At 43.0% G+C, this 110,435-nt stretch overlaps 1 protein-coding gene and 1 long non-coding RNA gene across 2 annotated transcripts; one reads left to right on the forward strand and one right to left on the reverse strand.

Moving 5' to 3' along the window:
• The first annotated feature begins 3,549 nt into the window (after window positions 1-3,549).
• SYCP1 (synaptonemal complex protein 1) lies at window positions 3,550-94,830 on the forward strand. The gene is made up of 33 exons (XM_084853565.1): window positions 3,550-3,810; window positions 5,748-5,870; window positions 7,070-7,148; window positions 7,538-7,584; window positions 8,823-8,987; window positions 10,571-10,638; window positions 18,176-18,249; window positions 18,871-18,929; window positions 19,510-19,579; window positions 20,677-20,750; window positions 22,232-22,340; window positions 25,011-25,105; window positions 25,264-25,448; window positions 26,544-26,611; window positions 28,313-28,374; window positions 30,007-30,120; window positions 33,083-33,187; window positions 36,760-36,863; window positions 40,159-40,276; window positions 40,852-40,922; window positions 51,751-51,832; window positions 53,324-53,386; window positions 53,841-53,903; window positions 57,030-57,092; window positions 58,632-58,748; window positions 77,746-77,856; window positions 80,041-80,133; window positions 88,387-88,461; window positions 89,470-89,529; window positions 89,711-89,860; window positions 90,180-90,323; window positions 93,721-93,807; window positions 93,893-94,830. Exons 2-33 carry the CDS (start codon window positions 5,757-5,759, stop codon window positions 94,034-94,036), a joined length of 3,033 nt encoding a protein of 1,010 aa, XP_084709691.1. The 5' UTR covers window positions 3,550-3,810; window positions 5,748-5,756; the 3' UTR covers window positions 94,037-94,830.
• On the reverse strand, window positions 25,171-101,446 carry LOC146348602 (uncharacterized). Its single transcript, XR_014790676.1, has 4 exons — window positions 101,302-101,446; window positions 96,514-96,599; window positions 36,413-36,503; window positions 25,171-25,635 (listed from the first exon to the last, which is right to left on the reverse strand). It is a non-coding gene; the product is annotated as an uncharacterized LOC146348602 (long non-coding RNA).
• Between the last annotated feature and the right edge of the window lie 8,989 nt (window positions 101,447-110,435).

The raw sequence follows: 110,435 nt of genomic DNA on the forward strand, positions 1-110,435 counted from the left end.
AAGAGGTGGAAAGAATACACAGAAGAACTATACAGGAAAGATCTTAATGTCCCTGATAGCCATGATAGTGCGGTCACTGAACTTGAGCCGGACATCCTAGAGAGTGAAGTCAAGTGGGCCTTAGGAAGCATTACTAACAACAAAGCTAGCAGAGATGACAGTATTCAAGCTGAGCTATTGAAAATCCTAAAAGATGATGCTGTTAAAGTGCTGCACTCAATATGCCAACAAATTTGGAACATTCAACAGTGGCCACAAGTAGGGATGTACGAAAGTCCCTTACCTGAACCCGAAACTTGATTCGCGGTGGGGGGGAGGCGCTCCGTCCCTCCCCTTGAAATTCTGGCCGGGGGGGAGGCGCCCCGTCCCTCTCCCCTGAAGTTCTGGCCGGGGGGGAGGCGCCCCATCCCTCCCGCCGCAAATACTGGCCGGCCGGGACGCAAATGGTGGCAGCCGTAGCCGCCGCTGTTTGCGTCCCTGCAGTCAGCCGTGATAGGCTACGTAAATGTTTACGTAGCCTATCACGGCTGAGTGAAAAAACAAAAACCAAAACCGCGCGTATGAAAATGGCGGCGCCCATGGGCACCGCCATTTGCGTTCCTTATTTTGGCACGTGTAGTCTACGTAAACATTTATGTAGACTATGGTGAAAATAAGGGGAACGCTATTTGCATTCCCCTCATTTTCACCGTAGTCTACGTAAATGTTTGCATAGACTACACGTGCTAAAATAAGGAACACAAATGGCGGTGCCCATGGGTGCCGCCATTTGCGTACAGCGTTTTTGTTTTTTTTTTCCACTCAGCCGTGATAGGCTACGTAAACATTTACGTAGCCTATCACGGTGTTTTTTAAAAATCTAGCTGTGATAGGCTACGTAAATGTTTACGTAGCCTATCACGTTTTTGTTTTTTAACTTGGAAATGGCGGCGGCGGCAGCCGGTCGGAAGACCAGCCGCCGCAGCCACCGCCGCCGAACCGCCGCCGCAGCCGCCACCGCCAGGGACATTTGCACAAGGTAAGTCCCGTCCCGGGGGGGCGGGGGGGGGGGAGACCGTTTCGCCACCAATTTCGGGGGGCCGAATGCGCTCGCATTCGGCCTCCCCGAGATTCATGGCGAAACTCTCTGACATCCCTAGTCACAAGACTGGAAAAGGTCAGTTTACATTCCAATTCCAAAGAAGGGCAGTCCCAAAGAGTGTTCAAACTACTGTACAATTGTGCTCATTTCACATGCCAGCAAGGTTATGCTCAAAATCCTACAAGCTAGGCTTCAGCAGTATGAGAACTGAGAACTACCGGAAGTACAAGCTGGGCTTCGAAGAGGCAGAGGAACTAGAGATCAAATCGCCAACTTTCGCTGGATCATGGAGAAAGCAAGAGAATTCCAGAAAAACGTCTATTTTTGCTTCATTGACTACGTTAAAGCCTTTGATTGTGTGGATCACAACAAACTGTGGCAAATTCTGAAAGAGATGGGGGTACCAGACCACCTTACCTGTCTCCCGAGAAACCTGTACGAGGGTCAAGAAGCAACAGTAAGAACCAGACATGGAACAACCGATTGGTTCAAAATTGGGAAAGGAGTACAAGGCTGCATATTGTCGCCCTGCTTATTTAATTTATATGCAGAGTACATCATGAGAAACGCTGGGTTGGATGAATCACAGGTCGGAATTAAGACTGCCGGGAGAATTATCAACAACCTCAGATATGCAGATGATACCACCCTAATGGCAGAAAGTGAAGAGGATCTAAAGAGCCTCTTGTTGAGGGTGAAAGAGGAGAGTGCAAAAGCTGGTTTGAAACTCAACATTAAAAAAACGAAGATCATGGCATCTGGCCCCATCACTTCCTGGCATATGGAAGGGGAAGAAATGGAAGCAGTGACAGATTTTATTTTCTTGAGCCACGAAATTATAGACGCTTGCTTGCTCCTTGGGAGGAAAGCTTTGGCAAACCTAGACAGCATAGTGAGAAGCAGAGACATCACCTTGCCGACAAAGGTCCGCATAATCAAAGTTATAGTTTTCCCAGTAGTAACGTATGGCTGTGAGAGCTGGGCTATATGGAAGGTTGAGCGCCTAAGAATTGATGCTTTCGAACTGTGGTGCTGGAGAAGACTCTTACGAGTCCCCTGGACTGCAAGGAGGTCAAATCAGTCCATCCTAAAGGAAATCAACCCTGACTGCTCATTGGAAGGACAGATACTGAAGCTGAAGCTCCAATATTTTGGCCACCTAATGCGAAGAGAAAACTCTCTGGAAAAGACCCTGGTGCTGGGAAAGACTGAAGGCAAAAGGAGAAGGGGACGGCAGAGGATGAGATGGCTAGATAGCATCACTGATGCAATGAATATGGACTTGAGCACGCTCCGGGAGAGAGCGCAGGACAGGAAGGGCTGGCGTGCTATGGTCCATGGGGTCACGAAGAGTCGGACACGACTGAACGACTGAACAACAACAAAAGTTTTACCCTCAATGTCTGGGAATGTTGTAGCATGTGATATCCAAATTTAACTGGCCAACATTAAGTACCCCAACCTAGTGCCCTCCAGATGTTTAGGACTTCAGTTCTCATCAGCCCCAGGCAGAATTATCAATGGTCAGGAATACTGGGATCTGTAGTTCAAAACATTTAGAAGGCACTAGGTTGGGGAACGCTGATGTAGCGTCTTTATTGCTCAGATATTAGCTCTGAGACAAATTGGTTGCCTAACCCTGTGAACATAATACTTACCATAGTATGTAAACATACTGCTAGCTATGAATAGGTGTGATGACAACTAAAGCAAAAGGTGAGGGGGAAAAAGAAATAATTTTCCTCACTTTATCCCTGCCCCTTGATCTTCTGGTTGTACCCTTTGAAAATGAGGTAAATTTTAAGGAGTTTGTATGTGAAGCCCCCTTACATTGAGTCAGACCGCTGATCCATCTAGCTCAGTATCTTCTACTACACTGACTGGCAGCAGCTCTCCAGATAAGCAGGGTTTTTCCCAGCCATACCTGGAGATGAGGGGCTGGGAACTGAACCCAGGACTTCCAGCACATGTTCGTCCACTGAGCTACATCCCTTCCTCTGTATATTTACCCCAGTTCTGCTGATGTTGTTCAATGCTATTTATGGGACAGAACACATCTCTCTATGGAGACTGGGCACTATCCAGTGCGCTCAGGGAAAGGCAACCTGTACAGATATTGGTGGGGATGTGAATACGTTCTGGGTTTCAGAATCAGCCAGAACTCTAAAGGAGCTATCCAAGGTCCTGAACCATATCCCCCAAACAGGCTCAGCACCTTGGATAGCTCCATTAGAGTTCTGGCTGAAACCCAGAATGGATTCACAGCCCCACCAAAATTGGAGCCACAAGCCTCCACTGCATTAAGCCTCTCCTTCTTCCACCGTGTCTCATTATTATTCTTTGTAAGCCGCTCTGGGATCCTTTTTTGGCTGAAGATGGGGTAAAAATACTGTAAATAAATAAATAAGCAAACGTGAAATGAAAACGCCAAACGCGCGTAAAGGGATGCGTGGGCTAGGGCCTAGCACAGAGGCGTGCCGGCCACGGAGTGGAGGTGGAGTGGAGGAAATTCTTGCAATGCTCAGTCTCACCCCAACGCCCCGCCCGGACTGAAAGACACGGCACCGTTGAATTCTGCCGGAGCTCGGGGCAAAATGCGTTAAACGGCCGACCTGCGAGCTCGCGCCTTTGCGCACGGCTCACGGTCGGGCTCTTTCCCGCCTTTTTCGTTGCTCTTTATCCCCTTCTCCCAGCCCATTGGGGCCGTTAGTTCGGGGCTGCTTTTCCAGGTAATAGTAACTCGTTACTCGTTCAGACTCGCTCTCCGTCCCTACCCGGCCTCAGGGCTGTACTCTCCCACCTCTCTCGATCTATGGCAGTCTCGCCTTCCAGCCGACTGGCCCCGCTGTGGCTGAGGGTGACGAGGGTGACATGTTCCATCTTTTGTAAGATGTGCGCGCTCGCTGATTCAGGCTGCAAAACGTGATGCAGTCTGGACTGTGGTCGTTTCACACGACGCTAAAGGCGTCCTGACAGCTTCTCTGGCGCTGTTGGTGTGCGGGTGTGAATGCTGTTAATGTGTGATAGAAAGGGCAAGGATAGTGTTCTTAAGGGAAATATCTCTGATAGCTACTGTGCTTTAAACATTGGAATTCATAATGTGAAATGCAAAAAAAGTGTGGGTGGGGGACAAAATATCTGTCTTGAAGCTTAAGACGAGCTCGAAATTTGTTTCTGCATTTCCAAGTAATGTAAAATGAACATTTGATTAAAATTCATCAACTATGTTCACAACACATCATTTCAGATAAAAGACATTCTTGCTGTGAGAACAACATGCAGGTTATTGTTTTTATACATACGCCATCCATGTACATAGCACTTTAGAAATTAGCAGTGGACAACTACCTGTCCCGAGAGACTTACACTCTAGATCAGGGGTCCCCAGCATGGTGCCCATGGGTACTATGGTGCTGCAGGTGCCTCCAACAGCACCCACAAACCTTTACACTCCCTGCCCCCTTCAAAAAATTAAAATCTTGGAAATGGCAGTTTTCTTTCTCTCCCTTTCTAACCTAGCTCTAGCCTAGCTCTTTTTCTCTCCTTTATTCCTTTGCCTTGCCATTTCACCCTTCCTCCCAGTCTCTAGCTTTGCTTTTTCTCCCCCGGCTCTTGGGTTGCCGGCTCAGGTTGACTCAGCCTTCCATCCTTCCGAGGTTGGTAATATGAGTACCCAGCTTGCTGGGGGAAAGGTAGTCACGACTGGGGAAGGCGATGGCAAACCACCCCGCTACAGTCTGCCATGAAAACGCCAGCGAAAGCGGCGTCCCTCTAGGAGTCAGCAATGACTCGGTGCTTGCACAGGAGGAACCTTTCCTTTTCCTTTCTCCCCTGGTCCCCCTTTAGCTCACTGTTTCTTCCCATCCTAGCCTCCAGCCTTGGTCCTTCCCTATTCTTTGCCTTGCTATTTTCCCCTCCCCCCGGCCTGTAGCCTCTCTCCCCCCATCCCATCCCCACCTCTTTAGCTCATGTTGGAGCTAATGGTCCTATGCCCCTTCTCCTTTAGATGGTAATGCTTGTTCAAAATCTGGTAAGCCCTTGCTGTGTTAGGGGACCTCTTGCTCATTCTGCTGAGTGGGGCCCTAAACTTCTATCCCAAAGTCCTGCCCTGACAGCACTACTGTATTGTCAATGTTATTAAAACATTCACAAAGCATGCATTTTAAATGTCCATTTTATTTATTTGTTTATTTACAACATTTGTATACCACTCCACATCCAGACAGATTCTAGACGTATTACAGTGTAGTACGTTCTGTGCAGTATGTGTAGTATGCTGGATTGTTCCAAATAGCTGTTCATTATGTTCTGTAGCACTACAGTATAGATAAATGGAAACTGTTGATTAATACCGCACAGAATAAAAAGCAACTTCATTCAGAGTACACTGTCACTGTGTTTCCAAACCTATGAAGTACTTTTTTCCCTGTTCTTTTCTGTTTAATTTATGCAATCCATATTCTCTTAATCTCACTTCCCATCTGCAGTATGGTGATAATAATGCTGTTTCCTACTTTATAGTATTGTAAGGATTACTGAGATAAAATAATAATTGGTCTGCAGAACCTGGAAAGGTGGGATAGAAAACAATAACACAACTTAAATAGGTTTAATCAGTTGTATAGCATTGGCAGTGTTTGAGATTTTGATTTGTGTGTCTTCTTAGACTGAGGAAATGGAACAGGAGAAATCTTTTAAATTTAAATTGTTCGTACCACCAAGGCTGAGTAATACCCAGATATCTGCAGTCAAACCACAGACAAACACACGAGATGGAGGATTTTTTCAGGTAAATAAAAGCAATGTTGTTGTTTTTTTTACGGTATAGGTAGAAAAGGTTTCATTTAGAGACACTGACCAAACATTGAAAAAAAAAAAGATTAAAAAGAATTGCTTGCTCAAAATCCGACATCATAAAACATTGTGAAATTAAAAAATATCTTCCATTTGGAAATTAAAGGTACGTATTCAACAAACAATGCTTGGACAGATAGGCAAATAGTCTGATCTGGTATAAGGCAACTTCCTATGTTCTTATGATCTTACATACCTGTGTATGCACTGATCCCAGTGTGTCACTGCTTCTCAATTCATTTCAGTGGAAGAGGAGTCTCCTTGTGTGTATCCACTTGTATATACTGTGCTCCCTGCAAAGAATATGGAAAAGTTGTGGGTATGAGAGTTCTGGGTGTTCACTAGAATTCCTATGCTTACTTTAAATTGCTGTGGTGCAGTGATGGGCTATGAGGTGTATATGTTCAATGAATCATCTCTTTTTCTTTTCTAAAGAGTAGCCCACCATGCTCCTTTTTAAGCTGTTTTTGAAATCAGTAATTTCAAAAGCTATTTGCAATATAACATTGTGATAAAAGAATCCATTGTTTGGAAATAAAGTTCTTGTTGCATGAATACAGATTGTTATGTCCTGGAGTGGAGAAGGACAACTAGCTTGGGAAATTAGGCCCCTCTTCTGGGACTGGGAGGTAGTCTTGTGAACAGAAATTCACTGGTACGTACAAAATCGCCATTTCTAATTTCTGTGCATGTTGATTACAATAACTGCATGGCTGAAAAACATTACACAGAAAATTACTTTCAGTGTAGGTGATTGCAGTATAAATAAATGAGACTATAATTACCTGATATCCTTCAGGTGGATCCAGCTTAAATTAGTTGCACAAACTTCCCGAAGAAATCAGTGGGATAATTTAAGTTACAACTAACTTTTTGACACTGATTTCAATGGGACCTAAATGAAACTAACTTAGGCTGGTTCCAACCGTATGGATATATTTTCTAGGACAATACTGCTACTTGTCTCATGAATGAAGGCCTAATTTTAACTAGCACCTTAATCCTGAACTCATAACATGGTCATAAGTCCAACTGATTTCAGCATGATGGATTTCTAAGTAATATGTTTGGGAGTGCTATATGTGTGTGTCCACATATTACAGTTTTCATTTTTATAACATTTGATTTTTCCAGAATTTTAACAACAGTACTGAAGATGATTATAACTTGCCTTTTGGGATGAAAAGTATGTCAAAACATATAGAAGTCACAGGTATGAATAAAACATACACATGCAAAAAAGGGGATTAAAAAGGTAATCACTGATTCATCACTTAGGATTTCTGCAGTATTTAAAGTAGAATTGCTTGTTTTCAAATTGTACTATGTTATCTATGAAGATGATTGATTTTCTGTTGTACTTTTGATAAATCAGAATCCAATATATCTATTCTACATTTCACTTGTAGTCTGTGAGATTTTGGCGAACATGTGCATACTAGTAAGAATAACACATGCCACAAGCTTAATAATGCTGTTACTGAGTTGTCTTTTTACTGTAACTTTTGTAATTTCTTACTAATTTTCAGAACTATTGTGTTAGTTTCTCATCATATACATTTATATTAAAATACTCAAACCTAAAATGTTATACTTTTCCAGACCCTGTTTTGCAGAAAGTAAAACTTGTGCCTGAGATAGATCAGGAGGTCAGTTAAGTATACATTATTTATAACCTATACAAGTAATCTATTACTAGAATTATAAGAATGTGTTTGTATTGCACTAGTTTCAGCTTTAATTTTTCACTTCTACCTCTTGCATTTCTGGGAAAGTGTTTCTCAGCCTTATTTCCCCAGTCCTACAAGCAGGTTTTGGGAGCAGTTCGTTAATTGTCCTAAATGCATAAGGAATACTGGATCATAGCACATAAGGACAAAAAGAACTGAAATAAGGATCTATGTTTTAAACATGTCATCTGGTGTAGGGTGTTGCTGTGTGTGGACAAGCAGGATAATCATTGCAGATTAGCAGGCAGATTCACAAAATTTTATGGGGGATCCAGACAATGGTATCTTCCACTTGTTAACCCCCTCCCCTCCATGTTAGACTGCTTGCTCATGTGGCTTGATAGCTCCTGCGTGGCTCCTCCTGCCAGTGAGAAAAGCTAAACAACCCAGCTAAATAACATTCCATCCCTGGGTTGTTTAGCATGATGTCCAAACCTAGCTTTTTAGCTTGACATCCAGGTTCCAACTCTGGGTCATTTGGGGAGAGACAAGCCAGAGTTCTGGGTTCAGATGTCACACTAAACAACCCAGGAATGGAGCATCCCTGGGTTGTTTAGCTGCATCCATTTGGCGGGAGGAGACAAGTGAGAGTTATCAAGCCATGTGAATTAGCACACTGGCTCATTTTTTAAAAACCTGCATTACTGTTGCATGTGAACTAGACCTAAATTATTTCCTGGTGTAGGCATGTAAAGCTTGGTGGGTTTCCTAAAATCAACTTTCTATAAAGTTGCAAAATAATATGACTCTCAATACCTCACAGTTTTCTATAGGTCATTATTAATAGTAGGAATAAAATAATCAACTAAAAAAATTGCTATCTCTGAAATTGTTCTGTTAGCCAATATATTGTGCTCAATAATCTCATTAGCTACATTATTGGAATAAAAGACTTGTTACTGATAGTTTACTACATATTCTTTGTATATTCCATATTCTCCCCTTTATACACACAAGGAAAGTTTTAATGGCTAACGTGGCTGCTAAAATTTAAATAAAAATGTACTTCATTCAGACCTTTTAATTAAACAACAATTGATATTAACAGCACAATCCTATGCATATTTACTTGAAAGCAAGTCCCACTGTGTTCACTGGCTCTTATTCCCAGGAAAGCGTGTATAGTATTTCAGCCTAAATGAAACTTGTCTTTGTAGAACATGGAGACAATGAATGAGCTTTATTCAACGCTTTACAAAGAAGCTGAAAAGATAAAAAGATGGAAAGTCACCGTAGAATATGAACTAAAGGAAAAGGAAAGAAAATTGCAAGAAAACAGAAAGATTATAGAAGCGCTGCGTAAAGCCATTCAAGAGTTACAGGCAAATGTTTTCAGCTTTTATTTTTTTTACAATATAAAAGTCATGTTTTATTCCAGTTTATTGTGCAAACGTGTTTATAGTGTGATGGCAAATTTATTATTTTACAGTCAATTAACAGCAGAATAAACAAATAGTTGCAGGAGAGAGAAAATAAGTGGTCATATTGAAAGTGGGTGCATCTTCTTCTCCCTGTCAAATCAGTAAGCTGCAGGAAGGGTGTTGCATTCTTCCTGCAGATCATTGATTTGCTAGGAGGAAGAGTGAGGAGGGGTCCATGCCTTCAGTAGCCTTTTGCGCACATGTTACTGCAGGTGATCAACATGCTGACAGCAGTTTCCATACTTCAGTATTAAATAGAACACATAAAACTAAAACATGCAGTTTACAGAATTCATGCAAGTCTGTTGTTCACTTCTCCAAAATCTTTGATGTGGAAAGGAAAGGAAAGGTTCCTCCTGTGCAAGCACCGGGTCATTACTGACCCCTAGAGGGAAACGCTTACGCTGACGTTTTCATGGCAGATTATAGTGGGGTGGTTTGCCATTGCCTTCCCCAGTCGTGACTGCCTTTCCCCCAGCAAGCTGGGTACTCATTTTACCAACCTCGGAAGGATGGAGGGCTGAGTTGACCTGAGCCGGCTACCTGAGACCCAGCTTCCGCTGGGATCGAACTCAGGTCGTGGAGAGAGTTTCAGTTGCAATTCTGCCACCTACCACTCTGCGCGCTATATAAATATTGTAAATAAATAAATAAATAAATAATGTCTTACGTCTCGTTCATATGGGAGCCAGTGTGGTATAATGGTTAGAGTGTTGGATTGGGACTCAGTAGATTCTGTTTCTACTCCCCATGTGGCCCTGAAGCTCACAGGGTGACTTTGGGCCAGTTACTGACTCTCACCCTAATCTACCTTATAGAGTTGTTATGAGGATAAAATGGAGAGGAGGATGACCATATATACCACCTTGGGCTCCTTTAAGGAAAAATGGTGGGATATAAATGTAATAATAAATAAAAAGAAAATAAATAAAAATATGCACTATGGTATCTTGTAGGAATGTTGAGAATTCCAGCTTCTATTTTTAAAAAAGTTTGTTTCTAGCTTTCACGGTTGCAGATATAAGTTTGAAAATATAATAGATTTTATAATCCAGCAGCCAAGTCTAATAAATTCATGTGTTGAGAAATTGACATGTTTTACATGTAAAGAGCCTCGTGTGGCGCAGAGTGGTAGGCGGCAGTATTGCAACCGAAACTCTCCCCATGACCTGAGTTCGATCCCAGTGGAAGCTGGGTCTCAGGTAGCCGGCGCAGGTCGACTCAGCCCTCCATCCTTCCGAGGTCGGTAAAATGAGTACCCAGCTTGCTGGGGGAAAGGTAGTCACGACTGGGGAAGGCAATGGCAAACCACCCCGCTATAGTCTGCTATGAAAACGCCAGCGTAAGCAGGTGTCCCTCTAGGAGTCAGTAATGACCCGGTGCTTGCACAGGAGGAACCTTTCCTTTCCTTTTTACATGTAAGTATAACAGTTCATTCAGACAAAAACATGCTTTTTGAACATTTGTTTTTTTTATAAATTTAGTTTGAAAATGAAAAGCTGAGTTTAAAACTAGAAGATGAAATACACGAAAATAAAGATCTTCTAAAGGAGTAAGTAATGTTGGTAGAATAATATAAGTTATAGTTTATGCTTTTGTTGTTCAGTGCTATACCTTGAGGCAATTACGTAATCTGTTTTTGTCTCATCGCATGCTCACAAAAGTTCTGCAAGATAGGTTACTATATTTTTTGCAGATGGGAAATTAGTGATTGCAAAGCTAATCTGCTCTAGGACTGAAATGCATTTTTTGAGGATGCAACTTTATCCTTGGAACTACACTGTCTCATAATGTCACAAAAATTAAAATTAATATGTTATTTTTTATGCTTCAGTGATTCTGGCATCAGGAAATTTAGGAGTTTAAAAGGTGTTTTTGTCTATAAGCATGGTGGTTCTTCCAGACAAGACTTTTATCATGTATTTTCCCTGCCTCTTTCACAGAATTTTACAGGGGGTTGTCTTCAGCTTGTATCCCTCTCATATTTTCCCACTGCTTCTTCTACCATTTCTTTCCTCAAAAATCCATGAAGAAGGAAAAGGTGGAATAGTTACACAATGTGTTTTGATTGGTAGTGCTAGGAAACTTCTGTTTAGAAGCACTCCAGGTGGTTATATATCACTCAGATGCAACAGTAAGGATGTGTGGCTGAACTGGTAGACTGTAGTCTTACAGAACAGTTCTATCTCCAGGGATAGTAGGATCACCCCTTATGCAAGTGGAACATAATACTATGCCAGTGGGGGAAAAATTATTCCATCTTAGCAATGTCTTGATAAGCTCTTGACTTGAATATTATATTGCACTGTACATGGGGCTGTCTGTGAAGATAATTCAGAAACTTTTGTTGGGCCAAAATGTAGCATTGAGACTAGTGATGGGTATTAGCACCCAGGAGTATTTTACACCAATACCCAGGTAATCTCCTCCCTCTCTGCCCTCACAGCTTCAGTGGAGAATAAGATCCTCACTAACACCTCAGCCAACCATAGCACACCACCATGGGTATATCTGTCTATCCAGAGAACTCTGATCTCATACGTCTCATGAACTGTGAAATGGGGATACGTCAGTCTGTCCTTATATTGATACGACACACATAGGAACTTGGTGACAGGTTCACTGTTGAAAGTACACTGCACAAATAGTTAAAATCCAAAGCTCACAACAAAGTGGGCAGGAGTATAGCTAACACATATCTTTCCAGAAGCCTTACATATACTCCACCTCAGGACTGCAATACAAACATGCACCAGGTCTGGGATGGGCAATATTCAATGGATCAGACAGTTATTTGAGTGGGCCCATTGGTCCCTGCACCAATCCTTCTGATTTGCAATATTACTGCATTACCTCAGATTTTTGTGTCTCTTCTCAACTCTTTTCTCTGGGAGACTAAGGTCAGGGATTGAACTTCTGATCTTTTACTTAATGAGCCCATGCTACTCCACAGGAGTTCAGCCTAATATCAGCCCCTACTGCATTGGGCTATATGGCCATGCTCTTTGGATGCCATGCTGAGAAGCTAGTGAAGGATTGCTGGGAGCTAGGGAAGTTGCTAGGGATGGAGAGTGTGTCATGGGCTGGCCCGCTGGAAGATTACAGAGGCCCTTTGATAGATGTCTTCTATTTCTTTTGCTTTATCTTTAGGGAGTTGCTCTGTGGAGTATAAAGTTTGGTTTCTAGATCTGTTAGCCCCTCTAGTTTTGTACCTGAAATCATAATTGATACCAGTCATGGGCAAACTTACCCTGGATTAATTCGTTATTTCTTCGGAAAATACATAATTCACCATGATAGCTTGGACAAGAGTTCTCCTTTAATATGAACGCTCTTTTTGCAGATGCACAGTATCAAAGTGCATCTTGGGAACTGTAGTTTGGAAATGCATAGTGCATCATGACCTAATGTGTCAGCACATTATGTATCTCTTTCCTGATAGTTTTCCTATGCTTTTTCTATGTAATGTTTAATCACCATCTGGCACTGCTCATGGAGGAGAGTCAGGAAATGGAGAAAAGGGGTGTGTATATACCTACCTGGCTATTTCTTTGAATGTGATTGGTTGTGGTTAAACTGACATCATCACATTTTTTCTTAAGCAAGAAATCCAACCAACTCACTACATGCACAGAAATGCCATTGTTTAGATGCAGGCTGCACATGTTCTAAAGTTCGTGATCAATTCCAAACTTTATAGTGAATTCATAAAACACCAATCCAGGCTCAGTACAAAGATGAGCATTACGAACAGATGAGTTTGCTACCAAAGCATTTTGAAGTTCAAGCTTTGCATTGTAAAGGTCACCTTATTATCTCTCCATGGCAAGATCTGAACTCCTCTCTTGTGTTTCTCACTGCAGTACTCTTTCCTACTGAGCTACAAAGCAGTTCATGGGATACTCTGCCATGAGCTTGCTGTTGTAAATTCTATTCTTCATTGTGTATATGTCTTCCCCATTCCTCACTCTTGCAAAATGCTGGTTTCCCTCACAGAGACAGCAATACAGATGGCTTGTACACGGTGTTGTAGAAATTGTATGTAGGCAATGCTCCATAGCAGTATATGAACCCTTCTCCTTGTTCACCAATGGGTTCTCCATGCAGGCATCCTCTCTGTATCACCATAGGAGGTTGTGTAGGAGGAGGTGCTGTAGTCTCTTTGTAGCTGGTTGTCCATTTTGTGTGTACTGGATTGACTAATGTCACTGGGCAGTTTCCAATGGTGGCCACTCATGAGTAGCCAGCCCTGCTCAATCTGTTGCTCAAGCAGCACCCACTGCTTGCACAACTGAGATGTAGCACTTTCGGAGGCAAACCAAAACAAGCAGAAACGCTCATTTCTGGAACAGAGCAGGTTGGTGGAACTTGCATAAGGGACCTGCCCTGTTCCAGAAACAAGTGTTTTCGTATGTTTCGGGGCTTGCCCCCAGAAGTGCTAAATCTCCACTGTGCAAGAAGTGGGCGCTGCTTGCGCTATGGAATCGGTAAGGCTGGCTGCTCACAGAACAGAAACAGCGGTGGGCTGTGCTCATGGATAGGCAGCATTGGATACTACGCAGTGGCTTGTTTGGCTATTGCCATGTGCTGATTGGTGTTTTTTGTGCATGGCTAATATGGGGGTGTCATCAGTGTGCAGGTTGTGATAGGTGGGTAGCAGCAGCTTGCAGGATTCCTGTGGATGTATCTGCCAGTACTTTCTTGGCTTCTACAGCTATTGTTGTGCTCTGTTGTTGCTGGACCATAGGATCATGACTACATGCTGTAAGCAGTGAGCATTGGCATGAGTTGAGAGCCACCTGCACTCTTCACTTGATTCCTACTTCTTCAGCCTCAGGTCCTTCAGAAACCTGGAGAAGACATCGGGAAGCAACCATTTTGATCACCAGTGATGGTGTGCTAACTCACTATAATAAGAATAGCTACCAAAGAGCTAGTGGGTATAGCCCCCAGAGTTGGGTTGTGGTGAGAATTTGAAGCAGGTGCTCACATTTGACTATGTGAGCACCTCTGCTTGAATAGTTGTAAGCAGAATCAAGTGGGGCACAGCCCACCTCATGTAGGCCCCCCCTTCTGATTCTGTTTGCACTTGTAGCCCTCCACTGATTGTTATCGCATCCCCCACTCCCAAGTGAAAAAGCTCATGTTGTGCCATTTACAGCCAATGAGAGGTCTGTCATTTCCCACAGGGGTTCAAGCCCATGATACCTGGCAACAAAAGATACTGCCAGAGGGACTTTCTTGAAGTGTATTTGTTGGAGCTCATTGCTGTTGTCTGCTTTTGTTGTTCAGTCGTTCAGTCGTGTCCGACTCTTCGTGACCCCATGGACCATAGCACGCCAGGCCTTCCTGTCCTGCGCTCTCTCCCGGAGCGTGCTCAAGTTCATATTCATTGCATCCGTGATGCTATCTAGCCATCTCATCCTCTGCCGTCCCCTTCTCCTTTTGCCTTCAGTCTTTCCCAGCATCAGGGTCTTTTCCAGGGAGTTTTCTCTTCGCATTAGGTGGCCAAAATATTGGAGCTTCACCTTCAGTATCTGTCCTTCCAATGAGCACTCAGGGTTGATTTCCTTTAGGATGGACTGATTTGACCTCCTTGCAGTCCAGGGGACTTGTAAGAGTCTTCTCCAGCACCACAGTTCGAAAGCATCCATTCTTCGGCGCTCAGCCTTCCTTATAGTCCAGCTCTCACAGCCATACATTACTACTGGGAAAACCATAGCTTTGATTAGACGGACCTTTTTCGGCAAGGTGATGTCTCTGCTTCTTACTGTGCTGTCTAGGTTGGCCATAGCTTTCCTCCCAAGGAGCAAGCGTCTTTTAATTTCATGGCTACAGTGACCGTCTGCGGTGATCTTGGAGCCCAAGAAAGTAAAATCTGTCACTGCTTCCATTTCTCCCCATTCTATATGCCAGGAAGTGATGGGGCCAGATGCCATGATCTTCGTTTTTTTAATGTTGAGTTTCAAGCCAGCTTTTGCACTCTCCTCTTTCACCCTCAACAAGAGGCTCTTGAGATCCTCTTCGCTTTCTGCCATTAGGGTGGTATCGTCTGCATATCGGAGGTTGTTGATAATTCTCCCAGCAATCTTAATTCCGACCTCTGATTCATCCAACCTGGCATTTCTCATGATGTACTCTGCATATAAGTTAAATAAGCAGGGTGACAATATGCAGCCTTGTCGTACTCCTTTCCCAATTTTGAACCAATCGGTTGTTCCATGTCTGGTTCTGACTGTTGCTTCTTGACCCTCGTACAGGTTTCTCAGGAGACAGGTAAGGTGGTCTGGTACTCCCATCACTTTAAGAATTTGCCACAGTTTGTTGTGATCCACACAATCAAAGGCTTTAGCGTAGTCAATGAAGCAGAAATAGACGTTTTTCTGGAATTCTCTTGCTTTCTCCATGATGCAGCGAATGTTGGCGATTTGATCTCTAGTTCCTCTGCCTCTTCTAAACCCAGCTTGTACTTCCGGTAGTTCTCGGTTCGCATACTGCTGAAGCCTAGCTTGTAGGATTTTGAGCATCACCTTGCTGGCATGTGAAATGAGCGCAATGGTGCGGTAGTTTGAACACTCTTTGGCGTTGCCCTTCTTTGGAATTGGAATGTAAACTGACCTTTTCCAGTCTTGTGGCCACTGTTGGGTGTTCCAGATTTGTTGGCATATTGAATGCAGCACTTTAACAGCATCATCTTTTAGGATTTTAAATAGCTCGGCTGGAATACTGTCATCTCCGCTAGCTTTATTGTTACTAATGCTTCCTAAGGCCCACTTGACTTCACTCTCTAGGATGTCCGGCTCAAGTTCAGTGACCGCACTATCATGGCTATCAGGGACATTCAGATCTTTCCTGTATAGTTCTTCTGTGTATTCTTGCCACCTCTTCTTAATCTCATCTGCTTCTGTTAGGTCCCTGCCTTCTTTGTCCTTTATCATGCCCATCTTTGCACAAAACATTCCCTTGAGATCTCCAATTTTCTTGAAGAGATCTCTAGTCTTTCCCATTCTGTTGTTTTCCTCGATTTCTTTGCATTGTTCACTTAAGAAGGCCTTCTTGTCTCTCCTTGCTATTCTCTGGAACTCTGCATTCAGTTGGGTATATCTTCCCCTTTCTCCCTTGCTTTTCGCTTCCCTTCTTTCGTGAGCTACTTGTAAAGCCTCATCAGACAGCCACTTTGCTTTCTTGCATTTCTTTTTCTTTGGGATGGATTTCGTTGCTGCCTCCTGAACAATGTTACGGACCTCCGTCCATAGTTCCTCAGGCACTCTGTCTATCAGGTCTAATCCCTGAAATCTATTCCTCACATCCACTGTATATTCATCAGGGATATGATTTAGGTCATACCTGAACGGTTTAGTGGTTTTCCCTACGTTCTTCAATTTAAGCCGAAATTTTGCAAGAAGCAGCTCATGATCTCAGCCACAGTCAGCTCCAGGTCTTGTTTTTACTGACTGTATGGAGCTTCTCCATCTTTGGCTGCAAAGGACATAATCAATCTGATTTCGATATTGACCATCTGGTGACGTCCATGTGTAGAGTCGCCTCTTGTGCTGTTGGAAAAGAGTGTTTGCTATGATCAGCGTGTTCTCTTGGCAAAACTCTATTAGCTTTTGTCCTGCTTCATTTTGTACACCAAGGCAATGCCTGCCTGTTATCCCGGTGATTTCTTGACTTCCTACTTTAGCATTCCAATCCCCTATGATGAAGAGGACATCTTTTTTTGGTGTTAGTTCTAGAAGGTGTTGTAGGTCTTCATAGAACCGATCAACCTCAGCTTCTTCGGCCTCAGTGGTTGGGGCATAGACTTGAATTACTGTGATGTTGAATGGTTTGCCTTGGATTCGTACTGAGATCATTCTATCGTTTTTGAGATTGTACCCCAGTACTGCTTTTCCCACCCTTTGGTGACTATGAGTGCTACTCCATTTCTTCTCAGGGATTCTTGCCCACAATAGTAGATATGATGGTCACCTGAATTAAATTCGCCCATGCCTGTCCATTTTAGTTCGTTGATTCCCAAGATGTCGATGTTCAATCTTGCCATCTCATGTTTGACCACCTCCAGCTTGCCTTGATTCATTGATCTGACATTCCAGGTTCCTAAACAATATTGTTCTTTACAGCATCGGATTTTCTTTTCACCGCCAGACACATCCACAGCTGAGTGTCCTTTCGGGTTTGGCCCAGCCGCTTCACTCTTTCTGGCGCTACTTGGAAATACCCTCTGCTCTTCCCCAGTAGCATATTGGACACCCTCCGACCTGAGGGGCTCATCTTCCGGCATCATCTCTTTTAGCCTTGTGATACGTTCCATGGGGTTTTCTTGGCAAGAATACTGGAGTGGGTTGCCATTTCCTTCTCCAGTGGACCACATTTTGTCAGAACTCTCTGCCATGACCTGTCCGTCTTGGGTGGCCCTGCACGGCATAGCTTATGGCTTCACTGAGTTACGCAAGCCCCTTCGCCACAACAAGGCAGTGATCCATGAAGGGGTAGTTGTCTGCTACCCTGTTCCATTTCCCCAAGGTGAGGCATTTTTCTCCCCCGGAATTTATTTATTCTACAAGTCTTCAGGAAGTAGACCATCTTAATTGGTATTGATCAGTGGCTGAAGTAGGAGATAAAGGAAATGGGGTGATTTTGAGAGACGTGGAATGGTTTAAAAGCAGAACAGTTAAGACAGACTCAGTTATGTCCACCTGAAAAGAAGAGGGATGATATCTCACCCCACTTTGAGCACTGGTGTTGATGCTATCTCATTCTGCTCATGTACTTTCTGTACTGTTGGTGCTGAAGGGGTAGAGACGTGACCTTACACAGTAGGCCACAGATGAGGAAAAAGTGACCCTCCAGATGTTATTGGATTGCAACACCCATCAGCCCTAGCCAGCATAGTCAATGGTGAGGATGATGAGAGTTGCAGTCCAATAACATCTGGAGGGCTACACATTTCCCATCCCTGCTGTAGGCCTTTAGCAGATGTCAGCTGGAGTAACTGCTTTTACAGGATTTAAATTTTTTATGTCTTTGCTCTGCAAAGTACTAGCAATATAATGGTGATATAACTGTTTCCCCCCCGCCCCCAGAAACAATACTACAAGACATTTGTGCAACTTACTGAAAGAAAAGTGTATGCAATCGATGGAGAAGTCCAACAAATGTAAATATCTCTTAAACAGTGTTGTTGTTGTTGTTGTTGTTGTTGTTATAAATAATAATTTTATTTCTATACCAATGCTGTCTGGCCAGTTCACACAAATTACAAAACATAATATAAGACTTTGAACATAAAAATTTTTAAAACAATTTGAACAGCTCAAACAGTTAGTGTTTTTAGTGTTCATATTTTAAAATAATTTAAAATATTACTATTATAATTATTTGCACGTGGGGAATAGAATGCAGAGGGGATTCTCATAGAATGTTTTAAAAATTCTCCTCCCATGTTAGCCTCACGTTCAGTGGCTGTGGCTGTGCTACTCAAGGCAAGAAGGTGTTGATTTTTAAACTATAAAACTAATGTCATTTTGCTCCCTTCAAAATATGTAGAGAGCATTATTTTGTTGAGACGGTTTGTAGAGAAAGTCCATCCATATGATGAGTATGTAAAAAGGCATCCTGGGTTGTGACAACCTGGTTCTAAAACATCTCTGAAGACTCACCAAAGTCTGTGCACTTATAGCTAAATAATATGTCATTGCTATTTTTTGGTACTTTATCTCTGGATTAGTTACAGCTTAAAATAAATTCTTAATTTGCCATGTTGTTAATTTTGTTTTAGATGAACATGAACGAGAAGAAACCAGACAAATGTATGTGGATCTTAACAATAACATTGAGGTAATGAACTGAAGACAAAAGATTTCAGAATAACATAATTGAAAATCTTTATTAGAATACACCCTGGAGTTCTCAGTGATGGTAAAATAATTCTGGGGTGCACTATACATCCTCCGACCCTCTCTCAGTTCTCTCTTATCCCAGTGTCTGCTTCTTGTCTCTTACAGCCCCATCATCGCTTGAAATTAAATATAGAAATACACATTTTAAAATAAAAAATGCGGAAGAGAGAGGGAATGAGCAGTGGAGGCAGCTGTGGGGTGGGGAAGTTAGCAGGGACTGGATTTGGCCCTTCACTGACAGTTGACATACTGAATGAAATTCTACAGCACTCACCACTTTTTTTTTTTAATATTTATATAAAATTGCTGAGAGAAATTTCCCATAACTTTGGAATTAGGTATTATCAATATGTTGATAGTGCCTGACTCTTTTTAATATCTTAAGAAAAATATGCATATCAAGAGGCTGGTTTAAGTGTAAGTATTAATGTTAATTCTAAATTTTTAAATAAATTCTGCATATATACTCATTGGAATTTTAGAAACTTTGTTGTTACCATTTTTTTAACTTCTTTTAGAGAATGATACAGGCCTTTGAGGAACTTCGTGTACAAGCAGAGAACTCCAGATTAGAAATGTATTTTAAATGTAAGCGTCTTATTTAAAGTTTATGGCATATATGTACAGTGAACAGCCACTCTGACCCATTGTTATACAATAGAAAAAGCTTCTCTAAGGATGTTCAACAAGAATTGAAAACTCATGGATGATGATTTTACCTGTTATTGTTGTTATACAACTGCCACGTTTGTAAGCTGGAAAAATGAGAGGGAAGGCGCTATGCGCAAAAAATACCAGGAACGGAAAGGTCCCAAAGCGCCACTGAGTATGGTCTATAATAATTGTTTATTCATTGTGCAAATCTCATTGTGCAGAGCATTTTAGAGATCTGCCCAATGCATAAACAATTATTATAAAACATACTCAGTGGCGCTTTGGGATCTTGTCCTTCCTCATATTTGTAAGCCATCTTGAACAGTTGAAAGGGAGAGGTAAAATGTTTTAAATAAATAACAAATATTATTTTGGGGTTAGGAATTCTAATTATTATTCCCTGTTTTGGCTGCTATGTCCTCTTTATTATAAGCACATACAGTGGAATCCGGGTGTTTTTGACTACAACACCCAGCATTCCTGACCATTGGCTATGCTGACTAGGGCTGATGGGAACTGAAGTCCAAAAACAACTGGAGGGCACCAAGTTGGGGAAAGTTGTGCTAGTGTATGGATTAACAAATTTTTCTTTTCTGTAATGAATGTCCATGCATATGTTTTGAGAAAAAAAATTCTGTAAAAATAAAGTCTATGCTTTGGACTTGAAACACGTTTTTGAGCTAATTTCTCAATTTTAGAAGGCCTTACACTCCATTTTAGTAAAAGCATAGCACATAAATCCACTGTGTGCACACCACTTCCCTTAGACCCGCATTGATTGTAACATGTGTATCTATGGAAGGTACGTGTCGTGTGAATGAGAACACGCAGCAAAAATGGCAGGTCATATTTATACCTGCAAGTCATTCAGATGTAAAGGATATACACAAATATGTGAATCACCTCCCCCTTGTAAGTGAAGGTGTTTATAGGGATAAAGAGTATTTTTTATTATCATAATAAAAATAATGATTTTTTATTATCATTACTACTTTAATTACTAAAAATAACCATTATTTTTATTTTGTAAGTAAAAGAAGAAGCAGAAAAAATAGCACACCTTGAAAAAGAACACAAAAGAGAGATGAGTGTAATGGAAAAGCAGGTTTGTTTTATTGTTACTAACATTTATAAAATTGAATTACTAATAAATAATGCATAGTCAAATGCATTTAGATAATACATTTAAAATTGGTATTTTAAATTTATTTTGCTAACTGAAGCAGTGAACTAACAAGTTGTAGAAGCATTTTGCTGCTGTAAAAATAATTGGGTGAATCTTTTTGCTGGAAGGCGGTCATGACTTGTCATAATAAGATCACAGTGATGAGATAAGATATTGATGTGCTTGACAGTCTGTGGGGAAAGGTGGAAGTAAATAACCGAAGTCATCATTCTATGTTTGTACACTTCCATCTTGTTGGAAATGCCCTGTAACCAGAAATATAGGCTATCTTTGGACATGACTCTAAAACGTGGGTGGGGAACTGGTGACCCTCCAGATGTTGTTGGACTACAGCTCCCATAATCCCTGGCTGGGGCTGATGAGAATTAGAGTCCAGCAACATCTGGATGGACTCCAATAAACCATAGTTTAGTCCTATATGGATGAACCACTTACTTATGTTCTCCCCCATTGTTCTCCATCTCTGGTATGGTCATGAAGAGATCAGAAGTGTTTGCTTTTGCTTTCAACTAGTTGCTGTTATGTCCAAACTAGGACAAACTGTGGTTAGTTTTAACTGTGGTTTGTCCAAACAAGCTAACTTCAAACCATGGTTTATGATCCTCATTTATTCAGATAAACTGAAACTAACGCTAGTTCCAGTTTAGATGACACAACCATCTGCAGTTAGTTGGAAATGGAAACAGATGCACTTCACAGCTTCACCTTAGGATGAGAGGGAGGGGTAGCAGGCTCATGTACATAACTCTAAGTTGTGATGTAGTGTTATGTTCAAAACAAGTTTAGCATAAACCATAGTTGAGTGTTATGAGAATGAGCTGTGGCAAGCCTCAGGCTTGTGCACTTCCCTTCCCCCTCCCCTCTTCTGGCACAGCTTCAGAAGCTTTCTCTTCTGTTTTAGATTAACCACAGCCTGTTTTGTCATCTGAACCCAAGCAAACTGTGGATAATCTTAAAGTTAGTTGAAATGAGCCAACTTCAAACTATAGTTTATGAAGTTTACTTGTTTCACCTAACCATAGTTAAAATTAACCATAGTTTAGGGTTTGGACAACACGTTAAACTGTGATTAAACTATATGGAAGCAGAAGCTTCCAATTTCCTCACACTGTGCTGGAGGAGAAGATGGGAGGGGGGAACACATGAGCCCAGAGGCTTGTTCATATAGTGTTAAACCACTGGTTAGCATTACATCTGAAATCAAGTCATTGTTTCTAGATTATAAAATTATTTTGTGGAATGATCTTTCCCATAATTCCTATGACTGATGTGTGACTGATATATTTATGAAGGCAAGTATGAAACCTTATGCATAACACAAAATGTGAAACTGAAATGGCATGAGTGGCATTTTCTAGACATGGTTATTTATATACATCCATTGTTCTTCATTTTATTAGGTATCAGCATTGATAACGCAAAATAGTGAACAAGATAATAAAATGGAACACATAAACATTCAGTTTCAGGGATCAAGAGAGCTAATTGCTGAGTTAGAAGAAATAAGAAGTAAGCATTTTTATAACTCTACTCCAGATAGCATTATTAGCACAGAAAATCAACTAGTACTGAATCAACTAGAGGTTGTCCTGAGAACTAGCATCACTGATCTCAGAGCTAAACTAGATGTTCTGAACCAGTGCTTTGGCAGAGTAATGGACTGGATGAGGGTCAATAAACTGAGACTCAGTTCAGACAAGATGGTGATATTTGTTGTGGATGGTCTGTCTGTCCAGTTAAATGGAATTCAACCTGTTCTCGATGGGGTTGTGCTCCTCCTAAAGAAGAAAATTCATAGTTTGAGATTGGGGATGAGGGTCTTAGATCCATCATTGTCACTAGAGGCACAGGTGGCCATGGTGGCCCGGAGGACCATTTATCAGCTTAGGTTGATATACCAACTACGACCCTACCTGAACAGAGATAGCCTTGTGACAGTGGGCGGTGTTGAATAACATTGTCATGACAACAAATTGGTGGGAGGGTGGGGGCAGGTCACTGACTGTGCTTCCAGTGACTGTTTCTGCCCCTCTCCCATTCCACTATGGATACTTGAACTGTAACATGGTTAACCATCCCAAATGCTTCTCCAATTTCCCCCTGAACACAGCAATGCTTATTTCTGAGGAAACACATTGGCTGTAAGGCTGTACTTGTTTTTTAAAGGGCACAGGGACATCTTCTTTTTCTCCACAAACCTTGTGCTTTACTGCTACAATCCTCAAACTATTTAGAGGCCAGTGTCAGTTCTAACTGCAACAGGAAGAGAATCTACATTAAAAGATGGAGTTTTGCTGAACTGACTTGTAGATCGTATTGTGAAGTGGAACTCAGGCTGTGGCTTCATAAATACTTCTGACCCATTCCTTTCCTGGGAGTAAGTGTCATTGAAATCTGTGTGGCTTGCTTTTGAGTAGGCATGCATACGAGTGCATTGTACGTCTACTTAGAGTAGCAGTCTTAAGGTCTCCCATCCACTTCAATGCATTTACTTGGAACCTGAGGGACTGGGCTGGATGTGCCTGATCTCAGAAGCTAAGCAGGGTCAGCCCTGGTTATTACTTGGATGGGAGACTGCCTGGGAATCAGGCTTCCTGCATTGAGCAGGGGGTTGGACTCGATGGTCTTGTAGGCCCTTTCCAAGTCTATGAGTCTCCCCCTCCCATTTATGTCAGTGACTTCTTCTCCCTTTTGCTCACCATTTTGATGGGCTTTTTTCCTCCCAGGGGGGAGCGGGGAGTCTCCTTTCTCAGCCACATAGGATAAAGGCTTGACAGTTAGGATTTCAGTGGGTATTAAAAGTGCCTTTTCTCCTCCCCTGAATAAATTCATCAAGCAGAGCTTGGAATGGTAATTTTTAAAGGTTTCTCTTTTGTGTGTGGAGCTGTTTTAGATAAGGCAGTAATGCTGAGATGGGTTTCCATAGTACTCCCTCCCACCTACAGCAAACCACCAAAATCACTGCCACAAGGCCTTCTGAGTGGCAACCATCTAAGACAGCATGGAAGAAGGTGGGGCAGACATCTGCACAGGGTTGGCATGTACATGTATACAGACATTGCATTGCCTGTGAAAACATCCCTTCGATTGGGAAGCAAGCCAACCACTATCTTTTTCTACCCCACCTTACAGGGTCGTTGGGAAACCAGAATAAGGGGAAGAGCAATGATGACATGGGGGAGGGGAGAAAGCCAGCCACTATCTCTTCTCCTAGCCCACCTTATAGGATCATTGGGAAGCTAGAATAAGGGGGAAGAGCAAAAACAGTGCCGGGGGGGCGGGGTAGGGGAAGAAAGCCAATAGATGGGAAAGCAGAATAAGGGGGAAGAGCAGCAACAGCACAGGGTGGTGGGAAGCAAGTCAGGACTAATGAAGGTGTCCCTGTGAAGGGGTCGTCTAGGGGGAAGTGGGTTGCTAGGTATGGCTTGGTGCACTGACTGTATACAAGTCCGGATAAACCACCGAGAAGACTCTCTCTCCCTCGCCACAAAGAGGAAGGAGGGGGTCAGGGGGTCAGTTCCCATAGCCCACTATCCTGGTCACTAGAAGGTCTACTGACTTCCCTCCTGCTGTGGAGGAATGGAGGGATGGGCGGAGCCATCAATCATGTTGCAGGATCAGTGGAGGGGAGGGGGCAAGGGGCCAGCAGCCACCTTCTGTCCTGATTTTTCCATGCAGCTCTGTCCAACCATGAAAAGGTATAGAGCGGATGGAAGCACTATGAGAGATGCCTGTATACAGGGCCAATCTAATCCCAGAAAGGATCCAGAATCTAAAGGACTGGTTTGTAGTGGGATAAAATGCCAGGTGTGAAGAGAGCCAGGGTCTAGTTTAGCGTTCAGTTGGGGAGTGGGTGTATGTACATCTGTCTTTTGCACAATGAAGGTAGGTGGCAGCCAGGCACACCCTATAGGCACCCCCCCTGCCCACACACACACACACACGACTACAGCTTTGTGCTGCATTTCTGTGCAATATATGGCTTAGGCTGAGATCAGCGAGGACATCCTTGTCTACAATGTGGTCATGCTTGGCAAGCCAGAGTGCAAATGATGCATTGAGATGACTTATAACACTTTTGGAAGAATAAAATATCTTGTACAGATTATGAAATATCTTTTATGCATATGCCTTTAAGAAATATCTGAAAAAGTTTTATCTTTGACACTTAAAATTTAGAACAACAAGATGAAAGTCTAAAAAAAGCAGAAAGCAAACAAAAGGGCTTCTTAACAGAACTGGAAGAAATGAAAAGTTCTTTGCAAATGGCAGAGGTATGACCTTGCAATATTTTATGTGAAATAAAATGGAATACAAATAAAACAATAAAGAATGACGTACACATTCTTATGAGTAGTTTAATATGAATCTTATTCAGCTTGTCACAGCATACAAGTTGAATACATCTAATATTACTCTTTATTTTGCTTAGAATACTTGTAAGTGTTTAGAAACTGAGTTGCAAACTGCATTGAAAACATTAATTCAAGTCACTGAACTAAAGGAAGCAACAGTAGAAGAACTTAAAGAAACTAGAGTTCTGCATGCATCAGTTACTGATGAACTCCAAAGTAAAGTTTCTAATTTGACTAACCTGCTAGAGAAAGAGGAAAAAAGGTAAAAATGGTTTTGTATAGAAATATAGAAATAGCGATGTGGGTGCTGCCAGAAAAGGCTTTTATGATGCAATTGCTATGCCTTATTCACGGATTTTTACACGGCGTCTTCCTGACGTCATCTTCCACTTGTAACCCACCCATGTTTTCTCACTGCTTCTTTCGTCTTTTCTCTTACCACAGAAAATCTGTTAATGAGAAAAAGAGAGGATAGCTGCACAATGCCTTCTAATTAGTAGCACTATGAGTGCTGTTTGGAAGCACCTATGAGTAAAGGTGACAAGAGAGTTTGATAAAATGAGTAGAGCACTGAGAATCTGACTCAGTCACAAGCTCTGCTGTTGTGACCTTGGAAAGCAGCTGCAGCGGTTCTTTCCACAGCAGCCATGAGGGGGAGTGGGAAGGGACCCAATGTCAGATTCCCTCTCCTGAGGTTGTAGGAGTGTCTCTGTGCTCGGGAGAAGGAATCTGAAATACCCTATGATCCCTGGGACACTGTCCATAGAATTGGTCTCCCCATTTATTTATTGTCTTTAAAACTATTTTTAACAAAGTAGTTGGTAATGTTTAATATTGTTGAATAAGTTTTTTACAATAATTAACAGAAAAGGGCTAAATCAGAAACCAACAAACTTTTCTTTTAGAAACAGGATGTGATAGATAAGTGACCTTCCAAGCCCTTTTGTGCACTGCTCAAGAGGTCTGTCCTCTTGAGTAGTGCACAAAAGTGTTTTGTTCAAAGAATCTGATGTACAATAACACTCTTTAATTAATTCTAATCCATTTTGTCCTATAAAATTATTTACAAGACCTTTAATTTTTCTGTTCATTCATTGACCAAGAAAAAAGAAAGGTGGGGCAAAGCCAGGAGGATAGAATAGAGAAATTAGAGCTATCACTCACCTACCCACTAAGTTATAGCACAACTTAATGCCCATGTTTCTGTACATATTCCTACAATTTAGTGGGCATTTCACATAGTAAATATATGTCTTATCAGGTGGACCAATATATCTCCCCTCAAGCTCATAGATACTTGACTTGCTGATTTAGCCAATTTTATATTTATTCTTAAGATTTTCAATTTATTTAATAGACAGAAGGAACTGAGGGATGAGTCAGATATATTGGTTTTGGAGCTCCAAAAGAAATCAACTGAACTTGGTAAGTTTTGCAGAAAGAAATGGAGAAACTGTTTTTACAAATTAATTACAACTTCCATTGCAATGTTCTATTGCTCCAATATCCATGTAAGTCTTCTATATTTATTTATCAAATTGAGTATGGAGATTGAGTAGTGTAACGGTTATTACTGTGTTTCCTTTGAATCAGAAGGTTGCAACCACTCGTCTAGAGACCAGTGCTAGTTCTTGAATTGCTTTCTGTGAGTCCTCTTCAACAGAGCAAGTCAGACTTATTCCCCCTAGGTAGAAAGCTCAATTATTCCCTTCTTCCAATAGGAAACAGTACTTTCTTTCCAGGGAAATCAGGTAAGCCTACCTTTCACTCCTAGGAGTGGCTTTGTGTTAGGGTCAAACTAGACATAATGCTAGTTAACCCATCAGTGGCAATCACATTAGTTTTTTAAAAGTAGCAGCTGTGGTGGAGCTGATTTTTGTCAAAACCACAGTGCATAGGGAAGCAAGGTTTAACCCTTTCTTCCCTTTTCATGGTCCAAATGAAAATCACACTCCACCCCCTCCCGCATGCCTGCTATTAGCCCAGGGCGGGAAGCCTCCATTGATGCCAATGAGATCTTCCTTTCTAGGGCTAGTAGGTATGTGTTTGTGGATTTTTCTTGGGACTGGAGGAGGAAAGGCTTAAATCTACCTTCCATGTTGTGGGTCTGTTGGAAATTGGCCCTCCTACACTTGTTATTATTTTTTGCAACAGATTTGTTTGGCAAGGGTCATGTCTAGTTGGGCCCTTAATAGCAGGCAGATCCACCCATACCCATTTAAGAATGAATCAGGAGTAATCAGATTATCTCCAGAATAGGCCCTGGTTTGCAGTGATGATATCACTACTGTGTGCCATGGCCTAGAGACACAGGGGTCTGATACAGATGTATTTCATATTGAACAGGACCTGAATATTTCCAATTGGAATGGATGGGGGTGACCTAAAAATGAATATTTACCCGCTGCCTTAACTGCATTGAAACCATGGCTTCTGATAATGACCTCTCCCTCTCCCCACACCTTAGTTGTCATGTATACGCACTGCCACAGACTCCATTTGTATATCAGAGCTTTCGCTTATGTGTCAGAACGACTAGACTGGAGTGATTTTTTTTTAATCTCCAACTGTATAATGCAAACAGTGGAGGCCGGTGGCTCCAATTTCGGAGGGTTGGCGATTCCATTCTGGGTTTTAGGTAGAACCAGCCATAACTCTAAAGGTGTTATCCAAGGTACTGAACCCATTTTGGGGATAGGGTTCAGCACCTTGGAAGGCATCTTCAGAGCTCTGGCTGGTTCTAACTAAAACCCAGAATGGAATCATTGCCCCTCTGAAACTAGAGCCCCCAGTCTCCACTGAATGCAGATTAGTTCACAAATGTGATTTACAGCCATTAGTTCATATCATGGCAAATGCCTCTTCATATATCCATATCTAGCCTGGCTTCCTAGTGCTTATAACTTCATTTCTGGTGTACATGTAAGATATTTTACAGAGACACTTTAAATATTTGTTGCAATTGTCTAATGTAGAGTTACATACATGTTTACTGCTGACCCTGAATTTTTAATATTAAAGAAAAAAAATCAATATTTGAGTAGACTTCAACAATTTACTAAGCTGAAGACAAAAAGCAAATAACATCACATTATTTTGTATTATTTACATTTGTATTTGTTACAGAAATGATGACCAAACTGAAAAATGATAAAGAAAAACAAGTTGAAGAATTAGCAAGAGTCATGGTAAGGGATCTCTTATTTAGATCATTTTGCCTGTTGAATCTACCATTTATTTTGTTGGACTGTGGATTAATTTTTAATTCTCTACCAGTTTTCGTTTTCTTTATTGTCAAAATCAGAGCCACAGCAAAACAGAAAGTAAAGCATACTTAAACCCATTAAGGTTACAATTGTATACAAACTTACCTGAGAATAAATCTCATTGAATTCAATGGGACTTACTTTTGAGTAAATATACTTAGGATTGCACTGTTACTCTGTTTAACTCTGTTTTGGATGATGATAAAAGTACCTACAGCTTTGTAGACTCAGATCATTCTCCAATTTAACAGTTGCCTATGTCTTAATAATATAATGTGCTGTTTCCAATCAGACACTAGCAGTAATGTAAATTACATTGCACTAGTGTAAGAGACCAGTTAGCTGGGCCCCATCTACACAGAGATGCTTTCTGAGGCAATTCCATTTAAATCCGGATTTTCATGAAATTGAGTTTGCTCCTCTTGGGGCAAACGTAGTTAGTAAAGCAAGGTATACATTAAAAAAACACACCCCACTTTCACAGGGCAAATGGCACCTGAAACCGCATTAGTTTGGGGTTGGGTAGGTGGAGTCCTGCGAATAGAACTGAACATCATCAACTATGTAGATGCAGGGCAGCAAATGGGCAGAGGCTTGCTCCCCGCCCTTCGCTTGTGCGCTCGATAAAGTGCAATGGAGGAGAATGAGTTACTTCTGAGTAGAGATGTTTAGCCAATATCTCCTCTTGTGACCACCCTTTCTCGGCAGGAAGAAGGCTCCCTTGGGGTCAAACAGCTATTAAAACCAGTTCTCTGTACCTTTGCTCTTTCATAAGAGCAGAGGTTTAAAACAACCATCTCCCCCCGCCCCCGCTCCCCCCTGATCCGCTCCTCATTCGTGTGTTCAATAAAGTGCAATGGAGAAGAATGAGTTACTTCTGAGTAGATGTGTTTAGCCAACATCCTGCCTTGTGTGAACCCTTTCTCAGCAGGAAGAAGTCTCCTTTGGGGGCAATCACCTTCTAAACTCATTAAACTTATGTGCACATTTGCTGGTCTGGACATTTCAAAAAGAGCAGGCCAAAGGATTATCCCGACCCCTCTGTCCACTTGTACTCGGTAAAGTGCAATTGCAGGGAATGAGTTACTTCCAAGTAGACATGTTTTGCCCACTTCTCTCCTCGTGTCCACCCTTCCATGACACCACTTTCCCTTTGGCCAATGAGCACTACTCCCCCTAGCTTGCACCAAAGGCAGTTGAGGTCACACAGACTCCCAAACTGTGCTGAAGCTGCTGCAATGGGAAAATCCATCAGAAAACCAACTTGCAACACCCACCACCACACGTTTTACAGAATGAAAAATTGTGCTTGCTATGAAGAGGGGTGTGTGTCAAGTGCCATTATTGTCTTGGGGGCACAATAGAACCAGAGTAAATGCCCTTTGTCCATCACATTAGTTTATGCTATTGGCATTGCGCTAGTATTTTACAAGTGTCTAATTAGATACTGTCCAGCGTATTCTTCATTTTGTATACCTGGACTAAAATATAATTGATATTTTAAATATACTTTATTACAAGATGCTTTTTCAAATATTTTTCTATATAATTTAGGAAAGTTCTATTCAACTTCAAAAAGATTTGGAGCATCAGTTACAGTGTGCACAATCTGAAAAAATCCTATTAATAAAGGAAAAAGAAACAAGAAACTCAGACTCTACTATTCAGGTTAGATTGTCCAGTTGTCTTCTTATGTAAAGCACTCATAATACAATTAGGTATTCTACAAAATACTAAGGTAAAAATTAATGTATTTTCTTAGAAAATTAGCTTGGGACGGTTGCCTCTGTTTAGTCCCACATGGGGCGCTGACACATTTGCCATACAATTCACAATGCGTAACTGCACAGGGAGTCACCTGAAGAACTGCCGTTATAGTTGATTTCGATCCTGTTTTACACATAACACAGCTGTGCTGAAAATGGCATTCCTGTGTACAGTTTTCTTTCTTTCTTCATAATCTGTAGGATCCCTTACCCCATGTCCAGAATAGGGAAGTGCAATGCTGGGAATTCCATTCCATGTTAGCCCAATAGGATTCCACTGCATTTCTATTTTGGTAAGCAGAGGTGGACTGTAGTGGATTTTTTTCCTGGTTCAGGAAATGTTTTGCACATTTTTTTCAGGTTCCACCCTTAGCGCAAATTATAATTTGTACAATTTAGGGAGATCTTGAAATTTGTGCAAATGGTGTTATTTGCACAAGAGCTTTGGCTATTGGACAGTCTAGAAATGTAATGCATTAAATACATTTTAAATACATTAAAACAATTATTTTACAATATTTTTAAATTGGCGATCTTGCACAAGTGTGTACCACTGCAAGTCCACCTACCCACTATGTAGCCTGCAGAAGCATATTTCCCTCTTGTAAATATCCTTGTCAGGTTCATCCTCTTCACACACTACTTCCTTTAGCCCAGCAGAGCCATATTCCCTACTTGTCAATTTCATCCTCCACTTCAGCACTTCCCAAGGGGGCGGGGGGGGGGGGATTGAAAACAGAATAACATTTTATAAAACTCACTGATTATTGCTATACAAACAAATAACAAACCAATCAACCAAGGAAACTACAGTAGCATTAGAGTTGTTGCTAATGCAAAAGCACTGGTGACTATTACTTCATCAGTGCTCAGACTAGGCCCATGGAGCGAGGAGGCTCTCAGCTTCAGACTGTCACCATCCATGAGTAGAAGGTGACAAAATGCCATGAGGGAGAGGGGCAGGGCTGGAGTGCTCCCTTCCCTCATGTGTTTAGCCTGTTCGGGTTTAGGGATGTCAGAGAATTCCGCCACGGATCTCGGGGAGGCCGAATGCCAGCACATTCGGCCCCCCGAAATTGGTGGCGGAACGGTCTGCCCCCCCCGCCCCCCCTGGGACGGGGCTTACCTTGGGCGGATCTTCCTGGTGGCTCCGGTGGTGGCTCCGGCGGCGGCTCGGCAGCGGCAGCTCTGGCGGCCGGTCTTACGACCGGCTGCCGCCGCCGCCATTTCCAGTAAAAAAAACAAAACAAAAAAAGTGATAGGCTACGTAAAGATTTACGTAGCCTATCACGGCTAGATTTTTTAAAAACACCGTGATAGGCTACGTAAATGTTTACGTAGCCTATCACGGCTGATTTAGAAGAAAAAAAACAAAAACGCGCGTACGCAAATGGCGGCGCCCATGGGCGCCGCCATTTGAGTTCCTTATTTTGGCACATCTTAGTCTATGTAAACATTTACGTAGACTAAGACGGCAAAAATAAGGGGCACGCAAATAGCGTAGATGCTACGCTATTTGCGTTCCCCTTATTTTCGCCGTCTTAGTCTACGTAAATGTTTACGTAGACTAAGACGTGCCAAAATAAGGAACGCAAATGGTGGCGCCCATGGGCGCCGCCATTTGCATACGCGCATTTTTTTTTCTTTTAAATCAGCCATGATAGGCTACGTAAACATTTACGTAGCCTATCACGGCTGACTGCAGGGATGCAAACGGTGGTGGCTACGGCCGCCACCATTTGTGTCCCTGCTAGCCAGAGGCCGGATATCCGGCTGCTGGCGGAGCTGGCCGGCGGCTCCACAGAATACCTGCAGAGCAGAGCCGGACGGCCAGGATTTGGGGGGGAGGGACGGAGCGCCTCCCCCCCCCGGCCAGAATTTCCGGGGGAGGGACGGAGCGCCTCCCCCCGACCGTGAATGTCACCCTTCGAAAAGGTAAGTGACTTTCGTACATCCCTATTCAGGTTTAGCATGCCTGAATAGGGCTTATACTGCTGTCAAATCTGATTTGATTAAAGGAAACTAGAAAAGTGCTAGCAACTCTTGGGGGCTTTCATCCTTTGTAGTCCAGTGCTACTTGCATATGATTGGTTACTAGGGTTCTTCTGCAGGGATATTACTGTGTGGTACTGTACCAGTGTCTAAAAATATGAAAACAAAGATAGCTGTGCTGGTCCATGAGGAAAACAACCCCAAATCCACAGGTGAGCAATTAGAACCAAGCAAAATTCCACAAAAAAGTGCCAGCTTTCAGGTTTTTCAGAACTCTTCATCAGATGATCTGGAACACTGATTATCCAGTGTTCTGGATCGTGTGGAGCGTCCCCGCAGATAGAAGGCTCTGTGCTTCAGACTGTCACCCTCTGTGAGTAGAGAGCGACAAAACGCAACTAGTGAGAGGGGCATGGCTGGAGCACTCCCTCCCCTCGTGTGTTTAGCCTGTTTGGGTTTAGCATGCCTGAGTAGGGCTATATTCTGTTAATCTATTTTACAGTATTTGTTTACCAAGCATAATGGTTCTCAAACTAGTTCACAATGATAAAATCAGATTTATAGGCAAATAATACTACCCCCACAATTTGAAACTAGGCATTAGAGGATACATTTTCTGAATATTGTTATCCTGCTGGTCTGAGATAATTCCCGAACTATGATTTTTGGAAATTATACAAATTTAATCCATTGGAAATGTTTCCAACTCTAGGGCTGCAGTCCTATACCCACTTACTTGGGAGTAAACCCCATTGAATTCAGTGGGACATATGACTGAGTAGACATGTATGGAATTGCTCTTAAATATATTCCACTATATTTGACTTTTAATTTTGTACATTTTGGGCACTGCTTCTACCATTTTTAAATAGGTGCAAGTCCAAGACCTTTTAGATGGAAAACAAATCCTTGAGAAGACCATTGATAAATTGCAAGAAAGAGAAAAAGAGCTAAAGGATAGTCTTCAGATCAAAGAGGTATGTATAGTGTCTGATATTTATATTTTGATACTTGCATGTCATCATTACAAACTTGCAGGAAAAAACAGTCTGAAACATTTTCATGTTTTCAAATAGTCATACAGTTGGCCTTTTGGTTTTTTGCCAAGTATGAGCAGTAGTTGATCACTAATTAGTAGATGAGTAGGAAACTGAAATTGCATCTAGTCCTCCTTCCAAACTATATGCATCTGTTTACCCACTTACTATCCCATGTGTCAGCCCAAGAGTTTAAAAAGCTATATGTGGCTATCTCTGGCTGTGTAGAGACTATGATTTCAATTATGTTTATAATATGAACAGCTGGCATACATCCGTGTGTGTGTGTGTGTGTGTGTGTATACACACACATGCACATTCTCTCTCTCTCCTCCCCTTGCCCCAGTGATCCTGCACAAGATTGCTGAGTTGGGGTGGGGAAGCTTTAACCTTACCCCCATCCCAGCAATCCTGCTCAAGGTTGCTGTGGGGCGGAGGCTGCTTCAGGATTGCTGAGGGAGGGGGAACTAAAGCCTCCCCCCACCCCATCACCTCATTGGGATTGCAGCTTCCACAGCACCATTAACATGGAAACAGTGATCCTGGATGCTTTGAGGTCACTGAGGGAAGGGGAGGCTTAAGCTCGGCTGATCAGTTGGGCTGTGTGGGAATGTGCAGTGTACATGTACAGGAAGAAGCAATATGATGGTGGCAGATAGAATACAGAGAACAAAGGAGAGGAAAGAATAAAAGCTAAAGCCAAAACTTCATGCCTGATAGAATGGTGGATTCTGATGTTGTCAGTGTTAATAAAAATAGAATTATTGAAAAGATAAAGGATTAATAAGAAAAATGAGGCATTCAGACTTGGTCATATTGAGAGGGACATCCAAGTAGAAACTAAAGGCTATGAGGACCAGCAGGATAACATTCCAGGAATTTGGAGGTAAAATGCAGAAGGGATATTGGGCAGATAGGTTACAGTGGCAAGATAGGTTAAAGAGGGTGGTTTTATTGAGAAATTAGGGGAATGGTGGTATTTTTGAATATGGCAGGGAAGGAGCTTCCTCAAACCAAACTAAAACAAACACAAACCAAACTAAAGTTAAGCAGTTTTAAGTTGCATTGATCTCATTATGAAAGAATTCCACATGTGCTTAACTTCCCATTACAACCAATAGAACTTTGCTGGTTCATGCCCCTTCTAAGTCTATAAAACTCATGAGGTTCATCATGAGGCTTAGCAGAGCCCTATTTTCTACCCTCAGCATGTGAACATAGGAAGATAGGAAGCTGCCATATACTTTGTCAAACCCTCAGTCCATCTACCCCAGTATTGCTGACACTAACTGGCAGCGGCTCTCCAGGGTTTCAGGCACGATTCTTTCCTGGCCCTACCTGGAAGCCAAGGATCGAGCCGGTGACATTCTGCATGCAAAGCATGTGCTCTACCATTGAGCTATGGCACTCATAGTAATATGGGCTATGGCACACATACTGTGTGCACACATAGTACTGTGCCGGAACAGTCCAGAGAATGGGAGATCTGTGTGCATCTTCCATTTCCCAATCCTATACCTTGACAAAGCAGAGGGGAAGAACTGGATGGAGATATGGGAGGCAAGAACATGCCTCCCATTCCCTATAATGCACTGCTGTGCTGCTTGCATGCATTCTCATGTATATGCTCTGAGGGGGGAAACAGGGCTCTTTTAAGTTCTGTAGGAATTCTTCCATCTGCTGGCACTGTCCCTGTGTGGCAAAATGTTGAGTCCATAATATAGTGTAATTGTATGAAATATACATGTTTCATTGAGAACATGGAGGGTGCACAACCTGTTCTGGATGGGGTTGCACTCTCCCTGAAGGACCAGGTTCATAGCTTGGGGGTTCTCCTTGAGCCATCTGTGTCACTTGAGGCTCAGGTGGCCTCAGTAGCACAGAGTGCCTTCTACAAACTTCAGTTGGCAGCCTAGCTATGACACTATCTGGACAGGGATAACCTGGCTTCAGTTGTCTATGCTCTGGTAATCTCCAAGTTAGATTACTGCAATGTACTGTATGTGGGGCTGCCTTTGAAGATGGTTCGACCAGATTGATGTGGTAATCAATGTGGTGACCAGATTGATAATGTGGCAACCACATTGATAATAGGGACCAGAAAACCTGAACATATAAGACCGACTCTGGCCCACTTGCACAGGCTACCTGTATGTTTCCGAGCCCGACCACAATACCTGATGGAGCGCCTCCCCCAACATGAACCTACCTGTACACTACACTCAATATCTAAGATCTTTCTCTGGCTGCCTACTCCAAGGGAAGCTCGGAAGACAGCAACAAGGGAGAGGGCCTTTTTGGTGGTGACCCCCCCAATTATGGAATGATCTCCCCAATGAGGCCCACCTGGCACCAGTATTGTTATCTTTTTGATGCCAGATCAAGACCTTTCTCTTCTCCCAGGCATTTGGCAGCATATGATGAGTTTTAATTGATCCTGGATTTGTCTTATGGTTATGGTTGTTTGCATGAAGTTGTTTTAGGTATATGTTGTCTTGTGTATATTATCTGTTCGTGTGTTTTTTGTGGAAATGGCTTTTAACCTGTATACTGTATTTTTAATGTTTTTAATCTTTGTACACCTTCCAGAGAGCTTTGGCTATTGGGCGGTATAGAAACGGAATAAATAATAATAATACTCATAGTCAGACTCAAACTGGCTATGGGCCATATCATACCTATTTGTCATATGTACTCTAAACTTACAGTAAAAAGGGATTTCCTTTATGCAATCAGAACAGACATATTCCAACAGAAAGAGAAGCAGACTCGTCTAAGAGATCAATTGCTCCTGAGGAAGAGACCTAGTCTCGAAATGCGTTGAGCATTTTAGAGATATGCATATTTTTCTAGTCCATGAATATTTTAGAGATCTGCATAATAAATAAATTATTACAACAGTCCATACTCAGAGGTGCTTTTGGATTTCTTTCCTTTTTGATCTTTTGTGTGTACAGCACCTTCCCTCTTGGTTTTCTAATTTTTGTCATGGGATATGCATGGACTTTTCCCCACATGCCATTCTTCTGTGGGGCATATAGCAATTCAGGAGGGATTTAATCAGAAAAATAGCATGGGAGAAAGGGTTAACAGCTTGTCCCCCTCCACAGTGCCATAGTCACAATCTGATTCCTACTATTAACTTCTTTTAAATCACAAGAGAACCTGATCATGGATATCCACATCACATCAAGTTGTAGCTCAAGTAGGAGCTTCAGTCCAGCAGTGGGTTAATTTCCAGTAGACTCAAGACATTCTGTAACAAAATAAAGGAAAAACTTTACTGCTCTGTCTGCTAAGGAGGCCAATCTTATCAAAACCCGTCTTTAATGTTTCAGTATTAACACATTCTCAGAAGAGTTCAGGACAGTATTATTTAAAATTGTTTTTTGGAAAGCTGTGTTCCAGCTCAACATTTTTTTTTTTAGCAGTTGAATTACCTGGTTCTTTGTTGAAGTTGTTGGAAACAATACATAATATATGTAAATTCATTTATACATTTTTATCTGCAGAAAGAAATACATGATTTGGAAATGCAGTTATCTGGTGCATTTGAAAATAAACAAAATTGCTTACAGCAGCTTACAACACTGAAAGCAGAACTTGAAAAAGAAACGTATGTATTTACACTGGTATACAACTGTATTTTAAAAATAACATAATGTTGCTTATGAAAGGCTGTTTCATTTAATATTTTTGGTTTTCAGTGAAGTATTACATGTAATAGTCTACCCAAAAAGTTAAGCAAAATTCTAATGTATGATTGATTTGGCACATCTGTCCTGCAGCAAAGTTTATGTCTAATTTGTTCTAGTTCCACTGTCTCTTGGTACCAAATCACACAACAGATCCCATCAAAAGTTGAAACAACAGTCCTGTGGTATCAGTGTTCATGTGTGGCATGAGCTAGAGGCCAGTTAATGAGATACAACTTTAATGTGCCATAGGACTCTTGTTGTTTTTACTAAAACTGAATTAGACATTTATTAATTTGAAATTAGTCAAATACTGAATTTAAAACTAGAATGAGAAAAAGATTCACATCTTTTGAATATGTTTTTTTTTTCCGTTCTGTAAGGATTATCATTTTCTGGATGTAACATACAATTCCTGCTTTGAACAACAACAACAGCCTAAACTGTCTGAACTTTGTTTGCCTCATAACCCATTCTTAGTATTTTCATGACTAGTGCTCTAGGGCTCAGCTAAATTATATATTGCTAGACTCCTGGACCCCACTCCTGAGAGGGGAGAACTTGTAGGGGCTTCAGCACTTATTCAGACTTCAGTTTTCTAGAAGGAGAGCACTGAAGACTTGTGGTGTTTCTTTTATAAAAGGTTTATTTATACCATGCTCAAGATGAGGTTCCACAATATCACCAGTCCAATCACTCCCTGCTTCCCCTCACCTGCCAAGGGATCTTCTGCTGAGACAAAAGCAGCTCCCCCTTTATGTCTTAGATTTACTCTTCCCCAAGCCTCACTTCCTCATACTCCCTCAGGCCTAGTAGAACAAAGGTTACCAATTCAAGAGTTACAGAGTTGGGGGAAATCGTCAATCTCTTTGTACTCGGAGGCACTGAGTTGTAAGAGACCCCTGGAAATAATTTAGACTGACCTCAAGCTAGGGATGTCAGACGAATCCAGTTGTGGGGTAGAGCTCGATGAGCTTTTGTCGGCTTGGCTCCCTAGACTCTGTTCCATCTTCTGCCAGCTGGTCCAATTCAGTGCTCAACGAGTCGGGTCAGCTGGCAGAATTTCTTTAATTTTTTTTGCATAAAACATTTGCACAAATTACAGCTGCATATTTGCATAATATGAGCAAATTAGGCAAATTTGTGCAATTTAGAGCTGTAATTTGTGCAAATGATGCAAATTCATGCAATTTGCATCCATACTTTCTGCAAACCTCTGTTTGCACAAATTATGTCTGAGACAAAAAAAATGTGTTAAAAGTCCCTAGAACTTGGGGAAACCGCATGGCTCGACTCACAAAAGCAAGCTGAGTTGGGTGTGCCACAGAAGTCTGGCAAGCTCCAAAAGGGCTGGATTTCCAGGTGGCAGACATCCCTACCTCAAGCACATAACAATATCTTCAGTACAAAGGTATACAAGCACTTCAGACTGGAACAAATTCAAGCCAGCTTCAGTACCTGACATCCTTTGGCTGCTGATATGGCCAAGAAGGGCCCACCGTGGATGCTTGTGTGCCTTTGCCCCTTTTTATATTTTTTTGCCAGGGCTTTTAAAACCCCCCAGATATGATGAATACCAGCCTAGGTTTGGGGGAGTCACCATTTTAATCCCTACCATACCAAGAAATGACTGTCAGGGGTATTGTGGGAATTGAAATGGCAGCTCCTCTGGACCAAGTTAGGAATTCATTACACCAGAGTGCTCCTGTCACTGACACTGGCTGGTGGTAAACCTGCCATGAAGTGTTCACCAACATAGGAGGGGGCCTACCAGAGGGCATTTTGTCTAGGACCTCCTCAAACTTGGAGCCGGGCCTGAGGAAATTGCTAGAGGGGATTGGGAAGGAGATGCAGCAGTTGCTGCAGTCTGGCTCTTTCTTTTCACACATAGCTGAAAGGCTCTTGGTCAGTGGGATTAGGTACAGCAATCAGATACCCCACTAGTCACGGTTAGCTGAGAATTATTCCTAGCAGCAGGTAAAGACCCCAGCTCCAGTGTCTGTGGGAGGATTTAATCTAAGGGATACAGTCTATTACATATCTTCTCCCATGCAAATGGGTACAAGATTGCAGCCTCAGCTGAAATCAATGGGACTTAAGTTAACCCAGGAATAACCCCATTGATTTCAATAGGACTTCAGTTCAACAAACTTAGTGTGGATTCAACCCTTTGACTGGGTTCACAAAACATCCTAGCCCATAGTATTTTATTTTCTGGAGCAACCCATTATGGGTTAGCATGATGCCTGTGGGATGTTCCTCCCCTCAATGGTAGGTTATTTCCCTCAAATAAGCCACCCTAAGAACCCACAGGCTGCAGTAATGGTTATTTTTACCTATGGTGGGTTAGCGTGTTGTCTGTCACGCAGCATGGGTTATGGAGATTGCCTACACAGCTGCTTTGTATAACCATCTACCCAGAGTAGCTTGCCACCTACCATGGGTTAGCATGATGTGTGAGCCCAGCCACTGAATTGTTCCACTAAATAAAATAAATACAACCTATCAGTTGTGTAGCTATAGGCACAATCCAGCAAGTTAAGCACTTTTAAGGGCCATTGATTTCAAGGAGAGAGGTTTATACAAGTGCTTAAGTCTCCCACTGAAATCAGTAAGACATTAACCAACCTTAACTTTTTCTGGATTACATCCTACTGTCTATGTTAAATGTAATATATACTTCTGAGAAGACATACATAGAATTGTATTGCCTGTTCAACGAACTTACAGAGCAATCCTGTGGTGGTGGTGGTGGTGGTGGTGGTGAGATTCCGTAGCAGAGGAACAGCCATTTCCTAAGCATGACTGGTTCATTGTAGCCAGGAGGGTGGGGGACAAGATCAGTGTTTACCATTTTTCCTGCCGTGTTTTTATACAGCCTTCAGGCTGGCAAGGTTTGCAGACCTGATCTGTGGACGTGTCAGTGGAATAAAGGCGCTTTGGATCCTGTGGTTTGAAAGCCACCCCCAACAATCCTATAGAATGTCATGTTTTGGGCTCTACCACTGGCAGTATATCTACTGTGAAGCTTCTTGTGGGTAGATCAGGGGACCTCTAGAGTAGAAGTGTTGTCCTGCTGTTTTCCACTGGCAAAGCAGCACTTCCACCACATCCAGCAGCCCCTCAGAAAGCCTTCAGAGAGCTTTAGTATCACTCAACCCAAAGTTTGAAAAACATAACATCATCATTTCTAAGATTACTTCATTATTTTAATAGATTAAAGAATGAGCAACTAAATACAGATTTGAAGAAACTTTTATTGGAACAAGAACATATTATAACAGAGAAAAGCAAAATAGTTAATGAACTTAAAAAGCTTCAAGAAGCTTTTAAGGTAAACTTCTGATTTCCAGTTTTTATGCAAAGACCATTGGCCAAAAGCAATAAAATTGGATGGATTGGATTTCCTGATTTTTAATAAAGAAATACTCTGTACTGACTTTTCATTCTTACTGTACAATAATATTTTCATCTTACAGTGCAGCCTTTCAAAGAGATCTTAAAATTTTACCTATTCCAGGCTGCCTTTCCATAATACGGTGTTGTGCTGCTGTTTTTTGAATTTCAGAACTATATTATGATTCGATGCCTCCGGTGTATCTTAACGTGTCTTGTTTTGTATGCTGCCGTGTGAGAATAATGCCATAAAAGGTGGCCTATAAATATGTTAACACCTCAGTGTTGTGCATGTTTATTCAGAAGTAAGTCCCACTGTGTTCAATAGTACTTGCTTCCAAGTAAGTGTGCACAGTATTGCAGACTACATAAATCAATAATGTGAAATGTATTTGTTCAAGAGGGTTGCCCAAGGGGAATGTACCATTTGTAGCCATTTAAATATTATCATATGTATTGCACTTTATGCTCTGTACATATTTTCAGTAACAGATTGCTTGTATTTTTGTTCAGAACAACAGAAAGATGGGAGAAAAGGCTGAAAAGCAAATAGAAAACCTAAATGAAACAAATATCCAGTTAAGGTAAGAAAGAATGAGAATCCCATAAAGAAAGCATAAGCAGAATGCCCCAGAAAGGATGCAGGTTGTTTGGCTTAATATAGAGACACTCTGAATCATACCTTAATAATATTGGCTGTGCAGCCTACAGGAAAGGATTAACTCCTCTTTTCCTTGGAAGTCAGAGCCAAAAAACCAGAAAAACTTAATCCTGCTCCTGAGAGGAGGAACCCCTGTCTTTGGCTTTACCTTTCATGGAAGAGCAGGGTTGCTCATAAGAGAGAGAAGAAAATAGAAGAAAAACTCGCCAACCTTTTCTTTCCCCCGCCTTCTTTCTCCCCACCGTCTCCTGGCTAGTCAGGGCATGGCCCTGCCACTGCCTGGGAGTCTGACACTCTCCTGAATGCCCCAGAAGACGAAGGAGTAAATAGAGGGACAGCTGCAGTGCCTCAGTGTGGCTCTCTTCTCCAGTCCAGCAGTGGGGAGGCCAATGCAACTCAGTCTTCCACTGCTGAGGAATCAGAGCATGGTGACCATGGCTGTTTCCTCTGCCTAATCTCCTCTTCCTGCGCTGCTGACCCTTTTTCCTTATGCCAGATAGGAAGCCCAGCAGCTTTCCCCATGCGGAAGTTCCATTGACACAGGAGTCAGTGTCTGTTTTGAGTGGCGGGCCTGCAGAGATTGCCACCCCTGGGGATGTTGCAAGATCAGCCATTGATGTCTCAATTTGGTTGGGAGCCATGATGCTCAGGAGTTCAAGGATCCTGAGGTTGGACTCGACGGTCTTACAGGCCCCTTCCAACCCTACTATTCTATGTTTCTATGATCCCACACATTTGGCCCTGTTGGGCTTCATTAGTAACATAGAGGCAGGCCCTCAGATTACAGATCAAAAGGACTGAGGCAGTTAGGTGATCTGATAGTCTCTTCATCTCCCACAAGACAGGAGCACAGGGTAAAAGAGTCTGCCAGTGCATCACCAACAGATGGGTCAGAGAGTGTTTGTTTATTTTTTACATTACATTATATTATTTTAGCCTATGTGACCGAGGATCATACTCCTCTACTAGGGATTACCATTTGGTGAGGGCAGCTGTCCTGTCCGCAGCCCTGCATACCAATGCGCCACTGGAGAATATTTGGAGAGCAGCCACCTGGGCTAGCCACTTTATTCATCATTACAAGATTGACAAGTAGGCCTCACTAAAATTTCCATTAGTTGTAAGGTATTTCAAAAGTTCTGTGAGACATAGTTTTCCACCCTGATTGGAATACTGCTTTTGGACATCCCTTTCCTGTAGGTTGCACTCCTTCACTGACCAAGAATGGAAAGTTGGAGAGCGAGGGCTTTTCTGATCAGTGACGAATGCAGCATACAGTCCCCCTCAGCTTTTTCTAGTTGTTGTGGGGATTTGGCCTGGGCCAGTAGACCGTGTTGCTTCTGAATCAAAGTTGGCTTCAGCTTTTAAGAACAATAACTTAGAATTAGAGCTGTGAAAAGGTGGCTGCCATGAGATTGCATCAAAGAGTTCAGCTTCTCAGCTAATTATGGGTGAAAGGAGGGGTAAATCCAAAAGAATCAGTACACCTTATCTAACAGCTGCATTTTGGCCTTGAGCTGATTTCTGAAGTATTACCTAGGAAATCTTCTATAGGAACGGAGAATGAGGGGAGGAGAGTTGTTTAGGGGTGTATCTCCGCTCGCACCATCAGCCCAAGAGGGCACAGCAGAAACACCCTGGTTTGACATATTGATTGTCTGTAGGTCAAAGGCAGTTGCTGAGACAGAGTAATTATTAATGAGCTTAGCAGCCACACCCCTATTTATACGGTGTTGCACACATAAGAGAGCTTTGTTAGTGACAACATCTTTCATTGCCTAGAATTCCCCTTCCTCATCTACAGTGGTTTTCCTTTTGCCAAACACCTCTGCCTGCTTGTAATCTTGTAACCAGAACACTCCACACTGGCAACTATTGCTGTACCAGGACTTTGGGATTCTGGCTCCCTCCAAGGGAACAGCTCTGTCTTCTACTGACTGTTATATCTTCTGCCTGGACTGTGCATCAGTTGGACTAATGACACTCCCCTCCGGAATTGTCTTCCTCTCTAGAACTTTGTCTTTTAAACCCTGTTGTGGAATATAATGCTGGTCTTCTTACAGACCATGGATTAACGTTTGCCATGAACTGAGTATCCATGTCTTTGATGACCCAAAATTCTTTCTGGAGTGGACTATTAGTAGCTTTTAACACTAATAATCCAATCCAGAAGGCATCCTGTACAGGTATTAAGGCAAAGTGTTGCTTTGCCTTAATGCCTGTGCACCGGAGAGTTCCAATGCAGACCCTGTTGTTGGACTTGATCTTGGCCTGCGTGTGTGTACTTCTAGCCTTGTTTAATTCCAGGCCTGTCTCCTGAACTAAGATCAGCCAAGGGCCCTTTTCAGTATAAGCTCTGTGGGGAAAACTTACCTACTGCTTGGGAACTCCTTCTCTGGTCTTTTCCTGAATCCCTGGACCCAGTTCGACTTGGACCCCTGTCATGCAAGATCCTAAAATATGGAACATCTCCCAACACACTGGGACTTTGCCTTGTTACAACTTATTTCTTGTAACCCTGAACTTGAGTCAGCTTGGGGCTACTCTGCGTGGAAATCCTGCATTTGGGACTGGTTCCATTGCCAAGAGCACTTTGGCCTAGTTTATTCTCGAACCCCTGAACTTAGTTCATCTGGGACCCCTGCCAAGTAGCAATCCTGTCAAAGGGGCTACCCCAAGAGCAGGGACTCTGCCTAGCAGCAACTATTCCTGGCCCTGACCCTGAACAAGCTTGGGTTCCTAAGCATGGAGATTCTACTTTTAAGAACCATCTCCATATTTACCTGGAGCTGTGCCCTGACTCCTCTTGAATTGCAAACCATAGCCTGTTCTTGAATTTTGTATGATGAACCTGGATCTCTGCTTTGCACTCCTAATGTTGTTCTAAGAGTTAGGTCTCAGACTATGACTGTGTATTTGCTTTTGGAACGCTCCCTAATGTAAGCCTTGGGCTGTTAGCTCTCGAGTTAACTAATTTGTAAGTTCTAAGATTAAGTGCTGGGACTTTGGAAGCGAGATCTGTAGCATCTGATTTGCCTTTGAATAAAGCTAAGTCCCTGAATCTACATTTCTCTCATCCTGTCCTATGATGAGGAAGCTAGGCAGACCCTTACAGTTGTTCTTTTCTGTTGGGTTTTTTTAACACTCTTATCAGTGTATAGCATCTGTGTGGTGCCCCAACGTACCTAGTTAGGGACCCCCTTGGATTCCTCTTTACTGTCCCTCTGTGGTTAGAAAGTTTTTCCCCCCAATCTTCATTGTCTAAACTAATTCCTGCTCTTAGGAGTAGGTCAAAGTTCTTGTTTTTTGGCCCATGCTTCTAACAAATAGAGGAGTTATGCCTTTCTTGTATTCTGCACTCTTGGCTGACCCGAAGAACACTTCACAGTAATGTGACGGATTTGGTATTTGCCCAGGGATTCTATGAGATGGGATTTTTGTATTTAGCTTGATCATGAATCAACAGATAATGTATCCCATGTCATTTCCCAAGAACAAAGTGCTCCCAAGAATGCACATTCATTTCTGACTTATCGTATGGGCTCACAGAATTTTTAGATAGAGGACTTTTAGATCAGGCATGTCTTTTCATCTTTTCCTTTAAAATCTTAAGTAGTTTTTTCATTTCTTAAAAGTGATATAGGAGCAAAAAGCAAATACAAAATACATAATTGTTAAAAACAAAAGACATTTTAAAAGGATTTCTAAGAATTGTTTCTTAGTCATGGCAGAGAGTTCTGACAAAATGTGGTCCACTGGAGAAGAAAATGGCAACCCACTCTAGTATTCTTGCCAAGAAAACCCCATGCAACGTATCACAAGGCTAAAAGAGATGACACCGGAAGATGAGCCCCTCAGGTCGGAAGGTGTCCAATATACTACTGGGGAACAGCAGAGGGTATTTCCAAGTAGCGCCAGAAAGAGTGAAGCGGCTGGGCCAAAGCCGAAAGGACACTCAGCTGTGGATGTGTCTGGTGGTGAAAAGAAAATCCGATGCAAGAACAATATTGTTTAGGAACCTGGAATGTCAGATCAATGAATCAAGGTAAGCTGCAGGTGGTCAAACATGAGATGGCAAGATTGAACATCAATATCTTGGGAATCAGTGAACTAAAATGGACAAGCATGGGCGAATTTAATTCAGATGACCATCATATCTACTACTGTGGGCAAGAATCCCTTAGAAGAAATGGAGTAGCACTCATAGTCAACAAAAGGGTAGGAAAAGCAGTACTGGGGTACAATCTTAAAAACGATAGAACGATCTCAGTACGAATCCAAGGCAAACCATTCAACATCACAGTAATTCAAGTCTATGCCCCAACGACTGATGCCGAAGAAGCTGAGGTTGATCGGTTCTATGAAGACCTACAACATCTTCTAGAACTAACACCAAAAAAAGATGTCCTCTTCATCATAGGGGATTGGAATGCTAAAGTAGGAAGTCACGAAATCACCAGGATAACAAGCAAGCATGGCCTTGGTGTACAAAATGAAGCAGGACAAAGGCTAATAGAGTTTTGCCAAGAGAACACGCTGATCATAGCAAACACTCTTTTCCAACAGCACAAGAGGCGACTCTACACATGGACATCACCAGATGGTCAATATCGAAATCAGACTGATTATGTCCTTTGCAGCCAAAGATGGAGAAGCTCTATACAGTCAGTAAAAACAAGACCTGGAGCTGACTGTGGCTCAGATCATGAGCTGCTTCTTGCAAAATTTCGGCTTAAATTGAAGAACGTAGGGAAAACCACTAAACCATTCAGGTATGACCTAAATCATATAGAATCATAGAATAGTAGTGTTGGAAGGGGCCTACAAGGCCATCGAGTCCAACCCCCTGCTCAATGCAGGAATCCAAGTCAGAGACTTGGATTCCCTTATGAATATACAGTGGAGGTGAGGAATAGATTTCAGGGATTAGACCTGATAGACAGAGTGCCTGAGGAACTATGGACAGAGGTCCGTAACATTGTTCAGGAGGCAGCAACGAAAACCATCCCAAAGAAAAAGAAATGCAAGAAAGCCAAGTGGCTGTCTGATGAAGCTTTACAAGTAGCTGAGGAAAGAAGGGAAGCGAAAAGCAAGGGAGAAAGGGGAAGATATATCCAACTGAATGCAGAGTTCCAGAGAATAGCAAGGAGAGACAAGAAGGCCTTCTTAAATGAACAATGCAAAGAAATCGAGGAAAACAACAGAATGGGAAAGACTAGAGAGCTCTTCAAGAAAATCGGAGATATCAAGGGAACGTTTTGTGCAAAGACGGGCATGATAAAGGACAAAGAAGGCAGGGACCTAACAGAAGCAGATGAGATTAAGACGAGGTGGAAAGAATACACAGAAGAACTATACAGAAAAGATCTTAATGTCCCGGATAGCCATGATAGTGCGGTCACTGAACTTGAGCTGGACATCCTAGAGAGTGGAGTCAAGTGGGCCTTAGGAAGCATTACTAACAACAAAGCTAGCGGAGATGACAGTATTCCAGCTGAGCTATTTAAAATCCTAAAAGATGATGCTGTTAAAGTGCTGCACTCAATATGCCAACAAATTTGGAACACTCAACAATGGCCACAAGACTGGAAAAGGTCAGTTTACATTCCAGTTCCAAAGGAGGGCAACGCCAAAGAGTGTTCAAACTACTGTACAATTGCGCTCATTTCACATGCCAGCAAGGTTATGTTCAAAATCCTACAAGCTAGGCTTCAGCAGTATGTGAACCGAGAACTACCGGAAGTACAAGCTGGGTTTCGAAGAGGCAGAGGAACTAGAGATCAAATTGCCAACATTCGCTGGATCATGGAGAAAGCAAGAGAATTCCAGAAAAGCATCTATTTCTGCTTCATTGACTACTCTAAAGCCTTTGATTGTGTGGATCACAACAAACTGTGGCAAATTGTGAAAAAGATGGGAGTACCAGATCACCTTACCTGTCTCCTGAGAAACCTGTACGAGGGACAAGAAGCAACAGTAAGAACCGGACATGGAACAACCGATTGGTTCAAAATTGGGAAAGGAGTACGACAAGGCTGCATATTGTCACCCTGCTTATTTAACTTATAAGCAGAGTACATCATGAGAAACGCCGGGTTGGATGAATCACAGGTCGGAATTAAGATTGCCGGGAGAATGATCAACAACCTCAGATACGCAGATGATACCACCCTAATGGCAGAAAGCGAAGAGGATCTCAAGAGCCTCTTGTTGAGGGAGAAAGAGGAGAGTGCAAAAGCTGGTTTGAAACTCAACTTTAAAAAAACTAAGATCATGGCATCTGGCCCCATCACTTCCTGGCATATGGAAGGGGAAGAAATGGAAGCAGTGACAGATTTTATTTTCTTGGGCTCCAAGATCACCGCAGACGGTCACTGTAGCCATGAAATTAAAAGACGCTTGCTCCTTGGGAGGAAAGCTATGGCAAACCTAGACAGCATAGTAAGAAGCAGAGACATCACCTTGCCGACAAAGGTCCGTCTAATCAAAGCTATGGTTTTCCCAGTAGTAATGTATGGCTGTGAGAGCTGGACTATAAGGAAGGCTGAGCGCCGAAGAATGGATGCTTTCGAACTGTGGTGCTGGAGAAGACTCTTACGAGTCCCCTGGACTGCAAGGAGGTCAAATCAGTCCATCCTAAAGGAAATCAACCCTGAGTGCTCATTGGAAGGACAGATACTGAAGCTGAAGCTCCAATATTTTGGCCACCTAATGCGAAGAGAAAACTCTCTGGAAAAGACCCTGATGCTGGGAAAGACTGAAGGCAAAAGGAGAAGGGGAGGGCAGAGGATGAGATGGCTAGATAGCATCACGGATGCAATGAATATGGACTTGAGCACGCTCCTGGAGAGAGCGCAGGACAGGAAGGCCTGGCGTGCTATGGTCCATGGGGTCACGAAGAGTCGGACACGACTGAACGACTGAACAACAACAACAAAGAATTGTTTTAGGAACATGCCCTTCACTGTAAAGATTAATGTTTCTTATCCAAATGCCATCTCTGAACTCAAGCAAAATGAGCAGAGAAATCAATGAGGACCGGTGTCATTGTCCTACTGAGGTGTTGCATCTTGCTAGTGGACAGGGGAGAAATGACGAGACGACACCAATCAATTTGGGATAAACAGGGCCACATTTATTGATAGATTACAATCTGCGAAGAAAGCACCGGTGGGCACACCACCAACAAGACCAACATGACAGGTGTAGAGTGAGACATTCGTTGTCTGTGGCGAGGTGTCCGCCCTTGCCCACCAATCGGACATACCCAGTTCTGGGCTGGGAGACCTTCCCCTGTCACCCCCCCTCGAGCCACAGAACCCGAGTGGGTGAGGAGGGTTGGCCTCAAAGGTAAGGAGGGTTGGCCTCAAAGGTAAGCCGTATCTCCCAACTGGGGCCACAAAACCCTGAGCCTGAAGCCTCGGGCCTTACCAGTCACCTGAAACAGTGCCTATGAATGCTCACCTGTCCACTCCCCCAGTGGAGAGCCTGCCCGGAGCTGCCAGTGCAGCTATGTGACCAGAAGTTCATATCGTTGGGTGCTAGCTTAACGTATGCAGCTCAATATCGGAACTGCAGTGCGAAGTAGGCAAAAAACCCCAAAGCCTGACTAATGCGGCTAGGAGCCAAAATTCTTACTCGGCCCCCAAAATAGGACGACCAGTAAACAACCCGCACTGCAGTAAGGGCGGGAGGGAGGGAGCTGGGATAGCTGGAATGAGGAGGCTGCAGGGCAGCGTAGCCTAAATAGTGGCCAGCTTGACCCACCCCTTGGTGACCCCAGGGGCGAAGGCCAATGGCCTTCGCCCTTGTCCCGTCCTCCCCCCACCACCCGCAACAGGCCTCCCCCCCCCCCCGCGGCCAGGCAAACCAGGTGCGGAGTGAGGGCACTTTCAGTGAGGGCTGATGTTTGGTCCTGAAGTTTTTGTATTTTGCCACATACAGTCAGGGCCAGAAATACTGGAACAAGGATAACTGTTTTGGCTGTTGGCCTCTGTACACCACCACATTGAAGTTGAAAGGAAACACACCCAGATGGGAGCGAAGCCAAGACTTTCAGCTGTAATTCAAGGGGTTTGACAAAAGTGGGGCACTAACCATTCAGGAAGTACAGCCAGTGGCATACAGACACCCCCATCGTTGGTGGCTCATAAGTAATGGAACAAAACAACATCATTTCAAACTTAAGGATCGCCTTTAATACCTGGATGAAAATCCTTTGCAGTCAATGACTGCCTGAAGTCTGGAGCCCATGGACATGACCAAATGCTGAGTTTCCTCCCTCGAGATGCTTTGCCAGGCCTTTACTGCAGCTGCCTTCAGCTGCTGCTTGTTTGTGGGTCTTTCTGCCTTCAGTCTTGTCTTCAGTAAGTGAAAAGCATGCTCTATTGGGTTGAGATCAGGAGACTGACTTGGCCATTGAAGAACATCCCACTTCTTTGCCTTGAGAAACTCTTGGGTAGCTTTTGCTGTATGCTTTGGGTCATTATCCATCTGCAATATGAAGCAGCGTCCTATCAGTTTGGCAGCATTTGGCTGAATCTGAGCAGAAAGTATAGCCCTATACACCACAGAATTCTTCCTGCTGCTTTTATCAGCAGTCAGGTCATCAGTAAACACGAGTGACCCGGTTCCATTAGTAGCCATATATGCCCATGCCGTAACACTGCCTCCACCATGTTTGACAGATGATGTGGTATGCTTTGGATCATGAGCTGTTCCTTTCCTTCTCCATTCTTTTCTCTTCCCATCATTCTGGTACAAGTTAATCTTGGTTTCATCAGTCCAAAGAATCTTATTCCAGAACTGGGCAGGCTTTTTTAGGTGTTTGCTGGCAAAGGCTAATCTGGCCTGTCTGTTCTTGAGCGTTACCAGTGGTTTGCACCTTGTTTTGAAGCCTCTGTATTTGCATTCATAAAACCGTCTCTTGACTGCAGATTTTGACGATGATATGCCTACCTCCACAAGAGCATTCTTGACCTGGCTAGATGTTGTGAAAGGGTTCCTCTTCACCATGAGCAGAATTCTGCAGTCATCCCCTTTAGTTGTTTTCTGTGGTCTTCCAGGCCTTTTGCTGTTGCTAAGCTTGCCAGTTAATTCCTTCCTTTTCAGGATGTTCCGAATTGTTGCATTGGCCACTCCCACTGTTTTTGCTATCTCTCTGATGGGTTTATTTTGTTTCCTCAGCCTAATGATGGCCTCCTTCACTCGCATGGACACCTCTTTGGACCTCATGTTGGGAGTTCCAGTGAATAGCTACCAAATGCAAATGTAACACTCAGAACCACCTCCAGGCCTTTTCTCTGCTTGATTAGTCATGGGGTACCCAGGAAACAGGCCACACCTGGCCATGCAGCTGCTTGTCAGCCATTCGTTCCATTACTTATGAGCCACCAATGATGGGTGTGTGTGTATGCCATTGGTTGTACTTCCTGAATGGTTAGTGCCCCACTTTTGTCAAACCCCTTGAATTAAAGTTGAAAGTCCTGACTTCGCTCCCATCTGGTGTGTTTCCTTTCAACTTCAACGTGGTGGTGTACAGAGGCCAACTGCCAAAACAGTTATCCTTGTTCCAATATTTCTGGCCCTGACTGTATTTATATGATTTCTTATGAACTGATTACCTGTTTCAGCTCATAACGATGAATTATTATTTTTCAAAGTTGCCAGCTATGATTTTGGAGGTAATATAGTTATTTTATATCCTTCTCAGCTTTGCTGAGCAAGCCATTTCCTTAAGTTCCTCAAACAGGATACTACCTGCTTCTCTTCCATAGGTTTATAGTTTTGCTATTTTAAATCTGAAGTGTCTTTCAGTTCTGTTTACTTCTCACTATATTTCATATCATCTTTCACTTCTTTGCGTAAAATGTAAAACATATTGACAGTATCACATCTACCCAGACATCCTTTACCCCAACTTCTTATCTGATGCACATTTTGCTTTTTTTCTGAGTTTACATGTTCTACCTTGCTTACGTTAGCAAGCTTAGAGGTCAGTGAGAACTTACAGGATGTCAGCACAAATGCTGCTGTTAGAATGCTTTGCTAAAATTAAACTGATTCACACTTCATATGATAATACATTTTAGTATATTATTTGTTTTTTAATGAAAGTTATAAAGAGAAATAAGCTTATGAGAGAGACAGAAGACCATTAATCTTCCTTTTGGATAAATATTTGCAAGGTAGCTTATTATACAGGTTGGTGCAGGAGTCTTACAAAGATTTCTGGGGCAAACATTTGTCACAGGGCTTCTTCACACTGAGCTTTTATCCTGCTATTGAGATTGGTTACTCACGGAAGTCTGCAGGTCCTTTAGATGATGTCATCAACCTCCAGGGTGTCTCCTGCACTAAATGATCTTTATTCCATTTTTAAAAAGATCAGAGATAATGAACTCTCAAATTACAGAGCTTGAGTTCTGCTTGAGTTCCCTCTGTGAAAAGAGGAAAACCCACAGTAAGAGGAACTAGACCACAACACCATCTAGCAGCTGTATAATGAAACACATTGAAGACTCAGATAAGGGGGGAAAGGAGGAAAAGTGGGGGGAAAGGAAGCGCATGGAGTCCATCATGATCTTGCATTTAAAACAGAAGCAGAAAGCCCCATATTAAATGAGGGGTTTTAGGCTGGTGTAGAGATGCTTATAGTAAGTTAATGTTATTCTGTACATTAGTTCAGCTATTTGTTAACTGTAGACTTTTCTGTTGCAACTAAGTAATTGATCCATTAATCTGATATACAGCAATGAACTGGAGTGTCTGAAGGAGAAGATAAAAAATAAAGATGAAGAGGCAAAGAGCAAACTTGATGAAAGTGAAGATAATGTATGATATTGCTCCTTTTCATGAAAATATTTTAATAATAAGCTAGGAAAGCATTTATTTATCATAAAACTAAGGGTGTAAGGACTAATTATAACAATGTAGGAAACAAATGTTCTCTATAACCTTACTGGGCAACAGTCAGAAATATTAGGATAAGCCTTTACCACCTACAGGATGTTATCTGAAGAGAGACTGAGGGCATTTTCATATGAGGCTTAAAGCTGCTTCTTGCTTCAATCAGGCTTGAAATGTGAATGTGAAATCTATATTGGCCAAAATGCTCATTCATATTATAAATGTCTCTCCTTTTTCTCTTATCCAGATAGCACAACAGACACTCAGAATCTCATGTGCGGAATGACCTCAGAACTTAGTACAGGCTGAATGGGTTGTGAGCATAGGAAGCTTCTTTATACTGAGTCAGACCATGGGTCTAACTAACCCAGTATTGTCAACACTGACTGGAATGGCTCTCCAGGGTTTCAGGCCGGATTTTTTCCAGCCCTTCCTGGAGATGCTGGGGATTGAACCTGAGACCTGCATGAAAAGCAGATGTTCTACCCCTGAGCTATGACCCCTCCCCATGTTAAGCTCTGGCATCACCACCACCCCGTTACTTTGAAAATAAATGAAATCCAGTTCAATCTCTCTCTCCCTCCCTATCTGTGGAGGGTCAGGTAGAAAGCCAATCAATGCTATTTTTTCTCTAAGAAAAACCATGACCTCCATTTCCTTCAAGCAAAGAGGAGGAAGGTTTTTTTCCTTCCTCCCTTTCCATCAACCCGACTAATAGCTAAGGGCCACTACTAACACTCTTGGCCAATCAGACACCTTGAAACTCTGCCCAAACCATAAATTAGGAAGAATAACCACACCATATAGTCTTCAGTATAAGAAGCCTCAGTTCTAGATAGTCTTGTTGATGCAGCATTGAAGAGTTTTCTACTCAAACCCCAAGCTGCCTTCTAGTGCAGTTAATGAGAACCCAGAAGTTTAACTGTTGTGGCTCCCCATAAGAACTCTGGGAATGTAATTTTGTAAAAATGCTGAGAATATTGGGCAAGTAACCAATAGTCATATTGCATCGTCATGGAGGACGGGGGAAGTGCCAGATGACTGGAGGAGGGCTAATGTTGTCCCTATCTTCAAAAAGGGTAAAAAGGAGGAACCTGGGAACTACAGACCAGTCAGTCTGACATCAATCCCGGGGAAAATTCTGGAGCAGAAGTATTTTGCCATGGTTCTTTGGTAGGGAGCTATGACAATTAAACTATCATGTTTTTATTTTTAGAAAAATTATGGGTCATAAATTAATTGAATTAATAAATTAATTATACATTTTAAAGAACTGTGATCATATTCAGTATCATGAATTTCTTATTAAAAGCGAAGTGTGGGTTTGATTATATGCTACAGTAGGAAAATATAAGATTTAAATGAAAATAGTATATATTTTAAAAATATTTGCTAGATTCTACAATATATTTTCAGATAAGAAATATAGAAAATGAAATTTCAAAAAAGGAGAAACAACTAAAAACATTAGAAAACAAGGTATGAAAATGTAATAATCTACTTATACATTATAGAAAGTGTTATAGTTTATATGTTTTTCTACAATGTTGCAGTATTTCAATATTTTTATACAGAAAAAGCAAATGCATCATTGACATTATTCATTAGAACTGTTTGTTGTAATCTGGTTCATACTTTTAATACTTTGATCATGAGTGCTAAATAGTGACTAGAAAAATTATATGTTTCCATGTGTCAGAAAAGTACTTATCCATATGCTTAACTTGCACTGAAGACAAACTTGGTGCAGGTAGTCTAGGTTATACACCTACAGTGAATTTATAAATATGTGCAAGAGCGCAGATATATGAAGTTTGTGGGAAAATCTGTACAGAAGAAATAGTAACTATTTCAGCTAACCTAACAAAACGATTACAGCTAAAATTAATATTGTGATATATTATTGTTTGAAATATATTTTAACAATTTTTAGGTTAACAGTTTAAAGAAACAGATTGAAACGAAAATGAAGAATATTGAAGAACTGCAGCAAGAAGTACGAACTATTTTAGAGTTATAGAAATATAGACATACACCTATTTCATCTATGAAATATTGTGCTGTTGTATAGCGCCTATTAGAATCAAAACAAGTTTAATGTAAATATATCCCATTAAAATTTCAGGGAGTAAATGTTCCCATCAAGTTGAAATAAGGTTGTTTTTAGAGTAAAAATTATAACTTAAGTGGATGTCCATTATAAAATAGAGTATAAAAACAACTATGTAGTCGGGGGAATGTGGCATGGTCCAAGGTGCATTAAGTCCAATTAACTGCATCCTAGAGTAATAAAGGAACTGGCAGAAGAACTCTCAGAACCGCTGTGTATTCTCTTTGAGAAATCATGGAGGACGGGGGAAGTGCCAGATGACTGGAGGAGGGCTAATGTTGTCCCTATCTTCAAAAAGGGTAAAAAGGAGGAACCTGGGAACTACAGACCAGTCAGTCTGACATCAATCCCGGGGAAAATTCTGGAGCAGAAGATAAAGCAATCCATCTGGAAGCACCTTGAAAACAATGCAGTGATTACTCGAAGCCAACATGGATTTGTCAAAAACAAGTCCTGCCAGACAAATCTGATCTCATTTTTTGATCAAGTAACCTCCCTTGTAGACCGTGGGAATGCTGTAGACATCATATACCTCAACTTCAGCAAAGCTTTCAACAAAGTGCCCCATGATATCCTGATGAGCAAACTAGCTCAAAGTGGGCTAGATGAAACAACGATCCAGTGGATCCACAGTTGGCTACAGAATCGGACTCAAAGAGTACTTATCAATGGGACCTTCTCAAACTGGGGAGAGGTAACGAGTGAGGTACTGCAGGGCTCAGTCCTGGGCCCAGTGCTCTTCAACATTTTTATGAATGACTTGGAGGAGGAGGTGCAGGGAATGCTGATCAAATTTGCAGATGACACAAAATTGGGAGGGATAGCTAATACTTTGGAAGACAGAAACAAAATTCAAAGTGATCTAGATAGACTGGAGCGCTGGGCAGAAAACAACAGAATGACATTTAATAGGGATAAATGCCAAGTTCTGCACCTAGGAAAAAGAAACCAAATGCACAGTTACAAGATGGGGGATACGTGGCTCAACAATACTACAAGCGAGAAAGATCTTGGAATTGTTGTCGATCACAAGCTGAATATGAGCCAACAATGTGATGTGGCTGCAAAAAAGGCAAATGGTCTTTTGGGCTGCATTAATAGAAGCATAGCTTCCAAATCCCGGGAAGTACTAGTTCCCCTCTACTCAGCACTGGTTAGGCCTCATCTGTAGTAATGTATCCAGTTCTGGGCACCACACTTTAAGAAGGATGCAGACAAACTGGAGAGTGTTCAGAGGAGGGCAACAAAGATGATCAGGGGACTGGAAACAAAGCCCTATGAAGAGAGACTGAAGGAACTGGGCATGTTTAGCCTTGAGAAGAGAAGACTGAGGGGAGTATGATCGCACTCTTCAAGTACTTGAAAGGTTGTCACAGAGAAGAAGGCCAGGATCTCTTCTTGATCATGCCAGAGTGCAGGATTCGGAATAATGGGCTCAAGTTACAGGGAGCCAGATTCCGGCTGAAAATCAGGAAAAACTTCCTGACTGTTAGAGCAATACAACAATGGAACCACTTACCTAGGGAAGTGGTGGGCTCTCCCACACTGGAGGCATTCAAGACGAGGCTGGACAGCCATCTGTCAGGGATGCTCTGACTTGGATTCCTGCATTGAACAGGGGGTTGGACTCGATGGCCTTGTAGGCCCCTTCCAACCCTACTATTCTATGATTCTAAGGTGTCACCTCTGCTGACCCAAATTGCTTTAAGCTGTAAATCAAAGTTCAACCCTCCAGTATACCAGAGCAAATCCTGGTTCTGAACCTCAAGTTCCCATGATGGATCAACAAATAACTTCCTGGTAGCATAAGATAGAGAGGTTTTCTTATTATAGTTATATATAGACAGTTGTTGCTGGATGCCCACAGTCTATGTGAATTTGCTCAAGGTATGGGAGAAACAGGATGTGGGGAGTATTTTACTTATGGACATTATCCAAAAGGTAGCAATGATGGTTAAGCCAAAATATATACATGTCTGTGCAACAGTGCTCCTCATAGTCCTGGCTATTCCTCCCACCTTCAGTAAATGGTGTAAAGTGGAGGGATGATGAAGAAAATCCCACAAAACAGGAATAGCCAAGCATAGTCTGAGGCTTCAAGGTGATGGTATGCAGTAATGTCATTGCAATGCAATAACTAGAAGCTTGATCTGGATTCAGTCTGGGTTCCAGATTAAATTTTTGGTATCCAAATTATTTATGTTAATTTAGTTACTACACATGACTTCCAGAGAAGATGGCAGAGAGTGGGAAGTGTCTACCAATTACTACTCCCGTAGCTACAATTCCTGGTGTCATTAAAGTATTTTGAACTACACAGAAAAGATTGTGTCTTGAAAATATTTAGGATAATTTCATTTTGCACTATAAAATGACACAAAATAAAGATAGTGGGCTCAGTCTTTGGGGCAAACTACACATTACACTGCATCCGTTACTTACACAAGTCTTTGCAAACATAAGTCCTGTTGGACTTAAAACAGCTAGGGGTGGAAGTTCAGGTAAACATTGACAGAAAGGTTAAACATTCCCTTCCTTCTGTCTTTTCTATGATACTAATCCTAAAAATGCTTTGCAAAGTCAAAGAAGCCCTCCAGACTTTGTTATAAGGGGTACTTCCCCTTAGGCATTGTGCAGCTGTTCCATAGCTTTTTCTTAACAGATTTTCTTCAGTCGGAAAAAAGATGGATGAAGTGGTGGGAAAACATGGGAGGATTACAAGTAGATAATGACAATGGCATCCCCTGCCCCCCTCATCCCTGGTAAAATTCTATGAATGAGGCAGGGTGATTGTACATTAAAAGCCTCATCTGGAAGCACTCAGGATGCTGCAGTGTATTTTGTTGTTTGTCTCTTAGGCATACTTTTAAAAGTTCTATAATCTTAGGAGAAGCTGTCCTAAATAGTAAATAAGCATTTGTACCTGCCCAGTCGTAGTTTTAATTGTAGAAAAATTACAGTAAAATTAAATATGTAAATATAAACCTCAGTAACACTTATGGCTCTTAACAGAATAAAGTTTTGCGAAAGAAAGTTGCAACAGAAAGCAAACAATCCATTATTAGTGAAGGAAAGGTAAGAAGAAACTTTGATCTTTCTGGTATTTAAAGAAGTATTGTGGAGGTAATGGATAGATAGTAAATTTGAGGAATTTGATTGGCAAGGTGTTGATCATAGTGAATAAAGAACTTAATAAAATGCGTAGTTGTTAGTCCAGGTGTGGTTATGGCTTTCTTCACATGGAGCTTTTATCCTGCAATTGAGATTGCTCCTTCATGGAAGTTTGCAGGCCCTTTACATGATGCCATGATCCTCAAGGGCGTCTCCTGCACTAAATGCCCTTTGTTCCATTTTTTAAATAGATCTCCAAAATGAGCTATCAAATTACCCCGTTGTGTAAATGCCCTTTGTTCCATTTTTAAATAGATCTCCAAAATGAGCTATCAAATTACCCTGTTGTGTTCTGCTTGAGTTCCCTCCTGAAAAGAGGAAAAGTGGCAAGAAGAGGAGCGAGATCAGTGAAAGATAATGGAAGACCCCAATATGAGGAGAAGGAAGGGGAAAGGGGAGGGGGGAAAGGAAGTGGGTGAAAAAGGGAGTTGATCCTGCATTTAAAATGCAAGCAGAAAGCCCCATTTTAAATGCAGGATTTTAGGCTGGTGCAGAGATGCCCTTTGTTCCTCTGGTATAGTTCTGGACTACTAATTTCCATAGTCAGCAAAACAGTAAGATCATCCAATAAACATGTAGGCAATTTACCCTGATCTTACCTTCCAATAGGATATGGAACAAGTATATTATTCATGTGCATGCTTGGCTCTGATTAATGGAGATAACAGTCTGTCAGCCTAAGATTACAATTAGATATAATGGCAACAGGATCCAACCCAGACCCTGGTGATTCTATAAAATAGGGAGAGGGAGTAATTTAAAGTGCAGCAGAGTTAATGGGGTCCTAAACCCTTCCCTGCCCATCTATTTTCACCAAAACGTGCTTTTTAAAAGCAAATTTTATCCCAGCAGGAGTTGCCTCTGGTCTTGGGCCCTACTGGGGGAAAAACAGATTTTAAAACCTCTCAGCTGCGGGGGAAGGGAAAAAAATGAGTGGAAAAAAATTATCTCTCCCCTTTTGCCTAGCCATGCCACTCCACCATCCATCTCACTCCACCAGTTTTATAGGAATGTGGCAGCAGACTTGCTTCTACAAATCAGTCTATCACCGTTAGTTTGGTCCTAGTTCTCTAATATTCTGCTGTCATATGCTGTCAGTACAAAAAAAAAAAGCCATGCGATTACAACCTATAGTACTTTTGCCATCTAGTGACAGGAAAGAAGAGTTACTTTCATTTTTGAAGACTTAACTAGATGCTTGTCTGCTTCTCACTGCTTCCTCTCTACTTCAGTTTCATAATTACTTTGGAGGCCCATTTGGGAATTGTGCACTTCTCTTTGAGAGCACTGCAAGGGAAAACCCAAAAGGGGAGTGTTGGGGGGGTGTTCACAATATACTGACATATATTGTACAGGTGGGGGTACCTAAGTGCGTTTGCATGGGCAAATCTTGCAGCTATTGTGAATTAGAAGGACTGAAACAAATATATTTATTGTTTAAAGGTGAATAAATTACAGTTAGAATTGGAAAATATAAATAAATTACACAAAGAAACGATTGACAGCTATAAAAATGAAACTGAGATGGCTAGGGCAGCTGAAGAAAAACTTCTGAAAGAGGTGAGAGTTGAACTTTATTGCATTTTGTAAAATTGGATAATTTGCATAAGCTTAAATAGAAACCATTTTACTCATATGATTAGTATCTATATGTTATCAATCTACTTATCAGTTCCTAAGAGCCTTTCTTTTTGTCACACCCAGACCTGTCCTACCCAGAGTGTGTTCAAGAAATAAAACCATTTTTCATATCCCAACTTGGGAACCAGCTTCAGGAACAAGATCCTGAGAGGTGGTTTTGGAGACAATTCTCAGAAATATATTGCTTTCCCCAAATCCTTGTAGATTAGGGGTGGCAAGAAGAGGAAGGATGCAGTGCATCACAGAATTCTCCCAAAGGCAGTTGGGAGGTTGTCCAGAGTGGGTTTTACTTTCCTTTTAGGCTCAAGAAGCAGGGATTATGCTGCGAGGCTTTGTTTTTGTATTGCGCTACTTTTGCCTCTCCTCCGCAATTCTTTCCTTGGCTCACTCAAGAGCAGATGCAATTTCTCTCTTCTCAGAAAAAAACATTCTTAGGCTCTCTTTCTGAATGTTTCATTTACTCTTTTAAATCTTACCTCTTCTCTTGTTAGACATTCTGTCTTTTCTATCTTGCTCTCTCTCCTTTATTATCTGTTTTTGCCTTTCCTTCCTGTCAGCTCCTATGGCTCCACCCCCCCCAAGCCCCCCCATACTGCCCTGGAGTTAAGGCTGCGGAGAAGCAAAGCATATCAGGATTGCTCATCCAGCGTGACAGCTCTCTCCAACCTCCAGAACAATACAGAACAGGAAGACACAGCTTCTACACAGGCACAGGGAGTGGTAACCAAGGGGGGGGAGCATGGTGTTCCTGTCCAACAAAGGGGAATGCCACTGAGCAAATGCCACTCAGAATCAGAAACAACTGGATGGACCCACCTTAGAGTTCAATCCCTCTTTGGCCAGCCACACAGCCAGATGGAGTGAAAACATGAGTGGCAGTGCTTGTACCAGGGATATTTTAGCCCCCAAACCCTCCCTCCAGCTGAAGCAATAGACAGACAACCAAAAAGTGCCCCCCTCCCACACCACCAGTTGGCAATTGAAGATAATCATGAGCATGAGGCCGTTAAACTCCCGTCAATGTGCTGTATCTACTTTTAAGTTTTGTGGCAGATTTGAGGTCTGAGCGCTACACGAAGAGTGTTTCCTTTCCTGCTTTTCCACTATATAATCTCTAGGTGATGCTGTGGTGTAGCAGAATAGTGCAAAAACACAAGTGAAAAAAAAAACAGTTTATTTTGCTTTCATAATTAAATGCCGCATTTTCCCTGCTCCAAAAATACTTGCCAAACGTGTTCATTAGCCACTGAACTGAAACTGAGGGGATCACAATGTCATCGAAAGAACATGTAAACAACTGTAAGGAATGATGAGTTCACAATAAATGCTTCATATTAGAAAAAACCCTCAATACTCTCAAAAGCTTCCCTATGGTAGCAGAGAGGAATTTATCTGGAAATTCCTGTAAAGATTTCAACTTAACTGTGCAACCTTTGTCTCTAATGAGGTAAGATCAGATACAGGACTCCATTTGACCAGGTCAGGGCAATCCGTAGCCTAGATAATCAATTCATACAAAGAATTAAGGAGACATAAATGGGTGGCATCACTACACAGCTTCATGAAAGCAGACAAAGAAAGCGCTCCCGCAAATGGGCTAGTCATACTCTGTTTCTCCCATTGCCAAGAGGAAAAAGAAATACAAGAAATCAAGGGCTAGATCCAGATATTCAAAATCCAGGGAGTCTCTCAATCCCACCCCCTCTTCTGAGGAGTATAATTGGGAATCTTCTGACTCCCACAGCTCTGGTTTTGGGGAAAAGACCCACAACAGGAACTTTTGGTCCATGAAAATCAATCCAAACCACCCACAGACATGATTTCTATCAAGTCTTCCAAGGCCTCCCACTGCAGTAAAGAAAGAAAAAGCAAGCAAGCAAGCAAGCAAGCCAATATCCTCTGCCTACTGGCAAAGAAGAGGGCAAGTAGTTAGCTGAAGACTCTCCTACAATGGAATATCAACCTTCTAGGCTTATACATAAAGAAGACTTTTACCTCTTTAAAGTTATTTCCACACCAGGTCTGCATCCACTCATTCAGGAACTGGCTCCACCTCCCACGAAGGGGGCTACTCTTTTTCCTGAGTCCTAAACACACCAAAAGTAGTGCCTTTTAGAATAGTAGGGTTGGAAGGGGCCTACAAGGCCATCGAGTCTTTTCCTCCATTCTTCAATGTGGAAATGAAATCAGAGTGGTTATCCCCTCCAAACAGTAAGAAAATGAATATGTCTAAAAAGTATTAAACACTCTCAGCCTGCCATGGATAACCTTAAGGTCCCATTAGCAAATGCTGCTCTTGCAGCCTACTTTCAGGGGCAGCAGTTCCTAAGGATGATGGCAGCTCTCTTAGAGACTCAGGTGAGAAATATGCACACGCTACCTTAAGGAAAAGTTACAAGGTTGCCACCAGCTCTCAGTTCCTCCACAGCATCCTCTATTTTTATCTTCATTCTCTAGGCAGAGGATCAAAACTCAGATCCATTAAAATTATGCAGGGATCTCCTAAAGTTGTCAAAGGCATTATCAGAGCAGATGCAACATTCAGTTCATTGTTCAGTTTTCTGTCAAAAGTTTTGCAGCCAATAACATAGCAAGATGCATGATTTGGCTTAAGAACTGGAATGTGGACACTGCATCCGGATATAATCCAGCCTCAGTTCCCTTCACTAGGGCTCATCTTTTGTGGGATGATGCAATCAAAGATGCCTTAGTAGAAACAAAATACAAGTGCAAGCCACCTAACATCCCTTTGCTTCATTTTGTTCCCAAAGGTCTTTCTGATGCCAAAAATCTCCCAGTAGGTAGGAGTATGGCTTCAGCACTTCCTTCCATCCTGTAAAGCCTCCACATCAGATCAATGGCCATCCAAACCATAAGAGAAAGCTACTCCACAGAATTCCGAAATACTCCAGTGAGTTTTTTCCATATCTAGTATCAAAGTGTCCATAAAATAAAAAATAATCACACAAGCCATATCACATATTCTAGACATCAAAACAAAAGAGCCCATGCCACCCATAGAAAGATTCTCAGGAATCAATTCCATATTTTTCATCCAAAAAAAGGAGAAAAAGAGACTGAAGAGCAGTCTTTGATTTGAAATATCTAAAAGTATTGGCCTATCACAGATTCTAAGTGGAAACCTTACATCTATCAAAGATGCCCTCCCTGTTCCCATCAACCCTCTTCACTGCAGGTACCTTTGTTTTTGGTTTTAGAAACATCATTTCCAATAAAACCACAGAATCATAGAGTTGGAAGGGGCCATTTAGGCTATTGAGTCCAACCCTCTGCTCAGTACAGGAATCCAGTTTAAAGCTTCCTTGACAAATGGCTGCCCAATCTCAATACAGGGCTCTCACCTTCAGATGTTCCTTGACTGTAAAACCTATGGCCTCCTTAGTAGCCCACTGACACCCTTAAGGCATAAATATCTACTCTTACCTAGATTATATCCTTCTGTGGTCTCCCTCCCTAGACTGAACCCACCTAGATCACCAGAAGACCCTGACATCCCTACAGACCCATGGATTCTTAATCAACCACCAAAGAAGTAATCTCCAGCCATCTTCACAGGTACAACAGCTGAGAGTCGCAGGAAATGCAAACACAGGCCACATCTTTCTTCCTTAGGATGGGACCCAAAAATCATGAAAGACCCTTCTATATCACGAGAAAGGAGACCTCTTCAATGGTACTTCCTTTTCAGGACAACATAACCGCCTCCCCCCATCCCACCACAAACTACCACTGATCAAGGAACTCTCTGAGTCTGTTTGGACGATCGTGCAGGGAAAAGAAGCCATTGTGGCTTCTCCCTGATGTGTTCCAGTTGTTTACATAATTACCTGCACTGCAGCACTGGTTGGCATGTTGTCTGAAGCTAGCATGCAGCATGGTGGGGATGGCTTTGTACCCACCCTACATCCCATACTGCACGTTGTGGGTTGTAGGGTGAGTATGAAGGTTGTGCCGTGCCCCGGGTTCGGATGACACACCAACCTGCGCTGCAACATGGGTAATTATTAAACAACTGGCACACGTGCGGGAGAAACCACGATGGCTTCTTCGCCCCCTGCGATGGTGTGAACCCAGGGTGTTTCTGCATTAAGGAAAACCCCCACATCCTTACCAGGGCTTTCCGCTTTTGGTTTCTTTGCGGGATTAGGATGGGATCCTTTACCCGGCACACATGTGGTTTAAAATGAGGGAGCACCTCCCTCCCTCCCTGGCGTGTGTGCAAAGGAGCGGGGTGATGGTTTGTTTTTGTCACTTAACTTGTGCTCTACCATTTCCTCACAGCCCCCAGGAAAGCTACAACTTCCGAGTAGACGTAAGATTGTGCTGTAAGTCTGCAACCCTAGGCACACTTACTTGGGAGCAAGTCCCATTTAACTTAATGGGGTGCTCTGAATCAACAGAGGTTGTTGATACTGAGCTTGGTGGGGTGGGGGATCAGATCTGTCACCCTTCATTGCAGGAATGCATTTTACCCTCTTCTCCCTCTGATCAGCCTGCGATCCATGAATGTGCTCAAGCATTTACATGGCAGACACATGGTTTGAATTGAGGAAAGTTTTTCCTCAGCAAGTTCATGGCGCTAAGCCAGCATTACACATTGCCGATATAGCACCATTAACTTTTATTACCAGCTTATCTCCAATCTTTTTGAAAGCCGGATAAAAGGGAAATGTGCAGTAGACATCCTGGAGGTTGATGACGTCATGTGAAGGACCCCCAAACTTCTGTGAGCGACCAATCACAAGCGTGCAATAAATCGTTCGTGTAGAGACACCCCCAGTCACAGTCCTTCAGATGGCAGCAATCTCACCAAGGGAGTCCATCTGAAAAGACCCTCCCCCATGTATTCATCACCACAGACACAAGCCTCAGGGCAAAGGCCACATAGTTCAGGAAGCACATCAACAGGAATCCAAACATAGCATATGCTCTGGAGCTTCATGCAATATGGCTAGCCCTGACGCACCAATCTTATATCCATGTCGCAACAGATGCACTAATCTTATGTCCTCATCAGCATAGACAATACCAGGCAAGGTGGAAATAGGTCACATTTCTGGCATCCAGAGGCAACAACAGTCCTATCCTCAACCTGCTATCCACCACAACATACCACTTCAGGGGGATATGCACCTCCAAAGCAGACTGGCTAAGTTGCTGGACTTGGACTTTAGTCCAACCCTCTCCAACAGGCCTTGGTCCTCTCCTTTGTCCTATTGAAACCAGGAGCCAAACCACACAGTCTGCAGCCTTGTCTCTGGAGATTTCAAGGAACTTCCCTAATAAGTCCTACAACAGTTCACAAGTTCCTTCTTGGAAACTCCATACAGTATTGCAAGTGCTTCCAAAATAGCTATTTGAACCACTAAAAGCAGTGGTGCTATGGCTGCTATAATTCAAAGTAGACTTAATTGCCAATCATATCCACATCTAGGGTGTCAGAAATCAAGCTATGCATCTTCCAGAAAGAAAGGATGATCTTCAGACCAGACCTGTGCTTCATCCCAAAGGTTAACACCCTGTTCCACAAAGCATAAGAGTTTATTCTCCCTTCTTTCTATCCCAAACTTTCATATCCTACCAAATACTCACAATGGCACAAATTGGACATCTGCTGAGCCCTCAAAATAGCTTCATCACCTATCTGCCTTTTGGCAATCAGATGGCCTCTTTGCCGCCTATCATCCCGCCTCCATGTGGGAAAAGGTATCCACTTCCACCATAGTACCATAGGTCATTAGCATATTTACAACACATTCCTGTTCCACTAAACATCACAGCACGTTCCACCAGAGCAGCAGCTACCTCAGAGGCCTTAATTTAATAGTTATTCAGAAAAGAGAGGGCAGAAGTAGGGGAGTAAGACTCTTTCAGAAGTGTTTGTTCTCTGGATTGTTGTGCAGAGTGACTACTCATGTGTAGACTAAGGAGAAGGTAAAAGAAGAAAAAAACAGCCACTGATGTCCTCTGCACAGCAAGAAGAAACCTTCACAGTAAGTTTCCAAGAAAGGGCTATGAAAAAACATTAGGATAGCCTAGGTCAGATAAATGGCTGTTTCCTTATGATGAGGGATATTTTGTAGCACCTTCCATCCAAAGGCCGTTTCTGATGAGGCATGGGTATTTAGTTTATAGTGTTGTGTGAAGTTACTTGCCAAGGACTAGGTGGCTGCTTGGCAGATTTCAGAAATAGGGGGATTTAATGATATGTTTTCAAGTAGTTAATCTGCCACAAGCTTGGCCATGTTATGGAAATGGAGAGGTGCTTACTCTAAGAGGCAAAAGTAGTCCCATCCTTGCAAAACTCTAGTCACATTATTCCTGATTCTTTGGCCTGATAGGAATGTAAAAATCACTCTGGATAACCTCACACCAACAAGAAGAAACCTTCACAGTAAATATCAATGTTCCTTTCACTTTGCCCTTCTTCTATGCAAGGATCTGGGTTTATAATCAGGGAAGGAATCAGTACGGTGTCAGTGGAGAAGTGTAGTGATGAGTCGGGTGGATATAGAGGTTTGGAGGACTGTGATGAGTAGAGAAATTGGGGACTGTAGAGTACTGAGTGAAGGAGGGGATGAAGCAGGGGAAGGGTAATGGGAATTTTCCCCATATTCAGTCCTCTCCATTCTGGAGGCTCAGCCTTCCTTTACTGTCTGTGAAATGTCTTGGGCCTTTCACTCCATATATAGCACTTTAGAATTTCAGTCTCTTGAGGGGAACCTACACTAGAGCTCCTTTTGTGTTTCAAGCAGCACTGTGATGGTATTTCTGCAAAACTCATCAGTCGCTAATGAATACAGTGCAGTATCCACTATGGTGATAGTGTGATTAAATGCTACACGCAAATGCAATTGCAGAAGTAGGAACAGTTGGAAAGGTCACACATGTTCTATCATTTATGTTTATAGCATGAGTTGCTGTAATTGCAGGGGAAATTGTCATTTCAGTTTACTTTTTTGTGTGTGACTCTGCTGACAGCATGAGTACCTTCAGTGGGGCACAGCAATAGAGATTTATAAATAAATTGCATGGTAATTCACAGCTCCTCCTGCAAAAAACAAAAAAAAAGTTACAGGGGAGAAGAAGGAGGAGGAGAATGGGGGGAGGTTATGGTGCCTCTGCCTGCTGCCACTGCCATCCTCGCATGGGGTGAAGCCATAAAATGCTGGTTCCCTGTCCATCCCCCAAAATATCCTGAAACCTGGTGCATGTGCTGACTTTTCCAGGAGTAAACACCATTGAAAACAATGTGATTTAATTCTGAGTAAACATGTATATCATCCCATTTTCAGCTACTAGTTTTTTGAGGCTAGGAAATGAAAAGGAAAAAGGAGATAATTGGAAAGGCTTGAAAAGACAATCCAAACTTTTTTTTTTAAAGGCAGTGAGAGGAAGCAGCATTGAGTTCACTCTCCGTTTTCACTAGGCAAGACTGCGTGTGTGTGCGTGTGTGCACGCGCGCTTGAGAGAGGAAGGAAGGAAATAAGCCCTTCAGGGGCAGGAGGGAGGAACACAGTTGAGACACTGTTGTTTTGCTTGTTAAGGCAAACAGGCATCCCAAGCAGCAGAGTTTTGCGGGGGCCACCTGTGCTGTGGCACATGCCACCTTCCTCACCCAGCATCCAGGGACCAAGAGGGAGACATGGCTGACTGCAGGCTCTCCCAAGATGCAGTCTTCCACATCGTCAGCACTGCCACCTTCTCCTCCTCTTCCTCCTTCTGCAACCTTACCGCCTCCTGGGAAGCCTCTTTTAGCCAGCGTATTTTTTAAACAATATTTTTCAGTGTGCATAGCCAAAGACTCGTACCTGCACAGAAGCAACTTAAGAGGAAAATGGTGTTACCTGCAAATACAGATCTCTGTATGTGTGCATTGGCAAATGCTGTTGTTGTTGTTTTTTTAAAAAAATCCTACATGCCTGATCTTGCTACCCTGTTGCTGGCAGCCAGCAAACTGAGGACAGCAATGGAGGATCCTTCCTTCTTGCGGTGCCACCCCCTGCAGTCTACCCCCTGCGGAAACCACTTAGAATCATAGAATAGTAGGGTTGGAAGGGGCCTACACGGCCATCGAGTCCAACCCCCTGCTCAATGCAGGAATCCAAGTCAGAGCATCCCTGACAGATGGCTGTCCAGCCTCGTCTTGAACGCCTCCAGTGTGGGAGAGCCCACCACCTCCCTAGGTAAGTGGTTCCATTGTCGTATTGCTCTAACAGTCAGGAAGTTTTCCTAATGTTCAGCCGGAATCTGGCTTCCTATAACTTGAGCCCATTATTCTGTGTCCTGCACTCTGGCATGATCAAGAAGAGATCTTGGCCTTCCTCTCTGTGATAACCTTTCAAGTACTTGAAGAGCGCTATCCTATCTCCCCTCAGTCTTTTCTTCTCAAGGCTAAACATGCCCAGTTCTTTCAGTCTCTCTTCATAGGGCTTTGTTTCTAGTCCCCTGATCATCTTTGTTGCCCTCCTCTGAATCCTGTCCAGTTTGTCTGCATCCTTCTTAAAGTGTGGTGCCCAGAACTGGACACAGTACTCCAGATGAGGCCTAACCAGTGCTGAGTAGAGGGGAACTAGTACTTCCCGGGATTTGGAAGCTATGCTTCTATTAATGCAGCCCAAACGACCATTTGCCTTTTTTGCAGCCACATCACACTGTTGGCTCATTTTCAGCTTGTGATCGACAACAATTCCAAGATCCTTCTCGCTTGTAGTATTATTGAGCCACGTATCCCCCATCTTGTAACTGTGCATTTGGTTTCTTTTTCCTATGCGCAGAACTTGGCATTTATCCCTATTAAATGTCATTCTGTTGTTTTCAGCCCAGCGCTCCAGTCTATCCAGATCACTTTGAATTTAGTTTCTGTCTTCCAAAGTATTAGCTATCCTGCCCAATTTTGTGTCATCTGCAAATTTGATCAGCATTCCTTGCACCTCCTCCTCCAAGTCATTAATACAAATGTTGAAGAGCACTGGGCCCAGGACTGAGCCCTGCGGTACCCCACTCGTTACCTCTCCCCAGTTTGAGAAGGTCCCATTGATAAGCACTCTTCAAGTCCGATTCTGTAGCCAACTGTGGATCCACTGGATCGTTGTTTCATCTAGCCCACTTTGAGCTAGTTTGCTCATCAGGATCTCATGGGGCACTTTCTCAAAAGCTTTTCTGAAGTCGAGGTATATGATGTCTACAGCATTCCCACGGTCCGCAAGGGAGGTTACTTGATCAAAAAATGAGATCAGATTTGTCTGGCAGGACTTGTTTTTGACAAATCCATGTTGGCTTCAAGTAATCACTGCATTGTTTTCAAGGTGCTTCCAGATGGATTGCTTTATCATCTGCTCCAGAATTTTCCCCGGGATTGATGTCAGACTGACTGGTCTGTAGTTCCCAGGTTCCTCCTTTTACCCTTTTTGAAGATAGGGACAACATTAGCCCTCCTCCAGTCATCTGGCACTTCCCCCATCCTCCATGATTTCTCCAAGAGAATAGACAGTGGTTCTGAGAGTTCTTCTGCCAGTTCCTTTATTACTCTAGGAAGCAGTTTATCTGGCCCTGGAGATTTGAACTCATTCAGAGTCATTAGGTGTTCCTTTTTAAGGAAGCATGATGTAGTAGTAATGGGGGACTTCAATTTCCCTGATATTTGTTGGGAGACAAATTCTGCAAAACATGGCCCCTCCAGGAAATTTCTGACTTGTGTGGCGGATAACTTCCTCCTACAGAAAGTAGAGGAAGGAACTAGAGGATCGGCTATCCTTGACTTGATCCTAACCAACAGAGATGACTTAGTGGATAAAGTAGCAGTTACAGGAACTCTGGGGGAAAGCGACCATGTTGTACTTGAGTTCTTGGTTCTAAGGGAAGCAAAAGCCGAGTGTACTCAAACGCGTACCCTGGATTTTAGGAAAGCTGATTTTAATAAACTCAGAACAATGATCAGTAAGGTCCCATGGCAAGCAATGCTAGCGAGAAAAGGAGTCCAAGTTGGGTGGGAACTTTTAAAAAAGGAAATTCTCAAGGCACAATCACAAACAATTCCAACAAGAAGAAAAGGTGGAAGACAACAGAAGAAGCCAATGTGGCTTCACAAAAAGCTTAGGGATGACCTGAAAACAAAAAAGGACACATATAGGAAGTGGAAAGAAGGCCAAGTAACAAAGGAAGAGTACAGGCAGGTAGCACAGAATTGCAGGGATGGCGTCAGGAAGGCTAAAGCGGAGAACGAGGTGAGGTTAGCGAGGGATGCTAAAAACAACAAAAAGGCTTTCTTCAGCTACGTGCATAGTAAAAGGCAGAGGAAAGAAATGGTTGTTCAGCTATTAAATAAGGATGGCAAAATGATAACAGAGGACAAAGAAAAGGCAGAGGTGCTCAATTCCTACTTTGGCTCAGTCTTCTCCCAAAAGAGGGTCTATGACCCCCCTGGCAAAGGCGAAGTACAGGCTGAAGGGGCAGGATTGCAGCTTGAGATCGACAGGCATATGGTCAAGGAACACCTCATTACTTTGAATGAGTTCAAATCTCCAGGGCCAGATGAACTGCATCCTAGAGTCATAAAGGAACTGGCAGAAGAACTCTCAGAACCGCTGTCTATTCTCTTTGAGAAATCATGGAGGACCGGGGAAGTGCCAGATGACTGGAGGAGGGCTAACGTTGTCCCTATCTTCAAAAAGGGTAAAAAGGAGGAACCTGGGAACTACAGACCAGTCAGTCTGACATCAATCCCTGGGAAAATTCTGGAGCAGATCATAAAGCAATCCATCTGGAAGCACCTTGACAACAATGCCGTGATTACTCGAAGCCAACATGGATTTGTCAAAAACAAGTCCTGCCAGACAAATCTGATCTCATTTTTTGATCAAGTAACCTCCCTTGTAGACCGTGGGAATGCTGTAGACATCATATACCTCGACTTCAGCAAAGCTTTCGACAAAGTGCCCCATGATATCCTGATGAGCAAACTAGCTCGAAGTGGGCTAGATGAAACAACGATCCGGTGGATCCACAGTTGGCTACAGAATCGGACTCAAAGAGTGCTTATCAATGGGACCTTCTCAAGCTGGGGAGAGGTAACGAGTGGGGTACCGCAGGGCTCAGTCCTGGGCCCAGTGCTCTTCAATATTTTTATTAATGACTTGGAGGAGGAGCTGCAGGGAATGCTGATCAAATTTGCAGATGACACAAAATTGGGAGGGATAGCTAATACTTTGGAAGACAGAAACAAAATTCAAAGTGATCTGGATAGACTGGAGTGCTGGGCAGAAAACAACAGAATGGCATTTAATAGGGACAAATGCCAAGTTCTGCACCTAGGAAAAAGAAACCAAATGCACAGTTACAAGATGGGGGATACGTGGCTCAACCACACTACGAGCGAGAAGGATCTTGGAATTGTCGTCGATCACAAGCTGAATATGAGCCAACAATGTGATGTGGCTGCAAAAAAGGCAAATGCTATTTTGGGCTGCATTCATAGAAGCATCGCTTCCAAATCCCGGGAAGTACTAGTTCCCCTCTACTCAGCACTGGTTAGGCCTCATCTGGAGTACTGTGTCCAGTTCTGGGCACCACACTTTAAGAAGGATGCAGACAAACTGGAGAGGGTTCAAAGGAGGGCAACAAAGATGATCAGGGGACTGGAAACAAAGCCCTATGAAGAGAGACTGAAAGAACTGGGCATGTTTAGCCTTGAGAAGAGAAGACTGAGGGGAGATATGATAGCACTCTTCAAGTACTTGAAAGGTTGTCACAGAGAAGAAGGCCAGGATCTCTTCTCGATCATCCCAGAGTGCAGGACACGGAATAATGGGCTCAAGTTACAGGAAGCCAGATTCCGACTGAACATCAGGAAAAACTTCCTGAGTGTCAGAGCAATACGGCAATGGAACCAATTACCTGGGGAGGTGGTGGGCTCTCCCACACTGGAGGCCTTCAAGACGAGGCTGGACAGCCATTTGTCAGGGATGCTCTGACTTGGATTCCTGCATTGAGCAGGGGGTTGGACTCGATGGCCTTGTAGGCCCCTTCCAACCCTACTATTCTATGATTCTATGATTCTATGACCATATGCCTATCGATCACAAGCTGCAATCCTGCCCCTTCAGCCTGTACTTCGCCTTTGCCAGGGGGGTCATAGACCCTCTTTTGGGAGAAGACTGAGCCAAAGTAGGAATTGAGCACCTCTGCCTTTTCTTTGTCATCTGTTGTCGTTTTGCCATCCTTATTTAATAGCTGAACAACCATTTCTTTCCTCTGCCTTTTACTATGCACGTAGCTGAAGAAAGCCTTTTTGTTGTTTTTAGCATCCCTCGCTAACCTCAGCTCGTTCTCAGCTTTAGCCTTCCTGACACCATCCCTGCAATTCTGTGCTACCTGCCTGTACTCTTCCTTTGTTACTTGGCCTTCTTTCCACTTCCTATATGTGTCTTTTTTTGTTTTCAGGTCATCCTTAAGCTTTTTGTGAAGCCACATTGGCTTCTTCTGTTGTCTTCCACCTTTTCTTCTTGTTGGAATTGTTTGTGATTGTGCCTTGAGAATTTCCTTTTTTAAAAGTTCCCACCCAACTTGGACTCCTTTTCTCGCTAGCATTGCTTGCCATGGGACCTTACTGATCATTGTTCTGAGTTTATTAAAATCAGCTTTCCTAAAATCCAGGGTACGCGTTTGACTACACTCGGCTTTTGCTTCCCTTAGAACCAAGAACTCAAGTACAACATGGTCGCTTTCCCCCAGAGTTCCTGTAACTGCTACTTTATCCACTAAGTCATTTCTGTTGGTTAGGATCAAGTCAAGGATAGCCGTCCCCTTCATGGATCACTGCCTTGTTGTGGCGAAGGGGCTTGCGTAACTCAGTGAAGCCATAAGCTATGCCGTGCAGGGCCACCCAAGACGGACAGGTCATGGCAGAGAGTTCTGACAAAATGTGGTCCACTGGAGAAGGAAATGGCAACCCACTCCAGTATTCTTGCCAAGAAAACCCCATGGAACGTATCACAAGGCTAAAAGATATGACGCCGGAAGATGAGCCCCTCAGGTCGGAAGGTGTCCAATATGCTACTGGGGAAGAGCAGAGGGTATTTCCAAGTAGCGCCAGAAAGAGTGAAGCGGCTGGGCCAAACCCGAAAGGACACTCACCTGTGGATGTGTCTGGTGGTGAAAAGAAAATCCGATGCTGTAAAGAACAATATTGTTTAGGAACCTGGAATGTCAGATCAATGAATCAAGGTAAGCTGGAGGTGGTCAAACATGAGATGGCAAGATTGAACATCAACATCTTGGGAATAAGCGAACTCAAATGGACAGGCATGGGCGAATTTAATTCAGGTGACCATCATATCTACTATTGTGGGCAAGAATCCCTGAGAAGAAATGGAGTAGCACTCATAGTCAACAAAAGGGTGGGAAAAGCAGTACTGGGGTACAATCTTAAAAATGATAGAATGATCTCAGTACGAATCCAAGGCAAACCATTCAACATCACAGTAATTCAAGTCTATGCCCCAACCACTGAGGCCGAAGAAGCTGAGGTTGATAGGTTCTATGAAGACCTACAACACCTTCTAGAACTAACACCAAAAAAAGATGTCCTCTTCATCATAGGGGATTGGAATGCTAAAGTAGGAAGTCAAGAAATCACCGGGATAACAGGCAGGCATGGCCTTGGTGTACAAAATGAAGCAGGACAAAAGCTAATAGGGTTTTGCCAAGAGAACACGCTGATCATAGCAAACACTCTTTTCCAACAGCACAAGAGGCGACTCTACACATGGACGTCACCAGATGGTCAATATCGAAATCAGATCGATTATGTCCTTTGCAGCCAAAGATGGAGAAGCTCCATACAGTCAGTAAAAACAAGACCTGGAGCTGACTGTGGCTGAGATCATGAGCTGCTTCTTGCAAAATTTCGGCTTAAATTGAAGAACGTCGGGAAAACCACTAAACCGTTCAGGTATGACCTAAATCATATCCCTGATGAATATACAGTGGAGGTGAGGAATAGATTTCAGGGATTAGACCTGATAGACAGAGTGCCTGAGGAACTATGGATGGAGGTCCGTAACATTGTTCAGGAGGCAGCAACGAAATCCATCCCAAAGAAAAAGAAATGCAAGAAAGCCAAGTGGCTGTCTGATGAGGCTTTACAAGTAGCTAAGGAAAGAAGGGAAGCGAAAAGCAAGGGAGAAAGGGGAAGATATACCCAACTGAACGCAGAGTTCCAGAGAATAGCAAGGAGAGACAAGAAGGCCTTCTTAAATGAACAATGCAAAGAAATCGAGGAAAACAACAGAATGGGAAAGACTAGAGATCTCTTCAAGAAAATTGGAGATCTCAAGGGAACGTTTTGTGCAAAGACGGGGATGATAAAGGACAAAGAAGGCAGGGACCTAACAGAAGCAGATGAGATTAAGAAGAGGTGGCAAGAATACACAGAAGAACTATACAGGAAAGATCTGAATGTCCCTGATAGCCATGATAGTGCGCTCACTGAACTTGAGCCGGACATCCTCGAGAGTGAAGTCAAGTGGGCCTTAGGAAGCATTAGTAACAACAAAGCTAGCGGAGATGACAGTATTCTAGCCGAGCTATTTAAAATCCTAAAAGATGATGCTGTTAAAGTGCTGCATTCAATATGCCAACAAATCTGGAACACTCAACAGTGGCCACAAGACTGGAAAAGGTCAGTTTACATTCCAATTCCAAAGAAGGGCAATGCCAAAGAGTGTTCAAATTACCGCACCATTCCGCTCATTTCACATGCCAGCAAGGTGATGCTCAAAATCCTACAAGCTAGGCTTCAGCAGTATGCGAACCGAGAACTACCGGAAGTACAAGCTGGATTTAGAAGAGGCAGAGGAACTAGAGATCAAATCGCCAACATTCGCTGCATCATGGAGAAAGCAAGAGAATTCCAGAAAAACGTCTATTTCTGCTTCATTGACTACGCTAAAGCCTTTGATTGTGTGGATCACAACAAACTGTGGCAAATTCTTAAAGTGATGGGAGTACCAGACCACCTTACCTGTCTCCTGAGAAACCTGTACGAGGGTCAAGAAGCAACAGTAAGAACCAGACATGGAACAACCGAGTGGTTCAAAATTGGGAAAGGAGTACGACAAGGCTGCATATTGTCACCCTGCTTATTTAACTTATATGCAGAGTACATCATGAGAAATGCTGGGTTGGATGAATCAGAGGTCGGAATTAAGATTGCTGGGAGAATTATCAACAACCTCCGATATGCAGACGATACCACCCTAATGGCAGAAAGCGAAGAGGATCTAAAGAGCCTCTTGTTGAGGGTGAAACAGGAGAGTGCAAAAGCTGGTTTGAAACTCAACATTAAAAAAACGAAGATCATGGCATCTGGCCCCATCACTTCCTGGCATATAGAAGGGGAAGAAATGGAAGCAGTGACAGATTTTACTTTCTTGGGCTCCAAGATCACCGCAGACGGTGACTGTAGCCATGAAATTAAAAGACGCTTGCTCCTTGGGAGGAAAGCTATGGCCAACCTAGACAGCATAGTAAGAAGCAGAGACATCACCTTGCCGACAAAGGTCCGTCTAATCAAAGCTATGGTTTTCCCAGTAGTAATGTATGGCTGTGAGAGCTGGACTATAAGGAAGGCTGAGCGCCGAAGAATGGATGCTTTCGAACTGTGGTGCTGGAGAAGACTCTTACGAGTCCCCTGGACTGCAAGGAGGTCAAATCAGTCCATCCTAAAGGAAATCAACCCTGAGTGCTCATTGGAAGGACAGATACTGAAGCTGAAGCTCCAATATTTTGGCCACCTAATGCGAAGAGAAAACTCCCTGGAAAAGACCCTGATGCTGGGAAAGACTGAAGGCAAAAGGAGAAGGGGACGGCAGAGGATGAGATGGCTAGATAGCATCACGGATGCAATGAATATGAACTTGAGCACGCTCCGGGAGAGAGCGCAGGACAGGAAGGCCTGGCGTGCTATGGTCCATGGGGTCACGAAGAGTCGGACACGACTGAACGACTGAACAACAACAACAAGGATAGCCGATCCTCTAGTTCCTTCCTCTACTTCTTTAGGAGGGGCCATGTTTTGCAGAATTTGTCTCCCAACAAATATCGGGGAAATTGAAGTCCCCCATTACTACTACATCATGCTTCCTTAAAACATTGGCTATTTGCTTTTCAAAAGTTTCATCCTTGTCTTCTCCTTGATTGGGTGGCTGGTAGTAGACTCCGACCACCAGGTTCCTTTTATTCTTTGCTCAATTTATTTTGATCCAGATGCTCTCGATGGGGCTACCAAGCTCATCCTCCTGTATTTCTGTGCAGAGATATGTATTTTTCACATACAGTGCAACCTCACCTCCCTTTCTGTTCCTCCTGTTCTTTTTGAACAAGTTATATCCTTCAATTGCTGTATTCCAGTCATGAGAGTCATCCCACTAAGTCTCAGTTATACCTATCAAGTCATAATTTCCTTCCTGTATTAAGAGTTCAAGTTCGTTCTGTTTGTTTCCCATACTCTGGGCATTAGTATATAGACATCGAAGACCATGTGCTTCATAGACTGGCTTTCTTCCTACATGTGTCTGAAGACTATTATTGGGCGCTATCAGAGCTGTTCTCTCCGTTGCAGTGCATGAGCCTACGTCCATTGTTACCCCCAACTTTACATCTCCCTTCCCCATAGGATTCAGTTTAAAGCCCTCCTGATGAAGTTCTTCATGCTGTGGCCAAACACATGCTTCCCATCCTTTGTGAGGTGCAACCCATCCCTTGCCAACAGCCCATCTTCCAGGAAGTATAGCCCGTGGTCCCAGAATCCAAATCTCTCTCGTCAGCACCACCTTCGTAGCCAGTCATTCACCCGGAGTATTTTTCATTCCCTTTCTATCCCTCTTCTAACTACTGGAAGGATGGATGAGAAAACTATCTGGGCCCCAAAGTTCGTGAGTTTCCTTCCCAAAGCTTCAAAGTCTGATGTGATTTCTTCGTAGCTCCGCTTGGCGGTATCATTTGTTCCCTCATGGATGAGAAGAAAGGGATACCTGTCAGTGGGCTTTATGAGTGCAGACAACCTTTCAGTCACGTCTCTAATCCGTCCTCCTGGGAGACAACATACCTGGCGAGTCCACGGGTCTTCGCGACATACTTGGGTCTCGATCCCACGCAGCAAGGAGTCTCCCACTACTACCACTCTTCTCTTCTTCTTGTTGTAGGCCTGGGTTTCATCGCCTCTGTTTGACTGACCTTCAGCCTCTTGCTCACTCTCATGTAGGTAATCCTGTGATTCTTCCTCTGCAGGCTGTCCTCCAGTCTCATCTGCAAGTACCTGGAATCGGTTCCATAGCTCCACTGCTTCCACTGGTGCAGAGTGGCATCTAGTTCTTCTTCTCCTAACTGTCACCCTTTTCCAAGGAGTATCCTCTACTCCGTTTTTCTTCACCTCAGCATTTCCCACTGCCTCATCTTGCTGTTGCTCTTCAAGCTTCTGGTCTTCCCTTTCTACTTCTACTCCTATTTCGCACTTCTACTCCTATCAGAACAAAAGTCACAGTACCACAAGGTTAGCACACATCCAAATATATACTGCAAGGAAAATGCAAAATATTAAAAAGCCACGAAAACCGATCTGAAGAAATCCAGGACATAATGGTAGAAATAGGATAAGTAGGATGTCTTGGGGTGTGCGTTGTGTTCCTGGCAATTGAGCAAGGCATTACAATGAAGGTAAAAAACCCTTGTGTAGATTCCTCGGATGCTTCATATTTCCTCAGATGCTTCTTGGAGTGGCCTCTTGTCATAGGGAGAAGCCATCTCAGGGAATTAGGATGTCTCTGCACCTGGGTTTTGTTGTGCATTCGTCATTCCTCAAGCATGGAATTTTCTGGGTGCTTTACATGACATTATTGTGTGGTTTACTCACACTTTCCCCCTGCTTATCCCATGCTATTTCAGAACAAGGAAAATGCGGTATTTGCTCTGTTCGCGCCATGAAAGTGCCAGCCTTTGTACTTGTACCATGGTGAAATGAGCCGCTGTGTGTGGGTGGTTGCAGGGAGTATGGTTATGATGATGACGATAGTGACGACGACGGGGTGGGATTGTCCCCCCCACACGTCTGCACCTTTCCGCCTTCTCGTCATACCATATTCCACAACGTGGTGGGAGTCCATAAGAGCGGCATGCCACCATACTATGCCACCAAATGATGCAGCGTGGAATGGCCAGCACGGCTGTATTCTGGCAGTCTGCCAGGCAGCCGAAAGCCATGTCAGGGGAGAAGGGGTTGGTGGGCTGCTGTCCTTACATATTGTGTGACTGTGTCAATCACAATCCACCGACCAGTAATCTGCAAGGGGAGGGAAAGGGGCAGGTACCCCGGAGGAAATTGCACAATTCCCCCGCCATGTGTAAGGGTTTATTGCGCAACAGTAGAGATGTTTATGTGAGGTTCTCCCCTCCCTTGTGAAAAGATAATAAGCAGAATGTAGTGAGATAAAAACCTCCTGTGGACAGAGCCTGTGCTTGAACAGGAATTAGAAACAGTGGTACAGTGGTGGGACAAACCAGTCATCTGGAGAAGCCCTCAGTTGCTGCAACTTCCACTGCTTGCCTGGATCTCAGGCACTACAAGAACTGTGAATCTAGAGGAATGGAAAAGTTATTAACAGCACAATTCTGTGCTTGTTTTGTCAGAAGTAAGTCCTGCTGTCTTCAACGGAGCCCTTACTAGTAAATGTGTTTAGGATTGCAGCCTTATTTGCTATAACACAGCTAGGTTACACATAAAATGGTTAAATATAATTCAATTGCACATATATCATGAATTGTACATATAATTGTTGAATATCATTAAAATTATTAATATTATTAAAATATTTTTCTCATTCACATGTGTTATTAATAGCTAGAAACTATGAAATCTGTAGCTGATGAAGCACTGACAATGCAGAAAGAAATAGATCTTCGATGTCAGAACAAGATTACTGAAATGGTAGCACTTATGGAAAAGCATAAGGTAAACATAACGTCTTATTTCTGTACATACTGGCTATGAATCAGTAGAAGGATGGAACTGTGAACACAACTGGAGTTTTGCTTGTCGTTTTTGCTGTGGCAGTTGTTTTTGCCGGACAACCTATTATTCAAGTTAAACGGAACTTTTCAATAGTCGGATCTGGAGCAAGAACAGCAAGTGTAGCTCCAGTTGTAGCAATGCTTGCAGTTTTCATAAAGTATTTCATTTTTCTTTTTCAAACTTTTGATGTTGAGTGATTTTTTTTTATCAAGACTCTAATATTTATATAAATATGTTTTATGTGTATTGCGTGTTGGTGTGTGTGCCATTAATCTTATTATCAATGTGCAGAGTGGTTGGTTTTTACACCTTTTTCACATTGTGCACATATGCACATGAAACACTCACACATATGCGCGTGCGCACACATGCACACACGTATACATTTAAAAAAATCATACAAAATCCTCCCCCTCCCCTCTTGTGCATAGAGTACATGCACAGATAATTCTAATTATACACATCAGGGGCTTGTTTCAACTTCTACCCTGAGAAATTTGCAGGCAGTGCTGTTTTACAAAATATATATATATATAGCCAGAATTAAGATTGCCGGGAGAATTATCAACAACCTCAGATACGCAGATGATACCACCCTAATGGCAGAAAGCGAAGAGGATCTAAAGAGCCTCTTGTTGAGGGTGAAAGAGGAGAGTGCAAAAGCTGGTTTGAAACTCAACATTAAAAAAACAAAGATCATGGCATCTGGCCCCATCACTTCCTGGCATATGGAAGGGGAAGAAATGGAAGCAGTGACAGATTTTATTTTCTTGGGCTCCAAGATCACCGCAGACGGTGACTGTAGCCATGAAATTAAAGGACGCTTGCTCCTTGGGAGGAAAGCTATGGCAAACCTAGACAGCATAGTAAGAAGCAGAGACATCACCTTGCCGAAAAAGGTCCGCATAATTAAAGCTATGGTTTTCCCAGTAGTAACATATGGCTGTGAGAGCTGGACTATAAGAAAGGCTGAGTGCCGAAGAATGGATGCTTTCGAACTGTGGTGCTGGAGAAGAGTCTTACGAGTCCCCTGGACTGCAAGGAGGTCAAATCAGTCCATCCTAAAGGAAATCAACCTTGAATGCTCATTGGAAGGACAGATACTGAAGCTGAAGCTCCAATATTTTGGCCACCTAATGCGAAGAGAAAACTCTCTGGAAAAGACCCTGATGCTGGGAAAGATTGAAGGCAAAAGGAGAAGGGGACGGCAGAGGATGAGATGGCTTGATAGCATCACCGATGCGATGAATATGAACTTGAGCACGCTCCGGGAGAGAGCGCAGGACAGGAAGGCCTGGTGTGCTATGGTCCATGGGGTCACGAAGAGTCGGACACGACTTAACGACTGAACAACAACAATAGCCAGAAGTTTTTGTCCCCCAAGAATTCAGCTTCCCTGGCTCTGCCCTACAAGAAAGGAAACTGATTTCTTGAAAACTACATATAGCTTTGGAACCAATGCAAACAACACTGTAATCAGTATGATATTTACTAATACAGCAAGAGCAGAGTAAATAATCTATTTCTGTAAGCAAAGAAATAGAATAGTGACAATGCATTCAAGAGAGGTAGACCTAATGTCTTCATAGTAACAATATGAGTCAGTAACTAGGGGTGGTGATATAACAGCCATGGAATAGTACAAAACCAGCAACAGTTTTTTGTATTGCAGCACTTATGCACATGCTGAAAAAATAAGCAAATTTCCCTGTATTTTTCACATGGCATGCTATCACAGCAATCCATTCCAGACATGTGAATGCACTCTGTATTCCTTTGATTGCCCATTTTGTTATTGTTTATCTTGTACTTCTGTCACTGGGAAACATGTTTTACTAGATTTCATAACACCCTAGGAGGTTAAAAAGTTAAAAAGAGTTACTTTAAGCAACAGAGCACAGCAAGGTAACATGGGGAGGATGCAGTTTTCCTACTTTCCTACATGCTCTTTTTCATGTAAAAATAGACCCCGAGCCCTGCTTTATATGTGAATGGTGCAAACATGTGGATAAATACATGTGAAGGCCTCATCATGTCTAGTTTAGCCCTTAGTCATATTTTGCAAGATACACACAAAGTGGAATACTATATGTTAATTAACGTATGGCGGTCTCCTCCATGCAGCACCAATATGATAAAACAGTTGATGAAAAAGATACAGAATTAGAATACTATAAGACAAAAGAACAAGAACTATCATCAACCATAGGATTTTTGGTAAGAATATCTCCTGAGCTCTTTTCAGCCACTAGTGTGGTTACATTATCCATTTCTGTATTGCCATTAGTATCAATTTCTGTATTTTACTGGGCTTCACTATCACTGATTTCTCGAACCCAATGGAGGAATCTCAGTGTTCAGTTGTGAGACAAAATTGTGCATTGGCTGCCTATTTGCTACCAGGCCAAGTTTAAGGTTTTGGTACTAGTGTATAAAGCAATAAACAACTTGAGACCAGGATACCTGAGAGGGTGCCTTCTCCCTCATCAACCTGCCCGGTCACTTAAGTCATCAGATGGTATGGTCCTGGGGGTTCTGCATGAACATATGGCCCAATTGGAGTACACCTGGAGAGGACCCTTTAGTGTGGTGGCCCACTTTCTATGGAACTCCCTGCCTCTGGAGGTCAGGCAGGCACCAACATTGTGTTGTTTTTAGCACCACCTGAAAACATCTATGTTTCAAGAAGCCTTCCTTGATTGACCAGCCATGGTTTTTATTGGTACTCTGTTTTAAGAATATTTTTAATATGGTGTTTTATTCTTTTTATCTTTTATTATTCACCGCTCCAGAATCTGTCTAGATGTGGAGTGGTATATAAATGTTGTAAATAAAGAAATGAAATCTGCAACTTTCCCAATGTAGACAATTGTTGTAATCATTTATAGTACACCTATCTTCAAAGGATGTGTGTCTGTAGCAGCCCATTTCCCTAGGAAATCACTGTAAATGGTGCAACCTGTTTCATTATCATTTTTTCCCCATTTTTAAAAATGTTTTTTATATTAACCTTTACTGTTAATTACTTCTGTTAACTTTTGTGTGTGTGGGGGGGTGTTGAATCACATTTTGCACACCCAAGACATAGAAACCCTCACAGAAGTCATAAGGTCTCTCCCCAATCCTTTGTTTCCTCCCTTTTGCACATTAAATCTAATAGTTTATGTGCATAGCTGTAATCGTGCAAATCCAAAATTCTCACCTTCCTCCAAAAGCCAAAACACACACAAGATCATAGTCTCATGGAAGAAAGTACATACGTACAGCAAATATATATAGATTCTTCTTCGTGGTCTCTGTGCATCGCACATATGGGGCTCTGCACCTGCGCAGAGCCTCAATTCAGGAAACTTCTATAGCTGAGGAAAAAAAATTGGCGGGAACCCTTCCCCCACCATTCCATTGCACATACTCCAATGGGTTCCCACTCTCAATCCCTCAGTTCTTCACTGACTACTATTGTGGTAGCACTTGATTGAAGGGACTTTTTGTTGGTTTGGCTGAGGAGAAATTTATTTGTTTTTTTTTCTGTCTTTCTACTTCTGTCTTTCATTGTTTTTATTTTTTTAGTTTTTGGTTTATTTTGTTTCAGTCGTTGCCATCCTTTGATCACGTGGCATTTTTGGGCGTATGGCCATTAAGGCCCCTTTTCAGAAGTGCGTTCATTGTGAGGGGAAATTACTGCCCATGGACAGTCACTCCCTGTGCCTTCTCTGCCTGGGTGAAGGCCATATCATGGAGGCCTGTCACCATTGCATATCATTCAGTAAGCAGGGGAGGAAAAAATCGTGCTGATAGACTTAAAGCAATTCTTTGGGAGATGGCACTGAAGGTGGCGGATGCCCCTAAGAAGTCCATGGTGTTGGGTTCAGAGCAGCTTGGACATCGGCCAAAGGGAGTAGATAGGATTCCTCAAAAGGAGGTTTTGTACAAGTTGGTGATTCCGCCTACCCAGCCAGCTCTGGCTCTAGCCATGACCCTCCAACCCAGGCTGCTCCTTGGCAGTTTCTCTTGCAAAGACGTTGTTGAAAAAAGCGAGGTCTTCTCATCCCTCTGAAGCAAGGAAGAAAAAAAGGGGGAAGGAGTCAAAAAAGGCTACTTCCCGGGCTGGAACGCCTGCCTGACTGCTGTTGCCACCTCCAGTGCTAGACTCACCTATTCCAATGGTCTCCGCGCCCTTGATATCAACCTCGGTACCACTGCCAATACCTTCCATGTTGGATGGGGAACTTAGAGACTCAACCCCGACTTGGGATCGAGGAGATGTTGGCTTGCCTCCGATGCATACTCATCATGGTGAACTCTCCCCGCAATCGGGCTACTCTGCCTATTCCCACAGAGGTGAAGGGGCACCGATATTTCTACAAGTGAGATACAGGGAGAGATCCCGTTCTCCCCACTCAAATTGGGAGAGAGGATCAGATTGATCTTGTCCTCCAGGCCTCGTCATGACTGGGATGACTGGAATTATTATTGACCTCAACCGTATCCTTATGGCCATTATATTTATCCCGGTGCTTATCGACACCATCAAGAAGTTTCCCCGTCGGCCTCCTGTCTTGGCCGCTGGCTGAGGAGACTTTCATGCCGCCACCGCCGCCGCCACTACCAATTGTAAGGGCGCCCCCTCCAGTGTTACCAATGCCTGCTTCGTGGTGCTCTTTACTTCCTCCTTGACAGTGCTCCAGAGTCCTCAGTTTAGCAGGGACTGGATGGAGGCAGGGCCCCTTCTCCACTTCCACAGGCTGAGTCCTCTAAGCCGGATGACCGAGACGTTCAGCGGAGTTCTTCCTGCTCCCCAAGGGAGGATTACCAGTCTGACTTAGCTTTGGTTTTGTCCGTTCCATTGTCGCTCTTGTCACCTGATATTGCTGTGTGCTCTCAGGATCCATCCTCACCCTCAGAGGATATGAGTCACTTTGCTGACCAGGTTTTAAGGATGGCCCAGTTGCTTGGTCTCAAGACTCCACAGCCAGTCGAGAGAGTTAAAGATCCAGTGTTTGATGTTCTCTATACTGATGCAAGTACTCCGGTCGCCATTCCATTTCTTCCGACGTTATTGCAGATGGTACAACTGTCCTGGAAGACACCATCATCCGTGACTCCAACCTCCAAAAGGTTGGAGGCCATGTATAGAATCCAGGAGAAGGATGCAAAAATGTTATTCACCCATCCTCCGCCCAATTCAGTTATTGTGGAGTTGTCACAAGGCAAGTCTCAGCAGGTACGTTCTTCTCCGGTGGACAAGGAAGGTGGGAGGCTGGACTTAATGGGTAGACATATCTACTCCTGTGCCTCCCTTGGGCTATGGGTTACGAATTATCAGGTGACAATGGCCCGTTACCAGCTTTTTCTGTGGGAGAAGATTGGCTCCCTTTGCGACTACCTACTGGATGATCTGCGTGAATTGGCATGGGTTTTCCAATCTGCAGCCATGAAGGTGGCGAGGCAACAAATCAACACTGTTAGGCATCAAGCAAATTGTGATGCCAAATCCATGGTGGGGGCTATTGTGCTTCACAGACATGCCTGGCTGAGATCAGCAGGCCTTGCACAAGAGTCATGTTCTCAGATTGAAGACCTCCCCTTTGATGGTGAGGGTTTATTTAATTCCAAGACTGTTGAGGCCATGGACACTATTCAGAAAGCTAGGACTATGGCAAGGAAGATGGGTCTCTCTCAGGCACAACCACCTTTTAGACAATGCCGCTGGTACCGACAGTCAACTTTTCACCAGTCTTGATCTCACTCGAATCGGCTGGGGCGACAGCAGCAGGGCCCCCAACAGAAACTCCAGTTTCCTTCAACATTGCATTTCCAGTCTTCCCATAGGAGGTCTGAATATACAAAGAAACAACGTCTTTGACTGCTCCCATGTGCCAATGCTTCTTCCAGATCACCCTCCTCTTTTTGGCTCCCGTCTTGCAGCCTTTTTCCCATCATGGCAGAGAATAACGACAGACTTTTGGGTCCTCGCTATCCTTTGGCGAGGTCACTGGATCAAGTTCAACACTCTCCCTCCTTTCTCGGGCATCACAATAGCGCCTTCACTACTCAGGGAAGAGGTAAACAAGCTTCTTGCAAAGGGTGCAATCAAACCAGTACTGCTGCTGGAACTGCATGAGAACCCGCTACTTTGCGGTTCCCAAAAAGGACGACGGGCTTCACCCAATTCTGGATCTCAGAGGGGTCAATGTATTTATTCCACCCAGAAGATTAAGAGTGACCACGTTGGCTTCGATCCTTCCCCTGCTACAGATAGGAGATTGGTTTGCAACCATCGACCTGAAAGACATGTATTTTCATATTGCCATAGAAGAGTTCAGCCAGCGTTTTCTCCGGTTTACAGTTGGCAGTCTGGCTTACCAATTCCAGGTCTTGCCTTTTGGACTCGCAACGACCCCAAGGGTCTACAAAATGTATGACTGTGGTGTGCGCCGATCTCAGACTTCAGGGGGTCCAAATCTATCCTTACATGGACGATTGGCTCCTCATCGCTCAGTCAAAGACCTGCTTAAAGGAGGTCATTCTTCTCATGTTGGATCTGCTGAGAGAGTTCGGCTTGTGTGTGAAGGCAGAGAAATTGGTTCTGGTGCCATCCCAAGTGGTTCAGTTCATCGGAGCTTCTATAGATTATTTGAAGGGACGGGCATTCCTTCCTCGAGATTGGGCAAGAGTGCTAGTGCAGCTTGTGATGGACATTCCAACTTGTCATACCGTGTGGGCTCACGCAATACAGACGCTACTTAGATTCATGGCAGCTGCAATAGTGGTGGTCCTGTATGCACACCTCCCTCATGTGGATATCGCAGAACTGGTTCATCTGGTCATTCAACCTAGGACTGGATGTATGAAGGGTCAGGATGCAGCTTGCCTCTCCTATCAAGGCATCCCTTCGTTGGTGGACACTGTTGTCGAACCTCCTGCAAGGTGTACCCTCCAGCTTCCCAATCCAATATTGACTATCATGACAGATGCTTCACTGCAAGGTTGTGGTGCACACTGCGGGCACCTAAGGGTGCAAGGACCTTGGTCAAATGCAGAGGTGAGCGATCACATCAGTCGCCTGGAGCTTCTTGCTGTCGACAAGGCCCTGAGGGCCTTTGAAGTAGTCCTCCTTGGCTGCCACATCCAGATTGCATCTGACAACACGACGGTGGTGTTCCACCTCAACAAACAAACTCTACTGTTGATTCGTCTTACAATACGGATCTTCAAATGGTGCATAGCCAGGGCCATTGCTCTCACTGCAATTCACATTGCGGGTGAGGACAACATTTTGGTTGACCATCTGAGTCACTCCTTCCAAGTGTCACACGAATGGGAGCTGAATCTGTCGGCAACCGATTGTTTCATTGTTGGGGCTGTCCCACTTTGGACCTGTTTGCGTCAGAGAGGAATGTGGTGTGCAGCAGCCTCTGCAGCCAAGCGTGCAGGGGTGCATGGTCTCTGGGAGATGCATTTGCCTGAGATTGGAGCGATGCTTCCTCAGTGTGTTTCCACCGTTTCCTCTTCTCAGCCAAGTTGTAGTGAAGATGGCAAAAGATGGCATGGAGGGCATCTTGATTGCACCATGGTGGCCCAGGCAGCCTTGGTTTGCCAAGCTTCTGCGTCGGTCCAGAGGGGACTACCTTTGCTTTCCATTGACACCAGCGCTCTCGTCCAGGAATGGGGGCAGGGTGAGGAACCCAGATCTACTCACCTTACGTCTCACGGCATGGAGGATCCAACGGTAGATCGAACGAACTTACCTGATTCACTCTGAGCTGTTCTTGAGGCAGGGAGGAAGCCTGCTACCAGAAAATTTTATGCTAGCAAGTGGACACGCTTTTTACAGCTTTTGCTAGGGACAATGGATTCGACCTGGTCCATTGCTCTATTTAGGATGTTCTATGGTTTTTGTTTTCACTTTATGAGCAAGGACTTAAATGTTCTTAGGGGTGTACGGATCCCCTACCTTTCCAGTCTGGGGGGGGTCCGCGGGGGGGGGAAGCAATCTGTCCTTCCCCCCCAGAATCCATCCGGGCCAGCTCCACTCGGTGGGGATCCTGCAGAGCCGGCCACCGGGTCCGCATCGCTGGCGATACGGCCGGCCGCCATTGCTGTGCCATGCTGTATCACTTTGCTGGGCTAACTAACTCCAGATGCAAATGGCATCCACTATGCCATTTGTGGCTATAAAGCTGGTAGATTAATCTAAATGCAGCCGTAAAGCTAACAGCTTTATGGCCGCAAATGGAGTAGTGGATGCCATTTGCGTCCAGAGTTAGTTAGCCCAGTGAAGCGATAATGGCATGGCAGTGGTGGCTGGCTGTATTGCCAGCGATGCGGACCCGATGGCTGGCTCTGCAGGATCAACGCACGGAGGGAGCCGACCTGGATGGATTCTAGGGGAGGCAGAGGTGAGTGCTCCGTTCTGTCACGGGCCCCAAAGGGGCCGGATTCTTGGAATCCGGCCTCATTGGGTTCCGTGGCGGAATTCTCCAACGTTCCTAGACGTTCTTCCCTTCGAGTTTAAATAGCCACCATTTCAGCTTCCCGTCCTGGTTCTGGCAGATCTTCAGTTTTCTCACATCCTCTCAGTCAGTTTTGAAGAGGAGTCAAGAATCTGGTCCCTCCAGTGAAACCTCTGGTGCTGGCATGGAGTGTATCTGTAGTTCTGCATGAGCTTAAAAGAAAATCATTTGAGCTGCTTGCTACAGCGGATCTTTGTCTTCTCTCCCTGAAAGTAGTGTTCTTAGTGGCCATTACTTCAACATGTTGCTCTGGAGAGTTATGTGCCCTTTGAGTGGATGATCCCTACTTATGCTTTCACATGGACAAGTAGTACTTCGTCCTGATATTGCTTTCTTGCCTAAAGCTGTTTCTAGTTTTCATTTAGGGCAAGATATATTTCTTCCTGCCTTTTTCGCTTCACCCTCGACTGCAATTGAGAAGACTCTACACGCTTTGGATGTTCACAGGGCTTTGGCATTTTACAAGGTGAGAACGGAGTCATTTCGTTGATCCCAGCATTTGTTTGTCTGTTATGGGGACCTAAGAAAGGTCTCCCCATCTCCTCCCAACACTTAGCGTCTTGAGTAGTTCAAGCGATTCAACTGTCTTATGAATTGGAGTCTTTGGACTTGTCTGGTCCGGTCACAGCGCACTCGACTAGAGTGGTAGCGGCATCAGTGGCGTTTGACAGAGGGGTGTCGATACCAGATGTCTGTCAGACTGCAACCTGGTCCACCCCTTCCACGTTTGTTAAACATTACAGTCTCGACATTCAAGCTTGCAGAGACTGCTCTTTCAGCCGTACAGTGTTGTCAGAGATTCTTCGATGAGGACACCGACTCACCTCCTGGTATGTAAGGTTGTTATTCGCCCATATGTGTGATGCACAGAGACCATGAAGAAGAAAGTCAGGTTGCTTTTCTGTAACTGGAGTTCTTCCAGTGGTCATCTGTGCATTCACACAACCCACCTACCATCCTCGCTTCAGTGTCAATGTTATGTCGGTGTTAGTACCAGAGCTCCTCGGTGCTCGGGGGCCACCATTGCTGGTCTCCTTTGGAACTGAGGGATTGAGCGGGAACCTGCTGGAGTATGCGCAGTGGGATGGCCGGGGAAGGGTTCCCACCAAAATGTTCCTCAGCTTTAGAAGTTTCCCAAATCGAGGCTTTGCGCAGGCACAGAGCCCCATATGTGTGAATGCACAGATGACCACTCAAAGAACTCCAGTTACAGGTAAGCAACCTGACTTTACTACAAGGTCTGTGAGAGACAAAGTGAAATGAAAAGAAATGAAAATAAATGACATAAGGCACACTGAATAATATACACTCTGATAGTGAATTGAATTCCATAATTTGGCTTTTAGTGTAGCTGTTAGAAGGAGGTGGCTTATTGCACAGTCTGTCAACAAAGAAGTGTAGGTTAACGGTGTGATCCTATGGCGATGCCTGTAAGTCTCCAAACATGGAGGCTTATGGGCTCCTATGCTGAGCAGGAGGAGAGGTGGAGGTGATCTCCTCTGTGCTCTTCCACTCTGCATTTTGGATAGATGGGCTTTTTCATCCATGTAGCTGGGGCACATCGGAGCAGGCGGGAAGGAGGTTGGGAAAGCCTCGGGATACGTTGTATCCCAGCTTCCCTGGATCCAGGACTTCAAATTATCCTATTCCCCCACCCACCCCGACTCTGTCTAGGGGCCATAGGATTGATCCCTTAAAGATTAAAATCATGATGCATAGAAGCTAAATTTCAGTATACATTCTAAAAATACAAATCCATACATAAGAATGAAAAAATAAGCATACAGCAGAAAAAAATAGATATTTTTTGTCTAGAAATATTACCTATTTAAAATGGAACTGCAATTCATCCTATTCTGCCAAATTGCTTTCCCCCCTAAAAGCTGAGGAGTATGTCAATATGAGTTTTCAAGTGACTGTTTGAGCAACCTAATTCTCATATAATCATTTTCAGAAAAGGGAACTGTCTTGTAAGAAAGATGAACTTTCCTCCCTTCAGGAGCAGCTTAAAAAAGAAATAGATGAGAAGGTATGTCTTCTGGGTTTTATATTTTATTATTTAATATACCTTTCTATGAAAATAAGCTTCATATCTTCTGTGTGCCCAGGAGCTTAAAAATTAGGGCTACTTTAGGATTATAATAGGAGGTGGAATGTTATCCAGTAGCAATGTGCTTCTGGGGAATAATTATTCTGTCCTTTTAGGATAGCCCTTGTCTGGCTTTTTTAAAATGCCAGGTTAAAGAAGTTGCTTGTTAAATACCTGGAGGTAAAATAAAAAGGAAGTAGGAATTACTCTTTTTAATAAAAGTAAAAACATGCATCTTTAACAGTATTATTCAGTACAACTGTTAAACCACTGACAAAAAGCATACCTAATTATTATCACTGAGTACATTCAACTACCAGTCCGCAGACTGTCTGCAAAGATTCAAGGTCGGTACACTATAAATAGGTGTAGCATTGAGTCTGCTATAGAACTACACCTACCACATTTTAGATACATGTTCCATCTTCGCCAGTGGATCCAGATCATGGGAAGCCTGTTTTTCAAGATTACAGCAGAAGCTGAATTTTCATAGTGCTGATTGTCTGGCACTACTAGTGTCATTTTTAAGGCATCCCCCACTCTTTTCGGAGCAGAGCTGGCCCTTGAGTCAATCATGGAGTCACTTCCCCACTTCTCAGAATATATGTTTAAATGTCAAAAAGTCTAAAACTACAAAAAAGACAAATAAAGCCCTAAACAAACATTTGAGTAGATTCTCAGTAGTAGAACAATTAGTTGAACATTTGTTACCAGTATTTTTCCCCAATGGGGCAAACAGCAGCTTTGGTTGTGACGGAGGTAAACATCTTCTCCCTGCAGTGCATAGACCAAATCCAGTTTAGGGATGGGGACTGCCTGACAGCTGCTCTTAACTTTTAAAAATAAATAACAATCTCATCTAGCTGCTCCCTTACCATCATGTAGTAATCAAAAGTTAAGTTAAAATAGGACGGGAAATTGAACTTGCACTTATTTTTTTTCCTCTAGGAAAACCTAGCAAGAGAAGCAAAAAAACATGATCTTTCTAAAAAAGAAAAAAAGCATAAGGTGACTAGTTGCTTCTGCTTTTCAAAATTTATTACGCTTTGTTATACCACTTGATTTGCGTTTAATAAGCTAGACACACTGGGAAGTAGTAACGTTTACTAGTAATGTTGTTGTTATGGTAGTTGTTGTGTTTCTTCTCATTCTTATTCATTGTTCTTATTTTTTCCGTAATTAACTGTAGAAAACACAAACATCCATTTTGGAAACACCCAAAGCCAGTAGCTTAGATTCTCTATCAGTTAATTCTAAAAAGGACATCTCCCAAAATTTCACACCCATTAATGTGAACAAGTTGGAATACACAGAGAGGTCTTCTTGGACACCTGCCAAGGTTTGTTTGTGAATATATTATCCTTTTATCTACTTATTTTAAAAGTTACCTGTTCAGTTCCCTTTCTTGAATCCTCATTTTCAGCACCTGGAGATGTATTAATGGTTTCCCTTCTTGGAACAGGGCCGACATATTCAGCAATATAACATAAGGCTTAAGGAGTTGCCTTGTATCATGTCAGACCAGTGATCCATCTAGCACATTACTTTCTATATGTGCATAGCATAAATGCACACAAGGATCTGTGAACAAGGGCCTCTGGGTTTAACTAAAAATGTTACTAAAACAATATGATTTTTCTTGTGTTTATTTCACATAGACTTACAGTGTGAGAACACCTCCAAAATCTAAATTGCTAAGAGAAAGTACAAATTTACATTCAGAAGATGGAAGAAAGAAAAAGAGAAAGGTTCTGTTAGAAATGGATACTCGATCAGATAGCTCCGAGAACAATGACCTACTGGTACTAATTAGAAAATAAGAACAATATTAGTGTTTTTTTCATATACTCTTAAAGTAGCTGAATATGGGAACTAATATTTACATATCTTTATTTTAAATGATTTCAGGTTATTGCAGCTATTCTTGATTTCATAATCAATATGTCTAGAACATAATCAGGACATTGTTCTGCATAATTAATATAAAGTAATATAAATATGTCTGAATCAGACCAAAGGTCCATCTAGTTCAGGACTCTTTCCTCCATCAGTGGCCAGCCAGACACATGCCCCTGGGAATCTCTGTAGTAGGGCATGATGGAGATATCCATCTGGTACAAACTTTTCCAAGCTTGCAAATTAAATTATTAGGCCACAAATGTATCTAATTATACTGCCCATGCCCCCCTCTCCTTGAATGTGGTCTAAAAGTACAGAACCAACTTTTGGAAATTTGTCTTAATTATCTGGAGGCAATTTTTGCCACAGGCATGTAGTCAAATGACTATTTACAAGGGTGTCTTCATTATTAGTTGTACTGCAATGTATTTGGATTCTCGAACTGGAAGTTATGTGGTGCCAGGTGATGGGCTGGGGGCCATGCACATGCATGCACACACATGCACACAGACACACACAGGGATGGGATTGCTTGGGGATGGGAAGGGTAAAGCTTTTCTTCCCAGTCCACCCCAGCAACTTATATTGGGATTGCTGCTTCCCCAGGGGTGGTGATCCTGGCTGCTTCAGGGTTGCTGAGGGAGGGGAAGGGTAAAGCATCTTCCTTCCCTCCAGCAATATCAGCTGCTTTGGGATCACTGCTACACTGCCGCTGTTAGCAGCATGGAAGTACTGATCCTGGCTGCTTCGGGATGATGAGGGAAGGGCTGTAGGGCTACCATTGGGCACATTTGTCTTGCTGCTTGCAATTTCCCCTTCTTCCCTTTTCCCATCTGGTCATTCTTGGATTTTCTAAACAAGATGGAGTGACCTAAGGGCTCCCACTTTAAGTCATCAGACATGATTGCCCTCTCAGAATAGCCCCATTTTGACCTGGATGCCAGTTTGCCAATCCTTACAACCCAAAGAATGCCAATAATAAAGGCCATACAAAAGAGCATTTCCTCAAATGGTGAGGAGCAGACCGCTGGTAGGGCATCAAGGAGAGGGGACAACACTGCTGCTGATATTTGAAGCCTGTCTTGGTGCTTTCCCAGATCCACTCTTTATTGTCCTGTGCACTTGGAAGTCCACTATGGGGTTGATGAATTTTCTGCCCTGACATGGAATGACAATGCTGCAGGCTTACTACCTATAGTTCTAAGAGATAAACTGGGCTCTATGAGGTAAAAAGTATACTTTAGCATGTCCTCTCCTGGCATTAGCCACCCCTGCTGCCACCCCGTCATTGAGCTGAAATTTCCAGAAAGCACATAGGCCCCTGTCATAGGAACTGCGCATTATGGAGTCGGTGATAATCAGATGGCCCTATCTGCCTCTACCTGCCAAGGCTCCACAATTCTTGATGGACCCTCCAAGGGATTCTCTTGGCTGCTGGCACAAGTTTGCAGAACCTGCGGAATTGAAAGCGAGGCTGGGCATCTTGGAGAATATTCTTAATGTCTGGTACATGCCATGCCATGTATAAGATGTTAAGCCCTAAGCAGACCAAAACAAATTTCCTCATTAGCTTCATCACCCTAGCTGATTTGAACTTTTGGACATTCACAACTTGGACAACAGACACATTGTCACACCAAAAAAGAAATATCTGCTTCCAGAACTCCTCTGACCTTATGTGTAGAGGCTCCAAAATTGGGAAGAATACCAGAAAAGTCAGATCTCTGTGGCCATGGCTCCACTTATCATTCACCCTCCCAAACTTTATGTAGTCCATGTCCTCATGAAGTACCTGAATCTCGGCTTCTACCCTCAACGGTTCTCTCCAAAATGAGACACCATTATGGTTTTTGAAGATGCCTTCCCAAATCACTAGGGCCTCCTGGACCTCCTTTGTTACCCTACACACCTAACTGCAGTAGCGATAATTATCCAGAATAATTTTCTGTAGAGCCAATAGGACCTATGACCAGATCAGTACCAAGTGGCCTCACTAGCAGGGGGCAGGGGGGAATGCTCCCTCGGTGCAAACGGTGATGCTTGGCCTCTTCCCAGGGCCTGGAGAAGGTGTAATGGCACTGTACTGGGGGGAAGGAGGGAAGGAGGCTGTGATGCAGGCCTCCATGTTGGGGTCATGTGGCTCCGTTTTGGGCCCAACTGCTGATCCAGTGGAGTAGGGCTGTACCTCCTGCTGGGGATGGAGCACCCTTGTCTTCTGAAGAGCTGAGAGAAACAGGGATAACCCCATTGCCACCACGGTGTAGGACGAGGGCAGCTCTGTGCCCATTTGGGCTGTAGGAATACAACTAGGTCTCACCCCAGGGAAGTGACCGACTCTGTGGCCTTGCTTCGTAGCAGCAGAAGCCATTCATATTGCCTCCTTGGCTGGAATGAGTCCATGCCATGCGGGGCAAGGCCTTATGGGCCCTCAATTCTCACAGTTCTCATTTTGTAATTGTGGTCCAGGTGCTAGCTAGGCACTGGGCCACACAGCCAGCTACAGCCCAGTGTCTGTATACTAGTGTCCACTCTCCTCTACTGATAGCCCATTCCACAGGTATGCATGGTCTGGGCTGCATCTTATGTTTAGTAAATTTATTTTATTCCTAGGATTTGGAGCATCACGGGGATAATTGTCATAGGAAATTCTCCCTAACTAGAAATTTCATGGCACAGTAATATAACTAGCTGATTATTTCTTGTTAGTGTTGGATGAAAGTCATGGCTATCCAGTCTTCAGTTATATAATTATATGTAACAGAATATTGTTTATAGAACTGCATAATACTGTTATATGTTCTCCAGTTCTCTAGGTGGTGAGATGTTCCGGGGGCAATATTATAGAGTTTAGTTTCCTTGTGATAAAAGAGCCTGGAGACTTACAATGTCCTTATAATATTTGTGTTATTTACAAATACACAAGCGGTGCATGTTGGAACAAGCAGTCTCCTAAAGTGAGGCAGCATAGTCACTAACCCTGCATAAATGTCCACAGATCAACCTGCACAACCCCAACTCCAAGGCTGCATCCCCGTTTTTAGCTATTCCCAGCTAAGGCATCTCTGCTTTTCCTCTTCTCTGTGTCCTTGTTTTCAAAATTAAAAACTGTACAACTGCTTCAAACTGTTCTCCTTTTCCCCACTAGCTAGAGTGTACCATCTCCCGAACTCTACAGGTTTTACATTCTAAAAGCTGAGGAAAGATAATTACATAGTTTTTCCATGGTTTAATATAATGAAAAATGAAAGAAAAATACATGTAGATGTTACTATTTACTTTAAAAAATACTTTCTTTTTAAGAGTATCGTGTCAAAGGAAGAAATGTTTAAACAACTTTATAAAGATTATCCACAAACGACTTGCCAAAATGTCATGACACCAAAAAAGGTATCTTCTTAATTTTACTGAAAGCCAAAATAAACATCACATTGCCCTTTACAAAATTAATCGAGGTATCCAATTTTGTGTATAGATTCAAACTCCATCCACTCTGAAAACGCCTGGATCCTCAGTGAAACTTGCAGCTATAAGAAAGATGCGAGAGGCTGGATGGACTGCAGTCTCCAAAATGGATAGAAGAAGAAAAATGAAAGAAGCTGGAAAACTCTTTACATAAACTAAGAACTTACTACTGTTGTAGAACTAATTGTTTTGTTTGTTACTATATTTAAATTCAACTCTGCTTTTGTTACACTTTGTTACATTCATTTTTAAAGTAGCATATTATGAAAGTATTGGACGCTGAAATAATTCAAGCATTAAATGCTTCCCCAAGAGCCTATGGCCTGATCTATCCTCTGCAGGTACACCTGCATATGTGGGAAAGAATTAGTGTAGGGCTGAACTCTTTTTCCTCCCCCACCCCCCACGTCCCTTGCCAGCTCTGGTGAATAAGTAACTTGTGTGCAGGCAGGGCACTGGGGAGGAGAAAGATGCATATAAGGGAGGGTAGCACATGGCTGTAGTTGAAACTAATGATGCATTCCAGTGTGTGCCCAGTTGAGGGCCAGCAGGTGAGGGGGAGGGAGGAAACAGGGCTCTATTGAGACCTGTATCAATCTTCTCCTGCATGCTTAGCTGCATATGTAGGTTAATATAAACAGGTAAGAACTTTAATAAACTTTAAAAAAGATTAGTAAAAATACAGTTTCATTAAAGAATGAATCAGAAAATATTAAGCAGAATGGGTTTGGATCCCAACTTAGTCATACTTAGGATAGGACCATTTAATCAATTGATTTCAGTAGGCTTACTCTATGTCCGGATCCAACGCAATATTAGCAGTGAAACAGCCTTGAACTGAATACCATTCATTGTTGAGTAGCAGAGAACTGTTAACCATTGTTGGAAATGTTCTGATAGATTCTTTGTTTTAATAAACCTACTTTCTTAATTTTATTTTCACATTTTAATTGAGCTGGATTTTATTCCTAATGAACACAGTAGTTAAAACATTTATTTTAGCCTCTTTAAAAAATTCCTATGCTCCAACCCTTATAAGCCTCCTGGAGGTATCTGAAATGTTTCATATGTTGGGGAAAGGTCCTTTTCTTTTTCACCAGGCAAGAATTCCAATCTGAATTGTCCACATTGAGCACTAAATGGTAAATTATCACTTTGGAGCTCATCATCTAGGACTAAAATACCCATTGTATCCAGTAAAGAAGCAGCAAACAGCACTATATTGCATAACGCAAGTGCAAAGTGGAATACATTTGCTACAACAGTGAATACTATCAGCTTTTCTCCTCTGTTGTCTAATTTTGCACAAAGCACTCACTCTCCTCAAACAAAAACTAACAGTTCATCAAATATCACTGCTGAAACAAAAACCGAGGTGACCTACTGAGTCATTCCTTGGTAATTCTACAGATGAAGCCACTGATAAAGATTCTAAAGTGACAACTTCAGCTATCACATTGAAACTGACATCCCAGCCTTCTAGAAGTGCACCACTAATCAGTAGCAAGGCCTTGCTTTCAGTTTCAGCAGTTGTTTCCAGGTAGGTCTAACTATATTTGAGCTACTGAGCCAACTGTTATTTGAGGTAAACACATGTAAACTGAGACCTGTTGCTTGTTTTTGTTTTGAAATGAAAAACCAGTTTAGAGCAGAGTAGTGGCAGGGGAAGAGCGTGTTTAATCCTTTCCCTGCCTGCCATTTCACTGCTGCTCCAGATCACCCTTCTTACTCTTAGCTTTTCCCTACAGGGTTCCAAAAGCATATTTGCACTTGGAATAAGGAATTTGAAGGCATCCTGAAAAAGTGACCTGATAATTCTGTGTGTTTGGCACCTGCCGCATCAGTGAAGACAAGTCTCAGACTTTTTCAAAATCAAGGACTGTTGGTGTGCTGTTGGTGGCCTAAATAGGGTCTTTAGTATGCTTTATGCTAGGATCTGAGCTTATCATAAGATTACCCACAGAAGATGCAATACTGAGGCAGGATAAAGCCTTACAACATATGTACAGGCTCAGCCTAGAGTATTTGTCAGCATCAGCCAATGGAGCAAATAGAAAATGTTTGCAATTAGTTCTACTCCAGTGGGAGTTTACTAGGTTATACCCCCTTACCGGTTTCTAGTTCCAACTTATGCCTTTCCCAGTTACAAGATTTGTTTGGAAAACAAAAGCTGGCAACCCTTTCATATAAACTGGGAAGACAATAGTTTTTAAGAGAGTTGAAAGTGGTTTGACAGCACTAACACTTTGCATGGTGTACACAGAGATTTAGGCTTTCTTCACACAGAGCTTTTATCCTGCAACTGAGATTGCTCCTTCAGGGAAATTTGCAGGCTCTTTACATGATGCCATGTCCCTCTAGGGCGTCTCCTGCACTAAATGCCCTGTGTTCCATTTTTAAATAGATTGCAGATAATGAATTATCAGATTACCCTGTTGTGTTCCACTTGAGTTCCCTCCGTGAAAACAGGAAAAGCAGCAAGAAGAGGAGCTTGGGCTCCAGTTCCAGGGCTTCTGCTTCCAGATTCCTTGCAGGATTAAGCTGGCTCCTTTTCACATGGCTTCATCTATTTTTCACTAGGTGGCGTAGCAATATAGTGCGACTTCAGAATTTCACCAGAAAGTCCCTTACCGTTTTTCCCCTGTAGAGAGTTGAGTCTCTAAATCACCAGAAGGGATGGGAGGGGCCCTGAAGATTGATGACTTCATATAAAGGGCCTGCAAAAAAAGTGAGTGACCAATCCTGAGTGAATGCACAATAAAAGTCTTGTGTTAGGCAAGGTATCCTCTCATAATTTTGTCCCTTTTACTATACTGCAGATTGCAGAAAAAACTTAGGATGGAAATTCCTCAGGTTTGCATTCCTTCCCCTACCCTCCCTTTTTGGTGGTGGTGTAGTTACTACACAGAGGTAGTGTAGATGAAGGGATCTCCAGTTTAAATGGTGGATGGTGATTAAGGGGATCTCTACATCTCAGGTTTATTGCACATTCATGGTTGCTTACTCACTGAATTGTGTGGGTCCATTACATGACATCGTCGTTGTCTGGTCATTATCCCACTATTTCCTCCCATCTATCCCGTGTTTTCCTCAAATGGAAAAATTGGGTATTTTTCCAGATTTTCACAAATGGAGCGCCATGTCCTCCCTGTGTATTTATGCCCTAGCCTGAATGAAGCGCTGTGTGTGGTTGTTGAGGTTGTGGTCATGATATCGAAGGTTAATCCTGCAAGGAATCTGGACAAAGGTCAGCCTTCCTGCTCCTGCGCCATTTTGGCTCCTTGCCATTTTCAGCCTGCCTGTTCAAGAGCGCCAGAATGGCAGAGTGGGGGGGGGGGCAGCAGAGCAGAGGAGCAGCAGAGGGGCTGAGCGCCAGGGACTGGCCAAAAGCATGGAACAGGGAGGTGGGGCCTGGGGAGATTGGTGGGAGGGCTGGATGGGGCGGTAGTCCCCATCCACCAGTAATGTGCAAGGGGAGGGAAAGGGGCAGGAACCCAGGAGCAAGTATCGCTGAACCTGGAGCGTGTGTAATGCCTCTTCACGGAAACAACACTATGGATATGGCCATTTACAGAGAAGGACGCACGTGTAAAGGGAATCAGTTGTGATCCTGCATTTAAAACGGAAGCCGAAAGCCCCATTTTAAATGCAGGATTTTAGGCTGGTGTAGAAATCCCCTAGATGGCAGTCCTTAATTACTGCATTGGCTTTTAGTGCCCTGCCTATATGGCAGGGGCAGGCAACCTGCAGTCTCAGCCTAATTTCAAAGGCCCTCTGCGAGCAATCAGTTGAGACCCCTGGCAAGAGCACTCTGTCCCTTCTCCAGCAGCCTGCTGGGTGGGGGAGGGGGAGGGAAAAAGAGAGAAGGGGCTGTCAGAAAGAGAAAGTAAAGGGATGGCAGAAAGAGAGTGTCTCTGCCCGCTTTTGGCCATGGCTCCTCCCACTATTGGATTCAGGCCTGACCACCACCACCAGCAACCTGGCAAGATGGAGGCCCTGTGGGTGAGTGGTTCTTGGGTCTGGGAGATAGGCTTATGCCTGTTCTAAATGGGGTTGCACTCCCTCTGAAAGATCAGGTTTGTAGCCTGGGGGTACTCCTAGATCCATCACTGTTGCTGGAGGCCCAAGTGGCCATGGCAGCTCAGAGTGCCTTTTACCAGCTTCGTCTGGTTCACCAGCTACGGCCTCGCCTGTGTCCAGATAGCTTGGACACAGTAGTCCAGGTGCTAGTAACCTCAAGGCTGGATTACTGTAATGAGCTCTTTGTGGGGCTTAGGGATGTACGAAAGTTCTGCCACGGATCTTGGGGAGGCCGAATGCCAGCGCATTCGGCCCCCCGAAATCGGTGGCGGAACGGGCCCCCCCCCCAGGACAGGACTTACCTTGGGCGGATCTTCCTGGCAGCGGTGGCTCCAGTGGTGGCTCCGGCGGCGGCTGCAGCGGTGGTTCGGTGGCGGCAGCTGGTCTTCCGACCGGCTACCGCCGCCGCCATTTCCAGTTAAAAAACAACAACAAAAAAACGTGATAAGCTACGTAAAGATTTACGTAGCCTATCACGGCTAGATTTTAAAAAAACACCGTGATAGGCTACGTAAATGTTTACGTAGCCTATCACGGCTGACTTAAAAAAAAAAAACCACGCACGTACGCAAATGGCGGCGGCCATGGCTACGCTATTTGCGTACGCGCGTATTTTTTTGTTTTTGTTTTAAATCAGCCGTGAAAGGCTACGTAAACATTTACGTAGCCTATCACGGCTGATTGCAGGGACGCAAATGGCAGCGGCTACGGCCGCCGCCATTTGCATCCCTGCTAGCCAGCGGCCGGATGTCCGGTTGCTGGTGGAGCCGGCCGGTGGCTCCACAGAATCGCTGCGGAGCACAGCCGGCCAGCCAGGATTCCGGGGCGGGAGGGATGGAACGCCTCCCTCCCACCATCAACATAATCCGCGGAAAGATAAGTCACTTTCGTACATCCCTAGTGGGGCTGCCCTTAGGGCTGCTCTGGAAGCTGGAGTTAGTGCAGAATGCAGCAGCTCAGCTGTTATTGGGAGCTGCCCCTTTTCAGCATCAACTCCTTTGCTGAGAGAACCACACTGGCTGCCTATTCGCTACCAGGCCAGGTTTAAGGTTTTGGTACTAGTGTACAAAGCCCTAAACAACTTGGGACCAGGATACCAGGACACCTTCTCCCTTACCAACCTCCCCAATCCCTGAGGTCATCAGAGGGCATTCTCCTGGTGGTTCCACATGGACCTATGGCCCAGTTAGACTCTACCTGCAGAAGAGCCTTCAGTGTGGTGGCTCCCTTCCTATGGAACTCCCTGCCCATGGAGTTCAGGCAGGTGCCAACACTGGGTTGCTTTCGGTGTTCCTGAAAACAACTCTTTTCCAGGAACCCTTTCTTGGTTAACCAGCCTTGGTTTTATTGGCGCTCTGTTTTTTTAAAGAATAATTTTAATATCATGTTTCATTCTTTTTTTATCTTTTGTTCATTTTATCTCTTGTTCACCACTCCAGAATCTGTTTAGATGTGGAGCAGTATACAAATGTTGTAAATAAATAAAATAATGCAGGCCTTGCCTTTGCAGAAAAAAGATTTCCTACCCTTGCTATGTAGTATAGTGATCTGCAAAATCAAATAAATTGGTGTGTGTGTGTGTGTGTGTGTGTGTGTGTATATATATATATATATATATATATATGAATAAGCATGCGCCACACATACATATCTCACAGACGCATGCCAGACCAATTCCTCAGGGATGCTGCTTCAACTTGGGGCAAAGGGGCGGCGGGGTGTGTGTGAGATCTAGTTTTAGGACAGGGAAATTGGCATGCATGAAGCTGATTACATGTGATCTGAGGCCATGGGGATGAGGGCTGCTCGTTCTGCCCTGCCTAAAATGATACTTCTATTCCTCTTCATAAGTTTGAAACAGACCAAACAATATCAAAACAATGTTTAACATAAAACAGGGTAGAACTTACTTAAAGAATGCTAAAGCATTTCTGGGAATTACCTTATTGGGATTTAATAATTACACTTAATCCGCTTCTGAAGTGTATTTTTAACTGTTCCTTTTCTGAATGCTGGCCCAGAAAATGCAAATTCTATACATATTCTATAACTTTCTTCTATACATATATATGTTCATAATAATAGAAATCTGATCCATAAATCTCTTAGAACTCACCGAAGATGGAAGAAGGCATTGACAGTTGTACTTACTGGTAGCTATTCTGAGTAACAGATACTTCGCTTTAGCATGTTTCTCTTTATTTAATAACTGTGGGATATGTGCACTATAGGGCTGGGTGAAGCACAAAGAGATTTCTATGGTAATGGGAAACTATAAAAGAGTTCAGAGATTAGTCATGTAGAGCAATAACTGGTTGGGTTGGGCTCACCTGTCATTTGAATATAGCTGGGAAATGTAACAGGAAATAATGTGTGTGTATCATTAGGTAGCATTTCAGCGCAAGATGATCTGAAAGGTGTACCAGAATAATCTCTGCAACCTTACAGAAACATTTTTACTGTCCAAATTATTAAAAGAAACACTCTTATTTTTAAATGTTTCCTTCTCAGGAGTGGTAAGGGTATTAAAGTCACTCTGCTTTTGATCACAGCCCTGCTTTCTTCTTCAGAAACAAAAGAGAATGAGAAAGAGAGAGAAATTCAAGACTTATGTTAAGACCTATATTATGGTCTTTTCAGTGCTGGGTGAAACCCTTTTTATTCTCCCAGGCATTTTAAGACTTGTTTTTAGTGCTTTCAGATTTTTGCAGTTTTGTTTGTGCTGTGCATTATTTTTTCCCCTTGCTTCTAGTTTTGTCTTGATTTTGCTATGTGCTGTTTTTATCATTGTTTATTGTTTGGTATTTTATGTTTTTAATTTACCTGTACACTGCCAGAGAACTGAGCAATCTAAACATGTAATAAATAAATTCAAGACACAATACTTGCATCACAGAAATATTAAAAACTAGAAGTCTCTCTCTCTCTCTCTCTCTCTCTGCATGCATAGAAACAGAGTGACAAACAAGAGACAGGTACAGAGTACGAATTAGCAACTAGTTAGTAGAGAAATACCATCCAAACAACAAGAATTATGCCTATAAATATAGCCACCAGTGTAATGTGTTTTAGCAGAAGCCCTTGGGCTGCCAAGAGAAGGAAATGGTTACGAACCCTCTGAATGACACACAGGGGCTGTTTTGCTTTTAAATCTGCTTGGTAAAAGCAAAGTAGAAAAAGTATTGAGCATTGATAAAGAAGCAAAAGTGAAGCCTTGAAGATGAACCTTGTTTGACCAATACAGTTGCCTTTTCTAGTGGGTGGATAGTTTCCTCAAACTAGAAACTAGGCCAGCCCTCTCAGTTATGAAAATCATCATCATCAATCATCCATGCTTACAGATGAGAAGTCACTTCCACAATTCCAGTTCTTCACCATTATTATTTTCCAGTATCAGGACCTCAGAAAACAGTGGATTTATCAACAACAGTTCTTCCCAGGTACTGAGAAGGATAGTCACCTTATGGATAATCACAGTGAATGTGCTGAAAATGAAATTACTAACTGATTGGATCTGTAAATACTGTATGACGATTTCACATTGCAAGTGAATGATTAACTTGTAATCGGTGACACAGCTGGCATAGGAATTAAAACAACCTCTCTTTTCTGTACAAAAGTTCACAGAAAAAAGTACATGGTGTCAACCCTGAGAGCAATTAATTTAAATCAAGGAATACAACAGTACTGTTTCAGAAAAGCTCACTTGCTCTGTGTTGAAAAGTGATGGGGTTCAGCCCAGTCTAATGCATGCCTGATCTTTGGCTTTGCACTGGATCCATTTCTTTCCTACTGCTAATGCCGGAATCAAGCATGTGCTTTCCCTGGAGTGTATCTTGGTCCGTGGTATTAATCACATATTGGCATACTGGTTCTCATCTGGAATTGCCCAGATGAGAATCAGAACCTACTAAAGTTCAGCAAGTTCCTATTCTGGTTCAGAAACAATTTATCCCCAACTGGAAGTCCAAAATCCTACCTATAATCTGTTTGGGGAAGAATTAGGCAACATCCTTAGCATGCAGTGGATTGGATCAAGACTAAGTCATGCTTCAGCCCCACTGAAATGAACTTAGTCTCAGTTCAACTCAGTTCAAGAGCACAATCTGCCCATGTCTACTTGCTGCTCCTCTCCTGCTCCTTTCTACACAAGGCATTTATTGTGCACTTGTGATTCCTCAAGGTAGTTTGTGATGCTTTACATAACATCGTCATCCTCCAGGGCCCTCCCATTCTCTGGAACCATTTTAGTGTTTTGCTCTGTTTTTCCTAACGAGGAATGTCTGATATGTCCAGGAATGGCAGCATGAGCCCTAGTGTAGTTGTACAATTCCACCATGCCACAGCACCACCTAGTGGTTGTATAATGGAACACAGAGAAAGACAGAGAAAGAAAACCCCCAGAAAAAATATGTGTAAAGGAGCCAATCTTAATCCCACAAAGAATCCGGAAGCAGAAGCCTCAGTAAAGGTGTGGGTTAAAAGTCTCATGTAGAAAAGCCTGTTTCTTTTCCATTCATTTGCCTGTATAGCAAAGCCACAGAGGACATTCCTGACTGTGTGAAAGCTCCTTATTATAGCCCGTTCCATGGGCATTGGAGTCCAGCAGTCAACCTATGGCTGACCTGGTCACCATCCAGTCATGCGACATCCCATGTCTTCTCATCACATTCAAGCAAATAGACCTTTTCAGCACTGAAACTGAGGTTGTCTGGCCAATGTCAAGGATCAGAGCCTTCTAAGTATCAGTTTGGACTGCCTTGCCATCATCACTCAAGACCCCGCTCGGCCTGTGTTTGGGACTCCCCTCCAGGCCTTTGCAGGTGTGTGGCACAAGGTCACCAGAGACGCAGACCATTGTCAAGGTTGGTTGTGGAACAACGTTTGCCTCTCCTCCACTGGACAGGCTGTGCCGCACCATCTATCAGTCTCCTCCTCTAGAGGTTGCTTCCTTGGGAAAGGCTGTGCTCAGCTCTTTGGCTTCTTAGCACCTGTCCGCCTCTGGTAAGCAAGCTTGCTACTCTAGCCATCTATGGGATTGCAGAGACCATGAAGAAGAAAAACAGGTTGCTTACCTGTAACTACAGTTATTTGTGTACACAACCCACCCTCCTTCCCTTCCGGGTGCTGTTGTGCCTGTCCTTTTTGCTATTGCTTCCTTTATATGCTGCTGTGGCAGTCAGAAAAGGAACTGAATGGGAAAGCAGGAACCACACATCCTTGAGCGTGTGTGGTTAGGGTGGAGCATCCACCCAAACTCTAGCCTTGGTTTGAAGTTTCTTGAATGGAGCTCTGCACAGGTGCAGGACCCTTATGGGTGACTGCACAGGTGACCACTTGAAGAGTTACAGTTACAGGTAAGCAACCTCTCTTTTCAAGATAATTCATGAGTACTCAAGATCCCATCTCTTGGAATCATATGGAAACTCAAATCAGTTTTTCATATAAAGCACAGTAATGAAGAAACATTATTCAGTGTTCAATTGAATAACATTCAATCTGAACATTATTCAAAGTACACATTTACTTTGAATTCATAAATGAAGGCATAAACCAGTGCCAACTTCTTTGCTTTGAAAAAAGAGCAATGTTTTATCAAATTCTGATTTGGCAATGTAATGTTGCTGCTAATCTTGGAAGTTGTGGATAATTTTCAATTAATTATAAGAGTTAAGAACTAAAGAGCAACATTTGCAGGAGTTGTACTAGGGTTTCTTATCAACAGACTCTTTGAAAATGCATCAGGTCAGAGGGAATTTCAGCAGCTTTTCTTACCCCTGCAGGATGTGACACCTGCCAAAATTTCTACTCTTACACAACTGTTAAAGGTGCATGAGCCTTGACCCTTATAGCACCTGGCCATTCTACCTGCTCTCAATGTATGCTCGACAAGAGTGTTTCCTGTCAGCCTACAAGGTCTACATCCCTTTGACCATCCCCCCCCCCCGCCCCCGGCCAAATGATTTCATGTTTGTACAACATTGGTAACATCATAATCTTGCCTGCTTTTAAATAGTAATTGTTTGCATTTTCTGTAGCGTTACTTATCACTGAGGCACATCCAGTGCCCTATTATTTGGGTTTCCAGGATTACTCATCTGACGACAACACAGCGGTGGTAGCTTCCATTTCATGAAAGTGTAAATTGCTGATGTCAGTGAGCAGGTTGTTTTGGTTAAGAGAAAGGTTAGAGATGAATAATTCACACTTGAACTGGCTGTCGCTGGATGGAGCTCTTCGAGCTCGGTGGCACTTGGGCAAGTCATATATCACCAGCTGTGTAGCTAGTCGGCTCTACAAAGATCAGACACAGAACTGGATTACTACAGTGGCGAAGGTCTTGAACAGAAGGATCTGGAAGAAGGCAGAAGAACGTATTCAGAAAACGTTTGGCATACCTACAATCTAATGCAATGGTGCAGCCGGGGAAAATTTTGGTATATGTTGAAGTCTTGCGCCCTCTGTCTAAGGGTGTGGGTTTGTGAAAAATCTTATGATGGGCACATATGAGCCTGGTCATGGATATTATATACCTAGGAACTTTATCATAAAATATATTTCCAGTTCTTGCAGTTGCAGATATACAATTAAAAACTATACAGGCCTTATCTATAAAGAGCTGCAGATGTTCAGGTGGAGAGAGAGGTTCTGACAGACTAGGCCATCTATCAGGCCTTCCAAGCTCATTCCTCTAGCAATACACTTCATTTACCTATGTTGAGGGTTTTTCCGTAACATCACAGTGTAGGAGAAGAACCTAGGGCTGGCTGAGGGGTTTCATCTCACTCAGTATTTTCTCCTAGCAATTGTGAAATGGGGAAAATGAGCAGAACAAAATAACCAGAGATTTTAAAAATCCCATTCACTGGACCCAACGTTTCTGGGTCCAAAGGGACGATATCCAACTAATTTGGAACTCTCCAGAAGGAGCATGTTCACAGTTTGGAGCTTCTCCTGGATCCAGCTTTCTCACTAGAGACTCAAGCAGCTTCACTTTAGCAGCTTCTGCTGGTGCTCCAGCTGTTACCTGTCCAAGGTTGGGATAGTCTGGCCATTGTTATTCATGCTTTGATAAGATTCCAAGTGGATTACTTCAGAGCATTTTTCATGGGGCTGCCTTTGGACACAGTTTGGAATCCACAATCTGTGCAAAATATAGCTGCTCAGATTCTAAATGGGACCGCAGTTTGATATACGACACGAGTTGATACCTCACCTGTTTTAAACGGGCGTCGCTGATTCCCTGTCCAAGCCTAGCTCCAAGTGCTGATGGTTACCTTTAAAGCCCTAAGTGATTTGGGACTCAGGTACCTGAAGGTGCCCTACTTCCATATCAGCTTGCCCTTGCTCTAAACTCATCTGCTGATGCCCTTCTCCAGGTATCTTCCCTGTCTGAGACAAAGCTAGAGCATCCCTAACACAGCCTTTGCTTGAAGACACCCAAGTAAGGGAGAGCCCACTATTCCACTAGATAATTGGTTCACTGTCAAATTGCTCTTACTGTTAAAAAGATTTTCCTAACGTCCAGCTACCCTCCTGTAACTTCAGCTTGTTCAATCTAGCCCTGTCTTCTGGGGCAGAGAACAAATCTTTGCCCTTTGCTGTGTGACAGCTCTTCAGGTATTTGGTGAGTGCTACCATGTCCCCTCTCCATCTTATCTTTCCAATTCCTTCCATATTTTCACATTGGAAGAGAAGTTGTAACTGCTAGCCATCTTCATTGCCATCCCCTGAAGGAAGCAAAGGAAGCTTCAGGTGAAAACCCCTTTATTCCCTCAGCTTTAAAAATTTTTATGTACTTTTTAAATATTGTTGAGTGGTTCTTTAAAATATCTGCTGGGTCCATCTCTTAGTTATATATGTACACATGTGTGTGTATAACCTTGTATATACCTAGGTGACATCTAAGATCGTTGGGGAGGCCTTGCTGGTTATTCCAAAATGAAAGGAATGTCACTATGAAGAACCCCGACGGCGGCCCTTCTCTGTAGTGGCACCTGCCCTCTGGAAACCCCTCCCCCGTGCACTTTGGGAGGCAGAAAATGTGGCATCTTTCAAGCACCTCCTAAAAACGCACCTTTTCACCCAGGCTTTCCCTGCGTTGTAACTGCTGTTGGGTTTTACTTGGCTTTACATGCTACTTTTAAACTTTTAAAGTCTTATATTATGTTTTATCGTGTTGTATTTTATGGTTTGAATAGTTGTGAACTGCCCAGAGAGCCTTGGCTGTTGGGCAGTATAGGAATGTAAGAAATAAATTAAATAAACATAATATATAAATAATCTTGGAATCAATTTCTGTTATGGGTGGATGGCATAACATGTTTCAAATAAATCAAATAATATCCCCAATACTATAGTATTTTCAAAAGTAAAAAAATATATAAAAATATCACGCTGATCATGTTGAACTATCTAATGTTCCCAACTACATAGTGTTGTAATCAAATTCAATACCCCACCATGATGTTGGAATTAATAGGGGATTGTACTGATGCCATAATTTAGATACATTGGTGTTCCACAGATATCACAGAAGAAGACTCTCCTGGGTGCTCCATTGCACTGGACAGAGCATCTTGACCAATAGTTTTGGAATAGGTGCCCCTGCTTACTTCCCAGCTGTCCCACAGTTTCGTTCCTGGAGAGGCTTGTCCAGGGTCTACCCATCTCTGGTGGATCCTATTTCTGGGTTCTGGTGACCTGGAAAAGCTTACATAACATTGTAATAATAGTATATGTTTGCTGTAGAGTCAGTGTGGCGCGATATTGTAGAAAGTCAAATTAATTAAGTATTGCTCTCAGACACTTAAGCCTCATTTCTTATGATATAAATCTATCATTAGAAATCCTGAGAGAAGGGAGAAACAATGATGACCCATACACTGAAGGAAAATTTGCGCTGTAATCAAATAAGCCAGTTGCTAGCCCTGTGCAGACAGTGGCAAGTGTGTATAAGCTTTGGATGTGGTTTGTGCAGGCTTTGGGGGGTCAGGTTCATGCCTTCACCACCCTGCTCACTGCACCCAGCCTCCTTGCACTGGAGGTCCAGTCTATGTAGGGGATTACCAGGCATGTAAACTCCAAATGCAGAATGAAGCCTATGCATCCTAGGGTATACTGCACCCGGTGTATGGACATAGGCTCCTGAACAGACACCATCTCCAGTTAGGGATGTCAGAGAAATCTGCAACAGAATCAAATGAATTCGGATTTCTATGAATCCAACCTGTGTATTCCGCAGTGGACCAGCTTTTCCCAGGTCACATGGATTCTATGGACTTGTGGACCATTTTTTTTGTTTTGTTTTAACTTTTTGGAATTTTATGCAAATTTAGTTGTAGAAAAATACATAAAGTAAAAAACACCTTCTGAAAATGCACATTTCCTCCATAGGCTAAAGCATGAAAATACACATTTTGGGGGGAATTTGCACATTTTTGCAAGTGCGAATTTGCACAAATTTAGGAAACTGGAAAAAATCAGATTCCGTCAATGAGCGGATGACCAAACGAAAGCTACTTAGCAGTCTACGAAATGCAGACAGAATGGGTTTGCAAAATCCATACATCCCTATCTCCAATGCATGGGGCTCAATCCCAATCCTAGTATGTGTCCTGCCATATGCATTTGTGACTGTCTAGGTACACCGCTTCCCTGTTGCAAAAAGTAAAAGGGACATGCTGCATAGTTGTAATGAAGTTGCTGGTATGGTAAAGGGAGGCAACAGTGCAAGGAAAACTAGGGCTCAGCATTGTTGCTGCAGCAGGTAGTCTGAGGCACAGGAGGCATTGTGTGCTGTGGACTTTGGGGTCTTACTCAAAGGTAATCCCCCCCTCTCGGTCATCAATATTACAATATATAATCATTCTTTTAGTAATATCATTTTAGCTACTTCCTGCTTTACAATCTTTACTGCATTTGCTTTCCTAACAAGCTTTGGAAGTAGATGGTTATCACTATCCCCATTTTACAGATCGGGATTTGTGGTTGATACGGCAAGGACTGGGTAGCAATCTGAAACCAGATTGCCCAGGTCATTGAAATCCATCTCTCCCTAGCCACTTGACCACACTCTGCCTCTTGTTAGTCCTGTTTAAAGTCTTCCGTTTCCACTACACAGCATCCATATGAGCCATGGCAGCAGGGGACCAGGACCAGTGGTGATAACCTATTTGGGGAACTCCCACCCCAGGGAACCTCGCCAGGCACTTATTTTGCTGCCTTTTTGGCCCCAGGCAAAGATTTGGGGTGGGGGGGACTTCTGAAGCCTGTAAAGTTCTGATCCTGAACTGTTTCAATCTGCCGTTTTTCATGCTGGCTTTGTTGTGGGTTTTATTCTGACTGCACATTGTTTTTATTTATCCTGTTGTGAGCCACTCTGGGAACCAGTTGGTTGAAGGCTGCCATATAAATGCATTTTTAAAATACATAAATGGGAGAAGGGACGTAGCTCAGTGATAGAACACATGATTTGCATACAAAAGGTCTCAGGTTTGATTCCTGGTGTCTCCAGGTAGGGCTGGGAAAAGCCCTCTCTGAAAGGGTTTCAGTGGAGAACCACTGCCACTTAGTGACCTGATTCACACGACCAAACAACCCACTAACAAATGTGAGGGAATCTGAGTGGTTCCTGCCTGCTTGTCCACTTCCACTTTCAATTAACAACCCAGGAACACCCCATTTTGTGATGTCTGAACCCAGAATGCTGGGTTGTTTAGGGATTAAGCAACCCAGAATTAACCCAACCATTGTCCATGGTTGGGTGTTGGGTTATTCTGGGTTGTTTAACCCATAAACCAATAGTCTGACTTAGTATAAGGCAGCTTCAGATGTTCCTAAATGCTTTTCCTTCTCCATGGGGGAACGATAACACTACGCTATCACCCTTCTTTTTTCTCAGCAAGATTACACCCTATTTTTTTTCTAATGAATTAGCTCTTTCTTTGCACACCCACTTCTCAGTCTTTTTTCTGGTTTGGGAACTCATTGTTCTGCCTAACTCCTGGCCACACAGCACCTGCACATATAGGCCTTTCTCCTCCCTTGATCACCATTCAAAAATATTCTAAGTGATTCTTCTAACAACCCCAGATTGTGCCTGCTTCTACTCCATGCCATTTGTTTCCTGACTAATACCATTGTCAATAAAGGCTTTCTGAAATCCACATATATGTATTTTCATTTCATGAAAAATGAAGAATCAATGTTACATTAATTAGCACTGCAGTCCAGCTGCTAGGCAGAGATATTATAGTTCTGCTTATTCCAATCACATTTCCTTCGTGGACAAGTATGAATCTTCAGTAGATATTACTGAGATTAGAAGTAGCAATTAATTCAATTATATAAACAGGTAGATCAGCCAGGACTTAACCAGGAGAGTATAAAATGCACTCGGAGCTCATACTACGGTTATTGCCTCTGAAACAAACTCAATGCAGAATCAGGTTCCTGCGTGAAGGAAAGAGCTGGCTGCCAAGAGGTTGGTCGGTCTTTCCAGATTGGACATCACTGCAGAGCTGATAGGTGGGTCCTAGGTTTGGGGTATATAAGTGATGATTGCATATTTGTAGGCATTAGCAACCTATGCACTAAGCTTAAAACTTTTAGTCAATATTTTTTTTTTTCCTGGGGAACATTCTCTGTGTTGGGAGATGGCAGCTTCAGCCAGAGTGGTTCTCTATATTGTCAACGCTCTGTAGTTATGTTCATTTGCCAGAAGTCAATCTTCTATCCTTAGTAGGAGCTCTCTTTCACCAAGCAATGGCTATACTAGATCACGACTTCCAGATCTTGAGCATTGTGTTTAATCTAGGATGCCTTTTTTCTTTTTTACAATGTAATTAGTTTTGGTTTTGCTGGGGCTGTTCTTTCTTGGTTTGGCACCATAAGTTGATGTGTGTGTGTGTGTGTGTGTGTGTGTGTGTACGCGTGTGTGTTTGTGTAAGACATTTAGGATGCTTTCAGAAGGAGAGTTCCTAGCACTAACAATCATAAGTTATTGTGCAGCTATTCCATCTTTTCTTCCTTAACAGTTTTTCTGTGGTAAGGAAAAGATGGAACAAGTGGTGGGAAAACACAAGATGGTTTTGTTTTTATTTAGTACATTCTAAACTGCCCAATAACTGTTTTCTAGGCAGATTGCAACCCAGAATTATGGTTCTGAGTAGGAGATGATGATGTCTGCCCCCCCCCCCAAAAGTCCGTGACTGAGGCAGGGCTATGGCACCATAACAGCCTCATCTGAAAGCACCCTTGGATGCAGTCGTAGAAGGGATGCTTATCAAATTTACAAATGACACAGACTGGGAGACAGTGAACACAACAGAAAATAGAATCAAGATTCAAAACAATATTGGCAGACTCAACATGAAACTCAACAGAGATAAATGTAAATTCCTGCATTTAGGTACAATAAAATCAAAGCCACAAGTATGAGATGAGGGAGACCTGGCTTGGCAGCAGTACAT

Source organism: Heloderma suspectum, chromosome 4 (genome assembly GCF_057233095.1).
Source record: "Heloderma suspectum isolate Gila_16-S chromosome 4, 16-S_ref, whole genome shotgun sequence".
Classification (NCBI taxonomy): Eukaryota; Metazoa; Chordata; class Lepidosauria; order Squamata; family Helodermatidae; genus Heloderma; species Heloderma suspectum.

What these genes read in the sequence shown, in the direction of transcription:
- SYCP1 (XM_084853565.1), top strand. Translation starts at nt 5,757, where the DNA reads ATGGAACAGGAGAAATCTTTTAAATTTAAATTGTTCGTACCACCAAGG. An exon ending in CACTTATGGAAAAGCATAAG is followed by an intron (nt 77,857 to 80,040) that starts GTAAACATAACG and finishes TCCTCCATGCAG; the next exon opens with CACCAATATGATAAAACAGT. An exon ending in CATCAACCATAGGATTTTTG is followed by an intron (nt 80,134 to 88,386) that starts GTAAGAATATCT and finishes AATCATTTTCAG; the next exon opens with AAAAGGGAACTGTCTTGTAA.